The following is a 144,179-nucleotide window of genomic DNA, read 5'->3' on the forward strand; positions in this document are numbered from 1 at the left end:
TCTCAAAGCGGCTAACATTCTCCTTGCCCTTCCTCCCCCACAACAAACACTCTGTGAGGTGAGTGAGTCTGAGAGACTTCAGAGAAGTGTGACTAGCCCAAGGTCACCCAGCAGCTGCATGTGGAGAAGCGGAGACGCGAACCCGGTTCACCAGATTACGAGTCCACCATTCTTAACCACTACACCACACTGGCTCTACTACTACTCCACTAACTGAAATCAATGTTAAAAGCTTGTCATGACTTATGTCCTATTGATTTCAGTGGAAACTTTAGAGGAATTTCAGTAGCAACCACACATGGGGCAAGGAGAAGCCACAACAAATTTGGGAGGATCAGCTTTGTTCATTACAGAATTCCTACCGTGTTTCTCCGAAAATAAGCCATACCCCCAAAATAAGCCATAGTCATAGGCAGTTTAACCTTGTAGGTTAAACTGTACCATACTTAATTTTTTAAAAAAAGACATCCCCTGAAAATAAGCCACAGTGGTTTGGTGTGTTTTTTTGAGGAAAAATAAATATAAGACGGTGTCTTATTTTTGGAGAAACACGGTATATGCAGGGAATTCCCTTGTGGTTGTTTGTGTGAATATTTCATGTAGATCAGTGTGATCTCCACGTGTGCAAATTTTTGTGCTTTGTGACAATCTACCTTTACCTTTTACATTTCTTTTAAATTGGCTTAAGTGCTCCTTTCTGCTGGGCTATGAGAGCAGTCACATTTTTATACAGAAATGGCTTCTCTATGGGAATTTGACAGTGCACAGAACAGCCCTTAGATTCATTTTAATGTCTAATCTGCTATGGCCATGGTGTTATGCAGCCATGGATCATGCCACAATCTTAGGGTTTTCTGACAGCCACCAAAATTGTTGAGCTTCCTTTGGGAAACCTAACCCAAAAATAGTGATTGTAGGCTTTTGGAACTGTTTCCGCTGCTTTTTCCGTCGCGTTGCCATACGCTCAGGTTTCCCCTGATATTTTGCCGATTTGTCAAAATTCCCCGCTGATGCCATTTTTACACCTGAAAACCAGGACATGTCAGGAATTTTTCTGATGTATGGGGCGAGCTTAGCAATCTGTTTGGTGTGTGGGGACAGGAGGGTTATAAATGGTTTGTCCACAGCTTTTCTTTGACCTCTTACCAGCATTGAAGTGATATGCTGCTAAATGTATTCATGGGGGGAGGTGGGGCAGTGAGATTAGTAAAAGTAACAAAAATCTCCAAAGGGTTTTCATTGGTAAAATCAAATGTTTTACCAAACATTTGGTAAAAAAACATTTGGTAAAAATGCTCGGCAGGGGGTTGGACTGGGTGGCCCTTGTGGTCTCTTCCAACTCTATGATTCTATGATCCTATGAAATGTGGAATCCGATTCTATCATATGATAACGGGGAAGTAAATCCCATTGTGTCCAGTCCTATAGACACTTGTGAGTAGCCCTACTGAATTTAACATGATTTACTTCTGAGTAAATATTTAGGAGTGCATTCAGGGGAGTGTGCAAATTCCCCCCATAGGACTGTACATTAAGTCTCATGACTTTTTTTTTGTAAACTTTGCTGCATTAAATGTATATTCTGTACTTGACCGCCTTTGTAATGTTTTATTTTGATTATCTTCAAGATAATATTTTAGTTCCCTCTTAATTGTGTTTCCTTTGAATGTATACTTTATATTTAACTTTATTCTGTAATGTTTTCTTCTGGACTGCTTTATTTGATGTTTTAATGTAGTTTGTAAACTACTTTGAGATTTTTTTTGTTCTTAAGAATATAAAGCAGTGTAGAAATGAAAGAAGTAATAAAAAAATAAATAATAGTTCAGGTTTTGCAAATGCTAGAGAACTCCTCTTTAAAAAAGAATGAAAGAAAGCTTGCAATCTGAGGATTTTTGTTAATCTGGGAAGGGGGCAACTGCCCCCTTGCCTTCCTCAAAGTGGAAGCCTAGGAGTGCACGATAGGAAGTCTAATACAATACCATTTCAAAACTAGATATTACAACATGAGAACTAGCTTACACAGATCATTTTGTGCTATCCATTTCTCCCAGGGTCCTAGTTATCTGTTTACACAAAATGAACTAACCATAAATAGCAAAATTGGGGATGTACATCCACTGCTGATTGCCTGCTTGGTATGCAAAGCAGAAGGGACACTTGAAGATTGCATTTGGCTCTGTACGCACACCAAAAGCCAGTGTTTACAGTCTTGAGCAAAAAGATATTTCTTTTATGGCCAAGTGTTCCTTCTTTAAGCACATGGAATAACAGAACAAAGAGGGAGAGGGGGAATAAAAACTCCATAACTCAGAAAGAGGAAACCCAAACATAATGACACATGCGGGGGTTTTTAAGAGAGGGGGGGAAATAGGGGGGAGAACCATGGCATTTTTTCCTCGCACAAATATCTGAGGTGGAAGTTCAAGGAAATCTTTGCTCATAAAAGACACCAGGGAGGGGAAACCACAGGTAGTGACAAAGGTTGAGGTTTCTGAGCAGTTGCACACACCTCTCAGTCTGTGATCTCTCTTTTGGAAAGCTGCTGACCGAGCCTTGGCATTTGATCATCTCCAACTGCTGATTAACACAGCGCTGTTTTATATTTAACTCTGACCAGAGCAGGAGGAGTTGGGGGTGGGGTTGCAACTGCTTATAAGAAGCGTTTGCAGCAGCTACAATGTTCTTCTGTGTTAATTTCCTCTGTCTCCGCTCTCTAGACAAATCCTTCTTTACCGTTCACTTTCCTACGGATAAACTTTCTTTAAAAAAAAGAAAAAAGAAGTTAACTGAGTTTCTGTAGGAGAGAAGTGGCTGGAGAGTGAGACAGAGAGAACGGAAAAGTAAGTGAGCAAGGGGGTGAGGGAGAGAGAAGAAAGCTATTAAACATAAGCAGAGCTTGCTAAACCAATAGGTGCGCATATATTTTTAAAGGCTACAGCACCGTTGTTTAATCAGCCTTTTTAATGTTGGAAATATAGCTTTGGTCCAGGGGGAGAGGAGATGCAGAGAATGGATATGGACGATAAGTCACCCAAAAGGTACTGCATGAAGAGCAAACATGTGGCCATTATCTGTGGCGTGATAGCTGCTGTAGGTTTAATTTTGGGCCTGGGCCTGGGCCTGGGATTAAAACCGCAGGACTGTCCTTCAGAAGAAAATGGGAAAGTGTCAACTGCATCACCCACTACAGTGTCAACTGCATCACCCACCGCGAGCCCTGCTCCAGGTGAGACAGATCCTTGCCCGGCTGAAAATAATGAAAGTGGAGATTGGAAAAATTTCAGGCTACCCACCTACGTCAGTCCAGTTCATTATGACCTGATACTGAAGCCTGAGATGGAAGCGGATCTGTACGATGGAACAGTCATGATCACCATCCAGTTGGGAAGCCCGACCAGGCACTTGTGGCTTCACCTCCGAGAGACTAAGATTACCAAGATGCCCTTGCTCATGAAATCATCCGGCCAGTCAATTACCCTAAAGCATTGCTTCGAGTACAAACCACAGGAATATGTGGTGGTAGAGGCAGAAGAAGAGCTGGCTCCCACCAGTGGAAATGACACCTATTTACTGACCATGATGTTCCAAGGCCGTTTAAATGGATCCCTGGTTGGCTTTTATAGAACAACCTACGTGGAAGATGGAAAAAACAAGTAAATCTCTCTTTTTTTCAACATATTTCTGCTATTAATTTTTGCTGCAAGTTTCTCTCTGTCTCTGTCTCCCTTCTGCTCTCTCTAATCTTCCTTTTTCTCAACTTATACTGCATATTTTCAAATGAATTTAGTGAATATTAAAAAAGATGGCAATTGGATGGTTGTCAGGTAGATGATTTATAATGTCATTCCGAATTTTGTGGAGAGTGTTTACCTTTGCTTACCATTTCAACCCATATATACAGAATTCAATGTGCATTTAAATGTTGTAAGACAATGAAGACTTAAGTTCTCTCTAAGTTAATGGACCAAAATCTTTTCCTGATCAGTCTAATTTAAATACGTCTAACGTGGTACCTCAGTTTACAAACACAATTGGTTCCGGAAGTCTGTACTTAACCTGAAGCGTACTTAACCTGAAGCGAAATTTCCCATTGAAAGTAATGGAAAGTGGATTAATCCGTTCCAGATGGTCCGTGGAGTACTTAAACTGAAGCGTACTTAACCTGAAGCGAATTTTCCCATTGAAAGTAATGGAAAGTGGATTAATCTGTTCCGGACGGGTCCATGGAGTACTCAACCTGAAGCGTACTTAATTCTAGGTATGAGTGTAATTGGTTCTGAAAGTCCGTACTTAACCTAAAGCGTACTTAACCTGAAGTGAACTTTCCCATTGAAAGTAATGGAAAGTGGATTAATCTGTTCCAGACAGGTCCGTGGAGTACTTAAACTGAAAATACTCAAACCGAGGCATACTTAAATCGAGGTATGACTGTATTTGAAAGTTGTAAGGATAGTTCATTGTATTTTTCCTATAAATTTCTGCCTTATGTTTACAGAAAGGTGCTCAAAAGAACTCTGAAAAAAAGCAAAAAGGCTCTCTTTTTATTGCCTGCAAAATATCTGCAGGGACGGGCCATAGATCAGGAGTTGAGCACCATCAGCTTTTCGTAGAGAAGATATCAGATTCCACTCTCAATGTCTCTAGGTAGGGGTAGGAGAGACTCCTTTCTGAAATCCTGGAGAGTCTGTCAGTGTAGACAATAGTCCGCTAGATGCATTCAGTATGTGGCAGCTGTCTATGTTCCATATGCCTGTCTTCATGCACACGGAAGCTCATACCAATGGCAAACTTGGTTGGTCTCTAAGGTGCTACTGGAAGGAATTCTTTTTATTTTACGTATAATGGATTGGCAGCAATATGCATTGCTGCATGCTGAAATCCATCAGAGGCTGGATGGGTGGCATCTTGGCTGCTGCTTCCCATCCTCATTACTGCAGCAACTTCAAGAGGGCAGTTAACTTCTGAGGCAGGATTGGTGTTTTCAGCTGGACTCGGCTGCAGCAATAGAGCCCTGTCAGATCTGATTCAAAGCTCATCTAGTCCATCATCCCGTGGACAGTGGCCAAGCAGATGCTTATGGGAAACTCTGAAACAGAACTTGAGTGTGACAGCACTCCTCCTGCTTAGTACTCCTTGGCAACTGGTATTCAGAGGCATGCTGTCTCTGGTATCATAAGTAGGACACCACAGTCATGGCTAAAAGCCATTGTTAGCCTTATCCTCCATGAATTTGTCCAATCACCTTTTAAAGCTGACTGAGTTAGTGACCATTGTCACCTCCGGCGGTAACAAACCCCTTAGTTTAGCTAAGTAAAGAACTATTTCCTTTCAAGAGTCCAACATTCAGCTTCATCGGATGACCCTGGGTTCTAGAATGATGGAAAACTTCTATCCACTTCTAACACACTACATAATTTTATATGTTGTTGTTTAGTCGTTTAGTCGTGTCCGACTCTTCGTGACCCCCTGGACCATAGCACGCCAGGCACTCCTGTCTTGCACTGCCTCCCGCAGTTTGGTCAAACTCATGTTCGTAGCTTCGAGAACACTGTCCAACCATCTTGTCCTCTGTCGTCCCCTTCTCCTAGTGCCCTCAATCTTTCCCAACATCAGGGTCTTTTCCAAGGATTCTTCTCTTCTCATGAGGTGGCCAAAGTATTGGAGCCTCAGCTTCACGATCTGTCCTTCCAGGGAGCACTCAGGGCTGATTTCCTTAAGAATAGATAGGTTTGATCTTCTAGCAGTCCATGGGACTCTCAAGAGTCTCCTCCAGCACCATAATTCAAAAGCATCAATATAATTTTATATACTGTACCTCTATCCTGTCCAGCAATTACCCGCCTAAATGGAAACATGCAAACTGTTGTAACGGTTACTCACAGGGGAGCTCAAGCCCCTTGATCATTTTGGATGTGCTTTTCTGAACTACATGTGCTTAAAGTTAGAACCTGTGTTCCACATCGACTTCCTTCTGTGCTGACAATGGGACCAGTATATTGAATTGAGTGTGTAGTTCCTACTTCGTTTCACTGCCTGTTATTGAATCTCCTGGCCACATAGCCTAGTCCGGAATCGCATCTGTTAGACATTCTACATTCATTTTTTCTCTATAGCAAATGTATCCAGTTCAGGCCATTAAAAATATTAGCACCTCCTTCATGGTAGGTGATCTCAGGTCCAGGACCCTAATATGGCCCACCAGCCCTCTCAGTTTGGCCCTTGGAACTCTTCTCTTGATCCTGCTTTGCATTCTGAGTGCCTGGCTGAAATTTATCACTGAACTTTGATAATGCTTTTCGCTTGTCTGAATGCAGGACAGGGGGGAGTATGTGAGCGTGTGTAAAAATTAGCTTATGGCCTTCAGAAGCTTACTGTTAAAAGAATGTGCCTCTCGGGCTGAACAATTTGAATTTTGTGGGGAAGGGATGCTGCTCAGAGGAGGAGCATTTGCTATGCATACCAGAAGGTACTAGGGCTGGGTGATATCAGCTTTTCAACAACGTGATGTATCACCAGCCAAACATTGGGATATAGCATAGCTGTCAACCCTCCCTTTTTTGCAGGAAACTCCCTTATTCCAAGCCACAGCTGTCAACCTTCCCTTTTTTTTTTTTGCTGGAATTTCCCTTATTCCAGCGCCGTTTCCCGCTGCTATCCTGGATTGTTAGATATACCATAGACCAGGCATCCCCAAACTGCGGCCCTCCAGATGTTTTGGCCTACAACTCCCATGATCCCTAGCTAACAGGACCAGTGGTTGGGGAAGATGGGAAAAGTAGTCCAAAATATCTGGAGGGCCGAAGTTTGGGGGTGCCTGCCGTAGACTGTCCCCGGGACAGGTGAGGCTGCTGATCCCTTATTTTCAATTCTGAAAGTTGACAGCTATAGGATATAGTGATACATCACGATGTTGAAAAATGGAGGAAGGAACAAGCTGCATTGAGCCTGGTGCCACGAGGCACAGGGGTGAAACCGCCTCAGCTCCCTCCTCTGCCAGTGCCCAGGCAACAAGGGAGGAACAAGCTCCATTGGCCATGGCACCTTGCAGGTTCCTCCATGTGCTGGCCACTGGTAACGGAGGGAGTCACCAGCACCTGGGGTGTCGAGGGGAAAAACAAGTTGCATCGGCTCTAGCATCTTGTGTCTCATTCCTCCCTCAGTTTGAGGGCCAAAGTGTGATGGTGCACCATCGTGCTCTGGCCTTCAAACTGGTCCTGTGTGAAATATCAATACTAGAAGGTACTAGCTTCAATTGCTGGCATCTCCAGGCAGGACTGGGAGAGGCTCTTGTCTAAAACCCTGGAGAGGGTAGAAGTAAAAGTAAAAGGTAAAAGAAGGTAAAAGTAAAAAGGTAAAGGACTCCTAGACGGTTAAGTCCAGTCAGAGGCAACTATGGGGTTGTGGTGCTCATCTCACTTTCAGGCCGAGGGAGCCAGTGTTTGTCCACAAACAGCTTTCCAGGTCATGTGGCCAGCATGACTAAACCGCTTCTGGTGCAACGGAACACCATGACAGAAACCAGAATGTGTGGAAACACCGTTTACCTTCCCGCCAGAGCGGTACCTATTTATCTACTTAGTGCTTTCGAACTGCTAGGTTGGCAGGAGCTAGGACAGAGCAACGGGAGCCCACGCCGTTGTGGGGATTCGAACCACCGACCTTCCGATCAGCAAGTCCTAGGCTGAGTGGTTTAGACCACAGCACCACCCACGTCCCAAAATATCTCTAAGCGGTGTACAGTGGTACCTCGGTTTATGAACACAATTGGTTCTGGAAGTCTGTTCATAAACTGAAGCGAACTTTCCCATTGAAAGTAATAGAAAGCGGATTAATCCGTTCCAGACGGGTCGGCAGAGTACTCAACCTGAAGCGTACTTAACCCGAAGCATGGGTGTACAGTAATTGGTTCCGGAAGTCTGTTCATAAACTGAAGTGTTCATAAACTGAAGCGAACTTTCCCATTGAAAGTAATGGAAAGTGAATTAATCCGTTCCAGATGGGTCCGCGGCGTTTGTAAACCGAAAATTCGTAAACCGAGGTGTTCATAAACCCAGGTTCCAGTGTACAAAGAAGAAGAAGCAACAATAGACAACTGAAACAAAATATTACAAAAATACAGTTACTTATAAAAAATGTTGCATCAATACGAAGTTACTAATGCATAAGGCTGCAATCCTGAACAGACTTTCATAGGAATAAGCCCCAGAGAACACAGGGAGACTGCATGGAATGGCACTGTAAATCTTGAACCCAGCCCCATGCTATATTAAAATCAGAGTAGCATCAGGGTGAATCATTTTGCTAGCCTAAGAACCAGATGTATCTGAGGGAGATTTTGACCTTTACTCCCCCATCTGCTTTGAATATAGGTAGGCAAGCCTGAAGACAGGAGAGTGAGTATGATTGGAGATATTTTTGTTCCCTATTGTCAAAGCCAAAAGTGCACCAACCAGAAACAAAGTCAGGTTTAGGTCTCCATGCCCTTATTTAGGTAGACAAGAGATAAACTGCCTGTTCTGGCCCTCCTTTATACGAGACTCTAATTGATGCTTCAGAATGATGCATCTTGATCATATATTGTAAATTTGGCAGCACCATTTTACTGCCAGAAAAGAAAACGTGTAGACTACAGGCTTGACATTTTCAGTCTTCCCTGAGAACTGTAGTTCTGCGAGAGTTTAGAATATCTAACAGATCATTCTGAATAGAAAAGCAAAATAACTCAGTGACACCAACGTAAGACACCAAGGTCACATCCACATCATCCATGTAAAGCATTCTTGTGTCTACCACTTTAACAGACATGGAGAATCCTGGGAACTGTACTTTTTAAAGGGTGCTGGGAATTGTAGCTCTGTGATTGAAAGGGCTGGCAAGATGGTTCAAATTTCACAATTGATGACTCATTCGTCATCTCTGTGAATTATTTTATTATTCGTTTTCCAATATACCCTCAATAATAGTCAAATTATAACAATAGTAACAATTAATTCCCAAATTATACAATTATCAAAATGCCAATCAACTTCCAATTAATACATTTTAATTAAAGTGGCTTTCCGCATGGTGGACTGGGTGCATTTCCAATCTTATATCACTATGTTCCATACTCTTAATTAACATCAGTTACATTTCAGTTATAATAATGATCCCTTATTCAACAGCTACATAAATAATGATTTTCATTTCTGATGTTATAATATATACATTTATAAAACTTTAAGTGAGAAACTCAAACTATTATCTTTATTCTGCCCTGTATGTGAAAACTGTTCTGTCCATGGAGATTTCTTCTGTCCATATATGGTGTTGTCTCTTTCACTTCCCAGTTGGTGTTTTCTCCCCTCGTGACTTGGGGTGGAACTAAATCTCAAAGTTTCTCAGAGGTCATATCTCTCCATCCCTTGCTTTGATGTCTTGGAACAGGTGACTATCGGCTAGAAACCATTCTGTCTAGTAAAACATTTTGCAGATCTTCATCATTTTCCCCTCAGCCTAGGAAAAGGTGGGCTATTTTTGAACACACTGAAGATTTAATACTCCTTTCTGACTCCCAGAATCTCTGCAGCATTATCACAGCATTATCACAGCCCCCAAATTCTTTTCCTTCCAGCTAAGGATTTATGACCCAATTAAAATCTTAGATTTCATTCCGTCAATATAACAAACAAATCTCAGTTTCTTTTTCCTTGTCTGTTGTTTTTAAACGGAGGTGAGGGGAATTACTCAGTCTTTCCAACGAAGTCATACTTGACCTTCCCCTCCCCCTCCTTTATTCATTTCAGATCACACACAGTTTCCATTTTTACTTGTTAATATAAGTATTACTCCAACGCCCCTTCCTCACTTGTAAAGTTCTTTCTGTCTTGCATTCCAGAGAGGGTTGCCGAATCATAAATATATAAAAGGAACTTAAAAACAAACAAACCATGGCGTCCCTCTCCTTACAATTAGATATTAATGTTTATATATGGGTGGGGTTTTGTTTGTTATCGTGTCACGTATTATTGTGCTTTTTTATGTTAAAAACTGCCCGGGGGTCCTTGAATGAAGGGCAGTATATAATTGTACATTCTATATTTCTGCTCCCCCCCCTCTTTTGTATACTTACCATATCCATGATGTGTATATATATATTTTTTTTAAAAAAAGATGCATACCCATCGAGTTAAAAAGAAGCTTTTAAAGAAACCCTCCAGTTCCCAGGATTATTTGGGGAAATCCATGACTGTTAAAGTGGTATAAGGGTGCTTTAAAAGGATGGTGAACTTTAAAGTAAGAAATGGCAATCAGAATGCGAATTGGCATACCCTGAAACAGAGGTGGATAGACAAAGGGAAGAGAAGATTCAGCAAACAGGGTTGTTGGTTTTTTGAAAGCAGCGTTTATTTTATGTAACAGATGACTGACTCACAGCAAGCACATCTTGAAACACTCCCCATCTGTGTCTTCAGTCAATCTGTCTGCAGAATGCTGAATGTAGATGCCATTCAGGAAAACTAGGTGGGTGGGTGGGTGGGGGGCTACCTATATCAATGGACATTGAATTAATACTCCTTGGCAAATTTCCCTAATCAACCCTCTTACTGACGGGTAACTAGGTCCCAACTTGATACGAGAATTAGCAGGATATAATAGCAGGCAACAGGGACCCAGGTGGCGCTGTGGTTAAACCACTGAGCCTAGGGCTTGCTGATCAGAAGGTCGGAGGTTCAAATCCCTGTGACGGGGTGAGCTCCCGTTGCTCGGTCCCAGCTCCTGCCAACCTAGCAGTTCGAAAGCACGTCAAAGTGCAAGTAGATAAATAGGAACCGCTACAGCGGGAAGGTAAACGGCGTTTCCCTGTGCTGCTCTGGTTTGCCAGAAGCGGCTTTGTCATGCTGGCCACATGACCTGGAAGCTGTACGCCGGCTCCCTCGGCCAATAATGCGAGATGAGCGCGCAACCCCAGAGTCGGTCACGACTGGACCTAATGGTCAGGGGTCCCTTTACCTTTTAATAGCAGGCAACAGCAGCAGAAGACACATCCTTATTTCAAAAGAAATCTGCTGAGGAGGTGGCAGCTATGGATACAAATGATGGAGGTGAAAAACAAGCTAGCCATTCATTGATATCAGTTTTCCCATTGAAATGACTTGAGGAATGTATTTTCAATATCAGTTGAGCTAATTTTTTTCTTCTTCTAATTTGTACTTCAGCTGTGTTCATCCCATATATTTAACGTGCATGGCTTTCCGCAAAGAATACTGGGAACTGTACTACAGAGAGCTACAGTTCCCAGCACCCTTAACAAACTAAAGCTCCCAGGATGATTTGGGGGAAGTAACATGGTTTAACTGTGCTTTAAGTGTGTGTTTAAAGCCAAAATTGGATTGCCTTCTATACTAGGCTGACAATTTCTCTGAAAGTATGTGTTTGGCCAATTTTTTTAAAAAAGGCAATTCATCACAGCTTCGGTCATGTTTTATTTTGGGAACAACAGCTGGAAGCAGTCACAGATGCACGTAAATATTCAGTGTCTTTACACGTTTCTTGCTTCTGGTTCTCATTTGTAAGGCCTAGACACTAGGATGCAAATGATGGGGGCAGGACAAGCCTTGAAGAAAAGGCAGAGTTTTATTGTAACACAACATAACTCATTTTGAAAGTGAATATTTCATCTTCTATTGCCATTTTCTCAATACAAAGAGAACACAGCGTCAATTATTATTATGTATGAAGCCCTTAACAAATACTGTACAACCTAGAGATCTTTTTACTGTTCTCATTGGGCATCATCTAATGGGCAGTTTTTCTGCATTCACTGAAATGAATGAGAGCCATTTGCTTTGTCTTCAGTACATTCAGACAGTGCCGGGATCCTCCGCATGCAGCTGCGTGATGGCTGCTCATGCTACCACGGTGGGGCGCCTCCTTGTTGCAGCGCCACCAGTCCCATACCCTCCAACATTTCTCCGATGAAAATAGGGACGTACCATTCCATAATGACAATTTTATTATTTATATCCCACACATCTTATTGGGTTGCCCCAGCACTCTGGGCAGCTTTCAACCTATATAAAGACATAATAAAACATAATACCACATTAAACATTAACAAAAACCCTTCCCTATACAGGATTGCCTTCAGATGGCAGTTAGATAACTCCATACCCTCCAACATTTCTCAAATGAAAATAGGGACATCTTAAGGAAAAGTGGGATATTCTGGGATCAAATCAGAAACCAGGACAGCTACTCTAAATCAAGGATGTCCCTGGAAAAAAGGGACACTTGGAGTGTTTTGAGTCCTGCTTCAAAAGCAGTCGCTTATAAAATATCGCCCTTTAGCTAGCTGCTGACATAATATTGGAGCATTCTGTAAACCCACAATGAAGAGAAAGGAGCAATAAACAACTGAAACACCATTATGGCATGAGTGAAGATGTGTGCTGCTGCTTCTGTGATTAAGAATTTAGTGTATTTATGCTGTTGAATTGTAAACATCTATATAAATAGAACATGATGTAAGCAATACCTAAACTAGTTGCAGTAAATTTAAATAATCTTAAATAAATGCAATTTCTCATGTGAACAATGTTTCACTAGTTCAACAGTTAATTGACATAAGCCATCTTTCTGAAAATATTGTTGTGAGGGGGAGTAGTTATGCTGTATGCCTGAGCCCCTACTAATTCCTTGATCCAGCAAGGATTCAGTTGTTGGAATAGCTAGGCCATCTTCTTGGTGACATAATAGCCCCCACTTTGGGGTCGTTAAGGTGACAAAGGAAGTGGTTCTGTGCCAGAGGACAAATGGATGCCCCCCCCCTCAACTGGCTGGTAGTTAGAAAGACAGAAGCCAGAGCTAGAGTGTGTGAGCTAGAAGCTAGAAGCAGGCTGTAGTAGGCAGAAGCCTAAGAGGGAGAGACATGCTTGATTTCTGTTTGAATCTGAGGATGTGACTGTTGGACCTTCTGAGCTGTTACTGTTGCGAGCCCCTCCCTCATTGACTCACATTGTATATGTGTGTGTACAGGGGCGTACCCAGGATCAAAATTAGGGGGGCAAGGGGCGGGGCCAAGGCACGGGAGGGGAGGGGCCACAGTGGGAATGTGGGCAGGGCTACATGGCCTGCGCCTTTCAGCTGTTCAGAGGAAGCGGCCCCAGGCTCCCGCTCCCCGCAAGAAGCTCTGGAGGTGCGCGGGGAGTGCGAGCCTGTGGCTGCCACCTCTGCGCCTCCCAGCTGTTCCGATGAGGCGGCCCCAGGCTCTCGCTCCCCGCATGAAGCTCCAGAGGCGCACAGGGAGCGTAAGCCTGGGGCCGCCACACTGCGCCCCTCAGCCTTTTGCTTCTAGGGGGGGCAACTGCCCCCCTGCCTACGCCCATGTGTGTGTAAATAAACCACATATGAAAGATGCCACTGTCTCTGCTGTCCTTCATTCCAAGGAAAGGGAACCCTGGGTAAGCGCCTTGAACCGCTGGAGATTAGGGTGACATGCAACAATATATTTGCTTTTTAGTCTGCCTTCTTGTAAGTACAGTCGTACTTTGGTAATCGAATGGATTCCGTTCCGGAAGTCCATTCAACTTCCAAAACGTTTGAAAACCAAATCGCAGCTTCTGATTGGTTGCAGAAAGCTCCTGCAGCCAATTAGAAGCTGCGGAAGCCCTGTAGCACATTCGGATTCCAAATTTTTTCACAGAATGGAACAATCACTTCCAGGTTTGTGACGTTTGGGAGCCAAAACATTTGGGAACTACCGTAAGCTGTTCAAAAACTAAGGTACGACTGTGTAGTATTTCTGAGAAGATTTTCAAGGCATATAGGATATTGCATATTTCCCTTTCTGTAGGTGCAGAGAGAGGTCTGACCTTGAAGTCTGTACAGCCCTTTTTTATGCCCACATTTTAAAAAAAATCTCATTTGCTTGGTATCTCACTAATACATTGTCAAAATCCTAGATGTACATTTTTTCCCAGGTTTGAATGTGCCATTATAAGTTCTTTATGATTAAGTTAAGCATTTAGGGAGTCATAGGAAAATGCCAAGGACACTAGGACATTGACAAATTGACTGTCGAGATAACTTATAGATCTTCAGGAATGTTACAAGCTATGTTCCTTCACTCTTAATTACTTCTTGTTTTTGCTTTATATCTTTTTTTAAAGGGGGGGATACGACTACTTTTATGTAACTCAAACGTATTTACAGACGTGTGGTTGGAAAGCTACCAGCATTCTGAATTAATTGAAGAGACAACTTAGTTGTGTTCTCCCATCAATCATGCTCCATCATTGAACGCTATGTTGATAAGAAGAGCTTGATTCCATTTAGGGAGCAGATATTTTATGTAAACCTTGGCAACAATTTTAATGACCCTATTTTCCTCAGTCATTTATATCCCAGGCAGGTAAAATGTTCTAGTACCAGCTGTTAAGGCAAATATCACCATATCAATTTATAGCAATGGTGTTCCACAGCCATTTATTTTGCTGCATCCTATCAGTATTCCAGACCACCAAGATTGCCATTATACTCTTGTCCATGAACAAGGAAAGGCAGATGTGCAAGGTTATCTCAGAGTGATCAATGTCCCTGTTATGAATGTGCTTCTTACAGCTAGCATTTGACAAGCTCCTTACCAAGAGACCTATACAGGTGCGTGTGCACAGAAGAGGAGGGGTGGGGGGACAGCAGCCTTTCTGGTGATGAGACTCAATATGGACCAATACAGTGGGGGTTCATTTGGTAGTTGACATTGGGACATTCATATGATGAATGTTTGCTGAAAATGTGTGCATTGTGCCTCTGGATATCAGTTGCAGGGAATTGCAGTTGGGCAGAGTGCTCTTGTGCTTGCAGGATTCTCAGAGGCATCTGGTCAGTCACTGTAAGACCAAGATGCTGGACTAGATGGGCCATTGGCCTGATCCAATTGGCTCCTCTTAGGTTCTTCATCCATGAGACACCAACAGTTTGCCCAGCCCATATTTACCAGATATGAAATTGTGTGTTTACCTGTAGCAGTATAGTGTTAGGTTTAATTCTGATTTTAAGTGATGTTTAAGTCATGCAACAATGATTTTAAGTGATGTTTATAACAATGAGGACTTAAATTTATATTCATGTGATTTGAGTTTTACTGTTATTTCTTGTTGTTTTAACCATTCCTGCCCTGGGACCATATGGTGATGGGCAGGTTTAAAATGCCAGAAATTAATAAATGTGAGCATAAAGTTTTGAATGTGGAGGGAGCTGTGAGGTGGTAGATGTGTGGTAAGTAGCAAACCAGGTGGGTGCAATCACATAAATGTTTCAGCACACACAGAATTTTGCATGGGTCCAAATTCACCATCTCAAAACATTAATTCGGTTGGCCCATTTGGTTGGCTGGGTTGGCTGGGAAGAGATTTTATTATTATTATTCAATTTGCATTTGAATGAGAGCCTAACTAACCCATGCTTCCCAAAACCGCAGAAGTCAAACCAAATCTTCCCCTATCCTTAAAAAAAATGTACTTCTTTGAATTTTGCAATGCAGTTCTCCACCAAAACAATGTGTACAAAGTAAGTATGTTAGGAGAAAGTGTGCATAAAAATATATTGGTAAAAATAATAAAGAAAAATGTAATCCTTTGGGGGAACTTGCAAAAATCTGTGTATTTGGCAAAATTGCACACAAAAATGTGTATATGCAGATAAATGTGCAGTTAGATGCTTAGGGATTTTCATGTGTTGTGGAGAATTGCAAACTGATGTGGAAATGGGGTGAGCTGAGTTTAAGATTGAAGATCTGAGAAACTGAGAAATGCTGAAATGCTGTATGTCAGTTTCATCCATTCCTAGTCACAGCAAACCTATGGATCATGTCATCATAGTTTTATCTACGTATGTGGTGTAGTGGTTAAGAGCGATAGACTCATAATATGGGGGAACCGCTCCTCCACATGCAGCTGCTGGGTGACCTTGGGCTAGTCACACTTTGGGCTAGTCACACTTCTTTGAAGTCTCTCAGCCCCACTTACCTCACAGAGTGTTTGTTGTGGGGGAGAAAGGGAAAGGAGAATGTTAGCCGCTTTGAGAATCCTTAGGGTAGTGATAAAGCGGGATATCAAATCCAGATGATGACTCCTCCTCACCTTCTTCTTCTTCTTCTTCTTCTTCTTCTTCTTCTTCTTCTTCTTCTTCTTCTTCTTCTTCTTCTTCTTCTTCTTCTCTAGGCCTTCACAACCTAATCGAATGCAGGCAATACCTGTTTTCCTGGCTGACTGGGAATAAATAATCAAGGCATTTGTCAAACACCATAAGGGGCTTATTAGCTATACTGTATTTGGCTTGTGGGTTCACAGGTTATGCAGGATAATTACACTTTCAAGTGTTACTTTGTCTTAAGACTATTTTTTATTTGTTTTTATTTCATTAAATTTATACACTGCTGTATTGTTTTAAAAAATACACGCAACTCAAAATGGTTTACAAAAAGAATAAAGCAATAAAATTATCAGTAAAACAATTTTGTAAATTGTTCAAAACATAAAAACCAGCAGTAAACTAAAAACAGACGATTTTTTAAGAAATAAATTAAAATAAAATAAAAAACAAATAAAAACAAGTAAACTAAAAACAGACTAAAGCATACATTCACATTCTACACATCTGAATAGGCTCGTCTAAGCAAAAATGCTTTTAGCAGACACCAAAATGAGTACAGTGAAGGTGCCTGCCTCATGTCAACAGGCAGGGAGTTCCACAGTGTAGGTGCTGCCAGACTAAAAAAAATTGATTTATTACAAATGCAGAACCAGTATTATGTGGCACCCATAGCAGTTCTGCAGATTGAAGTGGTCGAGCAGACATATATTGGGTAAGGTGATCCCACAGGTTCTGATGTGAGCCATAGGAGAAAGATTATCCCATTTCTTTCATATGAAAAATTCATTTTATTGCTTTCATACTTGGTCTAATTATCTATTTGCAAATAATGGTTTGATGTAACTGTCGTTTCTTTCCAAAGGAGTATAGCAGCCACTGATCATGAGCCAACAGATGCACGGAAATCATTTCCTTGCTTTGATGAACCTAACATAAAGGCAACTTATAATATATCCATTTTCCATGAAGACACATATGAAGCTCTGTCCAACATGCCAGTGGAGGTACCGTATGCATTCTATCATCTATGTCTATATGCACATATGATACATGAAACCTGGTGGCATTGATTACCAAATCACATGGCCTGTTGGTGCAGGCCATTAGTATTCTCTAAAAATGACTTTGGAGTAGGTGGGTTGTAGTCTGTTAGAGGAATTCATATCAAAAGTTAGTGGGCATTAAGAGCAAAACATTTGGCATTATGAAATATATTCCCTTTTTTGTTAAATCTTAGATGTGGATGTTTGTCAAAATCCTTTCCTAGGCAAAGGCCATAGGTTCACAAATGGTTATATTTAGTTCCTTTGGCTTAAATTCCAAATTTTCTATGGAAGTCAATGGCATAAGTTCTCTGCCTCTGGGATTTGAAGCGGAAAATGATTTTATGGATCTTGGCCAAAAGAATGTCCAGTGAATAGCCTAGTTGAAAGTCAAAGCCAACACATAACTTTGAATGAATAGTTTCTAAATTTCCAAATTAAGTGCACAATTAAAATGCAAATTCCAGCCCAGCAAACTTCTGGCTAAAGACATTTCCCAAGTTAGTTCACCTAAACATCAGCTTTAGTACAAAGTTCTAGAAACTTTGTAGTACTGTTAACAGAAGTCAAAGATGAAATATGCAAAAATCATACCATATCAATATCTTTTTAATATTTCTGTTAAGGTAAAATATCCTCTTTATGATATGGGGCTTTGAGATGCCACAGTGAAAATGCCCAGAATCCATCCCATTTATTTCCTTGGGATTTTAGAGCACATAATTCATAGCTGCCAAGTTATCCCTTTTTTACAGGGATTTTCCCTTATGCTGAATAGGCTTCCTCGCGAGAAAAGTGAAAACTTGGCAGCTATGACATAATTATGGACTGGATTCTGCCCATCAACTTATGATTGCCATACAGCTCCCACTGTTTCAATTTGTGGTTGAAAAATCAGTAGCTATTGCAGTATTTTCTTCTACACAGTAATAAACATAACTGATCTGACATATCCAAAGTTAGCCTATAGATTAGGGTTGCCATACATCCAGGAATTCCTGGACATGTCCTCTTTGGTGGGGTTCTAAATGCAAATCTGGGGGGATTTTACATTTTTAAGCAAATGTGAAATTGCCCTGAAAAAGCTCAACAACTTTTTGTGTCCAGATTTTCACCTCTTGAAATATGGCAACCCTACTATAGATAACCTTACCACATTTCCTCCACACTACGTTTTTTGTGTTTTAAGGGAGACAGTGATTGTCTCGAAATAATGTTACTCATTGCAATGTTTTCTCTCAAATCTACCCAAAATTTTAAAAATATAAGTACATTTGAACTGTGAAACCCAGTCCTCAACAGCAGTTGTCTACACTGAAGTTGTGGCTTCTGTTGAAGAGATGTGAAAGTTTGAAGTAAAACTGCACAATAAGTTTCTAGTAATTTCAGTGAACCCTCAAATTGTTGGTGCTGACCTTTAAAGCCCTAAACGGCCTCGGTCCAGTATACCTGAAGGAGGGTCTCCACCTCCATCGCTCTGCCCGGACACTGAGGCCCAGTGCCGAGGGCCTTCTGGCGGTTCCCTCGCTGTGAGAAGCCAAGTTACAGGGAGCCAGGCAGAGGGCCTTCTCGGTAGTGGCACCCGCCCTGTGGAACGCCCTCCCACCAGATGTCAAAAAGAAAACCTACTACCCGGTACCAGACTTTTAGAGGACATCTGAAGGCAGCCCTGTTTAGGGAAGCTTTTAATCTTTAAGAAATTAGTGTATTTTAATATTTCTGTTGGAAGCCGCCCAGAGTGGCTGGGGAAACCCAGCCAGATGGGCGGGGTATAAATAATAAATTATTATTATTATTATTATTATTATTATTATTATTATTGCTTGCCAATGACCGCATGTTGAGCATGGTTCTCTTATGAAGAGTTCCCTATGTACCTTACTCAGTGTGTTGTCATTAGAGGTTGAGGTAGCACAGCGATGCAGAATCAGGGGGTGAAAAGCATAGCCTCCCCTGGCTATAAACTGGGAGTGCCTGACACATGAGTAACGTGTGAATTAGGGGTGGGGAAGAAAAATTCAATTCAGTTCACATTTCAAGGTGAACCTACCAAATTCGCACATTCCAAAACAATATGCAGACTGAGCACAGCCAGCCTTCAAAATTCACACATCTCTGAATGTTGCAATGCAATTCTTCAGCCAAATGATGTGTTCCAAAATGCACACAGTGGGGTGAAATGTTGTTAAAAATGCATATTAGTGAAACATACAAAAATGTTGTGTGCTATTAGGGAAATTTGCTTTGCAGAAATTTTTAGGTAAAACTGCATACAAATATATGTATATTGGGAGAAATTTCGACTAACCTGCTGATTAATTTTTATGAGGTCCTTATTTGTAATTTTTAAAAAAGAATTATTCTGGATATGCAGATAACTGAATTTAAGACTGGAGAAATGAGAAGCTGAGAGAACTGAAACTGACAGATTTGCCCATCGCTAGTGTGAACAGGGCTGATAACTGTTATGACATCTTGTGTTTTCTTCAGAAGTAACTTCATGAGGGCAGTACATTATTTACCTTCTAGTGACATACCGGTGACTATGCCTTCTTTGCTATTAGGAAAGTGTGCCTTTAGAAAGAGGTGGTATTATATATTTATTATAATAGTAATAATGCATTAACACTGAAAAGGGGACATTATATGTGTAACCAAAGTAACAACAACAGCAGCAGCAACAACAACGTTCCTGCTCCCATTCTGTACATAAAGACAATTGTCTTGGGAAAGTTTTTTACTTGTAAACAATGCATCATTGTGATTATTTTTTCCTCACTTTCCCCGCAGCAAAAACGTCCACTGGGCAACGGCTGGACTGTAACGACATTCCAAAAATCTGTTCCAATGAGCACTTACTTAGTGGCTTGGGCTGTACACCAGTTTAAGTTTATAGAAAAAATATCAAACCGAGGAATTCCTGTAAGTCCTATGCTAATTCTTATCAAATTTACGTAATGTTTCTTGGTGATTTTTTGCTTTGTGCACTGAAAACAAACCCCCCTCCAGTAATTTATGTTGTGAAGGCCTCTTTTTTTAAAATAAAAATAAAAATCATAATCCTTTGGTCTAGGTTGAACATGCTGGCCTTATTTTAGCTATAGTTTATTGAAACAATGGGATGTAACTGGATTAATTTAATTAATGCTGTGTACATACCATACTTTTAAAGGACATTTTTCATCCAAAGAATCCTGGGAACTGTAGTTTGTTAAGGGTGCTGGGAATTACAGCCCTGTGGGGGATAAATGACAGTTCCCAGAATTCATCAAATGTATGCCATTTATGCAGCCTAAATCAATGGGATTTAACTTAGTTGTTATCAACTGAGCCACGGAATTTGATGTGTCTTAGTAGTGTAGCACATGTCTACTCGGGAGTAAGTTCTACTATGTGAAATCGGGACATATTGTCAGATAAGTGTTCATAGGATGGCAGCCAAGATCTCTTTTCAGACATTCTCCTCCATAGGGAGAGTGAATCCATGCAAAAGGGAGAAGGATCACACGGCTCGCTGTGGTTTTTCAGGCATCCCTTTGTCAGACCTCGGGTGGTCTTTGTGTGGCTCTGTGTGCAGAGATCATGGGTGGTATGAGCGGGATGCAGCAGCTTCACGTTTAGGCATGAAAGAGAAAATCTGAGAAACATTTTGGTCAGATCTAAATTTAGCTGAATCTTGGCCAGTCTGCATATTGTCAGTCCCCCATGGGGGGATTATTAAATGCAGAAAAGCAAAAGAAATGCTTGACTAGACCAGACCAAAGGTCTATCTCCAATAGTCCAATGTTCTGTCTCTGATAATAGCCAAGCCAGATGTCCCACGGTGATGGTAATTTAGGGGGAAGATATAGCTCAGTGTTACAGCATCAGTTTTCCATACAGAAGGTTCCAGGTTCAATCCCTGGCATCTCCAGGTATGGCTTTCTCAGAGAGGTTTAGCTCTCAATCCCACCTCACAGAGACCTTTGGAAATTGTAGTTCTGAGAAGGGAATAGGGGCCTCCTGTTAATCCTCCATACCCTTAACAAACCACAACTCCCAGAATTCTTTGGGGGGGATGCCATGACTGCTTCAGATGGTATCATAGAATCTATGAACCTGTGGCAAGACTCTTGTTAATTGTAATGTTTCATTTGACTAGTTTAGCTCTCCTGCCAGGAATATAGCTGGCTCCTTCCCAGCTAAGCTTCCCTACCAAATTACTAAACTTGTATGCCTCCGGTTCCTTATCTGAAAATAAGGGCATTTTATTTACTGCATCATTTCACTGATCTGCAGTTTCCTCCACATCCCTAGGGACCTCTCCCTGAAGACTTAGTACATAAATATTTCATAGCTCTCAAACCATTTCATTCTATAATGTTTTTTATGCTACATTTTTGAAAAAGATAGTGGAAGTCAAGCTGCCATTCATCCAAGGAAGTGAGCATAGTGATCAAATAGCCTTAATTCCCCTCCTCATGGTGTTTGTGTATTAATTGCTCATTTAAAAATAGAGGCAAAGGGTCACCCAGTCATTAGTGGGGGGGGGTGGCAATTCATGGGATTAATAGCAGCTGTCAGATGCTTCATTCTTCATGTTTTTAGTATTAGTATTATCTGGCCCAAACACAGTTTTGGAAAAAAGTCTCTGTGAAATTAGAATGTCTTTGGGGCTTATGGAAAACATAGGCGGAGAAAAACTTGGACGGAAACTTCAGCCAATAATTAGCCTTTTAGCATAATGTTCTAATAGTCGCCTTAAAGACTAACACATTTATTATGGCCTAAGCTTTCATGGACTCAAGCCTGCTTCATCGGAGGTATGAAGTGAAATAGTAGTTGGCAGGAATGTAAAATAGAAGAATGCGAGGTAGGAGTTGAATGGCTGTGAGATGTAAAAATTAAAGTCAGTGATAATTGGAGCTTAAGTGTGTCAACTACAGAGCCGACCCACCCATGAGACAAGGTGAGGCTACTGCCTTGGGTGGCAGGATCCACAGGGGCAGCAGGGGCAGCCTACAAGGAATGTATCACCCACGCTGCTGCTGTGCTAGCAGCAATGGCTGTTGCTGCAGTACTTGGAGGTTAGATCTGCCACCTCCTTGGCACCTGATGTGATTCAGAGCAGACCCCTTTCCCCCTATAATGGTCTTTGATTCCCACATCAACCATTGGGTAAGGTTGATTTTATTTTCCCCCCCACCTTGTTCACAATGTAAAACTTCACTCACCCCCTCATTCCCAATGTAGCTTTTCATTCCCCCCTTGTTCTTGATGGAGATCTTCACTCACTCCTTCTTCCCATTTTGTGGTTTGCCTCAAGTGCTAAAATTTCTTGGGCCAGGGCAGGTTAACATGCCACACCTTTAACCTTTTAGCGGATACCCTGGCATCAGTTGGGTGGCATAAATATCTTTGTTTCTGTTTAACCCACAAGTGATGGCATTGAACTTTTTGATGAATTGTAATCCAGCTATTTCACATTACATTTTTGCGTTGGGGTTCTTTGTTTTAGTTCTGGAACTAAATTAGTTCACCAATACCAGGATATATATGTAATCTGTGCCTGTTTCTTGCAAATGGTTCCTTGCACCACTGTGGGTGTTAAGGCAATTATTTATTGCATTTGTATCCCAAACCTCCAAAACCCAGACATTTCCTTTAAAATTTAAAAATTTAAAAATCTGCCCTAAAAGAGGACATGTCCAGGTTTCCCTGGACATATGGCAACCCTAATACATAGTTCTCCCCCCTCTTATTCATGCCCGAGTGGCAGGGCGAAGGACGAGAGGTTCTGTCCGTGTCATGACCCTCAGGTGAAAAGCCTTCTACATATGGTTTTTCATTGTAATCTTTACGTTGACCTTCGTCAACAATTCCTGGACCGGCTCGGCATCCCCAGAAGGAGACCAGAGCGGGAAATCTTACAATTTCTTTTGCTGGGGAAGGACCAGGTCCTCACCAAGATGATGGCTCAATATCTTAATTTACTATTTTCTTGTCGTTGTACTCTGCAGTCGTCTGAATTATTAGAAGCCCCATTGTCATGAAAGCGGATAGCGGATTATTCCCTTCTCTCTCTTAACACAGCGTTTGCCACAGTGACAGTTTTAATCTGTTATTATTTTGTCTGTGAGTTTGTTTGATGCCAATAAAGGTTTTACTTACTTACTCATGCCCGAGTGGGGGTTTGAACCCTGTTCTCCCAGGTCCTACTCCAACTGCTACACCACACTGGTTTTCAGCACTAATCACAAATGTGCTACTGCAAAAAGTTAAGCATGTGCCTATGAGAGGGGGGTATATATTTTTATATTTATAACAATTAATATAGAAATTATTATAACTCCTCCCCATCTGCCTGCTCACCCCTCTGATCTCCCGCTATTTCAAGCCTCATTTTTTAAAAGAACACCTTTCTTTCCTATTCTCACGTCATGCTTCCTGTAACACTCCCTCCTTCCCAACTCTGCTATTTACCCATAGCTCAGGCAGAGGGTCAATGACTGGCCATTGTCCGGTCATTACACCCTGATGGCTCTTCTCCCCAGGCTATTTTCTGGTTTAGCCTGAATTTCAAATCTAATGTCTGGCACCCAGGAATTTAAGGGAGTAGTTGCCTCCTACAAACCCACAACACTACAGTGGTACCTCTACTTACGAATTTTATGCGTTCCAAACACACATTTGTAAGTAGAAAAAAATTGTAAGTCAAATCCCATAGGAATGCATTGAGAGAAAAAATTCGTAAGTAGAAAAAATCCTATCTAAAAATTCGTAAGTAGAAAAAATCCTATCTAAACCGCATCCAAGATGGCGGATGGAGCTCCATTCGTAAGTAGAAACATTCATAAGTAGAGTTATTCGTAAGTAGAGGTACCACTGTATATTTAAAAGCACCCTGTTAATGTACAGCAAAATGTATTTGAATTATATTTCTTTTAATTTTTACTATCCTGGGACCACAGCACCTTCTTAAACATTGACTTTCGGAAGCTTGATATTTTGGTGAGGGATTTTATGGCAGAATAGGTTTCACGCTGTCATCTACAGCAATGAAAAGTCTCTTGCCGAGTTTAAATGGCTTTGGACTCAGAAGGCCACTTAATACCACCTGGATGCTGTTCATACTAAACGTACCACAATGAGAGCATTGGCTATTGAAAGAATCCCCAGAGACACCCATTTGTGAAGGGAAAGTCTGATCCTCAATGGCCCATGCTTCAAAAGGAGCTGAGTACATCTGTGAGCCACAGCAGCTGGAACAGAGGAAACATAGCATCATGATACACCCCTCCTAGAGCGACCAGTTATGCTTTGCCAAAAGGGAGGATTTGCATCATATATTTGCATACAATTTGTATATGATAGTGTATATGTCTAGATGCAAATTTTAAAAGAAATTACTATAATTTAAATAGAAATACATACATCTCACCACAGTAGCAATTACACCAGGTAACTTAGGAGCTAGCTCAGTCTGCTGGCCAGGGATGGGCTCTTTGTATGGTTTCTGTTCTCTCTTTGTATGGTTCCTTCTCTTTAAACCAGACTTTGGGCTGGATAATCCTCAAGCAGAGGATAATTTCAGATGCAGGACTGTCCTCTGACAGATGGAGGTCTGTCTTCTGTAAACCAAGAAACATGATCACCTTAAGCCCCCAGTGTGAGATACTTGGAAAGGAAGCCCTGCCTCAGGACTAGAGACCAAATTTGCCCTCTTTCCTCCAAAGCTCTTCTCTCCATTGACATTATTACCCTTCCCTTTGTTGGACAGACATGTGACCTGGACTTACTCTTTGACTCCCCTTTCTCCTTTGTTCCAATTCACTTTGCTTCTTTACTTAGAACATTGCAAAATATAGCCATGCCTTTCTGTCCCATTGGCTAAAGCGTTGCAGCATGCCCTGCTCATCTCTCACCTAGACTACTGCGAGTTTCTCCTCTCTGGTCTTCCATCCTCTCACGTTGGTCCCCTTATGTCTATCTACTACTCCACTGCCAAAATCATTCATCTCTTTCATCAGCCTGATCACATGAAATGCACTTTTCAACGGATTGGTGGGGAAAGTTAACAGGCGCTGGGGAACATCTTATCTGGGATAAATCACCCCTAAGATATGTTGGGGAGGGAGTTAAATGTTTGATGGAACAAGTGTAGAACTAGTCAATGAAGCCAAAGTGCTATAGGGTAAAATGTATGAGAAGGTGCTTCTGCCTTTCAGGGCAAGACAAGTTAATCCTTTTAGCTCTGTGAATTAACCAAATGTATCCTGGTGCTAAACAATACTGTATATTCCTGCCTATAAGACTACTTTTTAACCCAGGAAAATCTTCTCAAAAGTCGGGGGTTGTCTTGTACGCCGGGTCGTATTTCTTATACGGCGAGTATATCCCAAACTCTATATTTTAACTGGAAAAGTTGGGGGTCGTCTTATATGCCCGGTCCGTGTTATACGCCGGAATATACGGTAATTATGTCCAGCAAGAAACTCCTCTGATAATAACTTTGCTCTGTTTTACAGCTCCGTGTTTATGCCCAGCCCCAGCAGATACACACAGCAGAATACGCAGCAAATATAACTAAAGAGATATTTGATTTCTTTGAAGGATACTTCAACATGAACTATTCTCTTCCTAAACTCGGTAACAAATTATTAACATTGATGTTCATTTGCTTTCAGGATTTTGTTGCCAGTCACTGAATCACCTGAAAATTGACAGGAAGTATGATGTTTGAAGTTGTGGTGTTTAGCTGCTGTGCTTGCGCCTTAACGGTATATTAGCATGCTTTGACGGGCAGATGAAGCTGCCTTATAAAGGGCATGTACAGTGGTACCTCTAGTTACGAACTTAATTCATTCCGGAGGTCCATTCTTAACCGGAAACTGTTCTTAACTAGAGGCGTGCTTTCGCTAATGGGGGTCTCTTGGTGCTGCTGCGCCGCTGGCACATGATTTCCATTCTCATCCTGAGGCAAAGTTCTCAACTCGAGGTAACTCTTCCAGGTTAACGGAGTTTGTAACCTGAGGTGTTTGTAACCTGAGGCGTTTGTAACTCAAGGTACCACTGTACACACATCAGGCTAAACCATAGTTTAGCACTATGTCAATGCCTTTCCACAAACCCAACCAAATTGTCAAGATTGCAGTTGAATATTACTTTCAATTAGCCTTGGCTTAGCGTTATGTACAAATATGGGGCTGCGGTTTATAACAAACCAATGATCAGTGGCTAAACAACACAAATTGACACTGGCAATGTGTCAATTTGAAAAGCCATCCAGTCCAAGTCTAGTTTAAAAATTTAAAAACCATAGGAAGTGAGTGCCAGTGTCTTAAGTTGCCCCACCAACAGCACCCAGGCAGCAGGTTGAGTTATGCTGTATTTCTATTATATTTACTTCTATACATATTAATCAGAATAGGCAAATTTCATTCAAATCTGTACCCTCCGTTGTCCTTTTCCTGTTGATGCATTTCTTCTATTTTGATTATATTTGTGTGGCTTCCCTACATGGAAAGGTTGGTTGGGAGCAGCAGATGTGCCTATTTAGGATGGTTTTGGCCTGAGTAGCGCCGTTCCCCACATGAACTTTGAGAAATGTCATATTTCCAAAGTTTTGCCCAAAGGCAAAATACAGACCTACTGTGGCTCCAAACCTTGCAAATAGCCTGCCTAAGAGATCCCTGGAGCATGTGTTCTGTTCAGTCCTGAGAAGGACAATGGCTGCTTCACTGAGGGCATTTTAACTAGACCCGTGCACAGCCCTGCTCAATCCAATTTGGGGTCTGATACAGCATTTTGGAGAGACCCCGAACCACCCAGATCCAGGACCCAAAGTGATTTGGGGGTGGGTTCTTTCACAGTGTATAAATAGTGTTAAAACCCCTAATTAAAGATGCTGTCAGGAGAGGGCAAGGGACATGCCCAGACTGCCTGCATGAATCTCCTCCCCTGCCAATCCTTGCCACCAGGCAGCCCTAGATCACTCCAGGTTAATCTGATTCTACCTAAGGGGATCCAGGGTTGCCTCAACCCACCCTAGCCAAATCCTATGTTGACCCAAATGAGCCCAATTCAAGTCAGAATCTGGGATTTGACTGCATAGCCCCAGTTTTCACACAAGAGTCTTCAAATCCCCTCTGACCCTCTATCACGGTATTCGTGATATTGCACACACATGACTGCAAAACCTACATTGCCTAGACCGGCGCATACAACAGCAACACACAGGCCAAAATCACATGTGCATTTTCAATGGGTCCCTCTGGAATTTCCCCCTGCTTCAGCTATTTCAGGAGGCCACTGCCCTAAGGGAGGAGCTCTAGGATAGAGTGTCTGCTTTGCATGGAAAAGGTCCCGGAATCAGTTCCTAGCATCTCCAAGTAGGAGTGACAATGTACCGTCCCCGAAAACCCTGGAGAGCTGTTGCCAGTCAATGTACACAGTTACTGAGCTAGATGAATCTGACTCAGTAAAGGCTTCTGGGCACAATGGCTGCGCTCTGCCTCCATGGTTAGAGGCAGTGATGCTTCTGAACACCAACTGCAGGAAACCACAGAAGGGAAGAGTGCTCTTATGCTCGGGTCCTGCTTTTGAGGCATCTGGGTGCGCACTGTGAGAACAGGATGCTAGACTAGGTGGGCCATTGGCCTGATCCATTAGACTCTTCTTATGCTCACATGTCCCAACCATTATAAGGCAACTTACTATGTTCCTGTTCACAAGTAAAGGAGCTGTGATCTATCTGTTAATACTCACCTGAAATACAGAAGTGATTGAAGTGTGTGTGTGTGTGTGTGTGTGTGTTTATTTCTCAGTGTATACAATTCCACCTGAACAATGGTAGGTGGTAAACTACTCAGAGGTGAAGTACGGTTCAGAAAGGTTGAACTGCAATTATAAACATGCTGCCCTGCACAGTCCCCAAATGAAACCCATTTTGACCAAAATTAAACAGAAAGCAGTGGTTTCTGGCTTTTGAACCAGTGGGTCATGCTTTAGCATTGCCCATCTCAGAATCAATTTGAATTCTATGCGAGGCTAAGTAGCGGGGCTGTTCAGCCTCTCAGAGGAACCTAGCGTCCATAATTCTCATTTAAGCTGGTATTGATTGCCAGCCGTGAAGACATGACCCTCCATGTTGTGGGGAGTAGAAGCAGATGTTCTTCATTACATGGGGATTTAGTTTACTTAATTTGCCAATAAATATTTCTTAGTCCCATTTACGAAATCCCTTTACAACCTAATTGCAGGAAGACATTGTAAAGATTAGTTTGGCATTACCAATCAGGCAGCAGAAAGCATCCCCTCTGGCAGGGGAAGAGCCTGCCAAGTGCCCTATTGAGGCATTGGGAAGAGGTCCAAAGGGGTGTCTCCAAACTGGGTGAATGGGCATTAAAATGGCAATCATGGTTCAGTTGCTTTGCAAGGTATGGAGAAAGTGGAGAGAGAGAATATTCCCCCTCTCTTATAGTACCCAGATCCAAGCTCACCCAATATATACCTTGTAAATGGTTGGAGATTCAGGGCAGATGAAAGGAAGTACTTCACACAGCACATATTACTACCACAGACTCTAGTGATGGTCACAAACTTGAATGGCTTGAAATGGTGTTTACAAATTCACAGAGGATAAGACTATCAATGGCTACTAGTCATGATGGCTGTGTACTACCTCTGATATCAGAAACCATATGTGTCTGGAGCCTATTTTCTGTGGGAGAGAGGTACTACACACCTCTACTGCCTATGGCCTTCCCAGACGCATCTGGTTGGCCACTTATGGTACATAATGTTGGACTAGATGGGTCATTGGTTTCATCCAGCTGGTGTCTTCTTACATTCCTGTTAGGACATGTACCTGGCATAGCTCCTTTCTCTTCTTCATCACCCTTTGTTTGACTGAGGAAAATAGGTACAGGTTTGAAGGAGTTAGAGGAAGCCAACTGAGATATTTACTTTCATCCAGGACTCTGTACTGACCAGGCAAGCTTCAATTTTGGGTGGCGCCTCAGGAGTACATCTTTCATTGAATATATTTCAGCAGAGGTTGGACAGCCATCTGCCAGGGATGCTACAGCTGCCTCCTACAGTGTGAATCCTGTGTTGATCAAGGTGGTGGTGGACTAAATGTTCTCCAATATCCCTTCCAATTCTTCAGTTCTATGATTGCAACAATTTGTACACATACTGTACCTAGGCAATAGGTGTCAATGGAGGACACCTAACCTTCTTGCCGTCTTTCCTCCTGATGTTAGTGCCTCCTTATCTCATTGTCTCTCCTTCCCTGGCTCTTCCCATTGGAAACATTTCAGTGGGAAGGTGAACATGTAAGTGCATACAGCCAGGGGCTGCCCTGCAAACACCATGACTCAAGGTCCACATACCCAGCTCCACATGCTCTCACCTATTAAATTTCATAAGCTCTCCAAAATGTTAAGCATAGTTGCACCCATGCTGTCATAAGGGGGAATGTGAAACATGGAGCAGAAGAACCTGGTTCACCAGCATCATCCTGGCATTTCAGCAGTCCAGACACATGTTGAATGTTCTGCTGAGTCAGACCAAGGGTTCACCATTGCCTATACTGACTTGCAGCATCTCTCAGAGGGTTGAACTCCAGGACCTTATGCATTTCAATGGTGCAGGGGGGCACAAGCAACAAGCTGAAGTATTTCTGTTAGATGCAGCAGTTCTGTGACTTGAATAAGATGAATGAGCTTGAACACTCAGGGTAAACATCTCTCTTTTTCTATCTAGACAAAATTGCCATTCCAGATTTTGGCACTGGGGCCATGGAGAACTGGGGGTTGATCACTTACAGAGAAACTAATCTCCTTTATGATCCAAATGAGTCTGCTGCTTCAAACAAGCAAAGAGTAGCGGCTGTGGTTGCCCATGAACTTGTTCACCAGGTACAGCTTGCAAAGCATCTTCTCACAAAGGCATCAAATGATAATATTTAAGTCAAGGAAATAATGATTCATTTATCCCATCTATTTTATTCTGTCAGATTTTTCTGCTTCCCTTTCAGCTGCAAAATAAGTGGATTCGTTTTAAAGCTTCGAAGTACTGAAACATATTTCAGATAATGGTTTTGTCTCATTTTCATCCTGTATCAACAGCACTTCATTTGCTGGAGATTTACTGTCGGGGGCTACTACAACACAAAGCTGTAGTGAGACCATGGCTTCCCACACCCCTTTTCGCTGCTGCAAATAATGATAAATTGCAGGAGCAATCTTCTCCCATGGGAAAGTGGAAGAGAAAGGAAACAACATGAGAAACCTTTGGGAATCAATACCACTGTGGTTTGAGCAACATCTCACTTGTCAGATGATTTAGTTCACCCCAGAGCCAGCCCTACTATTAGGCAGAGTGAATCTGGGTACCTCAGGTGGCATGTCCTGGGGCTGCAGATAGTAGACAGAGCTTTGTGCAAGGACGTTGGGCCAGAATTCAATTTTGATTGCATTTTAATGAGCAATTGCCTAATTCACACTTCTAGAACCAATAAGCGAAGTGTCACACAGCTATTCTGTGAAATTCACACTTCTCCAAATTTTGGATACAGTTCTTGAACTAATGTGTACAAAAAATGTATTTAGGGGAAAGTGTACATAAAATGCATGCATTGGTGAAAATAACATTTATTTAGTCATTTATTTATTAGTTATTTTTCTCAACCACCCTTCATCCCACAGGACGTCAGGGTCCTAACAAACAAAATATAAACAGAGAAGATAAAATATAGACATAGTTAGATTAAAACCCAGTAAAAAGAGCACAACAGAACAGTTCAGCAACGGTCTCAAAAATATCCAATACCCCAATGCCTCCATTAACATATCTGTTTTAAGTTGGCGCCTAAAAGTCATCAGTGAAGTGGACAGCATATCTCCATATAAGGAACCCTTTCATCTATTAATTTTGACACAGAAAGATCTGCACAATAGCTGTATTATGTAAATATTTGCTAAGTTACCATAGAGCTATAACCTGTATAAATAATGCTGCTATTTCCCCCCTGCTTCCCATTGTAGTGGTTTGGGAACATTGTGACCATGGAGTGGTGGGAAGACTTGTGGCTGAATGAAGGATTTGCCAGCTTCTTTGAATTTCTGGGGGTAAATGCTACAGAAGGAGATTGGCAAATGGTAAATATTAACATGCTAACATTATGTTACCGTATTGCATTACATTACATTACATTACTAATGTGTTACGTTACGTTACGTTACGTTACGCTACGCTACGCTACGCTACGTTACGTTACGTTACTAATGTGTTACATTACATTACATGTTTATATTATGATGTGGAGCAGAGGCATTATTATTACTGATTTATGTAGTTTTTTGGACTGATAACATGGGGGAAAATATTTTATCAAAAACTCAAAACAAGCCACAGGTATAGTGTAGAACAGGCATGTCCAACAGGTAGATTGTGGGATGTTCCTGGAAGATCCTGGTAGATTTCTGGCCCCTCAGTGATCCCCTCCGCCCAAAAAATTCTCAACAACTTCAGCTTTCCCAAAAAAGCTCAAAAATTATGGCTTCCAAAAAAAACCTCCGCATCCCTGGCTTCCTAAAAGCTCAACAACATTGCCTTTCCAAAAGAAGATCAACAACTTTGCTTTTCCAAAAAAAAGCTCAACAACCTTGTATTCCTTAAAAAAATGCTCAACAACTCTGGTAGATCTCTGCCAGGTTTTTTATAATGTGAGTAGATTGCAGTCTATTGGGAGTTGGACGTCCCTGGTGTAGAATAAAGCATGTTTTTTTAAAGCCATGGAGTGCTACCAAACCACCCACTATGACCATGTCTTTTTCATTTTTCCTCCCCCAAGACCACTATGAGTTCTTTCTTCTTCACAAAGGGTCACAAACCCTCCCCCAGCCTGCAGACCATCCTCTCTCCAATCTAGTTTTCCAGCAGAAGGAAAACAACATATCTCTTCATATCCCTCCCTATTTCCCCCCACTCCAGTCAGAAAAAGCTTCCCTCAGTGCCAGGGAGAAAGAAAGGGAGGGAGGGAGGGAGGGAGGAGAGCTCTGGGGGGGTTATGGAGGCACCTCCCCTTCCTGTCCTTTTCTTCCCAAGATGGTCCATTCAGGCTCTGAGGTAGATTCCTACAAGAGCCACTTTCCAAATCTTGGCTCAATCTGTGTGCCTCTTTCACCCCTTGAGGTTGTCATCACAACATGATGACAGACGAGTAGAAATAATAAACAGAGAGGCATAATCATTTCTTGTAATCTTATTCAGTGTATTTTGCTCCATTTTTCCTTCCTTTTTCTTTACAGATGGACCAAATTTTGATTGAGGATCTGTTCCCTGTTCTGAAGGAGGACTCTTTGATCTCCTCCCATGCTATTGTAGTGAATGTGTCTTCTCCTGATGAAATAACCTCTGTGTTTGATGGCATATCCTACAGCAAAGTAAGGAAGAACTTGTCTTCTCTTTGATACAATGTCAAAAGGCAGGCACAAAGTCAATAGTGTTTGAGTTGATATGTGGCTCTTTAGGAGAGGTCAGGAGATGAAGCTTGGAAGAAGTTGGTTTTTATAGCATTTTATTTGTTTTTTGAGGAGTGCTTTTTCTTTTATGCACACTCCTCTGGTGACCGCTTTCATTGCGTCCCATAAGAGGGGGGTTGAGGTATTGTCTATGTCGTTTTCCTTGAAGTAGTTTTGGAGGGTTTTTGTGAGCCTCTCTCTAATTTGTTTGTTTGTGGTTAGGATGGGGCTGAAGGACCATGATGGGGTGGTTTGCGTTCCTTCTCCTATTCTAACCGTGGCTTCTACTGGGGCGTGATCTGTGATTTTGATGTTGCCTATGTTTGTTGATTCCACTAAAGGGATCAGGCCCTGTGTGAGCAGAATGCTGTCCACCAGTCTGGACTTTGTACCATGGCGTCCAGATTGGAATGTATGGGTGGTGTCTCCTGGGTTTTGTTCACCCCAGACGTCATAGAGGCCCTTGTTTTTTAGTATTTTCAGTAACTTGTAAGAGTCCCTGTTTGTTGGGGGGGGGGTTGAGGGTTTTATAGCATTTTATGACCATGTGCTTTGGCTTCAATGCAGAAGACACTGGGACGAGTGGAAAAGGTGGTTTCTTTAATATCCAGATGGTCCAGAGCAGGGAAATCTGGAGTTACAGCTGCATTAACAGACCTGTAGTAGGAGAAAATTGGAGTAGAAAGTGTGTACATTCGGGGAAAATGTCATACACAAATGTATATGTTAGGAGAAATTTGCACTAATGAATTTGTGTGTGTTGTTGTTGTTTTTAAAAAATGCAAACTGATGTGGAAATGTGGAAAACTGAACTTATAACTGAGAGAGAAACCGAAAGTACCTGAAATTGACAGATCTGTCCTTCCCGACATACAGCTCTCTTTCCCAATCAGATTGCCACAAGCAAGGGTGGGGAGAGCAAGCAAATGACCATAAGCCAAAGGGTTATGTGAACTGGACCTTGCCTGAACACAAATGCAGAAGGTCAGCATGCCATGTGAGCCTGGCTCATGTTTGCTAGAGAATGTCTTAACTCAGGAATCTTTTTTTAAAACAACAACAACAGCCTCATGTGCAAACTAAAGTGCCTACACTGCTTCCTTGTATACGTAGGTATGTAGTGTTGTATGGGGCTAGAATCTTCTTCAGACTAGGATTTCTGAGAACTTTGGCTTTTCTTAGTATTGTCAGAAGTGGCCAAACATTTTGAAAAGCATCTGCAGGCAGGATCTCTTAAATCCATGGAAAACAAAGTCGCAGGCAGAGCTATTTGAGGCAGGCAGAGCAGGGCTTCCTTTGCTACCAAGCCATCTGCCTTAACACAGGCGGCATTTAAGGTAAGATGCAGGCTATGAATTGCTTATGGCTGAAACTGGGTGATTTGTGCCTACTTCTTGCGTTCTGTGGTTGTTGCTTCATTCTGGGTTGTGTTGACTCTCACACAGTAAGGAGGGAGGCTATGGGCTAAGGAGAGCAGTTCATAAATGTAAGGCATTAAAATATGAATGATATGTTGCTGGGTTGTGCACAAATAAGGGAGTCAATATTTTATCCATGTATTTTGCTCAGTCAGTCAGACTTTTTCAAGTTTCAAGAACATGGCTTGATTGAAACTGGTATAGTATCAACTGATAATTGCTGATGATCCCAATCTCTGCTTTCTTAGGGAGCATCGATTCTCAGAATGCTGGAAGACTGGATCTCACCAGAAAAATTCCAAGCTGGGTGTCAGGTATGGTCTACTCAGATTGGTGTAGAACAGGAAAATAGGGAAATGCTTAGTGATTAGTGTGCAATCCTAGGCACACTTCCTTGAGAGAATAGGTCCCACTGAAAACAACGGGCCTTACTTCTGAGTAAAGTTGTTTAGGGTTGTGGTGTGGATCATTGTACGGAATTTTGGTCAGAATTTTAGAGAATTATTTCACTTACTTCCCTGTAAAGCCAGATGGCACAATCCATTTTGGTTCACAAAACAGGTCTTGGTCTTCTCTGTGCATCCATTATATTGCATCACTGCTCACTGTTATATCACAGGTGCATCTAGTGCCCACTGACAGAACTGAGATCAAAGTGATAAAGGCATCCAAGCCTTTAGGATATTGCATTCTGCCATCACGGTTCTTATGCTAATAGAGAAAGGTCACCATTGGCATGAAGGTAGCCTCCCACCCTTATTTCTGTACCGTGGTTGCAATCCATTTGCACTTATAATTTGCAGTCTGCCGTAATGCAAGTTTGTGTCCTATGTATACACTGAAAGTACAGAAGTAGCTGAGAGTGAGACAAACAGCGCCATCTACTGTCCCACTACAGCTAAGTCAGGAAGGTACCAGGAAGAAATGGATGATGTTACAGTATACTGTATACACGTAAACTGAGGTTTGACTGTATCGGTACCCAATGTAGCCTATCTGTCAAATAGCAATTCTAATGTAGAGAAATGGATGACTTTTTCAGTCAAAGTCATCCATATTAACTGAGGTGGTAGTAGTGGTAGAGAGATCCAGTGCTGCTGCCACACACAAACACACACACACACACACACACACACACACACACACACACACACACACACAGGAACTCTCTTCCTATTGACCAGGCAGGTACATTCAATGTTCTCTCTTTGGCACCTACTAAAAATGCTTTTCTTTAGACAAGCCTACCCAGATATGTAGAAAGGTGGTGTGTGTTTTAATATGCTTTTAGTTTATTTCTGATTTCTTGGAATGTTTTAAGTAGCTGTTTTTAAACTGCTTATGCCAATAATTTTATTTTATTTTGTAAACTGCTTTGAGGGTTTGGGGTTTTTTTTGGGGGGGGGGGTTCTTGCAATCAAGCAGCGTAAAACTTTTTAATGAAATAAATAAGTATACCAGAGAGTTTCAGAAGCATCTAAGCCATCTTCAGACAATCACAAAACAGAAATATGAAAGACAGCGTTTCTCTAGCTCTCCCCTGCCACTAATACACCATCACTCTTACTGTAGAGATTCTCAGGAATCTCTAAATAAAACCCTCCTCCATGCAGTTAACCTTCCGTGGTAGAAAAACCAACCAACTACATGGGCAGAAGCTTTCATACACATTCCTGGGAGTGATGCAGGAGCAACTGCAGAAGCCACGCCAACCAGGCGTACATTTAGGGAGCACAGTCCACAAATAGCTATTATCCAAGCATATGAGCTTGTATAACACATAAGGAGAACACAGGAGTATGAGATAAACCCTGCTGGATCAGACACATCTAGTCCAGCATTCTGCTCCCACAGTGGCCAAACTCATGGGAACGAGAAGCCCAGAAGTAGGCTAGGTGTTCAATGAGTGGTGACTTACCATGGTGTTCCTGTAACCACCTGACATATTTGCCAGCTATGGCATCCTACCAAGTGGTAAGAATCTGATTATTTTATCATCATCATCATCATCATCAAAAGCACCTACACTTTATCATTAACTTGAAGAAGCAAAGACATGACAAGATTTCCTTTGCCTCTTGGCAAATATGATCAGCCATCAGCCCATGTGGTTACAAGCACCCTGTAATAATAGCAAGCTGCGCATGTAAGTATAGCCACCAAAAATGTATCATGCAACAAAGTGGTTCCCACACATCCTCCTTATCAACTTGTGGTTGTTTAGTCGTCTCGTCGTGTCCGACTCTTTGTGACCCCATGGACCAGAGCATGCCAGGCACTCCTGTCTTCCACTGCCTCCCACAGTTTGGCCAGACTCATGTTGGTAGCTTCAAGAACACTGTCCAACCATCTCGTCCTCTGTCCCCTTCTCCTTGTGCCCTCCATCTTTCCCAACATCAGGGTCTTTTCCAGGGAGTCTTCTCTTCTCATGAGGTGGCCAAAGTATTGGAGCCTCAGCTTCAGGATCTGTCCTTCCAGTGAGCACTCAGGGCTGATTTCCTTCAGAATGGATAGGTTTGATCTTCTTGCAGTCCATGGGACTCACAAGAGTCTCTCCTCCAGCACCAGATTCAAAAGCATCAATCCTTCGGCGATCAGCCTTCTTTATGGTCCAGCTCTCACTTCCACTTCCAAACATCACATTAAACCTGACCTCAGGTATACGATTTAGAAGAGGAGGGGGAAAACACACCCATCTCAATTAAAAACAAAAGCACAGGGGAGGGGGGTGATTTTAAAAAGACAATTCAGCAGAAACACAGCTGTGTTCCCTGACAATACAATCTAGAGTGAAAAATAAACTTCTCTCCATGCTCCAATCTTGCATGTCTGCAGGATCCATTCTTTGGTCCCTGAAAGCAAGTTTCAACGCTCTTCAAAGGACAGATCTATTTTTTATCCAGCAGTGACATTGAGAGTCAGCATTTTCCAGCCTGATACATTTACTAGGCAGGAGCTGAAAGAGAGAGAGAGAGAGAGAGGGGGGGGGGAAACGAGAACACACTCTGGCTGTGTTCTCTCTTGTTTACTGAGGCCCACATGGTGTACCTGGATTATAAATTCCTGTCTTGGTAAATGGATGAGTGTTATTTTAAGATGTGTTCTCGAATAATGGGAATATGAGCTCAACCAGGGTATAATGAGAACAATCTGCTCTCTTACATAAATAGCTTTTAATTGGGGGGAATAATTAAGGTCAATGAGAATTATATTTGTAACTGTTTAATCAAGGACAGATTTAAAAAAAAAACCTCAAAAAATCTCAGATCCCTTTCATTCATCTTGGACAACTTTTCTATAATCATTTTGGTCACAGATGAAATACTTGGACGACCAGCATCTTACACCCGGTGATCTTGGAAGTTCAGTATCCTACGCCTGGATCTTGCACATCAAGGCTGGGGGACTTAGAACTCTCCAGATGTTGGAGGACTACAACTCTCATCAGCACCAGATTTAGGGATTGCACTACCCGGGGCAGAGCGCCCCCATCGCCCCTCCCTTCCTACACCTCTGGCAGGAAGTTCCTCCTCACAAGGCTCTGAGCCAAGGGGGTAGAAAATACACTGTACTGCACTTGAGAGCATGCACAGAATAGAAAGTGAGAGGGAGGAGGGCATGAACATGAGAAATATTTAGGGAAGGCCCAACATTTTGTCCTCATTCAGGGTGCCATATTACCAAAGTCTGTCCCTGATCCTATCCTACTTAACCAGCGTCTGTGGCTGCTGAGGTTGAGGGGTGTTGTGCTCCAACATTTGGAGGGCCACAAGTTCTTCAGCTTGGCACACACAGTCATTCATGTTATTTCCACAAAAGAATAATGCTCAACATGGGCGTAGGCAGGAGGGGCAGGAGGGGGCAGTTGCCCCCCCAGAAGCAGGGCCGCTGGTGGCCAGCCTGCCCCGCTGCCCGCCGCCGCCCGGTGCCGTCTCCCTTCTCCCTGGCTGGCTGTGGGGCGGGTGGAGGGAAAGCCCCAGAGCCGCGCAAAGCGTTTGGCTGGCTTTCCCTCCGCAAGAAGGGGGGGGGAGGGAGTTGCACAGTTTCACTTTAGTCCTAGAAACACCCTTCCTGAGATGTTGCGCACAGTCCCTCTCCTGCAGCAGCAGTTTGTTCATTGGAATTTACATCTGACTGAATATGTTTAGGAAGCATCCATACAGTTCAATGTTATGTGAGAAAGAACTTGATGATTCAGGCCAGTGGCCCATCAAGGGAAGCATCCTGTTCTCCCCTCAAGCAGAACCTGAGTGCAATAGTCCTCCTGCCATTCCCAGCAGCTGGTACCGAGACACATGCTGCCTCTGACCAGGGAGGCAGAGCATAGGCATCATGGCGAAGGGCCCTCTCCTCCGTGAATTTGTCTCATCCTCTTTTTAAGTCATCCATGTTTTGGGCCGCAAATGCCTCCTGTGGGAGCAAATGGTTTAACTTTGCGCTCGGCGAAGAAGCACTTTCTTTTGCCTGTCCAGTATCCTCCAACAAACCTCCAGCTTCATTGGGTGCCCATGAGTTCTAACGTTAGGAGAGGAGAGAAAAGCATTCTCTGTCCACTTTCTTCATGCCTTGGAATTGTATACACTTCTTGGATGTCAAGGGTTGGTTCACACTTCCGCTGTGTCTAGAAAGCACGGTTCTGAGCGGTTTTCCCTTTGCCCCTCTCCTTACCAAGGGAAAACTGCTCTTTAGCAATAGACTGGAACAAATGGCAATCGGGGGAAACCCAAATTGCCATTTTCTCCAATTGAGCACTAAAGGTAGCAGGGTTTATTGGTTTGTGTTTTTTGGTTTTGCTTTTGCTTTTATCACATATTTTGTGCTTTTATGTTTCATTTTTATATTGTGAATTGCCTTAGATCTGCAGATGAAGGGCAGTGTACAAATCTTCATAAGAATAAGAATAAAACAGGAATGTTATTTCCTTTAGCCCTCTCTGTGTTTTGGAAACTTGCCTGTTGGTTGCATGCAGGTCTTAAACTGACTGCAGCAGTACGTAAGTGAGATATACCAACAGTGACACTCACACGCTGGCCAAAGACATGACGCCACACTGCTCAGAAGGTCTCTGCATGAAGTTGGTGCATAGCTGGAATAAGCAAGAAGGAAGGAGATTAAGAGGCACCTCAGTTACGTTATTCAAAGCCACCCTCAGATTTTTGAATCACGCCCATGAAACAACAGGAAGCCAATGCAGACTGCAAAGTTGCAGTTGCTGATCCACAGAGTCAGGAGGGTGGCAACTGCAGAACTTCTAAGATCAGACCATTAAAGCTGTTGAGGTGGGTGTTCATACTAATATTGAGTAACTGTTTCCATTTTCTCCAACAGAAATATTTAAAAGACTATGAATTCAAAAATGCAAAAACAAGTGACTTCTGGAAAGCACTGGGAGAGGTATGTGTTTGTATGACTATGAATCAGTTCAAATGTTTGTATTATTTTATGGGGGACGGCCTCCTAGTCCCACTTCTCCCAACTTTCTGTTTGGCTAGGAAATCGAATCTTAAGAACAACTTCTCTCCATACATCTTGAATGTATTGCTTCTGGCTCACACAAACTCCCACTAAGCGCGACAGCATTTTTCAGTAAGAAAATGCCTCAAGGCAGGTGGATAAGAATAAAGCCATAATGAAAACAAACTGCAAAAGAATTTCAACGTATTGGGCATATCTGTTCAGCATGCTTCATCCATAATCTGCCCTGCTATTTTTAAACAAGGAAGTGGCTCACCTGGTGGTGCGGAAGTGCACAACAGGCCTTTTGCAGCAGTAGCGCCTAGTGGGAAGGGTGAGGAGGTGGCAAGGTCAGAGCTCCACAGACAACCTGCAGGATTGGCTCTGCTGGTGCATCTGCCACCTTGTCCCTGCTAGTAAGTGGCACTGCCCCACTGTCAGGAGGCTTATGCTGCAGCTCCACCCCACTATGTGAAATTCTCCTGCAAGAGCAACATCAAGTAACTTACACCTCTTAAATAAGACTGCTGAAGTGAAGAAAGCTTGGGTTAACCGGGAGTGTACTTTTGTGAAAGTACCAGCTCAGTTCTGGTTCTGAGAACAAATTCCCGGGTTCAGAATGTGCTCAGAGGCACCTTGTTCTTTAGTTCTGACCATAAGCTTGTTCACACATTACACAAGTGTTTTTGTGAAAGAGTGTACAGTTTTGTGCAGCTCAGCTGTTGTATGCACAGATGCACCGACTGTACGCTTGTTGGATGTTACTGTGCAAGTATTCAGCTCAACTGTTTGTGTACAGAGTTGTACATTTGTTGAATGGAACATGTGAACACGCATATATATTTTTGCTCCTGGCTCTGGTCTTGAAGCTCCAGTGGTTCCAGTGAATTGGTTCTAATGAGCCTGAAGACTGCTCCCCTCTGGCCCATTGCCTTTTATCAGTGCAGTCCTTGCTGTCCTGATTGCAAAATTATGGAGAGGAGAAAAGAGAACATGAATGAATCAAGAGCACAGATCACTAGGAATGGATGTCTGCTGGCAGTCTTGAGATTATTTTATTCTTCTATCTTTTTGGGAGGGAATAGAAGCAGTTTGACTAAAAGTGCTAAGCAAGGATACTCTCTTCTTATCAACCCCAGTTGGATTCCCAGGTCCTTTGAAACCCATTTTTTCCCCTTTAGGACCATTAATCATGTGTGCATGTGTTTAGAATGAAGCTGTCAGACAGCATCTCAGGCAAATTCCCTGTGGCTTCCGTAACCACAATGCATGCAGACAAGTAGCCTTGGCACTTTCTCCCATCACTGTGGCACACTTGGGTGGGTGAGGTTGTTGCCTACAGAACTTTTTTCCAGAGCCAGAGCTTTTATTTGGGGGTGGGGTGGGGATGAGATTTCTTCTTGTACTGTATCTGGCAATGTCCAAATCCCTCTCTTTCCTTTCGTTATACCAATCATAGCAAACATCTTCATATTGAATTTGCTATACTTCCCCCCCCCCCACAACTTTTATGGAAGGAAAATATGATAGATATTGAATGCTGTCACCTAAGGTGGCTTGTGATACCTTGAGCATTCACCTCTGCAGGAACTCCAAAAGGTTGCCATCTATGGAAACAGTGTATAATGACTGACTGGCTTTTCCTTGTTGTTTACAATCAATAAATACTGTTATTTAGACCAGCTATGCCCATGCGTTTTCTAAAGCCAGCATTTAGAAGAGAAAACTGTAGGTTCTCACCTCCTGAGCAGAAGAGTAACATCCTTCTTCAGTCTCCTTTTGGCGTTCTCACCATGATCACCCACTCTTATTCTTAGGTAAGTGGTTATCCTGTCCAAGAAGTGATGGACACCTGGACCAGGCAGATGGGCTACCCTGTGCTGAATGTTCTTCCAAACTCAATGATCACACAACAGCGCTTTCTCCTGGATCCCACAGCAGACCCTTCCCAGCCGGCTTCTGAATTCGGGTACAGTTTCTCCAGTAGATGAGTATGCATTTTGCAGTGCCGGTCAGGGTCCAAATGGAGATGTTCTGCTTCTCCAAAGGGTTTAAATAAAACAAATCCCCACCCCCTGTGAAGAGCTGTGCATAATTTTTTTTAAGCTGCATTGGAGTTGGGTCTATGTAAGTACTCTGCCACCTTGGTAGCACTGGACTCAACTCACCACAGCAGATGTGTGCCTTGATCTTTTTTGTTGGTGTCACTTATTTAATCTAGCCAAACTTTGGGCCATTGCTACAGTACATTTCATCGATGCTGTTTTAAAAAATATTTTGGTGGTGGTGTTTGTTTTTAAAAAAATGTGAAATCTCTCTCTTTCCAAATGTTCAGCTATAGGTGGAATATCCCAGTGAAATGGTATGAGGGAGCTGACAATGATACAATATTCTACAATAAATCAAATTAGCAGGTAATCCTCATTAGCAGACAATAGCTCTCTATGCAATAAAGTTTATCAAGCTTCATGTTAAACATTAGTCTTTTGTGCTCCACAAGCTGGCATAGTAAATACTGTATTTGATCTGGGTAAAAAAACAGCAATGTTTACTGTACTGTCCTACAAATGTGATTTGCTGAACTCATCTCCCAGTCTTTTTTTGTGTGGCATGCTGCTTTTAAATCTGCTGCTTATTCTTAACTGCTGTTGGGTTTGCTTGTTTGTTTCCTTTTTAGGTTGTGCTTCTCTTGTTGTGCTAATTTTGTGTAAGCTGCCTTGTGCACTTTTGTAGAAAAGTGGGACATAAGTACTCTGAAATACCAATAATAACATGTTGGATTATAGGCAGGTAAAACAGCAGAGGAATCACAAAATCATTCTGCCCAAATCCCATCAAATTGGCCCTAACTGGACAAGTGATAAGCACTAAATCTAGGGTCAAACCACAGCCAAGAAATTTTTTGAATGTTTCATCATGAGGCCCAAACACAGAAGGTGCTTCTGAAAAACCTTGCAAGGAAGCTGACTGAAAGTTGTGCATTGCTGAACATAAGATGTGTTCTAGATTTATAATGGAGCAATCAGATAATTATTTGCCAGCAGTTCACTCACACAGGAGCATTGAATGCCACCATAATAAGGGCATTGTCATAAGACTGAAGTGCTTTTGACTTGGTGGCTGAGTATGTGACAACAGAAGAGTGATAAATGAGTATTGCAATCAAGTATATGACAAAAGGCATATAAAAGTTATGACGCTGGAAGATGAGCCCCTCAGGTCGGAAGGCGTCCAACATGCTACTGAGGAAGAGCGGAGGACAAGTACAAGTAGATTCAGAGCTGATGAAGTGGCTGGGCCAAAGCCGAAAGGACGCTCAGTTGCGGATATGCCTGGAAGCGAAAGGAAAGTCCGATGCTGTAAAGAAAAATATTGCATAGGAACCTGGAATGTAAGAACCATGAATAGAGGTAAGCTGGATGTGGTCAAAAATGAGATGACAAGAATAAATATCGACATGCTGGGCATCAGTGAACTAAAATGGAAGGGAATGGGTGAATTCAGTTCGGGTGACTATCATATCTACTACTGTGGGCAAGAATCCTGTGGAAGAAATGGAGTGGCCCTCATAGTCAACAAAAGAGTGGCAAAAGCTGTGATGGGATGCAATCTCAAAAATGACAGAATGATCTCGATACGAATCCAAGGCAGACCTTTTAACATCACAGTAATCCAAGTTTATGCACCAACTACCGGTGCTGAAGAAAGTGAAATTGACCAATTCTATGAAGACCTACAACACCTTCTAGAAATGACACCAAAGAAGGATGTTCTTCTCATTACAGGGGATTGGAATGCTAAAGTAGGGAATCAAGAGATAAAAGGAACAACTGGCAAGTTTGGCCTTGGAGTTCAAAATGAAGCAGGGCAAAGGCTAATAGAGTTCTGTCAAGAGAACAAGCTGGTCATCACAAACACTCTCTTCCAACAACACAAGAGACGACTCTACACATGGATATCACCAAATGGGCAGCATCGAAATCAGATTGATTATATTCTCTGCAGCCAAAGATGGAGAAGCTCTATACAGTCAGCAAAAACAAGACCTGGAGCTGACTGTAACTCAGATCATCAGCTTCTTATAGCAAAATTCCAGCTTAAACTGAAGAAAGTAGGAAAAACCACTGGGCCAGTAAGATACAATCTGAATCAAATCCCTTATGAATACACAGTGGAAGTGAGGAACAGGTTTAAGGATTTAGATTTGGTGGACAGAGGGCCTGAAGAACTATGGATGGAGGCTCGTAACATTATACAGGAGGCAGCAACGAAAACCATCCCAAGGAAAAGGAAATGCAAGAAAGCAAAATGGCTGTCCAACGAGGCCTTACAAATAGCGGAGGAGAGGAGGCAAGCAAAATGCAAGGGAGATAGGGAAAGATACAGGAAACTGAATGCAGATTTCCAAAAAACAGCAAGGAGAGACAAGAGGGTCTTCTTAAATGAGCAATGCAAAGAAATAGAGGAAAACAATAGAATGGGGAAAACCAGAGATCTGTTCAAGAAAATTGGAGATATGAAAGGAACATTTCGTACAAAGATTACCATAATCAAGGACAAAAGTGGTAAGGACCTAACAGAAGCAGAAGACATCAAGAAGAGGTGGCAAGAATACACAGAGGAATTATACCAGAAAGATATGGAGGTCTCGTACACCCCAGGTAGTGTGGTTGCTGACCTTGAGCCAGACATCTTGGAGAGTGAAGTCAAATGGGCCTTAGAAAGCACTGCTAATAACAAGGCCAGTGGAAGTGATGATATTCCAGCTGAACTATTTAAAATTTTAAAAGATGATGCTGTTAAGGTGCTACACCCAATATGCCAGCAAGTTTGGAAAACTCAGCAATGGCCAGAGGATTGGAGAAGATCAGTCTACATCCCAATTCCAAAGAAGGGCAGTGCCAAAGAATGCTCCAACTACCGCACAATTGCCCTCATTTCACACGCTAGCAAGGTTATGCTTAAAATTCTACAAGGCAGGCTTAGGCAGTATGTGGACCGAGAACTCCCAGAAGTGCAAGCTGGATTTCGAAAGGGCAGAGGAACCAGAGACCAAATAGCAAACATGCGCTGGATTATGGAGAAAGCTAGAGAGTTCCAGAAAAACGTCTACTTCTGCTTCATTGACTATGCAAAAGCCTTTGACTGTGTCGACCACAGCAAACTATGGCAAGTTCTTAAAGAAATGGGAGTGCCTGATCACCTCATCTGTCTCCTGAGAAATCTCTATGTGGGACAAGAAGCTACAGTTAGAACTGGATATGGAACAACGGATTGGTTCAAAATTGGGAAAGGAGTACGACAAGGTTGTATATTGTCTCCCTGCTTATTTAACTTATATGCAGAATTCATCATGCGAAAGGCTGGACTAGATGAATCCCAAGCAGGAATTAAGATTGCCGGAAGAAATATCAACAACCTCAGATATGCAGATGACACAACCTTGATGGCAGAAAGTGAGGAGGAATTAAAGAACCTTTTAATGAGGGTGAAAGAGGAGAGCGCAAAATATGGTCTGAAGCTCAACATCAAAAAAACCAAGATCATGGCCACTGGTCCCATCACCTCCTGGCAAATAGAAGGGGAAGAAATGGAGGCAGTGAGAGATTTTACTTTCTTGGGCTCCTTGATCACTGCAGATGGTGACAGCAGTCACGAAATTAAAAGACGCCTGCTTCTTGGGAGAAAAGCAATGACAAACCTAGACAGCATCTTAAAAAGCAGAGACATCACCTTGCCGACAAAGGTCCGTATAGTTAAAGCTATGGTTTTCCCAGTAGTGATGTATGGAAGTGAGAGCTGGACCATAAAGAAGGCTGATCGCCGAAGAATTGATGCTTTTGAATTATGGTGCTGGAGGAGACTCTTGAGAGTCCCATGGACTGCTAGAAGATCAAACCTATCCATTCTTAAGGAAATCAGCCCTGAGTGCTCCCTGGAAGGACAGATCGTGAAGCTGAGGCTCCAATACTTTGGCCACCTCATGAGAAGAGAAGAATCCTTGGAAAAGACCCTGATGTTGGGAAAGATTGAGGGCACTAGGAGAAGGGGACGACAGAGGACAAGATGGTTGGACAGTGTTCTCGAAGCTACGAACATGAGTTTGACCAAACTACGGGAGGCAGTGGAAGACAGGAGTGCCTGGCGTGCTATGGTCCATGGGGTCACGAAGAGTCGGACACGACTAAACGACTAAACAACAACAACATATGACAAAAGACAGGGGAGAAATCTGATTTGTAAATAGCTAAAATCCAAAGTCCAGTGATCTTAGTGAGTCTGTAGACTACTCAATACAGTAGTCAGATACATCCCTATTTAACACAGTGTAGCTGGCTTCCAAGTAAACAGAATCATGCAGCCCCTAAAACCAATAATAAATGTTAACAAAAAAGCAAAACAAAACACTGCCCCATTTATCACGGGGTGATAAATACTTCCAATTAACATCCTGTCTGCATGTGAAAATTGCCAATTAAACTACATTTCATTAAATCAGTAAAGTTCATTTCAGCTTTTTTTTTTAAAGTCCTGTTATCACAATGAAATGCTTTCTAAGATGGGATGGCAAAGGTTACGTAGCTAGAGAACCTTCCAAACTGATTTTAATTAAATTGGCTCAAATTTCTTCTGAACACAGTGTGTAACTGTTGGACTTGCGTTGTCTTCAGGAGGTACTAGAACAGGAAGAATGTTGGGGGAAGTTAAGGAGAGAGGTAGCCTTGCCACTGATACCTAATTCTGCTGATAACATCCAGACTTGATTACTACCATATGTTGCGTGTGCAGCTGCCCTGGGAACTTCGGTTGGTTCATAACATGGCAGCCAGACTATTGACTGGAACTGACTGGTTGAAATGTATGTTGGCAGCAGGAGTGGTCGGGGAGGAGGGTCGGCACCACACACCTGGCCTTTATCAGAGGTTATCAGAGGACTGCTTTCTCCTGTGGGAAAGAAATGGAGAAGGCAGATGCCCAAGCACCCAGCTCCTGAATCTCCAGCCGAGATGTTCCTCCTTTAACTGGCTCTGGGTCCATCTTTGTCCTGCCAACAGATCTAGTTTTCAAGTACTCTCCTCCACCACCACCGCCTTGGCTGTTCGATTATATAGGTTTAATTAATGTTTGTTGTTTTAATATTTATATGTAAAGAAGCATTGTGAGAGTCACCTGAAAGGAGAAGTATGTAAGTTCACCCAACGGACTTTGATGCACACAATAAAACTTCATTCTCCTGTCCCCTCCCTCTAAAGCAGTGTTTCCCAACCTTGTGCCTCCAGATGTTTTGGGACTACAACTCCCATCATCCCTAGCTAGCAAGACCAGTGGTCAGGAATGATGGGAATTGTAGTCCGAAAGCAGCTGGAGGCACAAGGTTGGGAAACACTGCTCTAAAGCATCCTCAAAATCAGGATCACAGAGTTGTGATACCCTCTGAAGCAGATTTTGAGGGTGCATAGTCTAACACTGCTCACACAACATTGAACCTGGATAGCTCAGTTGGTTAGAGCATGGTGCTGATAATGCCAAGGTTGCATCCAACATTAATAATAAACACCTGCATTAAAAAAAATGTGCACAGAAAGGCAAACATGTTTTGAATGACCCATCTAATTTGTCCATCACATATAATTGTGGTTCTTCCTTGTTCCAGTTTGAAACTAACATAATTTGGAGAGTTGATATGTCATCTAGTCACATGTTCAGAAGTCCTTCACCACTGTTTGTTTGTTTTTAACCACCACAGGAATTACTATTACGCGACCCAACAATCCTGGTCCCAATTCTTTCTTGAAAGTGAACCAGGATCATGTTGGGTTCTATCGTGTCAACTATGAAACACAAGCCTGGGAAGGCTTAGCCAGGATTATGGTGGGCAGCCACAAGGTCAGTCTGCTGAACTGTTGCTTTATTATGGGATGTATAGAAAGATGATCACTCAGGGCCAGATTCAACTAACCCAGTGCCCTAGTAGCAACCAGCACAACAGCTTCCACTACTGCAGTCATGCTTTCTCCCCTCCCGCTGTGTGCTGTTGGGTGCTCCCTGCACTTCCCCCCAATCCACTCTGGAGCATTGGGGGGGAACCCAGAATGGCACACAGGGGGAGGAGAAGGAATGATGGGATGGTCAGAAGAGTGTGGTGTTGAACAGCTATGTTTTTATTTCATCCTTTGGTTTCGCCACCAGAACTCACCTGCTTATTTCCTTTTTCTCCCATAAGCAATTTAGTCTGGCGGATCGCGCTGGCTTTTTGGAGGATGCATTTTCATTGGCCAGGTGAGTGTCATAATCAAAGGAACTCAAGTAGACGTGTCATCTTATTATTTGTACCACACCACACTGAAATTTGGTTAGTCGTCATTCTATTTAACGGAAGGAAAAATATAGAAATTGTGTTTTATAAGTATATTGTTGCAGTAACTTTTGTCCTCCCTGTCTTAAGGCTGCAATCCCAGGCTTACTTCCTTAGGAGCAAAAACCCATTTTTCAGTGGAACTCACTTCAGAATAGATATGCAGGGGAGCAGGCAGCATGACTGAGGGACCCCTTTCATGTGATTGAAGGCTTACCTGTTCTAGGAAGGGAGTGACAAAGTAGCATCTAGGACAGGAGAGATGAACCTGTGGCCCTCCAGATGTTGGACTTCAACTTCTAGCAGCCTCAGCCAAGTGGCCAATGGTCAGAGGCAACATCTGTAGCACCACAGGTTTTTCTTCCCTGATCCAGAATCATGGCATTCTTACATTTCACAATCAAAGCCAGGAGTAACTGACCACTGGTGAGAGTTGGGATCTGACAGCATATGGTGGGTACCACTGATCACTGATCCTTCACAGCTTCAATAGCAGCAGATATATTGTCTCCACAGAGCCATAATGGTTCCTTAGAACTCTGGCAAGTGCCTTCTTTCCTCAGGTTTTATTATATGACTGGATCTAGGCAGGAGGTTAACTTATAATTGATTTAAAGCTGCAGCCCTGAGCCTGACGACTGTAGCAGGTTCGCACAAGACTCTTGAATCGTAGCACCTCCCCTGGTTTGCTAGATTCCCATCTAACGGGGATAATCTCAATTCCTATCTTGCTTGTGAATATCAGACACATTGAATCAATACTCCTGACACTTGCAAGGTGGGGCGGGGGCTTCCATCCAGAAGTACCCCAGGATCATATTGCATGCCGCTGTGATGAAAGTTTGAGGAGCTTCCTGTCTATTATGACCCAGTACAGGCAATTGCTTTTGCTAGGGAATGAAGATGAAGAGCTCTTGTAAGAGTAGAACTAAGTAACTGTGTACAGAAAGGATAAATGCAGACAACTGGGGAGACTCTTCATAGAAATCTTGTAGAAAGTCAAGAGAACATAAAGGCAACTTGAAACTCGTTGCTAAATCTGTTAGGCATGGATCTGGAATAACAAAATGAAGGCAGAATCAAAGTTTTGTTCTTAAGTTGCTTGGAGCTACTCAGATAGCTGTCCATCCCCCACCACAAAAAAAGAGAAAGAAATAGCATTCCCCAGAGACACATTCTCAGGTTGTAAGAGCAGATTCAGTTGTACTTCTAGAGGCCAGGGCAGCAGGGGATTAGAGAGGGAGGAGAAATTCGATTCAGTACGCATTTCAAGCCGAATCTAACACATTTGCACTTTCCAAAACAATGCATGAACCCAGGGGCATCACAATGAGGGGGCGATGGGGGTGGTCCGCCTCGGGTTCCACTCGGGGAGGGGTGCCACTTGGCACCCCCCCCCCAATGACTCCCAAGCCAAGCCTCCAGCCTCCCGGTAAAAAGTCTGTTCGGCACCCGCTCAAGCGCACTTTTTACCTGGAGTTTGGAGCTGGAGGCGTGTGGCTTTGGATGCGCAGGGGGGCAACGATACCCTGCCACGTAATGCTGCATGTGTTGTTACGTAGCGACGACGCCCCTCCCCCCCGGGTGCATGGCAATTTGCCACCCCGGGTGTCGTGGCAGCTCGCTACGCCGCTACACAAACCAAAACACTGCTATCCAGAATTTACACTTATCCAAATTTTTTGATACAGTTCTCTAACCAATGTTTGCAAAAAATGCAGGTATTAGGAGAAAGTGTGCATAAAACAACTTGCAAACAAGTGTACACCAGTCAAAAATGTATATTACACATGTGTTTATTAGGAGAAATTCACACTAAAATGCTAATGACTTTTTATTGCCATCCCACCTCCCTTCCAAAAGTAACTTTTGGTATGGGACAAAACACAATTGATGCTGTTAAGGGATATCTATCTCACAGGCAGCACAGGTCTTGGTGTCTTTCCTCATTCCTTTTTGCATCCTTGTTGACAGCATTCCAAATCCTGCACACAAACGAGCCTTTTAAGCATCTAGTGCTATTGCAGGAGGAGATGAACTTATCACCAAGCATTACTGTTGTGACATCTAAAGGACAAAACGTTCTGAAATTACATTGATGCAAACCTCAATGAATTATTGCTGTCGTAACGTCTGACTTTTCTCATTTAGGGAGGGATGGGAGATGCAGAATACATGCAGGATAGATTTCTCTTCCCTCCTCCCACCTCCCAAATATATGCTGGTCTGCTTTGTCATGAAACTTGGCATGCCTCCAGAGCAGGCTTTGAGGGCAATCGCTGTGTTATTACAAGTTCTCCAACAGACACAGTGCTGATCTGTTGCTTGTTTTTGATGTGCCTCAATTTAATCTTAAAGCCAGTCAACATAAACTGAATTCTCATGAGTGCCTGAAAATGTCCAAGCTGAAAATGCCATATGAATGAGGAATTAAGACAGTTAAAGTCTGCCTTACTTCCTCTTTGTGGTATTTGGGAGACTGAAGGATTTTGATACATTGCCTAAAATATACATGCCTTAAATTTCCTCTGCAGTTGACATTGGCAGAGTTTCACTGGGAGTAAGACTTTATCCATCCCTATGCAGTTTAGCCCTGTAAAGCACAGGAATTTGGAGATCCCCAGAATTTGTTTAAAGGCATTTCCCACCCCCCCACCTCACAAGCTTTTCAGGCCACTTTCACATATTGTTCATTATGAATTGCTTTTAAAATGAATACCCTGCTTTTTCCATCCACAAACGAATTGCTCAAAGGCTGTGACAGACTGTGGCAAATTAGTGCCTTTGCTTGATTCTAAACACTTCTGCTCAGAACGGTGCTAAATTTAGAATGCAAATACATGGGAGCGGGGCGTCTTAGCCATAGAGGCTAGTGGCGCGGGGAACCACGGCGCCAAGTTCTGGAGGGCATCAGGGAAGAGGTAGAGGCTGAACGCGGCGCCTCCCGGCATCAGCTTGCTGCCCTTGTCCGCCTCTGCCATGCCGCGCTGCGCCCGGAGTCTCCTCTCCTCCCTGCTGGAGGAGCCGCCCTCCAGCCCCACCGGCAGCGCCGCCCTCGGCCACCTCCCCCACGCCATGCTGCGGCTGCAGCCTCCGTCCCACCAGAGGAGCCACCAGAGGGAAACTTGGGGGTGGGGTGGGGCCGGAGGGATCTGTGCACCACTGCGCCAGAAAAGCTTAAGACGGCCCTGCATGGGGGAAAGGGCCAGTGATGGCACCAGAAAAATATATATATATGGGGGTTAGGCACATAAGGGGCAAAGTATATTTCTACATGGGCAAGTTGTGTCCCACATGTTAAAGAAAAATAACAATATATGTTAAAGGATTTCAGCAATGGGAGCGTTGCCACTGCCCCCCTCTGGTGCCACCTGTTGGAGGAGGGGAATACAGCTGCAACTATAAGCCATACTAAATCAGACAGTTCTACAATAAAGCAGTTGTTGAAACTTCTCATTTTTTTATTTATTTCTCAGGGCTGGACTTCTGAATTATAGTCATGCCTTGAACTTAACACGTTATCTAAAAAACGAGGAAGAATATATACCATGGCAAAGAGCCATAGTAGCTGTATCCTATCTTAGAGACATGCTTGCAGATGATAATACACTCTATCCCAAATTTCAGGTAAGGTTGCCAATGAAGTAAAGAACTATATGTCAACAATAATATATTTAATAATAATAAAAATAAGGCTGTAACCCTGGCCTTCATTTTCTCCTCCTAGCTACAAGCAGAGGAGTTTTCCATTTTGGTTCTTAGGAGGCAGGGGAGCAAAGAGAAAAGTCTTTCCTCCATGTGCATTGCTTTCTGCCTCCCAGGATGCCTGTAATTATTTAAGTACAAACAAAATATGTAGCTGCTTTCTATGTATAATTAAGCAAATGTCAAGGTTGCCCTTGAAGGTTGTAGATTTAATGTTCTTCCAAGGCTGACCCTGGTAAGTATTAATACATTTCTGAATCTTCTAGACCTGCAACAGAACGTTGCAATGTGAACTGTTAATGGTCAGAGTTGGTTTGTCTGTTTTCTATACCACTCATCATCTGAGGACGATGGGGCAGTTTACAACATAAAAACACAAAAATACATAACATGCTATGAAACAAAAAAGAATCCCCACAAAATTGAAAAGGCCATAGATTGTTTAATTAGCTAAAGGCCTGGGATAAAAGGAATGTTTTTGCCTGGTGCCTAAAGAGATGTAATGAAGGTGCCAGGCAAGCCCCTCTGGGGAGAGCATTCCACAAATGGAAAGCTACCACAGAAAAGACCCATGCATGCCAGCCAGCCAGCCAGCCATGCTGTCCTCTAAATCCCATCCCCCTGGTTTTCCATTCCTTTCCGCAATAGACATTCAGTGTGCTCAGCCCTCATTGGTATGTGCTTCTCCCCCCCCCCCATACCTCTGAAAACATTGGTGTTTTCCCAAGCCTGCGTAGATCAGCATTTGGAGTTCAACATTAGTATATATGATTTGGGGAATGCATTGGGCATATTTACACTATAAAATAATTGCAGGTTTACATTAATTGTGGATTTGCATAGGTTTAACAATCATGGTTTCCATCCAAAGGTTCTTGGAACTGTGACTTGGTACTAGTGCTGAGTAATCCCAATATCCTCAAGGAACTATGGTTGTCAGGGTTCAGTGGAAAAGTGCATTGGCAACATTATTTGGGCAGGATTTCAAGAGCAACTGTAAACAGGGTGCTCCCATCTGCAGGCACAATGTTATTTGTGTATTTTTTATTTCTGTTGCAGTCTTGATTTATGTATAAGCCACTTTTCCATCCCAGAAAGGACCCTCAAAGTGGCATAATTCATGAAAAGCAAAAAGCAATTCGATAAAAACCAACAACAGACTAAAATCTTGAGAAGCACAGAAACAGGAGCCTTCAGATAGGACAGACCTCTGGGCCAGCATGTGATTCTGGCTAAGCTCCTCTTCTGTAACTCCTCCATTTCTACCAGTGGTTGACAACATTGTGGTGCTCACCTGACCTCCTGACAGCTGAGATACTGCTGCTTAGTGGGAAGTAGAGAGGGAAGGGAAAGCCAGCAGAGAGGTTAGCAGGTGCTGATACACTGGAAGGAGTGCCAGATGGCATCAGGCAGATCTCCCTGCTGCCTTGCCTATCTCCATCTCTCTCCCAGGAAGCAGCAGCATTTTGGAGCTCAGCTGAGCACTGCCATCCCACAACGCCATCCACTACTGATCTCTACCCACCTGCTCTCCTTGTGCTGGCAGTGATCTGCTGGCATAGGGGTTGCGCTGACCCAGCAGTCTTCTGGTGCAACAGTACTTTTGCACTGTCTGAAATGCACATGCCAGCATAATGTTTTTGCAAGGGGATTTAGTTCTGTGGTCCTGTATTTGTCCATCTGTCATAATTGGCAGATGGGACCACTCTGATAAATGCAGAGCTTATCAAATCATTTGAATGTCTCTTTATGAGCAGTGATGTAAGAGAGAATCCTTACCAGCAGTCCTCAAGGATAGGACGACACAGGCAATACTTCTCTGGAACAAGTTCTGTTGACACAACAGAATGCAGACTTTTGTGATAACAATGGGTGAAGCTGGAATGCATGCGGTGGGGAGACTGTTTGGCCAGACGCAATGACAGTGGGATGAGAAATAGCTTGCTCATTGTGCTATAGCCTCGCCCACACCCATCTGAGTGAAATTCCCTCTCTAAGAAGGATCTGTTGAATGCAAAGGCTTTAAGTTGTGCTCACCAATTAGTCCACAAAAAAGTAACACCTTACGTCAATTTCTTTTCACTATTATGTTAGTCTCTGCAATAAGCATTGCTTTTGGTTTTTTCAAATTGTAGTGGAGAGACCAGTGATTCAAGCTGCTGAATCATAGAATTGTAGTCTGCTCTCACTCAGTCCCACCCGTTTCAGTGAGTTTACCAGGGGACAGAGCTCTAAAACTACAACCAGGGCCTTGCAAATGCTCTGTGGCATGCCTGGTTTGTTAAGCAATTTATCTGAGAACATGTTTGCTCCTTTGTTATTCAAATGTTTAAAACAAATAGCAGTGAATCCATGAAAATGTTGTGGCCCGACCCGAAGCGTCCAGTGGTCACTGCTGCTATGTCTGTTTTCCAGGAATATTTCCGTGAGCTGGTTAGACCCCTTGCAAGTCAACTGGGATGGGGCAACGATGGAGTCCACATCAATAGGTAAATCATTTGTTTCAGTCTTGTTCTTTGAGAATTCATTTGTATTTCTGTATTTCAAGTGTGCCTTATGTCTCCCATTTCTCTCAAGTTCATGGGTCCCCTTCTCTGTTTGAAGAACAGAAGTTGCAGATAAATGTTGGGAGCCCTGTGCATAGTAATGGGATGTTAACATTCTGACTATACAATTGGAAGCAGCCAAACGTATTTGCATTGCACAGTCAGTGCTAAGCAAATGATCATCTCTTTAATACTAAAACTCTTTAACAAATGCTAAGATCTTCCAACTTTCTAATGCTCCTTTTCAGGAGGCCACTTGTATGTTTCCAAAAGGGTATGTAGAATTCTAGGAATTTCATCTTGTATAGTGTAATCACGGTATAGAATGCATATATAGGCAAAAAAGCCAGGATACAAATAAGTATTTTAAGTACTGTATATTCCTGAGTACCAGTACAAGACTACTTTTTAACCCAGGAAAATCTTCTCAAAAGTCGGGGGTCGTCTTATATGCCAGGTCGTATTTCTTATATGGCGAGTATATCCCAAACTCTATATTTTAACTGGAAAAGTTGGGGGGTCGTCTTATACACCCAGTCGTCTTATACACCGGAATATACGGTACACATGAAAGCTTTGGCATGCCTATTGGGGGGGGGTTATATCCCCTTCCCCCTTTAGCAATAGATGCCTGTTTTTCCAAGTCCCTTCACTTTCATATATGTGGTATAAAGGTAAAGGTAAAGGAACCCCTGACCATTAGGTCCAGTCACAGACGACTCTCAGGTTGCGGCGCTCATCTCGCTTTACTGGCGGAGAAAGCCGGCATACAGCTTCCGGATCATGTGGCCAGCATGATCTGGCGAACCAGAGCAGTGCACAGAAATGCCTTTTAACTTCCCGTCAGAGTGGTACCTATTTATCTACTTGCACTTTGACGTGCTTTTGAACTGCTAGGTTGGCAGGAGCAGGGACCGAGCAACGGGAGATCACCCCATCGCAGGGATTCGAACCGCCAACCTTCTGATTGGCAAGCCCTAGGCTCTGTGGTTTAACTCACAGTGCCACCCACGTCCCAATGTGGTATACAGAGCAGCTGTTTGAGAAACCTATGGTCCAAATCCTATTGGGTGCACAGATCTACTTGTACTGCTATTTTACATTACTGTACTTAATATATCATATTCAAAACAAATAAAACAGACTTTATTTCTCCTTTACTCCCCAGTCTCCTCCGTGTGACAGTTTTAGAGTTTGCATGCAGCATGGGTGACCAAGAGACTTTGAACAATGCATCTAAGCTATTTAATGACTGGCAACAAGGAACAAGGTGAATATCTTTCTATGTATGAACTTCATTCAAAGAAGCACGTGACACTCACATGCAGAGTAAGCTGAAAGCTGTACTTGTTGGAGATCCTAACAGTACCACCTCCCCTAATAGTATTGTTTTCTTAAATGTTAGCCCAGATGTAAACCTCCGCCTTTTGGTATATCGCTATGGGATGCAGACCTCTGGCAACGAGGATGCCTGGAATTATATGTTTCAGAAGTACCAAAATACAACATTAGCTCAAGAAAAAGAGAAGTTGCTATATGGCCTGGCATCAGTGAAAAATGTCACCCTGTTGGACAGGTTTGTTTGGAATCTTACTTGTTTCCCATATAAAAGCTTTTATTAGGTCAGGGGTCCCCAGACTTTCTGCGCGGCGGGCCGGTGCCCGCCGCGCCGACCGCGCGGTGGGCCGGAGGGTAGGGGAGTGCGCGCGCAGCGGGCCGGAGGGCGGGGGAGTGCGCGCCCGTGCGCATGCGCACACGCACACGGGCGGGGAAAAAATCGCCAAAAATCGCTTGTGCGCATGCGTATGGGCCTCCCCCGACCCGGAAGTGCACCAGAAATGACCTCTTCCGGGTCGGGAGAGGCCCATACGCATGCGCACAAAGGATTTTCAGCGATTTTTTTTGGCGATTTTTTAGACCGTCGCTGCGCCGCGCGCTGTGAGAGCGGGCGGCGGCAGCGGGCGGCGGGAGTCGTCGCGGGCCGGATTGGAAGGCCGATTGGGCCGCATCCGGCCCGGGGGCCGTAGTTTGGGGACCCTGTATTAGGTGCTCTTCACTGTTAGCTCCTGGAGCAAATAATAATAATAATAATAATTAATAATAATAATTTTATTTACACCCCGCCCATCTGGCTGGGTTTCCCCAGCCATATAAAAACATATGATATAATTTTTTTAAGTAGTAAATTTAATCAGTTTTAAGCCCAGCATAAACATCATAACAAAACTAAAAGACCCGGGCAAATAAAAGCTGAGAGTTGTCCCCTCTGAGCTACAAATCTCTGATTGGTTTAACAATCAATCCCTCTTTACAAAGAAATCTAGTAATTGTAGGTCTTTGAGTGGAATAGGCCTTCCTAACAACTCTCAGCACCCTTAAAAAAACTGCCCAGATTTCAGGAGGGGGAGCCATAACCATTTAAAGTGTATCACAGTGTTTTCAATGTATGGCATGAATGTGGCCACAGACTTTGTGCAACATCAAAGTCTATTTAGTCCACTGCCTGCCATTCACTATGCCCATTACTCTGCTCCAGATCAATTTATTGGGCATTCTGGCTTTGTAAACACAACAGGCTCCTCTTCTTCTTCTTCTTCCTCATCTTCTTTTTAAAAGAACTTGTGTTTTTCTTACAAATTCGTCTTGGCGGAAGCATATCTCAAGACGCAGTTTGCAGCTCATTTCTCATGCAGCCCTAATGAGATACTAATCATCATGTGTAATTGCTTCATATCTGATTGCTCCTAGATTTTTAAAGAACATCACGGATCCAAATCTCATTAAAAGTCAAGATGTGTTCACTGTCTTGAGATACATCTCCTATAACAGCTACGGCAAAACAATGGCTTGGGACTGGGTACGTCTCAACTGGGAATATTTGGTTAGCAGGTAAGTGCATAGCCTCTCTTTATTCTCTCTTTTAGTCTCTGTATGGTTGAGGTTTTTTGCACTGGGAGTGGGGGAAATATATATGTGCAATGGCTTCCATTTTACCATATCCACTTGCCACTGAAGCTAGAAAAGTGCTGCTTTGCTCTCCCTTCTTGTGAAAACAAACACACCCTAAGAATAATGATATTTGCACAATAAATCTAGGAATAGTGTTTATGCAGGACCTTCCCAAGACATTTTTGTTGCCTGATCCAAGAGCCATGCCCCAGAATCTGCAATGCCACAGACACGGCATGCCTAAAGAGCAAAACCCATGTTGGGAAGAAGCTGCCAGTGGCGGACCTTGGAGTCTCAAATTTCAGCAACACCCTGTGAAATGCCAAAATCTGCCACATCCTCCCCACCTCTCACGCTCTATTCTAAATCATAGTTGTGGCATCCCCTGCGGTGCCCCAAAAGCTCCATTCCCAGTGCAACCAAACCAGTTCCTCTTCCCTAAATCTGCCAAATCAAATTAAGGGAGCCTCTGAGCATATGCATCAAAGTCTAGGGCCCAATAAAGGCCATACTGGAACAGCAGGTGGAACAAACTGGTCATGCAATGGAGACCCAGATCCTAGGGGTACAAACAGAATAGCTTTCCATTCCTATTCTTCACACTGCCTCCAGATTTCTGAATCACTGGTGCTTCTGCTGTGGAAGCTGTAGAATATATTTTGGAGCAAGGTTGGAGAACCTGTAGTCTTCCAGATGCTTTTGGACTCCAACTCCCATCAGCCTCAGCCAACATGGGCAGTGGTCAAGGGAGATGGGAGTTGTAGTTCAACAACATCCAGTTCCTCATCTGTACTGCAAAATATCATATTGAAATAGCATAAATAGCCAACACCGTGCTCTTCAGATGTGGCTGAAATTCCAGCAAACCAACCTTGAACTCCTTTGGGAAAAGTTGATATGTGTAAATGTAATAACTGTAGAGGTAAAACACAGCCACTGTGCCTAGCTGCCACTGATCACCTCACCCTCCATGAACTTTCCTCTAATGGGCAGGAGCAACACTACAGCAAGGGCATTATGGGAAATTTAAATGGCTGCTTGCCAGGGCAGGCATTAGTAGTGGTGAAGCCCTGGCTGCTGCCCAAGGATGCTACATGCTGGTGCCAAACCTGACTGGCACTGAATGGTTTTGTAGGGCAGATCTGTCTAAAAGTACTGACTTGGTTTCATAAAAGGTACAGAGCCTTAGCAATAACTTCTAATATCCAAGTGAAAATTGTCCTAGGTCACAAATGTGAGAAGATGCACAAAACTTCCATAATCTCGGGAGCCTTTGCTCTCTGACTTGAATTGGAGAAATATATATGACAACAGAGAACAATACTTTGTGAACACCACAAAAGGGGTCCAGAAACATGTGTGCCACAATCTCTTACAGTGCAATGCTATACCTGGCTACTCAGAAAGAAGCCCTACTCAATCCAATGGGACTTAACACCATATATGTGTGCATAGGATTGCAACCTTAGCTGTTAAGAGTTCCACAAAACAATGTGTTGTGATCCTAACAAAATTCACCTCCCCACCCCTCAACACACACCTGCCATTATTATTATTAAGCAAGAAATGTGGTTTATAATGACACTTTTAAGATCTACCACTCCAGAGGCACTAGGCTACACTCTGCACATAGCTACCACTCTAAAGACATTAGGTGGGTTTTTGTGAAGAAACAATAGGATAACTTCCTTGTATGCCTATCTTTACTCTTTGGGAAATGGCTGGATGCAAATACCGGTAGGAATAACAGCTGGAAATGAAATATTCCAGAAAGCAGAGCACTGATATTATTTATTGCTCCCTTTCCATGCACTGTTCCATGCAGCTTGAAAAATTAAAGCTGATATACTTTGTGCCAGAAATTCAAAACCCCTGGCCTTCCATATATTGTTGCAGCCCAGCTCCCAACCAACAAGGACAATGATCGAGGGGGATAAGAGTTGTAGAGCAACAACATTCAGAGGGTCACCTCTGCCAGCTTTATCTAGATGCATCTATAACAGGCTTTTGTTATCTTTTCAGATACACCCTCAGTGACAGAAACCTTGGCCGCCTAGTGTCAAGAATAACAGAAACCTTCAACACAGACCTCCAGCTTTGGCAGGTAAGGGAGCAGTCTGACCTTCCAGCTTTCCAGCTAAAATGAGGATAGTCAATGTGGAACTTTCCCAACGGTTATTGGATTACAATGTCCATCATCCCAGACCATTAGTTACACTGGATGGGGCTGTTGGGAGTCCAACAATATCTGGCAGGCATCACATTGGCTACCTCAGTGTTAAACCAGAATGCCATAATGCTCCAGGATGTCTGTGTATATTGTGATAGAACTATATTGCAATCATAAATCACTTAAAGGCTGCCTGGGCAAAACTAAAGTGCCTTTCACAGACACGAGGAACACAATAGCTAACCTCTGTTTAGTGAAACCAATTCATTTGAACATTTCTGACAAGTAATAAGACTTTGGAAAATCTTTAGACCGTCCACATTAATGGGGTCATTCTTGAGCCACATATATACTAAATTGGTAGGATTACATCTGGAGCCTCACTGATTTGGTAGTTTCAAAAAGATCCATCTGCCGTCTAGGCCAGAAAGATAAGAGCTGCTTCCAAAAAACAGCATTCACACAGAAATCTCTTATTGCAAGAACAACCAGCATGGTAGCCTCTGGATGTTTTTGGGCCCCCATCAGCATCATTCAGCATAGCCAATAGTCTGAGATGATGAGAACTATAGTCCAATCAGGAGGGCATTACAGTGGCTATCCTTGAATGAGGGCATAGTTCTGCACTTACTCTTGATTACATAGACCAGCAGAACAACAGTCTATACCAGCTCTCTTTTCACTGACCCATTTTGAATATAACACTAAAGCATAGTTTAGTGCCACATGCATGAACAGAAGTGACATGCGTACACTCTCCGCCTGTGGCACAACCATGAGAGGGAGGCTGAAAGCATCTCCTTCTTGTTATAAACAAACTGGAGTTCATGGTTATGCTCGAGCAGCAGGGAACTCTGGCGTGTTTGAACTATGGTTTGTTAACAAGCCATGACCCATAAACCACAGCTTCACCCTTATTATTATTTATACCCCACCCATCTGGCCAGATCCCCCCCGCCACTCTGGCTTTCTAAAACAAAATCAGAGTTTAAACTAACCAGAGTTTCTACCAGTTCAGATTTAATTATGAACTTTGGCTAGTTTTAAACAGGAAGCAAATGTTTCTCCTCGTGGACAAGCTGCAAGAAGAGAGGGAAGGGGAAGCACATTAGCCCAAGAAGGTTCATTCATGTAGCACCAAGCCATGGTTTAGCATGATGCTCCTGAACAGGTCAGCTCATTTAGGCCAGGAGCTCCATTCTTTAAAATCAGCCGGTTTGGATCAGGGCCAAGGCAGGAGTAGCAGGTCTAATCCTTTGCCCTTATGCCAGTTCTTCCATTTATATTCCCTCCTGAAGCTGTTATTAGCATATTTGGGGAAGGAGCAATTTAGATTGTGGCTGTTGCATAGGGAGAAAAGGCTATAAGAGTCCTGTCCCCCCACCCCCCTCTGCCTCATGCTGCAGCTCCTGTCTCAACTGGAGACTCCCATTTCAGTGTTTCTTTCTTTCAAGAAAGAAAATAGTAGGAAGTTCCAAATCAGTCACTGAACACCTTGGAATGTGTCGTTTGTCCCCAGACACAGCGGCAGGAAGAGGGTTACAATACGATAAAATGATCTGATCTGATCTGATCCATAGCTCTGATCCACACTGCAGGTGTAGCCAGGTCCTTCTGTCACTCATTCTGTGGCTCAGATGCATATCACCCAAGCCAATGGTTGCAAAGCCCAGTTTCAAATTGCACAAGGCAGCTGTATATTCACATGTATCTGATATGCAGACCCGAGATAAGTTAGACAATTTTTCCTCTTCTAGCAAACTAGTTTTATCATGCAAATTAATGCACATGGTTTTGTTTTGTTTTTCTTAAGATGGAAAACTTCTTTGAGAAATATCCTAATGCTGGAGCTGGAGCAGCATCCAGGATTCAGAGTATTGAAACGGTGAAGGGCAACATTGAATGGTTAAAGCGGTACCGAGAAGAGATCGCAGCATGGTTTTCGAATTAGACTTGATCATCCTTTGTACCTTAAACAAAATCTTTAGGACTTTCAAAGTACAGCAAAATGAGGATTTGTAGAAATTCTGCTTTCAGACCCTGTTAAAGCTGCCGGTTCTGTCAAAGGAAACAACACTGGGATAGAGTAATTTATTGAAATGTATATTCAAATAAGCCAGACTGCAATGCTAGGTCCTCAAAACATTGAATGTCCATTAATACATTTGTTCTCCTTTTAGTGGGGCTACTTATAGAGTGAAAAATTATCATGCTCACATAGCTCATTAGATTATCCTAGTCCTCTTTGTGAGGATCACTGGTGTGTGTCCTTACCACACATAGACACACACTCCTTTGAAAACGAGTCCTTTGTTTATCCCAAACCCACATTATTCCATGTACTCAGGGCACCCTTCCAAACGTACCTTAACAGCAATCCATTCCAAATCTAGAATTTTTGCCTCTGGCTCTCCTGAGGAAAATTAGATGAGAATCTCTCTCTCCTTCTAAGGATTGTAAAACCATCCTCAAACACATTATCCTCCACTGTATATACAGGTAGCCTATTATTTCCAATCATTTGCAGCGTTTTGTAATGAAAGCAGGGCAGTGAAACGACACTACAAAGCAGACTGTGGAATCTGCCCAAGTGACCCTGGAGAAGCCATAGCTCCCTGGGAGGGTACCTGATCCGCATACAGAAGGTCTCACATTCAAGAATTTCAGGCCCGAATGTAACATGCAGTCAAATTACGTAGCAGACAGCTATCTATCTTGTTTTTCCTTAAATGGTTACAGGTGTGGGAGAGTCCTCTAAAGGCAGTGTGTGGCAAGGGGTAGCTTCTCCCTTAATGCACAAACCTACTAAGATTAGAATGGAGATCGCCCCTCCCCACAAGGCTTAGGTACCAAAAGCAAAAAAAAAAAAAATTGCCCTACGGCAGCCTTAACTGACCTTGTGCCCTCCAGGTATTTTGAACTTCCACCAGCCCCGGCCAGCATGAGCGCTGTGTTATGGTGGTTCCAATCCTACCGTCTTTCCCCTTTTTTAAGACACCGTCTTATAACTTTTTTTCCTCAAAAAAACACAGGGTGGCTTACTTTCGGTGGGATGTCTTATTTTTTTTATTACCGGTACAGTTTTTACAGCTCAGGGCGCTGGCTCAGGGCGCTGCTCGGTTCTCTTGAGTGCTCGGCGCTGCAGCAGCCACTGGTTCCGGGTGGCGGGGCAGCAGGCATCCTAGGCCGGGCCAGGCAGAGGCCGCTGGCTCAGGCGCTCCGCCTGCCGCTGCAGGGCGCTCCAAGCTCCTTGGCCAGGCCAGGCAAGGAAGAAGCAGTGAGCCCAGCGGTGGCGACAAGCACAGAAGCGGCAGGGCGGCGATGGACGAGAAGGCGGAGCGCGGGGATGCAGCCAGCAAGGCGGGAGCGCGATCAGCTGTTAAGCGGAGCTCTTGGAGCGCCACTTCAGAGCTGATCGCGCTCCTGCAGTGCCAGCTGCATGGAGTGACTCTGTGAGTGGAGGTGCCTGTGGGGGTTGGTTTCCGCGGAGCGGAAGTATGGCTTATTTTGGGGGTATGTCTTATATTTCTCAAATGCTTAAAAACCCTGCCATGGCTTACTTTCTGACTACGTATTAAAAAAGGGGAAACAGGGTACCCACATAGCCATGTCCAGAGAGCGCAAGTGTCGCATATTGTTCATTCTGCACCTGCAAGGAGTTGATCCTTCAGTGTGGTGGCTCCTATGCGATGGAACTCCCTGCCCATTGATCTTAGGCAAACATTTTCACCATACTGCTTTCAGTGCATGCTAAAAACTTTCTTTTGTTTGCTTAAATGAGCGTATCCAGAACTGTAAATTTGGCATGTATTTTAACATGTAATTTTATTTTCTAATGTACATCTTTGAAAAACTGTTCATTTAATTTTTGTTTTTTTAAAAAAGTTAGACTGTTCTAACCCATATCTGGTTGCATCAGTAATTTTAAGGGCATTTTTTATATTTTATAATTTACCTGTTCAACAAACAAACATCTGGAGGGCACCAGGATAGTGAAAGCATTTCTGAAATTTCCAGTCCAGTACAGGAAAGGAAAACCTCCCTTTTCTGCATGTTGCCCTCACAGTGAGAATTCGGCTTCCTCACCCAATTAAGCAATGAAGGAAAAATAGACTGCCTGCTATGTATTAAGTCATGGCAAGCCAACATTGTGCCCTCCGGATGTTCTTTGCCTGCGTCTCCCATCCCCCCTGATGGCTGGCCATGCTGCTGGCAACAGTAGTGACCAAGCAGGGAAACGCAGGTAGTGGGGTGCTGCTTACCTGGCGTCCCAGTTCTGCACATTGCTGCCACTTACTGAGAGTCATAGAATTATAGAGTTGGAAGGGACCATGAGGGCCATCGAGTCCAACCCCCCTGTAATGCAGTAATCATTTGCCCAATGTGGGGCTCGAACCCACGACCCTGAGATTAAAAGTCCTGTGCTCTACCAACTGAGCTATCCCAGGCCCACTTGGAGGGGGGAGGCTGCAGGGGGCTCACTGCAGTGTGGCTGCTGTGCCCACACTAAGTTCCCAACTTGGGACACTTAAACTAATTCATGCTTGATGGTACTGGCTCTTGTGTGTGCCTGCTTATTACCCATAAACTCCTTAGTATTCACACACACACACACACACACACACACACACACAGAGAGAGAGAGAGAGAGAGAGAGAGAGAGAGAGAGAGAGAGAGAGAGAGAGAGAGAGAACGTTAACAAGGAAAATGTAACATTTTGGCTGCAAAACCTTATGCATTTTCTGGAGAACCCGAGCCAGAAAATAACGCCGGTATCAAAATCAGCTGGTGTGGAAGCCTCTTGGGGGTATAATTCTTATAACCAACTCTCTCATGGTTCTAAATGTCCAAAGCCAATGTTGTGTACACAAATTTGCTAGAAGGGGGGGGGGGGACATAATGAGCAGTATTACAAATTAAATTAGTAAACAAAGGCAGGAATTAACTAACATGGGTGAAGAATGCAAAATATCTAGTCAGTTTTCATCATGATGTAGGAAGAGCAGCCCCTAGTGGCAAACAGGAGTCATTACAGATAAACGTTCAATAATTATTTATGCACTAGTTACAGGTAGGTAGCCGTCTGAGCCGAAACAAAATAAAAAAATTCCTTCAGTAGCACCTTAAAGACCAACTAAGTTTTTATTTTGGTATGAGCTTTCGTGTGCATGCTCACTTCATCAGATACGATTTATGCACTAGAAACTGTCTTGGCCATTTGTTGCCCAGTTTTCTACAGGTCACTAATCAGAGTGTTTTATCATGGATCCATTATTTCATCCTTGCCAGAATTCCAGAATGTCCCAATCAAACCAATCCATTTCAGGTCTTCATTTGGTTAAATATATGCCTGTACAGATATTGGTGACAATAAAGAATCCTGTGTTTGCTCACTTGTTTGAAAGTTCAGACCTGAGTGTCTATTATTTCTGAGTGCACCAAAAATAGCATTGGCAAAGACAGACCAATAGACATTGCCCAATACTCCCTGCAATCCAGCAAATTCCCCCAAAATAGTCACACTTCTAAATGAAGCCGGGTTCACCCGCTCCCCAGATCTCATCCAATCTATTGGCATCAGCGATGCCACAAGAACTGAAAAAATAAAGGGGCTTTTTGCCTGGTGTCTCAACCCACAACAGAAACCCTTCGACACAGGGAAGTAAACAATTCCCTTACCAGTCATTGCTTTCTTTGATTATGGAAAGGCAGCTGAATTTTGGTAGATGAAACTCCTGATGGAAGTCAGTGTTGATTTCCCTGGGGGCTTCCTAACAGAGGATCTCTGTCAACCAGCATTGATGATTCTTCTCACCAGCCAGTAGTAGAAAATGGACATAAGAGCCTGCTGGATCAGGCCAAAAGACCCACCTAGTCCGTCACTCTGTTCTCACAGCAGCCAGCCAGGTGCCTAAGGGAATCCCACAAGGAGGAGCTGAGCACAATAGAAATCTCCCCATTCTTAGCAACTAGTAATCAGAGATGTACCAGGTCATCATTACTTCATCAAAACATAAACAAAGGAAAAAACCAAATTAGATAAGAGGGCTTTTTCTTGGTGGGGAGGGTAAAAGCTGTCTCAAATTGAATGTGACTAAGAATGTACCCCCTTCATCAACACATATGTCCCCCAAGAAGTTTTTGTGATTCCCCCAGTCCCTCCCCAATTTGTTTTTTTTAAAAAAAAATCAAAGAAATACTGAGTGATCATATGGGTCTCCTGCTGTGATGTCATGATGTCAAGAGGTTTTCCGGTGACATCAAAGCCCCCCCCCCGGAGAAAAAAACTTTCCTTTTTAAAAAATTGGGTTGCCATGTGCCCTCTTTTTCCAGGACATGCCCCCTTTTTCATGATGAGAGTCATCATAGAGATCCGTAGTTAAAAGTAGAAGTTGGCAGCTGTGTCATCTTTGTTGCTATTCAAAATATGACAACCCTACCGTAGTATGCTCTCTCTCTCTCTCTCTCTCTCTCTCTCTCTCTCTCACACACACACACACACTGACTCCACCAGTGTGGAGGGCCAGTGTGGTGTAGTGGTTAAGAGCGATGGACTCATAAACTGGTGAACAGGGTTTCATTCCCTGCTCCTCCACATGCAACTGCTGGGTGACCTTGGGCTAGTCACACTTCTCTCTGAAGTCTCTCAGCCTCACTCACCTCACAGAGTGTTTGTTGTTGGGGAGGAAGGGAAAGGAGATTGTGAGCCGCTTTGAGACTCCTTAGGGTAGTGATAAAGCATCTTCTTCCATCCATAGTTCATCTGCTGTGATTCCATGATACCAAAGGGCTTTCGTGATTCCAAAACACAAATGCACACATACAAACTGGGGGGGGGGGTATTTAAAATACTACTACTAGTGGTTAGATTGGCCTCAACTAGGGCCAGGGCCTTTTCAGTATTGGCCCCAACTTGGTGGAATGCTCTTTCACAGGAGACCAGGGCCCTGCGGGATTTGTCATCTTTCCGCAGGTCCTGCAAGACAGAGCTGTTCTGCCTGGCCTTTGGGTTGGATTCAGTCTGACCCCTGTGTTTTCCTCCCTCTTGGTTTTGATTTATGGACTACTTAAAATGAGGCTGCATTTTAAGTTCTAAATTTTAATATTGTATTTTAATCTGTATTTTAATTAATTGTTTTCTTTTCTTTTATGTCTTATTGTAATTTTATTGGTGTTAGCCGCCCTGAGCCTGATTTTGACTGGGAAGGGCGGGGTATAAATAAAAAATTATTATTATTACTACTACTACTACTACTACTACTACGGTACTACTAATACTACTATTATTATTAGGCATCTGCACTTTGGCTCCTGGGTGAATGCAGCCCTGAAAAGGGTTAGACAATCCTGCCCAATCAAATCACAAAGGTAACGGCACAATGGCTGCATCCCCATAAAGTCACGGGAAATAGGCCTTACATCAAAATCATTTCATAGCACCTTCCAGATTCCAACAGTAGAAAACAAGTGCCATCTGCAACTTGTACAGCACTGGCTGCAACAAGCCTACATACTTCAAAGGCAGATTGCCATGGTGACCTTAAGAGCTAGCATTGCTCCCTGCATTATTTTAAAGATTTTGCAGCAAGAGCAAAGTTGTTATAGGTGGCTAAGGATTCGTTACATCTGTTTTATCAATCTTAGCACAAGCTAGATCCTCCTCCCCCCCAAATACAGACAGTAATAAATAGTATAGCCACTGTGTCTAAACCTTGGCTGCTGTGGCCTCCATACAAGATACAAAAACTGCTTTGAATCAGTGGTATAGTGGTTTGCCTGGGTGGTTGCCTGGGGTGCAAAATTGTTAGGGACACAACATTTCAACATCTGGTGCAGCCTCAATACAGCTGTCACTGGGCTCCGTTGAAAATGGCTTCTACATGCGAACCAGAAAGTGACCTCTCCAGACAACGAATGACTCTTTTTTTCTTATCTCTATGGTTGCAATCTCCTGGGTGACGCAGATGCTGTTAGGGAGTTGAAAGCACATTTGTACTTCATCCATTTCCCTCCCTCCCACCACCATCCTCCATATGGCCCTGGGCACTGGCAACCCATGCTACGCCACTGCTTTCAATATCCCCTTCCCCTCAATTTCCAAAGCAGTCTCTCATGAGGCATACAGGATTCTATTTGGGGAAGTCCATCAGCACTATCCTAGGGATGCTTACTCACAAGTAAGTCCTGCTGAATTAAATGAGGGCTGCTTACTTTCAATTAAGTATGGGGTTCTCACCTAAAGCCCATTGACTCAAAAGAGCTTGAAACACAATTCTTTGCATCTCAGCTGCAGGATATAAGTTTAAGTAGAAGCAGGTAATGTTCTATTAGACACCAATGGAAATCTTAACCCCACAAGAGACCTCTGGATATAATTCATGCAGGAGGGAATTGTGGGTTCATAAAAACAAAGCAGAAGTGAGTGGTACCGTCACACCTAACAGGCATCGGTTCTGTTGTGTCCTCACTAGAAGGAGAAATTTATTTTGAAATATTAGTCAATATTAGCTCAGCGCTTAGCCAAAGCTCTTGTGAGTCAAAACTCAGAAGACATTTCTGAAGCAAACAATGAAGTATCGGGAGGAGGCAGGAGAGAGAAGGGGGGAGATGAGCGCAACAGTAAAGGAAAATATAATGACATTCATTCAAAAGCTTCTGAAATCTTCCTGGCTCCAGAAAAATCAGTTGTAAATAAGATTCTTTCTAAGTTTGGCTATATACACTCTACACCTTTCAAGTGCATTTGGAACACATTCTTTCCCTCAAACAATCCTGGGCACTGTAGCTCACTCCTCAATGGTTCCCAGTAACCTATACTACCCAGAATTCTTTGAGGAAAAGAAGGAGCTTCAAACGTGCTTTCAAGGTAGAATCATAAAATCTTAGAGCTGGAAGGAACCCAAGGGTCATCTAGTCCAGCGTTTCTCAACCGCTGTTCTGCGGCACACTAGTGTGCCGCGAGACGCTGGCTGGTGTGCCGCGACGTGCGGCGACGAGAAGGGCAATTTGCATTGTCACGTGCCTGGCGGCCGCCAATAAGCAGCACTCACCCGCCGGAAAGCAATATTTCTCCTCCTCTTTCCCAAAGCCCAGTGCAAACGAGCCTGGGGGCCGCCAATACACACCACTGACCCGCCAGAAAGCAATATTTCTCCTCCTCTTTCCCAAAGCTCAGTGCAAACGAGCCTGGCGGCCGCCAATACACAACACTGACCCGCCGGAAAGCAATATTTGGCAAGTGTTTCTTACAGTCATAATTATAATATAGGGTGGCACAGAGCTAAAAATTTTAACTTTTTTAATGGTGGTGTGCCTCGTGATTTTTTTCACGGAACAAGTGTGCCGTGGCCCCAAAAAGGTTGAGAAACACTGATCTAGTCCAACGTCCCACAATGCAGGAATCTTGACTAAAGCATCAGTGAAAGATGGCTGTCTAACCTCTGCTTAAAAACCTCCTAGGGAGGAGAGGGATTCTATGTATGCAGCCTTAGACTGCCATCCTAAGACTCCTGCTGTTAACATTTTGCTTATGAGTGCGTGTTTCCCACAACTTACGCTGCTGTAAGAAAATAATTTGTCTGAAAGGACATTTTAAGCTTTGGTTGTCCTGTTCTTTCAAAGACTCATTTGGAAATCAAAATAAATTCACAAATAGTGATTTCCACCACCACCCCTTTTAAGTAACAATGGGATTGAGAGTGTGTCAACATTTACTTTATAACCTCTAGTCAAATGTTAGGCATTTATGACTACTGTAAACATTCGAGGAGGACTGCCTTTTAAGAAGCAAGGCCACTGCTGAGGTAATATGTTGGTTTTATTGTTCAATACCCTAAATGGCTGCTTGTTTTGAGGCAACATTTTCAAGGCTAATAGTCTGGTCTACAATCCAGTTCAGGTGAAGTATGGGGGCTTAGAGGCAATTGAGAGCCATCAAAGTCAGTCCAGGCTAAATTGTTTTAATCCAGATTAAACTGGACTACAGATTGGGCTATTGTTTACAGCGAGTTTTCTAAAGTTTCCAAAATGAATGAGCTGGTGGTGGTGGCGGCAGCGGCAGTTATGTGTGTGTTTGTATAAAAACTGTTATTTTTGTAAGCTATTTAGAGACTATTTTAGTATTAAATAAACCATATATAGATATGATAATTAATTAATTAATTAATACCTTTATGTCCCATCTTTCCTCCAAGGAGCTCAAGGTGGTTCACATGGCTCCCCTTCCTCCTCCTTTTGTCCTCCCAACAACCCTATGAGGTAGGTTAGGCTGAGAATGTGTGACTAGCCCAAGATCACCCATGCGCTTCATGGCTAAGTGGGGATTTGAACCCGGATATCACAGATTCTAGTGCAATACTACATCACACTGGCTAAACAATAATAATAATATATGCCACTTTTCATTCAGCATTGTCTCCCACTTCCCCCCAAATGCACATGAAATTCAAAGCCTGAAATATGAAAACATGTATATGGACAATGCACCGACATCTATGCATTCAAACTATTGAGTGTGTAATACAAGTAATCTTCTATGAATGCCAACATACGCATCTTCATAGTTATGCAAACAAGATACGCAGGAAATTATCCCTTATATATTTTCAATTGGATAACCTCACCCAGATCTTGAGTCAGTAATAGCTAAAACGCTTCCTGAGTGGAATTTGTGAATTGACAATAGCAAAGTCATGAATACCAATGAAAGAAAACATACCGGTATGAAATCGCACTGGACAGAGTTAGGTTTGCCTTAAGGCTGACCTAGAGGATGGACTAAGGCATACCTCACACAAACAATGGATATGAGAGGTTGCCTGGCAATTCAGGTCTAGACAGCATAACTAGCTTGACTCAGTGCAAGGCAGTTTCATAAATTCATATGAAACTGTATTGATAATGATTCATAAAACCCCAAAGGCCAGGATGAGAAAATAAATTGACAGCTTCCTTCCGTGCATTTACCTCCAAGCACACAAAAAACAGGTTAGTAGGCGGTGCTGCAGCCACCTTCCTTTGCCCCCCTCACAGAAGAGAAGGACTGAATTAAAGTTTATACTTGTTGGGGTGGGGGAACACTTGCCATGGAGTTCAGTGAAAATCAAAAGTGCTGAAGGCTCTTTAAATTGTTCACATGAAAACATCTGAGCTACCAAGAGTTAAATCTCAACCTGCCTTTCCCTGCAAAACGGAGTCTTGGGTCTTGGATTACACGTAAAATATTTTAAACACTTGATCTTACCCGTGAGGCCCAGGGAAGCTCAAAATCCCAAGCCTTTGGGGGATTTCACAATGGACCACCCACAATGAAAGTTGAGGTTGGCACCTCTGCCAATGCAGCCTGCGCTTAAGAAGCCCGTTCAAATACTACTGTGGGCTTTCCCTGCGGAAACAAAAACATGCCTGGCTAGTTGATATGATCTGGAAAAGTGCTGCAGTGTAGATTGCACACGGCGCTATCATACCCTCCAACATTTCTCTGATGAAAATAGGGACGTCCAATTCCACTATCATCATATTTATACCCCGCCCATTTGACTGGGTTGCCCCAGCCACTCTGAGCGGCTTCCAACGTTTAAAAAAAAACACAAAATATTAAACATTGAAAAACTTCCCTATACAGGGCTGCCTTCAGGTGTCTCCTTGGCTCAGGGGTTGCATAACTCCATACCCTCCAACATTTCGCTGGTGAAAATAGGGACATCCTAAGGAAAAGCGGGACATTCCAGGTTCAAATCAGAAACCAGGACGGCTTCTGTCATTCTAGAACCGTCCCTGGAAAATAGGGACACCTAGAGGGTCTATATTCTTTAAAAAGTTGGTGTTAAACCTTTTGTCCTGCCCAGTGTGGCCTCCTAGAATTAGCTCATAGTCAGTCGCAGAAACACAGGAAGCTCACTGCTTCATACTGAGTCAGACCAATGGTTCATCTAGCTCAGCACTGTTTTACAATGACTGCACACCTTCCAACCTGTTGAGTTCCAATATTGGAATATGTGTCTTCCCGTCCATGCTCCCATGCAAGTCACATGACCCATGTGAGGTCACAGAGCCCCAAAGACACACTTTTTTCAGGGCTGTGCATTTTAGGATGCTGCACAAGATCGTGGCCCCGAAAAAGCCAACTGGAATGTGCTAGATGCTGTACAATTTTAACTGTATTTTAATTGCTGCTTTTTTTCTTATATCATATTTTATTGATTGCAATCTGCATTCCATAAAATCCAAATTATAATACAATATAAGAAATAAAAGAAGCAGTGAAAATACAATTAAAATTGAATTTGTGTATTTAATGTGTACATTCTGCAGACCACCTCCACAAAACTCATGGACATCTGGCAGTCTACAGACTACAATTGTGAAAATCTAGGTTTAGGATTGGGCCATCTGAAGAACTACTTCCATCTGCCTAGGTGTTGAGACCTTAAGGAGAGGCCCATCTATCTATCTATCTATCTATCTCTCCTGTCAGCATCAGATGCATCTTTGGGGACTACTCAAGAAAAACCCCTTTTATTTAATCAGGCATTTTGGCCTAATGGGTTGTTGTTGTTGTTCTGCTACTCTGCATTTTGAATCTAATTTGATTTTAATTATGTTTTTATCTAGCTGCTATTTTTATCTGCTCTTTTCTGGTTTCATTGTCATCTTGCAGCCTTGTTTGTGCTCTTTCCTTTCCAGTTTTTTTTTAACTTGTAGGTTTTAATTCACAAACAAGGAAGCCAGATGACAATAACACCGGATTAGAGCAGACAAAAATACTTTAATTAATTTTTCATTTTTATTTGTTATGTTCACTATTTTTATGTGTTACATTTATACCCTGCTTGGGTTTTTTTATGGACAGCAGTAACAAATAAATATTGTAAATAACCCATTTTTCTCCATTGAAGAACATTTTAGGGAGGACTGTCATCAGCTGCTGAAGTTGCTAAGGTTGGTTGAAAGCATATGAATGTGGACCAAAGTTATTTCAAGGGATGCCCAAACCTTCAAGTTAAAACTGGGCTATCTGCTTCACTGCTTCAGTGGATTTGCAGTCTGATTGGGAAAAAAAGCTTATTTTCCACGAAGATAATGCAGAGGGGAGGGAAAACAGTTTTATCTTACCAACATTTTGCTAAAGTCCATCATCTATCTTTTGTACTTATTGGCAGGGGCTCAAAATGGGCAGGGATGCAAAATCTGGGCATGAAAGTGAGATCTGATCTCTAGTAAGTCCCCTCGTGTTATATATCTACAAAAAAGACTAGAAGGCCATATGCTAAGCCATGCTTTGTTTCAATTTTGAAGTCTTTTGCTGGTCAGAAAGAAAGAAACCCTCCAATAAAAAGATGAGTAATGTCAATGCAACCCAAAGGAGGTTTAGAGACATGTGTTCTAGATGTGATCATACTACATACCACCTAACGTTTTTGTTTGTTTAAAACTTTAAATGATGGCGCATTCAATGGGAGTTTCCCTTCTTTCCCTCTGCTTCTCACATGCCTCAAAATCTACTCCTCTGGCTACTTCAGAGCAGGTTGCAGGATAGGAAGCCGAAGGGGAAAGGGAAGGAAGGGGAGGTCCCATTGAGCCAGCAGAAGTCTAGTCATGTAATGTGAGATTTCACCCATACGCTGGAGAAATGAAGCTTTTATAAACACCAAAACTTGCTACATTTCAACCATATGTTTTGACAGCAAAATCAGTAGAAAACCTTAAAGTACACGATTTATCAGTGGGCTATAAGCAGCATTGTTTTTGTTTAGTCCTAAAACTTACAATTTACGTTCTCCCAGATAAAGGGAGCAACCTGATGCACCAGAAGCTGGTGTAAATGAAGCTAAAGCTACACCAGATCTAAACCCTGCTCAGCAGCAGAGCTGCTGCTATTCTGCCCAAACCTGGCAGAGGGAAAACAAGCCTTTAAAATAGTCTTATGACAATTTGCCAGGTTACAATATCAAGCTGAATGGGTTTAGGATCTAGCTTAAGTACCCCCACTCTGGTCGCATCCATGCCACACCCCCAGAATGCCCGTTTTGGAGGGCTTCCACTGGCTTCCACTCAGCCAGCTAAAGCCCAGCTGAGCAAGTTATGCTGGTATATCTTGGGCTGAGCCAGAGTTAAGAGAGGCAAATTTAAGGGAGTGTGAATGGTTCACCTGCACTGGGTGCCGAGCCAAGAGGGCACCACAAGGGCACTGCAACAATGATGAACAATGGAAGGTGAGAGGCAGGGGCGCGCTGCATTTTGGCATCACACAAGGTGCTACAGAAATTTTAAAGCCCAAAGGCCACCACTGGTTAGGAGCTTAACACCAGCTGAGCCAGAGATCTGTTGCATCCAAAACTGCTCATCCCAGGAGATCTTTTCATAAGATTTGCCCCTAAATTTCCCATTTTGGAAAATAAAAGCATGCAGATAATAGGATCCATAGAGCACAATGCCCCTCCAACCAAGACCGCAAAATCAACCCCAGAACAAATGCTGGACTGATGGCACACTGGAAAATTCATGGCTTCCCAGCATCCCTAAATGGGGTGGATAGAAACAGTTGCTCCTTTATCAACCTTTCCCACACAAAGAGGTTGAGTAAAATATACTGGTAGCTGCTTTTTAGCAAGCTATGGTAGAGGGGCTATGATTTCTCTATACGTATTAGAATTCAGAAGTGCAATTTATTGACATCATTCAGTGTGTCCCCCCCCCACCAAATCACTCTTTCCCATAACTAAGTGGCAAGAGACTATGTCCAAAGATAACATTTCAAAATAATGGATTTAGGATCCACAGATTTTCCCAATGAATCAAATCCTTATTCTGAGCAAAGAGCCTCCCAAAGAAGTTTCTGCTTTCTGGGGGAAACCAAACCATCATGTTGTGCATGACATTTATGTCAGATAGATCTGAATTATGACTTGGATGAGGTACTATTCAGTAAGGACAGACATCAGACAACATAAATTATAGGCAAGGCGCGTTCCAGTCACGAAGGAACAACTGAAAACACAAGCCTTGCATTTGGTGAATATAACTCATTATTGTGCCCAAATGCATCATACTTCACTGCAAGACCACGTAAATGGACTCCTTTGGTGTGAGAGCGATCAGTTGTTTTGGAAGAGTCATTTGGGAATGCTGCCAAAAGCAAGCGGTTTCACTCTTTCCTATTCAAAATTGCCTTGCTTTTCCCCATTTCTGGACTGTGGTTTTGTCAGCAGTGAACCCTTGCATGTCCCCCTCCAAACAAAGTGACAAGGAAGTGACACCTTTCTCAGATGGTTGGTCCCAACAACAAACCCCTGGGAAGCATCTAGAAGAAGTCATGTCATACATCTCTGGCTATAGACCTGTATTATGCATGGTGCTCCATTGATTCAGATTGCAATGCCTTTAGAACTGTGGACCATGGCACTACTGCCAGTGCCAATATGAGTCCAAGCTATCAGTTCTACCAGTAGGATTTATTGTAATAGGCACAATCCAAAGAATGTTAACTGAGCATTTTGATCCCATTTATTTCCACGGGAACTTCTGTGTCTCATTCATTAGTCTATGTGCATATGGGACTTTTATTGCTAGGGGAGTGGGCCTCTACTAATAACCATTACCACAGATGCTGTTGAGTCCATTTCCACTGCTCTTGACAATGAGGAAATCCAACTTGCATGGATGGAGTTCAAGTGTTGGACCACGGCCACAGCAGAAGGAATTCACTTTCTCTGATTGTGCAGGTTGCTGTGTGCAAACATATCCCAGTCCCTTTCCCATTATAAAATGTGCATAACCTCCACAGTGCATCCAGCCTCCTGTATGGGTGAAAATAATTATCTGGCCTTTGTGCTTTGCCAACATCCAGGCTTGATGACTGCAATGTGTTATACGTAGGCTTGCCTCTGTTTGGAAACCTCCATGGGTTCACAAATTAGCAGTCTGGCTGTCGCCTCGCCAATACTTTTGCTTGCTCTTTTTACTTGTTTACAGCAAAATTATATCATACTAACACTAAAAGTTGTGGACATTCAATGAAGCTGAATGCTGCAAGATTCAAGATACACAAGAAAGCAGCAATGAAGCAACATGGGCATATGAGAGGAAGAAAAGTGGAAAAGCTGATTCAAAGCTGAGTTGGAGAAGAACATTTGGGTCTATAACCCTAGCCTCATATTTGGGATGAGTGTTAGTGAGCTGTCAACATGTGTATTTCTGAGCGGGGAGTATTGCAAAGTGCCAGCATAAGCTGACTATAGCTGCTGTAAATCAGTGGGATGCAAAACTTATTCACTGATACATATCTGCTCTGAAGAAAGGGGCTTACACCCAGGCAGGGCAGTTCTATTCAAGCTGTCATTATACAGTACTTATAAAAACAACCCATTCTTTTCTTTTCATATGCTGGCTACATACCTTCTAAAGCATGTTTGCTTTTGCAGAAAGGTTGCAGTAGCATTGTTTGTTTAAATCTCAGACCATTTTAGGCACTGTATACTCTAGCAACAAAGAATAAAACTACTGAAGAGGACTTCTGTGTGCTGTGTGGATAAAGGGTTATGCATAGAATGCATTTTGATAGTCCATGCTGGCTACTGACCTGTGTCGTGGAGTTTTCATCTGTAGGGTTAATCAGCCCTTACTATGGTGTCAAGTAAAATATACTTAATATGGATTAAGAGAGCCTGTTTTGGGTTGAGCCAGTCTTAACCTTGTTTGAATAAGAGTCAAATGCAGTATGTTCACATTACTTTTGATCAGTGCTAAAACGGTCTGAATAGCCTTAAAATGGGCTAGCTAACCTAGATTAGCTAACATAGCTTAATTACTCGTGGTGGTGGGCAAACCTTCCCTATAGACAAACCCTCTAATTATTAACTTAAAATGTGCATTAAATAGGCATTACTTAACCTACCAGAGCTAATTAACCTCCTGAGCTCAGAAAGTTAAGCTCCTAACCTTTGCTCAAAATAATCCTAGAGTGGGAAAGCAATGGAGGCTGTAACTCAAACTGGACCATATAAATACAGAGGAGGAAGCTAGTATTTGTTTGGGTTCTTTAAAAGCAAAATCTGCTTGGTTGCTTGTTTGGGGTCAAAATAAGAGCCTCTTTCGCAACGGCTGCTGGAGAAATGCTCTTTTCTATAAGGAAGAGGACAAAGAGTGCTCTTATTCCTACTCTTCCTAGCAAAACAACTCCTCCTGGTTCTCCTACCTGTGGGTGGTCATCACCACATGACTGCTGCTTATTCCAAAGCAGGGGTGGATGCCGGAGAGAGCCAGGACCGTACATCCAGACCTAATAAACACACCAATTGTCTGTAGTTATAACAGAGGTAGTAACCACTAATTAGATTCTACACTCTCCTGTCAGGAGTGTTTATACAACCAAGCTCTGCACTCATTCATAGCCATTATAGTCTGTTAAAAAAAATACTACTGTTTCTTATATACGTCATTGGTTTCAGTGAGCGAATCAACCCCTTGTACATGGGGGATTATATAATACCTTTCTTTTCATTATGACATTGTTTTGTTTTTATTTTATTTTATTTGGGGGGGGGATCTTTCATTACTAACCACTGTGGGATCATCTGGATGAATGATGAGATATAGGGGGAAAACTCTAATAAACCGCTGGTAAATATACATACCAATTAATGAAATTATTATATTGTTGGTAAATATGCAAACCAATGCTGCTAATATGAATTCCACCTCTGTGATTTCATTCCTGTAAGAGGAGGCAAGGCTGTCACAGTCTGTTTTTCTTTCCATGAGGAGTTTGTGCCTCTAAAAGCTCTGCGGCAGGTAGAAATGATGCGGAAATGGGTGAAATTGTTCTCGCTTCTACAATACATCTACTAAAATTGGGATAATTCAGGAAAAGCAAGAATGGCATGCATTCAGGTAGCTGTCTCCCATTATCTAACTTTCAAACACCTATTTAAAGGCAGGAGAGCCCTGACAGAGGGATGCGCACAAGCAGATTCCTGTGTTATCCTCACTATTCTTTGTTAAATTAAGAGCATTATTAATTTGCAAGTAACAAGAGCGCTGAGAGTTAGGTAGTGTAGCTCTGTGGCAGAGCATATGTCTTGCATTTCAAAGATCCCAGATTTAATCCCTCCAGATCTACACTCCGGGTAGGGTAAAGAAAGTCCCCCTCCCCCAGCTGCTGCCAGCCAGCATAGATGCTGCCGAGCCAGGCAGGCCAATAATCTAATTCCTTTTCTTGCGTTGAATGTAACCAGATTTATTCACTGAAGGGGAAAATAAATAATAAAAGGTGGCTGGGTTCTATTTCTTGCTATTCCTTTATCACCTTTGGTATTGAGTCATCTGCAGAAGATGCATCTTCTGTAAAAAAAGAAAAAAGAAAGAATGATGGTGTGGGTATTACGAAGGAAGGAAGGAAGGTTCCACGGTGGAACCAACCACGCGGATAGCTCTTACCTTGAACCAGGCTAGATCCTTGGCGGAAAGGTTTAGTCGAGCGATCCCTTGGAAGGATCAGGCCTTGCAGGTGCAGGGGGCGGGTGGAGGAGGGAGACTTTCGTAATCCTAGCAGTTTTAAGGAAGATCGGTCCGAGCTGATGCAGAAAGAGGGAGAAGTTCCCCATCTTCCGCCGGTTTCGCCGCTGCAACTTTTTTCGCGTGTGCGTGCGCGCGCCGGCGCAGAGTTCCCCTTATCATGAATGGGTGGGCAAGCTCATAATAGAACGCTGGGGATAATAAATAAGGATGATGAAAAGAACGCGCCGCCCGGCAGTCAGAGCGAGCAGAGGAAACTTAAGGAAATGGAACTGCCCTTCCAAGTTCAGTTGATTGGCGCTCCAGCCAGACAGGATCGCTGGAGAAATTAGCTTTGTCCTTTGCCTGCTTAGGCTACAGCCCCATATTCACTTACTCGGGAATGAGCTCTGTCGGAAATCCGCAGGACTTACTTTCGAGTAGGCATGTTTCGGATTGGATGGCGCCGTTAAAAGCCTGTAATTCATGAAAGTCTTTTTCAAACGTGTTAGCGCCGATTACTGTACATCCCTAACTAACCTTGGGCTTGTTAGAGGTTTGTTTTCCTCAGATGCGATGGGAGAAAACAGCTGGGAGGAATTTTGCCGCTGAGTGTTGTGCAGTAAATCTCGTTTTGTCCAAATAAAGTGTGCATAGGATTGCGGTCCTCGGCGTGAGTGGGTCATTTTTAGGGAAAGGATGCGAGCAAAGCAGATTTCTGAGCCTTGGCAGTAAAACCGAATTCCTCCGCGCAACGCAATCCTATGCAACTCAAAAATAATCCTCATGGTTTTGAATGGAATTTACTACCAGGTACTTACATCTGCACAGGAGCGCACCCTTGGTGTCCGTTTGCAATCCTATGCACACTGATTTGGGAGCAAGCATTCATAGGATGCGAGTGGGTTTCAGCAAGACTCCATTCCCTAACAGCCTGATTAGAAGCACAAGTTTTTAGAGATGGAAGAGCCTCAGAAAATCCAAGTTTGGCTCCATGCAGGACATCTGGAATATGCAGTTCTTAAACTCTATATTCAGAGGTGAGCAGTCTTAACAAAAGTCAGTTTAGCTACTCTAGGAGAACCAATAATTTGAATCCAAGCTTTTTACGTTCATTCACTGAAGATGAAGGAATGATTCTCTCCCTCTCCCCCGCCCAGGTCCCTGCAGACGAATCTGCAGTAATTCTTCTGAGTTAGGCGAAAGCCAATTCTGTGCGGGTTTATTCCGAATTAAAGTTTCCCCGAATTCCGTGCAATAGAGTTGTGCACACTTGCGGGAGTACAAGCCACAATCAGCGGAGTGGGACTTGCTTCTGAGTAAACAGTTACAAGAGTTCACAGTTAATCCGGATTGCGAGTACGGGATTTTATGGAAGTACCCCGAAACAAAAGGGGTGGGGGTTAGCAGAGAGAACTTTCCAAAATGAATTGGGGGGGGGCAGACAATGAAATAGTTGACACCTTATGGTGCAGTTGTCTAGAACTGAAGCCACTACTATTACTCCAGAGGAACGGATTGGAGGAAAGGAAGGACACTCTCCTTCTAAAGTAGTGGTGGTGAGTAATCCGATGTGGACTGCCCTGTCTGCCTACTCCAGAGTAGCCCCAGGATCCTCTAGCCGCGGCTAGCCCATAATCACTTCGATGCAATTCTCTGTCAGCATCGCTATGGTACCGTACTCTGGGGTTTTAAATTTTCTTTCCAATTTATTGACTGTTGAGAAGCCTCCGTAAGACTTTTGTGCGTCTAAACGGAGCTGTGGTGGTGTTAGTAATACTGATGGTGTCGTTCAGCTTTTGTGGCCTTAGTGGGACAAAACAACCTCAGACAGTCGTTTAATAGCGAGCAGCAACAGCAGCTTTCTTGTTTTTCGGGTGCAAATATTTAGTGGAAACGTAAGAAGTCAAGTCGAAAGGATTAAGTGCATACCAAGATTTATGGAGCTAGTTTTATTGGGACCTTTTACGAGAAACTGAGAGATGATTCATTTTTATATGTAACATTTTACACCGCAATGCAGCTCCCAGGCTGTTAATGTTCAACAGAGTTTGGGGGCAGGAGAAGAACTCCTACACACACACACACACACTTTTTTTTTTTACAGGTCGGCTTTTATTTCGCCTTGGAAACCATTTCAACTAGCGGACTCCACGAAAGGGTTAAGGGGTTAGCAAGACTGTGTTTTTCTTTTCCTCCCCCTGTGTTTACATGGCTGGCGGGTCCCCTCAAAGAGGAATTATGAAAAAGAAAATAGTTTCCACCTGTAAGCCTGAAGGCTGATACTAAGGCTGCGGTCCCTGCGCGCAAAAGAGTTCCACTGGGGAGTTCCACCGGGCTCTGAAGATTTCCTTCCTAATAAATATAGAAGCCTAGGATCTCATTGCGCGGCAATGTGAAATTAACGGGGCACGCCTTTTTTGCAGCTTCAACCGTTGCGTGTTTACTCATTGCATTCAACAGGACTTACTTCTGAGTAGACATGCATAGGTTTTCAAAGGCCTGTTGTAAGCCGTAGTGAGCGCAAGTGGGCTTACTTCCGAGTAGACTCAAAGGAGCGGCTATAATTATGAGTGCCCTTCTGCGGGGGTTCAAGTCCAATTGGAGGCGGGGGCACTTCGAAGTTAGGGCGCTAAGTAACATAAACTAACTTCGAAAGTTCCAGTGAAATTAAAGTGGCTTCGTCCCAAGGAAACACGGCCAGGGTACAAAATGAGAGGTCAGTCTCTCCACCCAGTTCTGTATGTGCTAGGGCTTAATTTCTGAAGGCTGGATTGGTCTGACGGCTGCCAACCACTTTAAGCGATTCCTCTTTGAAACCAATGTCGGGGGGGGGTAAACAGATTATGATCAAGCTTAATTGGGAAACGCCATCCTTGGCGTGCATTCTTGAGACTGTCCTATTAAATAGCCTACTCTGGATTTGCCATAGAATCAGCCTGTACCTAATCGTAATCTGAAGCAGCATCCATTAAAATCCCGGTAAATGCGCTTTTAGGATGGGGCGCCTGACACCACCCGGTTGTATCATATGATTCCAGGTGCATGTTTACTTGGAAGTAAGTCCCGCTGCGTTCAGTGAGGCTTACTTCCAGGAAAGCACAGACATTTATCTAATCAGAAGCCAACCTCGTTATTTTCATTAGGAGTTATTTGCCCAACGCAACCCGATTCTATGTTTACTCGGAAGTAAGTTCCAATAAATACTCCGGGACTGCTTTCGAAGACAGCTTGGGTAGGTCTACAGCCTGCCACCGCAACCCTATGTATGAAGAAACCCCTTTGTGTTCGACGAGACTTAAAGGTAAAGGGACCCCTGACCATTAGGCCCAGTCGTGACCGACTCTGGGGTTACGGCGCTCATCTCGCTTTATTGGCCGAGGGAGCTGGCATACAGCTTCCAGGTCATGACTAAGCCGCTTCTGGTGAACCAGAGCAGCGCACGGAAACGCCGTTTACCTTCCCACCGGAGCGGTACCTATTTATCTACAGTACTTGCACTTTGACGTGCTTTCAAACTGCTAGGTTGGCAGGAGCAGGGACCAAGCAACGGGAGCTCACCCCTTCGCGGGGATTCGAACCGCCGACCTTCTGATTCGCAAGCCCTAGGCTCTGTGGTTTAACCCACAGCGCCACCCGCGTCCGCGTATACGAGACTTATTTATAGGCAAATTACAGGTAGGTAGCCGTGTTGGTCTGACGTAGTCAAAACAAATAAAAAAAACCCCTTCCAGTAGCACCTTAGAGACCAACTAAGTTTGTCATAGGTATGAGCTTTCGTGTGCATGAACACTTCTTCAGAGACTTACTTATAGGCAAATGTCCGTACAATCGCTGCCTTAGGTTAACCAAGCAAAAGCGGTGCGTTAGATTCATTTGGTTGTTAGGGCTTCGATAGGACTGCGTACATTTCCTGTCTCAGAGGATGGGAATGGAGTGGGAAAATTTACATCCCCCGAGAAAAATGACAGAAATCTGGCCGAACGTTTCACTCCAGGTGCACGCAGGAAACAATGTTCAGAAGAAAGTAACCTTAGTCTCCGGCTACTACTATTGGAGCACATAAGGCATTGATTTTCTGGAATTAAATCGTAGCCTAGGCAAAATCAGACAACTCTGAAGTAACATTATATTCCGCTGCTAAGGCTATGGAGCAACTACAGACATAGCGCATAATCCTCGGGGAAGGTCTCCTGCGCAAGGCACGTTGAAGTCCACGTGAACTGCTCAAGAAGTTCACACATACGAAGAGCCTGCTGGATCGGGCCAATGGCCCATCTAGTCCAGCATCCTGCTCGCTGAGTGGCAGCTAGACAACACGTGGCGTCCACCGCTTACCTGGCTGCAGAGACAGAAATAATGTGGAAAGTTTTAATTTATTCCAGACAGAGCGTTGGAAACCTGAAGTCCCATTTGCCTCCCGATACAAACATTTAAATCTCCGCGGCTCTAATGGATTCCCTTCCCCATGAAAAGGCGCAGCTGGACCGTACACATATATCAAACCGGGTAGAAAAAGGGGTGAGGTGGGGGCCCGTTTAAATCAATGTATTGCAATCGAGTTCAGTTCTTCCATAATCACATCCCGAACTTGTGAGATCCAGGGGACGTTGATCTCAATGGAAACATCAACTTGCAAGTTCAACAAGACACCATAGGATTGCAACTTAACTGCGTAGTAAATTCCAGTAACTCCCTGGACACTTACGTCGCAATCCTATGCATAGCTATTCAGTATTAAGTCCGAGTACGATGAGACTACGTTTGTATAGGACAGTAGTTTTACGCTTTGGTAAGTGCATTTAGGATTGCTGGCTGTGAATCATGCATTGGGAATTCGGCTGATAAGCTGTCTGCTCCTCTGGAAACTTAAAAAAGAAACCCAAAAAACCACATCACCCTGTCAGTTTGGAAGAGAAGGAGGGCGGGAACGCAGACGCGCCTCTTGGGCGGTCAAGAGATCGAGGCAAAAAGTCATCTCTGCTATGGGACTCGGTGTTTTGATTCTGGCGGAAGAAAGACTGCTGTCAAGACTAGGGCAATTCTGGCTTGAAATGCTAGGCACCCCCTTCCTTTCACCTTAGGCAACAAGCTCTCGCTCGGGGTCTCTTTCTCTCTTCAAAGGCTTTCCCCTAAATTCTACTGGGCAATAGAACTAAGTGTAGACCTCACATTTGGGGGGGGACTTGAGTTGCAATCCTATGCACACGCAGTAGGGCCTGCTTCAGAGCAGATATGTAATGCATCGGAGAGCACACCATGTACCATAGCAACGGGATTTCTTGGTAAAAGCCCTCCAGTCTAACGACTATCAGAGTCTGGACAGGGACCCAAATCCAGTACAGCCCCAGCAGACAACCTCAGGCTTATGGCTAAATATAAGCCTCCAAGCCTCTCTAGCCAGCCCTCGGGACACTTCTCAGGCCACATCCGTTATTCGGGTCATACTTGTTTTTCCCTGCTGCAGCCCAGCAGCAGCAGAGACAGCCCAAGGTTCCTTGAGTGTTTTGGCCTGGCTGGAATGTGTCCTTGAACTGTGATAAAGCCTCTTGTTTACTTGGATGAAGAAAGGTGTTTGTAAAACACACACACACACACACACACAGAGAGAGAGAGAGAGAGAGAGAGAGAGAGAGAGAGAGAGAGAGAGAGAGAGAGAGAGAGACTTTTGCATGGCTGGAATGTAATCTATTGATACAAAGGCACATCTGTTGCCCCACCCACTTTGCCTCTGGCCCCACCCACTGCTGGCATTTACCTCCTCCCAAGCATGAGGCATGAGCACCGCAACCCCAGAGTTGGTCAGGACTGGACCTAATGGTCAGGGGTCCCTTTACCTTTACCTTTAAGCAATAAGCAATGCAGCCAGTGGGTTCCATTCCCCTCCCATGCAGTGCCCCAAACTCATCGGCAACAATGCAATCTTTTACATTTCTATGCAGAAGGAAGTCCCATTGAATTCAGTAGAACTTACTCCCAGGCAAGGGGTATTAGGATTGCACCATCTGGGTGCCAGGTGTTTGCTGTAGACAGCAGAAATGCCGTGGTCCTTGCTCTGAGGTTAAGATAAGAGACTGGAGAATACTCAGGAGTAGGTGAATGGAGTGTGGGGCAGAGAAAATTAGGACCTATAGACATAACACTGCCCAGAAGTAATCATGGAAACTATAGCTCTATAAGGGGAAATGATAAGGGAACAGAGAAGTCTCCAAACTTTCATCCATATTATTCAGGGTTCTTCCTCAATGTGGCATAAACCTAGTACAGTGGTACCTCTACTTACTAATTTAATGCGTTCCGAACACACATTTGTAAGTCGAAAAAAATTGTAAGTCGAATCCCATAGGAATGCATTGGGAGAAAAAATTTGTAAGTCGAAGCAACCCTATCTAAAAATTCGTAAGTATAAAAAATCCTATCTAAACCGCATCCAAGATGGCGGACAGAGCTCCATTTGTAAGTAGAAAAATTCATAAGTAGAGTTATTTGTAAGTAGAGGTACCACTGTATAGGTTTGTGGTCTGCAGAGAGATGGTGTCTTAACAGTAATGTGATCCAGAAGTTGTTCAAGAAAGCCTTTCTTCAAGGGATTGCTCCTGAGAACTTGGAGGAGAAAACAGTCACAGATGTATTAGTGGAAGAGGATACTCTTGACATATGGGTTAAGGAGCAGGGAATCACAAGGGTTAAGGAGCAGGGAATCCAGTTGTGCTCATGGTTCTGCTTGATGGTTTCCCATAGGCCACTATGGCCACTGCGAGGGCAGGATGTTGGACTATGAACCTTTGGCCTGATCTAGCAGGGTTCTTCTTCTGTTCTTATGACTGAAGTCTCAGGGACAGACACCCATGGGAGAAAGGAGGGCAAGGAAGCATGGCAGTGGGAGGGATTTGGGAGAAATTTGTGGAGGGAGGGAGGGAGGTTGCAAGAGGACCTCAGGTAAAAAGGTAAAGGAGAAGGAGAAGTAGAGTGCTTGCTATTAGTTATAGCAGGATAGTCATCATGGTGCCCTCCATATGTTATTGGACTCCACTTCCCATCATCTTTGACCATTGGCTATGCTGACCAGGGTTGATAAGAGTTGGATTCTAACAGGGCCGTCTTAAGCGCCCCTGGCGCCGTGGTGCGCCGGATCCCTCTGGTGCCCCCCCGCCCCGTTTTCCAGCACGGTGGGCGGGCGCAGCGTGGCTGCCACAGGCGCTGCTGTGCAGCGGACGGGCAGGCACAGCACAGTTGCTGTGGCCGCAGCTGCGCGGCGGACCTGCGGACTGGCCGGCCAGCGGGCGGGCACAGCTCATGGCGCCCCCCTGGCGGGCTGGCGCCGTGGTGCCCTGCGCCACCCAGCCTGGCCGTAGGGCCGGCCCTGGATTCTAACAGTATCTAAAAGGCACTGTGTTGGCTACCCAAATGTATACTTCCTCCCCACTTCTGGGTTGGAAAGGGTATTAAAGCAAATTGGTTTAGTCTAGACGCAGATTCCCAGCTTTCAACTAAACAACAACAACTGGGAAGAGAAGTTTCTAGTATTTGTAGAACCTAAGATACAAGGCAAAATGTACAGGCACTATTTTCCTCATGTGAAAGTAACTAGCCTAATCCCACCTTTCAGAGATTTACTCCCCCCCCAAAAAAAAAGCCTGCAGGTTGGTACAGAGTTTTGTATTGAATGTTTGTGTCTTGAGTCCCAAGGTGAGGTTAAAGTGGAGAAATGTTAGCAATGTGCTCGATTTCCCACGTGTGTTCCATGTGCAGGCAGTTTTGTGTAGTTTCTCCCTGCAAAGTTAAATAGGACTTAATCCCATGTGTATATATGACTGAATGTCCTAGAGTCACAAGTACTGTACAGTACCACAAGATTAGTCAATGTAAATCTCAGGGGCAAGGAATACACCGACTTTCACTTTGCAGTTAACCCAAGAATGTTAAAATTAAATACTGTAGAACTCTTTTTTTCTCATTTACATAGAGTAGTACATAACATATTAGAACCTAACAATGATCTCATAAATCATGCTCACATGCTTGGTCACTATTGATATTCTCCAAATTTATCTATTTAACTAAATTAAAGCAGCATGATATAAGAAAACATGCATATAATGGCTTGGATCCTAAGATAAGTTAACTTTAGTAAGTTCGTGGGAATAACGTTTCCCACCCCTTCCCACCCCAGTGGCCACCTATGCCTCTGAAAAGCTTCTTCAGACAGTGGGGGCCCTCCTGAGCATTGTGGAATAGAGGCAGATATCATAGAATCCGTTCTAAGCATGTTTAAAGCTGTAGTCTATACTTACACAGAGTAAGACTCAGACTCAGCATTAGCCGTCGGATTTGAAGCAGTCTTACTCCTGTTGTGAAGTCGAGTGGGAAGAGAAAATTGGTCCTGAGAAATGGCTTAAAGGTAAAGGTAAAGGGACCCCTGACCATTAGGTCCAGTCGCAGACGACTCTGGAGTTGCAGCGCTCATCTCGCTTTACTGGCTGAGGGAGCCGGTGTACAGCTTCCGGGTCATGTGGCCAGCATGACTAAGCCGCTTCTGGCAAACCAGAGCAGCACACAGAAACGCCAAAGCAGTACTTATTTAACTACTTGCACTTTGAAGTGCTTTTGAACTGCTAGGTTGACAGGAGCAGGGACCAAGCAACAGGAGCTCATCCCATCACGGGGATTCGAACTGCTGACCTTCTGATTGGCAAGCCCTAGGCTCTGTGGTTTAGACTGGCTTAGGTGTTTCCTATTCCATCCAGAATTGTTTCTGAATATCCCTACTTCCTCCAAACTCAACATTTCACCCTTCAGCTCACCACTTACTCTCCAAAAGCCTATTTCAATAATCAAGATCACTGATTTGTTTACAGGGCCATTGTTCTGCCCTTTGGTTTCAGGTTAGCCAAAGGAGACTCTATCTACTGGTTACTCAGTGATATGCTCATCATTTGTACAATTGAACCCAGGAAGGAACATCTTCTTGTTTGTACACCACATCAGAGGTCCTAAGCGATCAAGGGGCCACAATGAACAGGACAATGTTCTTTAGGCCATGCAGGGCAAAGGTCTCCTCCTGGCAAGGCAAAGCAACTGGGGAGAACAATAGCGAGGAGAAAGGGGAGGGTGGAGACCTCAAGTTTTTCTGTTTCAATTGTCACATTAGATTTTCTGATAGGGATCAGGGCCAGGCAGAGTTTAGGCTTGTGGAAACTACTTTAAACACACACACACCAGAGATCCACTAACTCTTAAGCTACAGTCCATAGACACTGGTATAAAACAGTATCTTAGGAGAGGGGGCAACATAATCTTAGAATTAAGGAACTCAGTGCTCAGAATCAGTTTAGCCCAGTCTTCGTACGGATCTTGAAAAGCGTAAATCTTTCCAGGTTCGTGGAAGATTAACTGTCCCGGCCTACGGGGGGGGGGGCGGCTATTGAGAGCTACATCTGTCTAGTCTGCGTATCACACGAGGCATTTAGCAAGGCAAATCATATGCCCTTAAAATATTTAACTATCACTGCATTAAATGCACATTTAAAGTCAGTTTGCACGGTTGTGAATAGAAATTGGATTAAAAATTGGACACACACGGTATTTCTCCGGACATATATTTCAAATTGGGGTGGGAGGGTTCTGCTAAGATTTGTATTTCGAGAGATATTAAGGTATACATCCTGTATGTCTGTCTGTAGCCATTGTGTGTGCCATGCACCGTTAAACCTGGCGTGAAAAGGTAATAAAACTCTCACAAAAACCACACACACTTCTTCAGCGATATTCATTGACCGTCAATGAGATAACACAATTTGGGAACAATTCAGAGATTATATACGTACTTCATTTCCCGTGTCCAAAGTTTGGAAGTCTTGTAGATAGAGCTGGATAAAATAGTTAAAGTTGTTGCCTGGTGAAACCCCCAGTGGGTGGATGTGTATATCGTGCTAGTGGGAATGCAATGCACAATTTACATTTTTAATCCATTTAACAACCCAATGAAAAGTTATCCTTGTCCCTCCCCTAATCCTTGCAAGTACGTTTTGTCCTTTGTGAAATAAATTCCCTGGCACTCGCAGATTCTGTTCCTCTGGTTTTTCTTCCCTTTATTATCTGTTAGCTCTTCAAGCTCACTTTGACGTTTTACCTTCCGTTAAGTGCAGACTGTTAAAATGCCGAAGAACTGAAGCTGTAAAACAGCAAACAATAACACCGCTAAAATGTGAAGTGTATTTCCAGGAACGTAATCCTAACAGTTTTACAGGCGAGGGACAAAGAGAGACCTAAAACTGGATTCTCTTCGTGCTTTTCGATGCCTGAAGTGTGCCCCGATCCTAAGCACGTTTCCTCGGGAATCAACCCCCCCCCCTGTGTTCAACGAAGTTAACACTCCCCCCCCCCCCAAGTGTGTGTACATACAAGCTTTAAAATATAGCGATCTTAGTTTATTGATCCAGTAATCCTAGAAGGTGCAGAGGCGATCTTTCTTTCTTTCCGTCCTCAGGAGTAGGCGAATGCCCGGGAAGATGGAGGAATAGGCAGCGGCTCGTCGTTTGCCGTTGCAGAAACTTCAAGAAGCCGCCCAAGTCTCCTGGCTTTCTTCTACTTCCAGCTTTTAATTCCTTCCCCGACGAAACGTGCTGGGTTCAGCCGAGCCGAGCTCCTGAAGGCAATCAATAGCCCGTCTATATTCATAAAACTTTCAAAACATCCGCTCTTCTTACAGGCCCACTTCTGTCCATCCACACACGCACGCACGCGGGGAGGGGGGGGCGTGCCAAGATCTCTCTTCAAACGCAGCCTGCCTACAGGGAAACCAGGAGGGGTGGGGAGCAGTGCGGAAAGTGACGCCCCTCGACGGGAAGGGCGGGGGAAAGAGTCGGGCTTCTTTTTTTGTGGATTGCGATGTGGATTCTTAGCCAGACAGCCCTGTTTGCTCGCACCCACCTTTGGGGTCAGCCGCTCGAATCGCTCGCCGGCACTTCTAATAGAGTCCTCAAGAGAGAGAGAGAGAGATGCCACAAGTCCAGCCGGTTAATTTATGGCTTTGGGGCTTTAAGACCTGCAACTTGGGAAAGCGATCTTTTCTTCTTTTGAGCCAGCTCTCTTCTCTGGCCTTGCATATTCTCTCTCTCTCTCTCTCTGTCTCACTCACTCACACCCACACCCACACACCATGTTGTCTTACCTTCCAAGGTGGGCCGCGATTCTGTGTGGGATTTTTTTGTTTTTTGCTTTAAAACGTCAGAAACACAACCCCCCGGACGTCCAAGGCCCCTCTGTGATTTACTGCCTACTCCAAATATAATCTCATTATTATTATTTTCCTTCTCAGGAAAAAACGAACCCCCTCCGCGCTTTCCCTCGGGCTTTTATCTTATTAGACGGGGCAGAGGGAAGAGAAGAAATTCCACTCCCTCTCGGGGGGGGGGATTTAATTCAAGGGTTTTCTGGGATAGGCAAGGGGTACTTTCTCCCCCTATTTCTGGCTGAACTGAGGAGTGCCAGAGGCTCCTGGAGGGGAAATGTCGCTTGATGGGTGTTGTGGTTTTTTTGGTGGGAAATAACTAAAGGGTATTGTGGAGAACGAGGGCATTTTCCCTTTCTGTCAAAAGGGGGGGGGGGAGAGGAGGGAGGCAGAAAATAATTCTGGTGCGGTTCTAGCCAAGCTTACCTAGGGATTCAATGGGGCTTACTTCGAAGTAAACGTATGCAGAGGCTCCTCGGTATGGTCGTCGTCCCCCGTCCCGCCACCACTCCCAAAGCAGAAGCAATTTAAAGGAACTTACTTCCGAGTAATTCCGTTCGTAGCTCCAGAGATTATCTTCGTCAATCCGGCCGCCCGGAAATGAGATACGAAGTCTGTGGTCACGAAAATATTTTTGAATGCATGGACGGAATCAATTGGCTAAGATAGGGCGAGATCTCCGTCTGTTATGAAATGCAAGTTGGTAGTCGTTGAGAACAATTGGCTTAATAATTACCATTCGTTTAAACACAAAGGCGCACAAGCACGCACAGACACACACGAAGAAATGCCGGCCAGGCTCCTCACGCTCCGGTCGGAGTGTTGACCCGAAGAGAGGGACGATCGATTGAAAAACCTGGCCTTGGGTCAAGGACCTTGGCATATTGGGAAGGTCCTTCGGCCCTGGCAAAGGAGGGAGCAGGGGTTCCTTGGGCCTTGCAGGAAATTCTTTATTTTGAGGGTCTCCTTGGGCTTCTCTCTCTAATGGGTATTCCCAAGAAGTAAGGAGACGGAGACGAATCCATTCCCTTCTCCACCCCCCTTTTTTTTGGAGGGGACATGAATAACAGATTGCTAATATCCGAGTGTGGTTCAGAGGATGGCAGATAATTTGGGTGGTCTCCAGCTAAATCTTACTCGGATTAAACCCATCGAAATGAATATGCCTAATTTAGTCATGGGCCTACTCTGAGAAAAACTTAGTTGCCTACCACCCTTTACTTCTGCTGGGTTTCAGTGGAACTGAAAGTCAACCAGCGTGGTGGTGCAGTGGAAAGAGTGTTTGAATCTTGTCTCCACGCTGCCATGAAGCTCACAGGGTGACCTCGGGCTAGTCACTCCCTCTCACCCTAACCTACCTCATAGGGTCTTTGTGAGGATAAAATGGAGGTGAAGGAGAACCAGGAACTCCACCTTGAGCTGCTTGGAGAGAAAGTGCGATTTGAATGAATAACACAAAATAAATATGTTTGTAGTCGCCTTGGATGCTTTAGTTGAGATTCCTGCATTGCAGGGGGTTAGACTAGATGACCCTTGGAGTCCCCTTCATCTCTACGATTATATGATTCTGTAAGTGAATTCAGGTGCACAGGCTATTCCGAGTCCTCTTCGCCCTGCCCTTCCCTCACCTCTCTCTTCTCTGCAGTCTCCATTGGGTGGGGGCCTTTTGTAGACTTGAGGGATCTAGTGTAACGCCCTCTGCCCCCCAAAAGCAGAAAAGGGAGAGGGACGGAAAGGGGAAAAAAGTTAATGTGCAGCTCCTGGCAATCATAAATAAAACGCATTATCTGGAATCTATGTTTTGAAACCGGGAAAACAAAGGCGCATTTGTGTGTTCTACCTATTGGTAAGATTACAGCAGGGCGGGGAGGAAGAGAGACAGAGACTTGGGGAACGAGTGGGAGGGGGAAGAGGGTCGCCAGCAGCTTAACTCCTGCGACGCGCACCTAAGGAACCCTTTCCACTCTTTTAAAACCATCCCTCTCTTCGGGCGCGCGCTGTAATTCATCTTGATTTGCTTCCCCCGCCCGCAGACTTGGAAAACTATAATCCCGCATCGTTTGGCGAACAAGCAGTTTGAGAATGAATGGGTCAATATCTCTACGCGCCCAACACAAAGAGCGCGACCTTTCCCCTCTCGGCTACAGATTGCAGGACAAGCCTCCTGAAAGGAGGCGCTCCAGAACCAGCGACCCTCTCCCGGATTCCTCTGGAGGAGCTCGACGCGAGGCGTTGGCGGCGCTTTTAGACACAGCAGGCTCTGGTTTCTCGGTTTCTGCTGGAGGGTTGGGGGTGATCCGTACAGGTTTACGGAAAGGATTTCTGTTGTTTTTGTTTTGTTTTTAACCCTCAGAAAGGAACAGATGAGGGGGGGTGTAGGAGCAGACAATGGAGAGAGAGATAAGATGATATCTGGCCTTTTATTGATTCAGTTGTTATTCGGCACAAATAAGGCAAAGTTAAACAAAGTTTAAGTCCCAGTGATTTCACTTGGATTTAAGAGCATCTCTCCAGGAGAAGCTCTGAAGAGCAGTTGCCGGCCAGTACTGGCGCTGCTGAGAGAGGTAGAGCAATGGTCTATCTCAGTGTTCGGCAGCCACATACGTATGTCCTTAAGTCAACAGGACTCTGAACAGAAGTGGATCGCATTCGTGATCAGTTAGGTTAGGGCAATAACAGCAGAACCTAACTCCTTGAGAGGAGAACGATCACCTTATGGAGACGACCCTTGTAGAGATTGAACTCCCCGCCCCCCTCCTACTTTCTTTTACCCCGCCATCGACATATTTGGGCTGCAATCCTGTGCACAGCTCCATTTAACTCAGCTGGGCTTCCGTCTCAGTAGACATACATAGGATTGCACCGACAAGACTAAAAATGAAAGGCCGTAGAATAAGTATTTGCTAGTAACAATGGACTTTTGTTTGTGGTTGTATACGTAGCGAGGTGAGCAAGGAGGTTTCATCCGCACACATAAGAAGGGAGGCTGGGGATCAGCAGCCGGACAATATGTGGCGATGCGCTTGAACGGATTAAAAAAAAATCCAGACCAAACTGTATGCAGTATATTTTACTCCCATGAAAGAAAACACATTTTTCCAATGTTGTCAGAAAAGGAAAACACTATTATACGAAATGTTATACACAGGGTATGTTTACATTGCAGTTTCAGCGTCGCCATTGCATCCACCAGAGGTACTATTCTAAAACCGATATTCACACAATGGGACTTCTTCTTCTTCTTTAATAATAATAATTAATAATATGTTAGAAACATACAGTCTCGCATTTAGTATATACATTCCCTTGCTCGCAAGCGGAAAAAAAGAAAAAGAAAAGAAATCCCTAATGTCTTGTGTAACATGCTTTATTTTAAAGCCTAACTTTTAAAAACACTGTGGATATTTACTAAGAACTGCTTTTATAAAATTAATTTGACATTTCGATATATATATACATCCTTTCCCGTCATTTTTTTATTTTAATGTTAACAATGCTAAACATAAAAAATAACAAGCTTATAGGAACATTAAAATGTCATAGTATAGCGATTCAAACGTTTGTCCGTATTTTATATATATTTATAATATATGTCCTTGGAGATGTTGGAAATACTTTTTTTTCTTCAGTGAAAGGTAGCAGGAGAATATCCTTTGAAAACAAAGGGACTCGCTAGTTTCAGTGGTATCTCTTGTGCCTCTCCCTAACCCTTCTCTTTCTGGTTTATATTTTGTCTCAATTCCGAAGTCACTTAGCTGTTACCCTCTCCCGTTCCATTAGTGCCCATTTACTTTGGATTCGAACGTTCAAGTCCTTTGATTGCGGAAGCGAGGCCTCCTCCCTCCTCCATTCAGAATTGTGCGCCTGCTTGTTCCTGTGTCTCTGGGATTTTTAAAAAAATGGGTGGGGGGGAGTTGTTTGTTTTCTGAACGCAACCACAACAACAACAAAACAAGGGACGAAAGGCGGCAGGCCTTCCTGTCTCTCTCTCACACGGGCCTGTCCACGGCGTACTGGCAGGCGCTCAGATTGGAGGCCGGGTTCTGGACGCTGGCGTAGCCGAAGCTGGAGTGCTGCTTGGCTTTGAGTCTCAGGCTCGCCAGGCTAGAGTTACACGTGTCCCGGTAAACGTAAGGAGGGGTCGGCGGGGCGTACGGGCAGGCGGGTGTGGGCACGGCCGAGTTGAGGGAGGGGTTGCTCAGGTTGTTCAAGTTGTTCAGGCTGTTGAGGCCGGAGCCGGGCACGCCGGTGACCGCCGAGGGCACCATGCTGGAAGACATGCTCATGGACGATATGGAGTTGGGCGGCGAGAACATGCTCTGCGACGAGAGCGGGTTGACGTTCATGGAGTTGAAGAAGGGGAAGCTCTTGGTGGAGAGCGACGCCGACGTCAGGCCCTTGGCGGCCCAGTTGTTGTAGGAATAGCCCGGGTACATGTCGTCGTAAGGCTGCATCAGCCCGTTGAATTGCGGCCCGAAGCCGTTCTTGCACAGCTCCGCCTGCTGATTCCGCTCGCGTTTCCGCCACTTGGCCCTGCGGTTCTTGAACCAAACCTGCAATGGAGGGGAGGGACGGGTGAACGGGAAGAGGGGGGCAACAAAACAAGGAGAAGGATGGGTGGGGGTAAAGAAAGCCGGTCACTGGAAGGAAGGCAAAGCAGAGCCGCGCGCCGCGCAAGCATCTCCAGAACTTTGAGGAGGACACAAATAACGCGTTTCACCTGGAGCCCTGGGGTCCAGCAACTTTGGGGTACAGCATGAAAGGTGGAGGGAAGTCCAGGGCCCCGAACGCAAGAAGAACCTGCTGGATCAGACCTAGTCTAACGTCCTGTTCTCACAGCTACCTTCCCCCATGCAGAGCTGGCTTTTAACACACACACACACACACACACACACACACACACCACACTACTGATGAGGAGCCGTGGAGCACTTTCCACGTACAAACTCGCACTGAACCATAAACGGGACGGTTTTGAAACAAAGCTGCAAATCCTCTAAGTCTGGTGCCTTGAAAAGTAATAACGCCATCAGACACAATTCGGGCAGAGAAAATACGTTGAGGATGGGAGCCTGTAGAAGATGCCTATGTTTATCCTCCAGAAATCTAAAATGGGGGAGGAAGCACCCCCAAAATGCACTTATGTCTCAACCTGCCCCGCCTCATGTTTTTTCCCCTTCCTGATGCTGCCACTGCAAATCATTGGAGCTTCGTTTACGATCCTATGGATTCTTCTGTACTCTTACAGAGATTAGTTGGAAGTCATTGGGAATTGCTTCCCAGTTCCCAGAAAAGACGGATAAGGGCCGCCCTTGTGGCTGCCAGTCCAAGTACATTGACTTGGGAATCGTCTCTATTGACCCTCGATGCCACTTACTTTCCGGTCAACGTGCATCGCATCAGGGTCTCCGGCTGGAACCCAGAGCCCTTCTAGAGGGACCTGCGCCCAGGAAACGTGCGCAGGATCCTCAGGTCTGCATTCTTGCTTGGGTCCCACTTAAATCGGCGATACTAACTCCCGAGTAAATCTGTTAAGGCTGGGGTACCAGAAACTGAAGCATAAGCCGGACTTAAGAGCATTGCCCCCACCCCCGTTCTTTCTTAGCACGTTCAGCCTGATAAAGCAGTTTACAGTGGCGGTGGGAGCATATTTGATCCTGTATGCACTGGATCTACGCAATAGATCCCCGTTGTTTCTCCTTGGAGTGCCGGCCTCATTCCTTTCAGAGGGAAGAAAAAACGCCTAACTGGACCCTGGCTGAAGCTGCTTTTGAATATCTCCACCTATATATGACAAAATATCTCTTATAGTGCAAATGCTTGTGTCATTCATCACAGGCTTTGACACCCGGCCAAGGAAACGTCCTATATATTATCTATCTGCCGCTTTGGTTTCTGCTCGCTTGTTGGTGGAATCTTTCATTCGGTTCGCACTCCATTCATTTTGTTGTTCAGGGAGATCGCGAACAAAGGGGATGGGCTCCTTCCCCCTCCTCCACCCTTCACTTTCCCCCTCCCTCGATTTCCGACAAAGAAAGAAAACACTGTTGCACCGAGGAGGAGAGTCCAACTTTTAACAACCTCAGCCCTCTTTCCCAAACAAAGGAACGGAATGCATTTAAAGCCCATCGAAATCTCCTCTCTAGAAACAAGATGTAGTAACAATTATAATATTTATAAAATAAAAATAACTGGGCAACCCGTCATAAATCTTTACCTCAACAGCTTGTTAAATGGACCAGTCCCTTTCATGTGCTAATCGCCAGTAAAGCCAAACCACGTCCGCCCCATCTTGTCTCCTGCTCGTTTGGCAAAGTTGCCCTTTTCACTACGTGCTAAAGGGCAACAGCCTCCGCTGCGCAGACAATGGCGAAGGCGTGTGTCTCGCTCCAATCCACATCCCGCCGCCTGATTTGCCAGTCGGCCGCCTGCAAAGTTATTATGTGGATTCGAACCGTCGCGGGGCTCTTCTCGTTCTGTTTACACAGCCCGTGTTTTACGTTGCAAATCTCCCTTTCGACTGCACCGTTCGCTCGCAGACGCCTAATAAAACCCAATACCCAGCGCCCGAGAGTACCAGCACTTTCCCCCAAACATAACACGCTACATTCCCCAAAGCACATGCATGGCCGTCTCCAGGTTTCAAAGAAGTGGGGAAAATAAACCTGTAAATGGGGGAGGGGGAGCTGTTCACCTCTCACTGCCAGCGTTTTCAAAGTCATATTCTTTAAATGTTACAGACCAACACATTTGCAGGAGGGACTGAGGGCAAGCTGACTGCCCCCCCCCGCCAAACATAAAAGCGCAAGTTTCTTATAGGAACAGAGCCGTTTTTTCTACAATCGCATTTCCACATAAACTGACCTAGTTGCATTCCCCCCCCCCCTTAGAGACTGCTCTCCTAAGCAACCTCACTGGGGAGCAGGCCACCCCAGCAGGCTACTGCGAGCGAGTTCTTCCCCAGTAAAACCACGGTTTGTAGAGAATTGCAAACCCCATTAAACCCAACTGCTTTGCCCGCTCAGTTGCTTAGCGCGCGCGCGCACACACACACACACACACACCATGTAGGTAGCCTTGTTGATTTATTACAAAAAGTCAATAAATCTCAAAACCACGGTATGGTAAAAACCTTAATTAGGCCTAACCAAAATGTCACAAAGTCGTGGGTGCGCTTACTTGCTTAGAAGTAAGAGCGGAGGATTTCAATAAAATTAAGCTTCTTTGTTTTCGAGAGGGAAGGACTCTGCACATAGGGCAGGAGGCTCCATCGGCTTAAATCCAGACATTTTACTTTAAATGCGCCGCTATTGAACAGCCTGAATTGAGTCAACAGCCAGCACGACCAGATTCCTCTGTGTCCCTTTAGATTTTTTTTTTTAATTACTGCTTGTTTATTTCCACTAAGCAGCTGAGCCCAAACTCTACAGCCTCCCATATTTTTTAATTAAAATCTCTGGGATTTGTTTATTTCCAAAGCATTGTAGCAAAAACTGATTCCTCCAACAAATGCAACATACGCATTTCGCATTGGTCTAATCCAAGACCCCAATTTAAATTGTAGTGTATATACACAATTTAAATTGTAGTGTACAGTATATACACTGCATTATTATTTTTGCGCCGTTTACACCCAAGTCCTAAAAACATTTGCTTGGGAATAAGAAACAGATATGAACGGGACCTACACTAACTTAGGTACTGGAAGGTTTTTATTTTTATTTTTTTAAAAAGCTCTGATTCCCTACACACTTTCTTGGGGTAAGTCTTGTTGACTACAAATGTCGTTATTCCAGGTAACATTTGTTTGGGAAGGAAGGCTTCCACACTTCTAACCAAAATAAACATGGTTTACATTTGAGAAGGAGGAGGCCTTATTTTCTGTTTTATGTATTTATTTGTTTGTTTTTAAAGAGAGTAAGCAACAGGCTGAACATCCCCGCTCCTAGTTTCATTGATTGCGCTGGGACTTTCTTTAATCCCCAAATCTCCTGACCTCATAGCAATCCTAACGGGATTACTCTAAAGTAATTTAGCCACGAATTGCAACAGCCCATTTCTAAAGCTCTTTGCAACCCGGTTAGGAGGGGGATATGCCAAACTCGTAAAGTTTTAAAGGCGCACCGAGTTGCAGCTTACTATCCCTACAGAGTGAAGCTTGTATGAGGACAGCAGCACTGCCTCCCTTTTCATGGGACTTTTCTTCCATACGTATATACAAACTTGGGGCTGTGACCTGGGTTTTCCCCCACTTTGATTTCCCGGAGAAGGGATTGCACGATTCTGCTGCGTTTTAGCACTCTGATCGATCCATCAATCATGGCAAGAAAGGGGTGGCCGTGGGTGGGGAGAAAGCCACCGTTGTTGTGAAACCTGAGGGTGCTTGGGGCGGGCGGGGGATGGGGAGAGAGAGAAGGAAGAATGCAAGGGAGGGCAAGTTTTGGGTGCCTTCGATGGAGTCAGAGGCCTCGTGTGTTGCGCATCTCGGGCTGCTGCACACACGTCGGAGCCTGCCCCGGGACGCTTTCTTGGCGACGCTTCCCATAAAGTACACATCCAGTTCAGAACACGCCGCACAGCCATCCATCATCTTCGGAGAAGATGGCAACCTGCCTCGGCCTGAGAGGGAATCAGAGAGGCGCTGCGCCGGGGCAAAAGCCCTCCTCGAAAGGCAGGCCAAATCGAAAGCGGCGCCTTCTCTGCGCCAGCCAAGCTGTTCAGGTTTATTCGCCTCGGCTGCTGCCTCTTCCAAGGGGCCCCAACATACCCATATTCACACACACAGCACAAAGCAGATCTCTCGGGGCTCCCCTTACCCTGACTCTGGCCTCGGTGAGGTTGGTCCAGACGGCGATCTCCTCCCGAGTCGACATGTCCGGGTAGCGGTTCCTTTGGAAAGTGGCCTCTAGCTCCTGGAGCTGCTGGCTGGTGAAGTGCGTCCGCTGCCGCCGCTGCCGCTTCTTCTTGGACGGATCTTCGGCGCTCGTGTCCTCATTCTTGCTGGGCTGGCTTTTGTCTTTTTCTGCAAAGGAAAATGCAGTCGCGGGTCAACAGACTGGCGCGGATTGGGATTCGGGGGGCGGGGAGAAAAAGGGCGGGCGGAGGGAGAAGGGGATCAGCCCAAGCGCTCCGCGGCCCCGCTGAACCGGTCCGCGGCCCGCAGTCGGCGCTCTTCCCAAAGCGGTTGAGCCGGAGTAGCGGGGGGGGGGAGCGGACGGATCGTTGCGAACCGGCGGAGAAACATGCGATTCTAAGCGCACTTGTTTTGAAGCTAGTCGGCCTAATCGAAACGCAGGGTATCTACTTCCATAGGTTTTATTTTATTTTATTTTATTTTATTTTATTTTAAGATCAAGGGGTGAACAAGCCCCATCCAAAAGCTGCTCTCATAAAACTGTAATACAAATAAAGGCTAGGGAAGTGTTTTCCTTGGAATCAATGAGGTTTGCGCTTAGGATACGAATGAAACACACAGACACCATATAAACAGGAAAACCCAAGGCCATCAATGGAAAATTAACTGTGCTTCGGACTGAAAAGTCAGGCTGTGTCCTCCAGCGCTATTGAAAACGTTGCCACTTGTATCCCAGGAGTTAGGTTTTAGAATGTGGATCGACTTCAATCCAAGCGCTTCCTTTTAAAAGTGTGCACCAATACGAGATTAATACAGCAAATCTGAAGGCCACCTTCTTACGCACACGGAAATCCTTCCGTGATGTCACAGAAAGCTTTTACCCCCTCACACCACAAGAAGTATGAGACTGTGATTCAGGATTGCCCTAAATTAATTCCAATTGACCGTTACACCTAGATGCATTCCTTATATGTAACAGATATAGATACCTCTTGCACTGACAGTACACACTGTGCAGCTGTAGACTTCGTGTATATTGCACCTGTATCATTAAAGATGCACATCTTTAAAATCGAACAAGGCTCTGCATTTACTGAGGCTGTCCTCGGAAATACATACAAAGATTGCAGCAACACTGGTGTACTATGCTACATCGGTCTCCTATATCTAGACAAGGCCACTCTGGTGCTGATTCACGGATCGAACATCCAGAAATTATGCTACAATAATGTGTCCTAAATCTGTGAGTCGGTCTAACTTCCACTTACATTGCACGGTATTGAGCCAAGTTTTACTCTGAGTAGATCTATTGAAATCAATGGCCCGAACAAAGGCATATTCATTCATTAAAGTCATAGCTGCCAACTTTTCACTTTTCTCGCGAGGAAGCCTATTCAGCATAAGGGAAAATCCCTGTAAAAAAGGGATAACTTGGCAGCTATGATTAAAGTGGGTCTGCTCCAGTTTAATACCACCCATTGAAGTTAATGAGAGTGTGAAGTGTCTTTAAAGATGGAACATATTTTCAGAAGTAAAGGTGTTTATCTCAAAGTTGTTGGGATGGCCCCCATTAAGTCCAATGAAGACCCCTGCACTCTCGCTCATGCTGGTAGTTGGAGTCTCTGTAGCACATACGACTGCAATTCCTGGGCATGTTTTCATTAAGGCAAATATTTATTTTAATCGGACATCATGTTTACTTCCGAGTAACCATGGGTAGGATCGGGTTGGATGAGGATATATGCCATTGCATCCTCAGTCAAGCCGAAACACTTGAAGTAGCCGATCCTCCAGGCTCCACTCAGTTCAATGGAACAGTCCTAGGTAGGTGTACTTCGGATGGCAATCAAACAGCCCAATCCTAAACACGCTTACTCAGAAGCAAGTCCCAGTGTATTCAACTAGGACTGGCTGGTTTGAGTGCGCCCCTGAAGAAGCAGTCTAACAGACCATGCACGTTTACTCAGAAGTAACTCCCACTGATTCGAGTCGAACTTATTCCCAAGCAAGCGTGCAAAGGATCGTTGGACACCACGATCCTATGCATATTTCATAGGAATCCAATCCTACTGCATTCAATAAGACTCTCTGGAAGGAAACCACCATGGATAGATGGAAATCCATGGGCAAATCTGAGCTCTCTTCTCCCCCAGGAGCCTACAGGGTTTCCTATACAGTACCTTTATTGGAATTACATTTCGCCGAGAGCTTCGACTACATTTGTGCTAGATGCAGTAAGTGCTGTTATATAGAGAGCCCGCTTGTTTGTTTTTAAATACATTTCAGAGTGACAGGGTCAATCACTGCTCTTTCACTGAGATGGTCTGGCTAAATCCCGACGGAGACTGCATTCCAGTTACAAGCCCGCCCGGGTCCTGCTGCCTTTACTACTACGGTAGGTTTCTATCTCTCGGTGGCAAATGCCTGGATTTGCCGGCCGTGTGTGCAACTCTTCTACCTCCCCGCGCACCCGCTGTTTCCCGATAGAAAACGAGAAACCAAATATCTCCCGGAATCTAGCTACAAAGCAGTGCCATCTGCAATTATATTTCCATTCCCTTCTCCTTCTAATCCCTCACTATGCGCCCCCAGCACAGGCCTGGGACACTAGTTTAATCCCCCAAGACTCTGTATTGATAATCAGAATACTGAGATGGTGGCGAGGGAAAGAGAAGCAGCGTGGAGCCGGCGGAGAACCCTTACCTGCGGCCTCGGGGCTAGAGGTGTCGGAGATGGTATGCACCTCCAGCCGGTGCTTGGCAGAATCCAAGGCCGACCGCGACTGCCCGGGGGTCAGGGCTGAAGCCATGACCAGGGCCGGCTGGTGGTGGTGGTGGTGGTGATGGCAGGAGGAGGAGGAGGAAGAGGCGGAGGAGGTGGAGGAAGCGGAGGAAGGGGAGGTGGAGCAGCACAGTTTATTCCCGGCTACCAGCCGCTCCAGTCTCAGCGGCTCTTTCAGGCAGTTCATCGGGCTGCGGGAGCCAGCCCGAGCTGCCGGGGGCTGCACACTGGGTGTGGATGTGCGCGCTACGTGTGTGGACAGAGGCGCAGCGGGAGACGTGGCTGGAGAAGCTCCTCCGCAGCCTCCTTGTCAATTTCACTGTGTCAGTTTCACTTCTCTCGCAGCAGGCAGCCCTGCTCGGCTCTCAACGCGACGCTGCTGCCCCCCGCCGTCGCTGCCCTCCTCCTCCACCTCCTCCCGCCGGCAAAGTCCCCCGACGGGCGGCCGCCCCGTCGCATGAGCCTCTGCGGGCGAAAGCAGGAGAAACCCCGAAGAAGAGCGAAGGCACCCTCCGCCGTAGACTCCCGCGGCGGACCGCGCCGACCATGAATAAATCACCAGGCTGCCGACGGACTCGCGGGCCGGGCCAGAGTGACAGGCGCAGGTCGACTGTATTAGATCCAAGGCGTGGGCGGCTGCTGTAAGAGCAGGAGCCTCGACGGTCAGCGTTGCGTAGCTGGGCAAGCCCCTCTTGGTCGCTTCACGTCTCCCCTCGCTCCGGTCTACCCAGCCCAGGCAAGCCACGGACCCCGAGGAGCTCAGCAGCTTCCCTGTTTGCCTAACATCTTAAACCTAGAGGCGGCCTTCCCGGGGCGATGATATCACCCGGCCCCCTTCTCTGCCCTCCCTCCTGCCTCCCCCGCGTCCTAGACTCGCCGCTGAGACTCGGAGTGACGCGCGCCGCGGCCAATCAGGAGGCGCTACGCCCCGGCGAAAGCTATAATAAGACCACCCTATCAGAAACTTAGGGCAGGGCTAAATTAAAAGTCTTGCTCTCTTGTCTCCCCCCCTCCCCCACCGCTCTTCCAGTCAGGTCTTCCCTCAAAGGCTTGCATAGCAAGGGAGCAAAGGGGGGAGTTAGAAAAGGAGAAAGGGGAAAATCATCTCCGACGGAGGCAATATAATATATGATTATTCACAAACACAATTTTATTCTGATGGCGTTTGCAATTTGCAGAACGCTTTCCAGCTCTTACTTTTTTTAACATCAGGAGACATCTAGATGCGCCCCACAAATAACTTTGATAAAATGACTAGGAAACCGACACCTAACTCTCCGGGAGAGACAGGTTTTTGCTGCATTGAGAAGACTCATTCTCCTGCCTCGGAAGCTTCGTTTCAATGACTCAGAAAATAAATCGCACTTTAAGGAGAAAATCTTGAAAAAATAAATCCGCCACCAAGCTAATGGCAAGCCTTAAAAGCAGACTTGCCGGTTGGAAGCGTGAGGAAAGCACATCTCTTAAGACAGCAAGTGTCTGAACGGCTCGCAGTCGCGAATGAAAAAGTACTCGGGAAATATGCCAGTTTCACTGACACAAAACACGATCGTTTAAAATTGCCATTTTGGAAAAAGTGAATTACTACTCGTCCAAAGTAAGATATATCGAGAGTGACGGCCAGTTTTTCAATTGTCTTATCTATACCACCCAGAGAATTTGAAAGGGCGATATATAAATGTAATAAAAATATATACATGAATGCAAAATGTTCATTCAAATCCAATACTTTTATTTTTTTTTTAATCAAAGAACCCTTTAAACCATAATTTCTATTTCATATTTTGAAGCTCAGGCCTAAACATATTAATTTGTAAGCCAATTATTGGGGGAAAGTCCCATGAGAAGTCCAAAAGGCTTGCTTTGGAATAAGCGTGCAATAACATCGCGCGGTCAGTTCCATCATTTTCATTGTTTTCAGTTAAAATAACCCCCCAAATTAATATATTCTCCGATTATTTTAATATGACAATATAATGTCATCCATACATTTCTCCAAACGTTATTGGGGGGGGGACTGGGGAAGATGATGAATACACACACACACACAATGTAAATCATATTAAGTGAAAACCATATAAATAGACTATACGATCGATATGCTAGGTTAAATTTGATCCTTGTTTAAACTCTGATTTCCGGCACTAACAGAACCCCACCACAGTCTCACGATGGACTCCTTTGGAACGTAACCCCAGGTAAGCGTTATTTAAAACCGTGGGAGCCCCTTCCCAATAAATGTCTTCAGAATTCATTCTTTATTATCGCATCCCCAATAAGGAAAACTTCCGTTCCTTCTCTCTCCCGGAATTATTTTCCCCACACGCACAATGTCACATTTTTGCCATGACGATAAAAGGACTTTGATATATTCTTGTGCACAAGAATATATCTATTAGAGCGAGAGAGAAAGTTAGGTTAATTAAGACAATTCAATACAAACAATGCCCTTATATGCGCTTCCTATCGCGCTCTGCATGCAGGATTTGCTAGTATTCTTCGGGTTTGGTTTTTTTAAAACGTGTGATCGTACTATAGTACGATCCTTGCGGGGAACGAAAACAGAATCGTTGAGAGTGTTTTTGTTAACCCTGCTGGGGGATCCTTTGCTTGGCCAGAATGCCCGTTTAGATTAGAGACTCCCGAAAAAGGACGGAGGCTGTTGTACCGACACAGGAAGAGAGAATTAACCCCAAAGCACAAATAGTTAGAAGATGATAGTGGATCTCTTCTAGTAGATCTCTTCTAGTGGATCTCTTCAGTGTTACGCACCTTGCCAAATTTCTCCCTAGCCCCAAGAGTCATCTAAGCACTGCATACATACAACAGATCACAGTCTTACGCTCCCATGTTCGTTAATACGGAATAACTACCTCTCTTGACTCCATATTCGCAGTTATCAACTCTGATTACTCCCGAGTAGAAGTACTCCTTTGCCATGGTTTAATTTTCCTGAGGGCCACTGCGAGGTTGAAGCTTCCTTACGGTATTGCTAAAACCCGCATTAGCTCATCTCAGAAGGCTTTGGGACAAGCTAGGCGCAGTTAGTCCAAATGTCTCCTTTCTCCAAGTTGTGGAGATAAAAAGCACCCAGCCTGGCTGAGAGGGGTACTCTGCAAACCATCTCCAATAACAACACCACCCTCCTCCAGACTAATAGTGGTCCTCTGGATTCTCTGCCTGCATCTCATCCCTCCTCATTTCGCTTCGAGACCGCTAAACTAGTCTGCATATTGTTTTAGCAGTCTGTTGGTAAAGAAGGTCAAATTAATTTACATTCTGCTCATTATCCCGCTGTTTAAATGACGTGGTTTATCCCTGCGATTTGACAAAGGCGCTCCCTCTCTGTCTCTCCCCTCCACCGCTTTCCTTAGACCCCACTGCGTTTCGATGGAGACAATATTCTTACATTTGTAGTGGATTTTAATCTGATAAGACTCTAATTTCCTTAAGTCTTTTAAATAGGGGTTTTTAAACGATTCTAGCCGTTTTCTTATTGAATTTCCTCTAATTCCCCCCAGATCATAAAGTATATGTGTAAAGTAAATAGTTTTTCCCACAGCACCGGCAGCAGATGACCTATAAGTAAGTCAATAGGAATCCAGCGCCTTTCTGCACAATTTGTTTACTAATCATATCCCGGTTTCTGCTTAACCTCCCGGGGGCGACTGGGGGGTTCACACTCCACGCAAATCCCCCGAGGCCCTTCTGAATCAATGGAAGCCGTTGCAGAAGGCAACCAGCCACTACAGGCGCGGTGAGAGAGGATGGGAACGGGAGATCCAACCTTGGAGACAGGGCGGAAGCTTCCTCCACCTTAGCTGCAAAGCAAGGCGGACGGAACTGGGGGGGAAGAGAGGAAGGAAATGGACGATGGCCTGGAATGTCTCTTCTCATATAGACAAGATCAGCACTTTGATGCCGTTTCAAGAAATTCGGAATGCTACCCCCCTAAAGCAGATTACAGCCTCTCCTTCCCCTCTCGACAAGATCCATTTCAAGTGTAGTATGCTATCCATGTCTACCTGTCAGTAAGTGGGGCTTACTCTCAGGAAGAGTTGCTATAGGACTGCAGCCTCTTAACCCGAAAATAGCTTCCGTGTGTGTAGATGCGCAAGTTGAAAAATGCGTTAAGGAACCTTTCACCCGCGTTTTAAGCAAGCAAAAAATATGCACCTTGTTCCTGGACTCCAGAAATCATAAAGATATAAAAACACAAGCGAAGAGTTTGGCTAATGGACCTTATATGTCCATAGGATGGCGATTAGTATGCTCAGGTGTTTGGGGGTGGGTGAAGGGGTATCTTTTTTATCCGTTGCAATTTCGTATACCACTCTAAACACCTTTGCTTGGCAAGGGAGGTCAGAGGAGAATTTGTGTGCTCGGAGCTAAAGCAAAGAGAAGTGCGTATATTTTTTTGTATAATGTAGAAGACAATGATTAGCCGCATTAAAAAAAACAACAACCCAACCCTAAACAGAATTGTTAGGAAGCAAATCCCATTGATTTCGATGGAACTGCCTTCCAAGAACCTTCAAGTGCAATCAATGAGAACTTTCAAGTCAATGTGTTTAAAATGGGTCAAAGCGGGATTAGCTGTTCTGATAAGTAAACTACAGAATGAGACCTAGGCAGATTGCAAGGAACATGTGGGCTGCTGTGTGACTATCTGGGCGTTTCCCTAAATGAAAACTGCCCAGGTTTCGTCTTGCTGTGATAGTTAGGAATGACCTCCTCCAGAACTTATCTGGGAGATTCTCCCATGCTAGGCGTTAGATGCTAGCTCTACTCAAAGGCCTTGCGGGGGGGGGGTTGTTCTGGAAAAGACCGAGAAAATAAGTGGGGGGGGAGAGTGAATCGATAGGGAATTCATAAGTAACAATATTAAACAGAAACAAAATTAAACATAAAGACTGTAAAAAATATAATGTGACAAAAATGTCATAGCATTTGCATGACTCACAAACCAGCCCCCCCCCACCAAGGTGAATTACCCTCGTCGAGAATGTACCTGTCATAGCCGCAAACAAAGACGTCTGGTCTTATGCTGAGTCAGATCATTACTCTATTGAGTCCAGGACTGTTTACTATCTAGGGTTTCAGGGTTTCATACCACATGCTACCTGAAACCTGGGACTTCCTCCACGTAAGCAGTGCTCTGCCACTGATGCATGGTCCATCCCCAGCTGTGGGCAATATCTAAAGTGGTACCTCCAAAAGGAACATGAGAAAATCCCCGGTGGATCAGGCCACTGGCCCATCTATTAGGTTAGCTTGTTCTGGCCAACCAGATTCCTGCTGGAAGTCTGCAAGCAGGACCTGAGCGCAAGAGGACGTTCCCAGCAGCTGGTATTCACAACCATCCTGCCTCCGACAGAGGCGGCAGAAATGACCCTTGTGGCTCATAGCCACTGGCAACTTTATCCTCCGTGAATTAATTAGCCGTTTAAAGCCATCCAAGCTGGTGGCCACCGCTACAACTTGTGGGCCGCTCTCTCTAGATAAGGAATCAGGACAAGATCTGCAGGTGCTCATAGGGGACATCGTGCTGGCATCATCTTCCGTAGGGGAGGCTTCTTGGAGAGAAAAGTGTGTTTGTCGCGAGAGGTGTGTGGCGCCACTTTCCTTTTATTCAATACTAGTTCAGGGCCTTAGGGTCGGCAGAGTTTTGTTTTGCAGTTCAGACTGGCCAAAGCCAGCCTTTGGTTTTGGAAAGAGAAAGGAGACCACTCTTACGCTAGAGAAACAGCGAAGCTGTTCTGATTTCTCAAACTGCTTTGTTCATCCGACCAAACCAACAAAATCTGCCCTCTCCCGAGTCCCACACCATTCTTTGCACTCTGAGTTGTTTATCGCTCTATTCCTGAGCAGGACGTGAAGGCAGGGGCGGGGGAGGCAGTCCAATTTGCTAAAACGTATTTCCTGGTGAATGTGCGTAAGATTTCAACCTAAAGCAGGAACAAGGGGGCGTTTTCTTGCGCTACCACCACCCGCCTCCATAAACTAGGACTTTCTTGCACAAGACCCATCAGACATTGCTCAAGTCCCATTCCTGGCAATGAGCAGAGTTCAGGATAATTTCCTGATGGCCGTTGCGTCGGCTGCAATCCTATACATTCTTACCTCTTTGAGTCAACAAATTTAGGGTGGGTTTCTTTAAAGTAGGAACATCTTGTGGCCTTGGATACAACAATGTCCAGCAGTTACACGTTGCGCTTGGCAAATGATCCATCCAGTTCTATAAGTTTACCCTCCTTTCTACTGTTCCAACCCGCCTTCATCATCGACTTCTATCCCCCACTGAATCCTTGACTCTTTAACAGCAAGAAGGAAATGACTGCTTCTTGCCAAGTACAACGCTGACAGTTTTAAATTTTGGGGGGAAACCAGGGTGCGTTGCTTGCTTTGTGGCTAGCGAAGACTCACATCCAAATGACCATTCAAACGTTGAACTCGAAACGCGAGTCTGTTTAGATCTCACCTCTTCATCTGGTGACAATATTTGCCTTATTAAATTAAATATTCCCTCACCACCGGTTGATAACCAAGGGGTCTGTCTCGCACCCTGTTCCTAGCGCTACATTTTGGGAACCACGTTGTTTCTTGGAAACAAATCTCATACTTTCAGTGATATTTCAATGACACTTCGATTTTCTAGGATACTTATAACCATAGCTAAGTGATAACCAATGATATTCTTAAGCTACTGTGGTTAATAAACTGCACAAGAGACAACGTCCCCTATGTTTCAAAGAAGCAAAAAAGCCAATTTAAAAATCCAGAGTAAAGTCAGGTATACGAGAGACTTAGCCCCCCCCCCCAGAATCAGCCGATCATTTTGAAGCAGAAGCTACGCTCCAGTAAGGCAAGCATTTGGCCATAAAGGGATGCATAGCTAAACTGAAGTGTTAGGATTTAAACCGGATTAGTTCCATTGATTCGGCTTAAAGTCTAATACTACGTCTTAACCGGTTTGTGGGTTGAGTTCTGTAATAGACAATAGAATTGTCCTGAAATAATTCCTATGGGTTTCCCTATACTTTACGAACGAAGATCGCCAGAAATCAGTAAGCGAAGGTTCCAGTATCAGGATTCTGAGTTGTTGTAGTTCTTAATTGATTAACCAATTAGGAATAGAGTTATGGAATCAAGGTATAAGAAGATACAAGAGGAGCCTCGTTGGATTTTAGAACAAAGACCTGCTCAGACCACCATTCTCTATCCCTCAGCGGCCAGCTGGGTGTTTATAGGGAGCGCCTAAGCAGGACCTGAGCGCCAGAGCCCTCTATTAACCGCTGTTCTTCCCAGCCGTCTTTTCCTGGAGGTGAGATATCATTTAGCCATCGCGACTAGCAGCAGGCATCTCTTCAACAGGCTGGAAAGGAACACAACGTTTGTATGCGCCTTTGAAGAAACAAGAGGGAAGAGAATACCAGAATACCAGGAAGGATCTGCCAGAATCTTTGACGCCAGGGGGCCTAAACGCTTCCAGAGCGATTCAAAATTGTCTACAATTACCCCACCCATCCACCCCGGCTATGCCTCCGTAGAGCCCACTTGAAATCTGAAAAGACTGTAGCGAAGGAAGCGCAAGACGGTACTTTGTTCTCCTTTTTTTCTCGCACACCTCGTTTCCTTGGTCCATTTATACTATCACTGCTACTGGAACTGCTGCTGCTGCTGCTACTACTAGAACAACATCACAAACAAACAAATGGAATAAATATTCCTAACGATAATAATGACATGGAATGTGATTTGTTGGTTTGTTACATTTATATCTCGCCCTTATGACCAAGGGGGCCCACTACCACCAATGAGATGAATGATTAAATAGAATAAAGGCCGCTACTACCGTTGCTACTGTTACGACGACGACAACCACTTGTTGTTGTTGTTATCATTATTAATTATTATTATTATTATTAAGTTAAAATATATTGGATCAATAAAATGTTATCATTACCTTGATATTTAGTGGTCATCCCACCCACGCGTTTCCAAACAGCCTTTTTATCTCACAACAGCCTTGTGAGGTAGATCAGACCGATTGGCTCAGAGTTGCCCGGGAACCTGCAATCTCCACTGTGTGGCTGCAACATTAGCCACACACAGTGGGTCTCGGAGGCATTGGTTATTGGAGTTTCTCCCCGCCTGGTTTCCTGCTTCTCTCGCTCCACAGTCTGTTCTCCTCTGCCACTCTGAGGATGCCAAATATCCCGCTCTTCGCGCTCAGAAAAGTTATTCACAGATTGGTGGATCTAGCCCTGACCGTCTGAACCCTAAACGGAGTCCAATGACTTCCCTCTGGAACGGGTGTGCACCAACCTGGTGGTGGGACTTGCAAACTTCCTCTTCAGTCTGCCAGAGATGGCTCACATCTACTGTGTGTCGAACCTTAACACACGGAGGGCGCTGTCGGTATTTTCGAATGGAGTTCATTCACATACCGGCAAATTCTGGTTGCGCAATTAGAGTTGGTCCCAAACTCGCACCCCCCCCCACGAAAAAGAAAAGATGGGACTTCCAAAGGAAGCAACGGAGAAATGCACTGGAGAGTGTGGGACAGGCAGCGTGATGTAGTGGTTAGAGTCTCGAACTAGGAGCTGGGAGGCCAGTGTTCAAATCCCCAACTAGCCATGAAACTCACTAGGGTGACCTTGGCTCAACTACTGCCTCTCAGTCTGACTTCACAGGGTTGTTGTGAAGATCATATAGGGAAAGGGAAGCCAGCTCGAACCCCTTGGAGAAAAGGTGGACAATAAATGCAAGAAATAAATAATAATAGTAAATATTTCTTCATGCAGGCAAGAACAAGCCGTCTCAGGAAGTTTCTTCTCTAGAGCAATTTTGGCCTTAAATGGAAAGCCTGGACTTTGAAGTCATCTTATTTTACTTGTTATTTTGTATTATATTTACTGTTTTTAATTAGGTTTTTGTAATTTTGGATTATGCGGAATGCTTTATCGGAGTGGATGTAGTAACCGAGTAATTTCGTTGTTCCCGCAAGGGGACAATGACAATAAAGATATCTTATCTATTCTTCTCTCATACAACTCACTGTGGATGCTCGTTAAATGGGCAACGTCGTCTAACCTTCCCGCAAACAAATCAGGATGAATCTTCGAAAAGCAAGTCGTGGGGATGGGGAACCCCGTCCCAACAACTGAGTTCATCCCAGATGTTTTGAAACGGAGATGCAGAAATCAGGAGCACACCTGCTCACTCATCCTCAGGCCATTGTATCCAGCATCCAAAATATGTAATAGGATTCAGGTTTCTTACAACTTGAACGAGGTCCCCCACTTTCCTTCTTTTTTAATCTCACTTTGGGTAAAATCTGGTAGCGTCTGCTCTGGCTGGATACATTTACTATGGTCCCTGGTCAAGGTTGTCCATCCTTGATCCCGCAACGGACCCAAGGGAGAGCAAATGGGGTCTGTTGCTACTCAGATTCAGCCAGGCAAATTTTAATTGGTCAAGCTCTAGAATTCTGCAAGAACAAAATCTGCACAAATCTAGACCAACAGGCTTCTTAGCATCCCATAGTGGATGTTCCTTAAATTCCTTCCGGCGGCCACTAATCAATCTGGAATAAATAGGGACTCCGCTTCTCTGTGTTTACAGCCCCCCTCCCTTGATTCTACACCCGGGAAAAACCAGTTTTCTCTTGAAACCGCTGTAGGGGGAAAATAAAATTTAAAAAACAAATTCCAGCCATATCATCCTCATTTTATCCTGAGATAACTGGTTGGGAGAAATATATAAAAATATTTTTTGGTGGAGCAGGTGAGCTTCCCACCAATTTCCATCTCACTAAAGCGCCCGGGTCTGCACTTCTGCAAAACGACTTGGTTGGCGCTCGGGCAGAGGCTCTGGATAGACCTGTTGTCTATTTCTTTCTTTCTCTTTTTAAAACCCATTGGCTTGTTGTCTTTCGCCTGCCTCGGATTACCGACTATTCGCCTAGATGAAGAGCCATTAATTACCCATTCAGTCAATATTGGGAAGGCGACAAAGCTTTTTACATAGGATTAACGAGGCATCAGATTGTGCCATTAGTATATTCCTGCGCACGGCTAAAGCTTTCGTTATACATTGCTCCTTCCCTCCACCCGCAGTCGATCTGGCAACTGCTGCATATATTAGGGTCCGGCGACAGCGACGTGTGTGTGTGTGTGTGTGTGTTGAGAGAGAGAGAGAGAGAAAGCAAAGGTAACTTGTTGTCTCCATTTGGAGTAGTATTGGAAGGCGACATTGGACTAGATTTCGGAACAGCTGGCCTGGGGAGATGGGATCAGGCTCTCCCGGCTGGAGACGGATATGTAGGCAAGTCTGCGTGTTATTTAGCACAGCGGACAGGTTTCGAGTTAGAAATAGGAGCACCCGCCCCTCTCTCCCCCACCCCCATTCTCTTCCTGACTTCCCCTCCCTGCCTCGTCTGAAAATCCTCCAGGAGCTTTGCTCTCGGAAGATCCCTCTCAAGCCGAAAATAAAGTAAAATAAATCTAGTCTCTTACGCTCCACTCTTCTTAGCGTCAGGTGTACGGCTTTTCATCCCTGCACAACGGTTCCTTAAATAAATTCCAAAGAAAGAAGATGAAATTGGGCTTTTTCATCACCACCGTCATCTTATCAGCGGTATTATCCCAGGCACTTTTCATGCGTACAAAAATGCTTCGTTCTGTCATCTGATTTCCCCGCCCCCTCACAACAGCCTTGTAAGTCGGTGTGAGGTGGAATCTCCATGGTCAGGTGCAGTCTATCACTGATTAACAAGTGTGTTGGAGAAGACCCAACAAGAGATGGCTTCTCAACTTTATTTTGAGAGGCATCTGATTGGCTACTGCCAGAGATATAGTTAGGGACCTTGCTTTAATCCAGGGATCGGGAATATGTGAACCTCAAGATATTAGACTCCAATTCCCATCAGCTTTACCCAGGTTGGCCAATAATCAGGGATGCTGGGAGATGTAGTTTGGATAGGCATCGCTTCCCTATTTATGTAATATGCCAAAGCGTGCCAAAACTAGGGAAATATTAACGTAGCAGATAATTAAACTCGGATGCCCCTTCAGACTCAGCAGTTCTCCCGCTATTCAGGCTTAAAACCCCAGTTTCATGAATCACATCAATCTATGTAATTTTATGGAGTCAGCCCAATACATTTTGCTCCTCTCCCATTCCTTGTGAAGAAGCCAGCTGGCCTGGCCTACCTCACAGGATTGTTGTGAGGATAAAACGGGCAAGGAAAGTACCATATCGGCCACCTAGAGAGCTCGCTGGAAGAAAGACGTAACAATGAAATGAATGAGAGAGCATCTTCTAGCAAACTATGACAAACTTCTTAGAGGTCTTTTATTCGAGTAAACAGTGTACAGTATGCAGTACAGAGCAACCTGAAGACGCTCGTATTGGAGCAACCTAGTTGTGCTGTGGTTGCCTGTACCTCCCCAGTTCTTTTGAAACGTTTGAAACAAGATACAGAGCCTCATCTGCCGCCTTGGAAGCAAGTCCCCCTGGGTTCAGTGGGATGGGTGTCCAAGCGAGGGGTTGCAGAAGTGCAGCCAGAGCATCCCGAAAAACAAACAACAAAAAAGAGCTAGGACAAGGAGCTGCACGGATTTCCTTCCACTCCTCCTCTCCCAGGCACGCAAGCATAGAGAGCAGCCGCAATCCTGTGTACACTTACCTGGGATCAAGTCCCACTGGACTCAACGGGACTTATTTTTGATCTCTCTCTCTCTCTCTCTCTCTCTCTCTCTCTCTCTCTCTCTCTCTCTCTCTCTCTCTCTCTCTCTCTCTCTCTCTCTCTCTCACACACACACACACACACTTGTACTGTCACTTTGGATATTTAATTGGAAGCCGCTTTGTAAACCAACTTTGCGTGGAAAGTAGGGTTCACATATAACAAAGACATGCTTTCCCACGACGCTGCAGTATGTTGCGCTGTGGAAATGTGAACCGCTTTGAAACTCTTCTGGGAATGAAAAGCGACATCGAATTTATTTTAAGAAATAAACGGAATATTGACTCGGTGGGTTCCGAGTCCTCAAGAAAACGATTTGGCTGACAGAGCAATCCTCAACACGCTTTTTTCCAGGAGCAGGTCCCACTGAGTTGAATGGAACTTGCTCCCTGGGAAAGGGCTCGACACGCGACTCGTGTTCTTTCCTGTTCACTAGATCCGAAAAAAGTTCCACAGGTCAGGAGTATTTGGCTTGTAAACCTGCCTGGAACTTCACAGCAATATTTGATAGATCAAGAATACTATCAAATCAAATACTAAGTGTCCCCCCCCCCGCCCTTGAATGGGTACCCTTGAGACAAAATTTAGCCTTTCTAAATCCTCGTTAGAAGAACTGGAAGGAGCGCAATTGATTTCAGTGGGACTAACTTCCGAGTAGGCATGGATATGGTAAGGTGGCAGACCCCACACAGATTTCAGTGGAAGAAATATTCAGCATATGCCAGCACGAATGTAAAAGGAAGAGCCTTCAGCCTTGCAGAAGGTCCCAGATACAATGCCCAGCATCTTCAGGTAGGACTGGCTCATAGAATCATAAAACTGTAGAATTGGAAGGGATTGGGGGGGGGGTCATCGAGTCCTGTCCACAGCCGTCCCTGGATGGGCTCGAACCACCAACCTTCTGGTTACAAGTCAGACCCGCACTGACCCATTGCGCCACAGACTCCCTTCAGTGTAGACAACACTGAGCTGGATGGACACAGAATAAGTTTTTCCCACTGAAATCAATAGAACATGCAGGACAATGACTCCCAGGTATTTGTGCATTAGGAAAGTGGTGCAACGTTGGCTGTGCTTTGCTTTAAAAACAAGTGAACAACAGGTATCACTTATCAAGCAAATCCTAATCGATTGATCTCATGTTTTCAGTCAACTAATCGGCGAATGCAACCATTGAATCTTCATACGGAAAAAAGCAATGGCTGGACCTTTGTGAAGAACAGACTCCCTCTCACAAGGAACACAATGTCTCCCTTAAGACGGTGCTAATACTTGTATTTAAAATAATTATAAAGTTTAAAAAAGGAGGTATATTAATTAAAGGCATATTTTTAGTGGATCATTGTGTCTAAAACTCAATTGATCTGTCAGATTCTTGCCTAAATAATAACACTGCAGCTCCATTTAATATTGCTGTTGCTGTTAACTAAGTATTTGGCCTGAGTTAAACTTTGAAGGTATGCATTTGTTTTTTAAGGTAAAGGGTAAAGGGACCCCTGACCATTAGGTCCAGTCGTGACCGACTCTGGGGTTGCGCGCTCATCTCGCATTATTGGCCGAGGGAGCCTGCGTATAGCTTCCAGGTCATGTGGCCAGCATGACAAAGCCACTTCTGGCGAACCAGAGCAGCACACGGAAACGCCATTTACCTTCCCGCTGTAGCGGTTCCTATTTATCTACTTGCATTTTGACGTGCTTTCGAACTGCTAGGTTGGCAGGAGCTGGGACCAAGCAACGGGAGCTCACCCTGTCGCAGGGATTCAAACCGCTGACCTTCTGATCAGCAAGCCCTAGACTCAGTGGTTTAACCCACAGCGCCACCTGTTTTTTTACTGAGACTTATATGCCGCCTTTCAGGGATCAGCACTGCTATACTCCCTCCTCGAGCTGATCTGTCTAGCCCTAGGGATAGAGTTACCTTAGACCACCGGTTCGTTTAGCTCGGCATTGTCTACATTCACTGACAGGGAGCCTCCAAGCTTTCAGACAAGGGTCATCCGCAGCCCTACCCTGGAGAAGCCGGGGATTGAACCTGGGACCTTCTGCATGCAAGGCAAAAATATTAGCACTGAACTACGGCCCTGGCTCTGAAAGGTTTGGTAAAGCTTCTGCGGGCTCATATTTAAGCGAAGTGCTACTGACTTCCTAGGAAGCGGGTGACGGAAATGCCACATAGTCTTCCTGAAGCGAGATGTAGACAGACAGGGCTGTTCCTATGGGGTGGGAAAACTACACAGGGCCCCCAGATCCTCTACATCTTTAATCGGAAAATAGACCCACTGTAGCCAGTCGAACTTGCCTCCCCCCCCCCAATGTTCACACAGAAGTGCATCTTACACGCCTGAAAGAGGCTATTATTTATTTATCTGAAATACTAATCTATTATTATGCAAGAACCGACTTTCAAGATCGCAGCCGAGGTGTTGGGGTTAAACTAAATGGAACCCGGATCTACTTCAGTTTAATTGGATCTCGCATATTTATCTAATTCAACACCCCCACTTCAATAAACAAATAATTGAATTAAATTAGCCTGTCCCGCATGAATTAACCAGGAATAGGCTGGCATACTGTATCTACTTACCTGGAAGTAAATTCTATTGAACTCAGGGGAACTTACCTCTGAGTAGGTATGTATAGAATTTAACCAATGACCACATCCTTTTTAAAATAAACAAACAAACAAAAACCCTACAATGTTGCCCTCATTTAGGCAAGTCATATATGAACTTGGTGTGTTTCTGTTACCTGGGAAATGGTACAAACTTTTAACGGGAAGTTTATGCAGGTATTTTCGTTGTTTTTTAAAGCACCTACCCACAAATGCATCTTGGTTTCCATCAACCATCGAGGACTTGTGGGTTAAAATATAAAGAAATACTCGCATTTTCAACGCCCTAATTTGCAGTGCCTAGGGTTGTGTTGGCTTTAACAAAACTACCTTGCAGAGAGAGGAAGTTTCAAGAAGCGAACTGAAAAGACATTCAGGCGACTGACAATTCACTCCTCTTTACTGAGGGACTGAAAACCTAATCCGGATAATCTCCACTCATTCCTTCTTTCCAAAATCAGCCGGGAAGCAAGGAAGCAAGGTTGAAATGAATGGAGACCATCCCACCTCGGAAGAACACCAGACATGCACTAGACAACGTGGCAACTAGGCAACTTGGGAAGTCAGGCGAACTAATGCCAGTGTACTGGAAGAAGCAAAGATCACAAGTGTCGAAGCAATGATTCTTCAACATCAACTTCGTTGGACTCGTCATGTTGTTCGGATGCCTGATTATCGTCTGCCAAAGCAACTACAGTACTCTATTCCGAACCTAAAAATGGAAAGCATAATGCTGGTGGCCAACAAAAGAGGTTTAAAGACTCTCTCAAGGCAAATCTAAAAAAATGTAGCATAAACACCTATAACTGGGAAACGCTGGCCTTATGAGCGCTCCAGTTGGAAAACAGGCTTTACCAAAGGTGTCATGGACTTTGAAGACGCTGGAACTCAGAACGAAAGGGAGAAACGTGCCAAGAGAAAGGCACGTTTGGCAAACCCTCACCGTTATTAACGCCCCCCCCCAAAAAAACCTGTAACCTGTATCCCCACTGTGGAAGGACCTGTGGATCCAGAATTGGCCTCTACAGTCACTTACGGACTCACTGTAATCTTACTCTGCCATGAGTCTAGTTCCAGGTAGGTAGCCGTGTTGGTCTGCCCTAGTACCTAAACAAAATTTTAAAAATTCCTTCCAGTAGCACCTTAGAGACCAACTAAGTTTGTCATTGGTATGAGCTTTCGTGTTATCTGAAGAAGTGTGCATGCACACGAAAGCTCACACCAATGACAAACTTAGTTGGTCTCTAAGGTGCTACTGGAAGGATTTTTTTTTAAAAAAAATTGTTTCTGCCATGAGTGATCGCCATAGAAGAAAAAGAAGTAGTTAAGCCAGGCCATCCTGCTCTGGTGGAGCCCCCGTTCATTTCAATGGGTCCTGCGCAGGAGACCTTCCTGGCTGATCCCGCGCTTTTGTAGTTGAAGCCCAACGCGTCTAGAGTTATGAATTACTTGGGAGTAAGGATTTAATAGGCTGGCCAAGCCTTTCCAGACCTCAATCAATGGGACTTTTCTCTGGGAAAGAGTGTTTGGGGATGGTGTCTGCTCTTAAGCATGGCTGGTGTGTGGGGGTGTGGCAGGTGAAAAGGAAACACTTAAATCTCACTTATTTAAACGGCAATCAAAGCTAAACATTTGCGTTAAACTTTCTCACTTCAGGTTTGTGGGAGCTCCTTTCTCTCTTAGCAGCCCAGAACGAGAGGTGCTATGTTCACAAAGGATTAAGGAACAGGGCCCCCCGGGTGCATCTCAGCGAATGGACTTTGTTTTCAGCGTCAGAACTGAGGTTCCCATCCATAGACACACAAATCAATTCCAGGTTTTCTCCCCAAACTTCCTTACCCCTACCAGTCTAATTTTGAAAACAATCACCACCACCAGGATCTGTTGTTATCCTTAATTCAGAAATCATTGGCGATCACCGGCAAGTCGCCCAGAGACCTACCAGTCAATCCGGATCTACCTTTTGCCTAGCCATGGCTTAAAGGAACTGGCTGCTCGGTTTAGTTCTGCCATCTCCACACATTGGCCAGTTCCTTCCGCTATGAAGGTGCTCACCCTTGAGAATCCATTGTACCAAAGGCCAGTGGATAGCGTTACTATTATACCGTGAAGGCCAATGGATTCCTTAGGACAGAACAACCCGAAACTTACTTCAGCCGAAATATCTGGTCTGAAGCCGGTTTCCTCTTCTTTCCACTGCAACAAATCAACCTACAGTGCAGTCCTGTGGATGTCTACTCGGAAGTGCCATTGAGTTGGGACTTTTTTTTCCAGGTAAGCGTGTATCGGATGGCGGCCGCTAAATCGAATTTTTGGGCTAAACTTGCGTGTATGTGTGTTTTAACAACAACACCCTCTCACCAATGGTCTTTATATGTTTACATAGCAATTTCCCTTCTGATTTCAGAGGGTGAAAAACACACTCACGGATCATTGTGCAGGGCAGGAAATGTTACATGTAGATACAAAACCCCAGGCTCTTAATGAACGGTTAGAAAAATAGCCACTTGTTTCTCAGCGAGAAGAGTGAAAAGGTCACGGAGCATTTGGAAATGGTTCCAAATCTAAGCTCTCGCTCAGAAGTCGGATTGCTTGATGTCAGTGCAACTGGCGTTTGATGGACAGATGGAGCATCCCGGAATTACTTAAGGCGGACTACATGCTCCTCCTTCGGTTTGACTGAATAGCGCCGGAAGATATTTTCCAGCGGGTGTTTCTACGTGGAATTGGAAGGTCCTCGTCTCAGTTCGTAAATGCAGCCAATTAGGAGAGTCTATATTAATTAGTCAACAATCAAAGATTCTGCTCTGAAGGTGGCAGGAATACCGGCGCTGAGGAGCACATCTGAGCATCTGAATATATTAAACAGAACAGAACCCGTCCTCCTTTTCAGTGGGGCTCCTATTGATCTACGAAACCAATATATGACACAACCCTATAAGAGGTCTCAGAAGGAAGTCCCACAGAATTCAATAGAGTTCACTCCCAAGCAAGTGTGTAGCTTAAAGCACGCTCAACAGCACGATCCTACGCATGTTTCCTCACAAATAAGCCAAATTGGGCTCAATGGGGGTTACTCTCAGGTAAGTGCGAATGCAGCCTAAAAGTTACCTCCAACGTTAAGATTCATTTCCCTTGGTAGACGGGCGCTATAATAATCACCTGTTTTGAGTTGAAGAAATGACTTTTCACCCATTGGTGGGTCTTTCACCACCAGATAAAACCGACCTGCTTCCAAGTACTGTAAAAGTGCGCTAGGAAGGCCTTTGTCTTATCTTTCAATTACGATCAAAACCGGGGTTTTAACATCTTGATTTCAATACTGTAGTAGGATGTAAATCATTGAATCCTTACTCTAAAGTAGCTCTCTCCCGCCTCACCCCTCACTGCAGAAAATGCGATGGTTTTGTAATGTTGTTGGGTGTGGTATGTATGGTAGTATCAGCATATCTTGATCTATTACACAGAGCTGCCTTAAATCAATGCGGCCACTCTGTGCCACTTACCTCGGAATAAGCCCCAATGAAGTCAATAGGATTTACTTCTGAGTAGACATATAAAATGTGTTTTGTATTCTGTTTTAAATTGTGGAAAAATGAGTTTTTCTGATGGGATATACCTACCGGTCATCAAGAGGAAAGCTTTTAAAATTATACAAGGCTTTCAGTTTTCTGTGTAAAAAGAACTGGTATACAATCGGAGTCTAGGAAATCAGTGGATGTCGACTGAAAACAATTGACCAATTCAGCTTTTTGTGGTGGGTGGGTATGCGTTAGAAAGAGACTATGCTATTTCATGCCACTGTTTATCACAGAAGTTACATTCTTAACACAGTCTCTTCTCCTTTAATATTTATTTAGATTACTATATCTTATGCCAGCAAAATTAGGTTGGCATCAGATAAGGCAGAAATCACGTCATCGCAATATCTTTGTTTTCTAGCCTGGGAGATACTGTGTAACTCGTTTGCTCTAAGCTGCTCCCAGTAAAATCAAGCAGAGCTCACTTTGTGTCAGAGAGTTGTGGTGAACTGAGGTCTATTATTTTGCAAGCATTTTGTATGGGGCCTCTCCAGTGGTGGCACCTCATTTGTAGGCCTGGAGCCTTTGATGGCTTTTTAAAGGTGCCAGGCAAAACCATTTTATTTAACCCATCCAGGTCTTTGGTTCTTAACTGGGAGGCTACTAGTTATGCGTGTGGTCTTTTTGGGGGTGGGTGGGTGCTCATTCTTTTAAGTGGGGTGGGATTTGTTCCATATATTTCCAAGGATTGAGCTGACTCGATTCCTGTTTCGGAAAGGAACACACCAGCTTTTCTAATGATGTCAGGCAGCAAGCGAAGGATACCTGACTGAGTCTTCGCTGATGCCCTCGGCCCTTCCCAGCTCTCTGACGTTGCCATGTTGCTCTTTTGCAAACACCACACGTCTAAGACGAAGACGCCCCTGCCTCGAATTTAGTGAGAGTTTGTATGGGAGTTTGGTTGAGGCTGCTGCTGTTTGGGGTGGGGGAATCGCCCCCTGCTTCGGGAGAGGATTGCTGCTTACCGATAACACCTCGGGACCACAGAGACATGTTCAGTACAATTGTTACACCCTTCACGCAGAAAATCCCGAACCAAATTAACTTCGACAAACAAGCCTTTCCGTCCAGAATTTACCCGCTCCCTACCCCGCACACAGGCCGCGCTGCCCGCAGTTCCCATGGACCTGAGCAGCAGAGGGCGCTGTTGCACTTCCTTTAGGTCGAGGCGCAGCACTGGCGTTTAAAACAGAAAGAGGGGAGAATGGGCCAGAGAGGCGCACAAACATCACCACGGCGGCCGCGTAGAATCTAACAGCTGCTAAAGAAAGCTTTAAAAGGCAGAAGCAATAGAAGTGCCCCGCCCCACCCGCGCACCGCTTTCCTGGCCCACACACAATACGCTATACATTGTGGTTGCAACTTGAATCTCTTTCGATTGGGCGAGGGGACACTTGCAGTGATACAAGATCGCACCTATCAACCTTTCCTAGGAGACACCGATGGGAATATTGGGGGGGGATAGGGGAGGCTAGATTCAGGTGCGAGGCTGACCAGAAAGGGGTGGGCAGACTCACCATTGGCGCTGGGGTGTTGCCTTCCGAATAGTTTGCTGCTAGAAGCTTCCTTCCTGCTCTCTGGAGAATCATTGAATTCTCCTTTTTTAATATCAGAGTCTTTGGAGAAAAGACATTCAACAGCAGAAGGTTGTACCCCTGAGGGAGAGGGAGAGGGAGAGGGAGAGGGAGAGGGAGAGGGAGAGGGAGGGAGAGAAAGAAAGAAAGAAAGAAAGAAAGAAAGAAAGAGAGAAAGAAAGAAAGAAAGAAAGAAAGAAAGAGAAAGAAAGAAAGAAAGAAAGAAAGAAAGAAAGAAAGAAAGAAAGAAAGAAGGTCGTGGATCGGGAGAAGGAAAGGGCAGGCGGGTAGAGAGTGGCGGAAGGGGGACAAAGAAAGAGACAGCGAGTTAGGGAAAGTGCGTCTGGAAAGCAAGCACGCTTAGGAAACATTTGTGGAAAGGGACGTCCCGTCTCATACCCCTCAACCCAATTCTGGGACTCCCCGCTCCTCCGCTTTCTCTGCCTTGGACCCGGAGCAGCCACCCCAGCAGCCTGCCTTAGCCAGGCCAATGGGCACCCTCGACTTTATACAGAGCTCTGCGGCAGAGATCAAAACACTGGATCTAGCAGGACGCCTCGAATCGAGGTGGCAGGATAGGAAACTCAAGGGCGCTGGAGCCTCAGTCCAGCTAAGGCGGAGTTCGAAGACTGACAGCCAGGCTAGTCCCGATCCCTTCAGTGAATCTTCTTCCCTCGATTCCTACTCTCAACACAGAAGCATCAAATCTGCGTTGCAATACTGTGATAAAAATAAATAAATAAGCCACGCAAGGCTAGCATATAAGGGTGATCAACCTTTGGCTCTTCATAAATCGGTTAACTTTTATCTTCCCTGGCCTTTGGTTGATGGGAGCTGGGCTCCAGCAAACAGCCAGAAGGCCATAGGACACCCCCTCAACTGGATTAGGGATCGGGTGGCCACTGGGGGTGGTCCTCTTTGTCAGGACATCCTTGGGTAGATATTATGCATACACCCGCTCGCCCATCACCCAGGTGCTTTAACAGACTTAAAAAAAAACCCACCCACAAATCAAAACAAATGCACACCGCACGTCGACATCATTCTTGCGAAGTGTAAATCGATGGGAAAATATCTCTCTTACCTAACTGAACGCAAGCCGATACAAGTTTACGACAGTTGGACTCCATAACCCGTTATCTGCAAAACATTAGATGCAAAGGGACGTTAAGAAGAGGCGCACAATGAAGTCACCAACCTGACAGCTCGGCTGGGCGAACGGAGAACGCCGAACGCCTCTTAAAAAGAAGTCTTAAATAAAGAAAAACAAAACAAAACACAGTTGCCTAGTTTACCATCGGTTTTTTTCCCGAACCGGAGAAGAAAGGACTTGAAAAAGTGTGTGTGGGGGTGCAGATGTTTGGTTGGAGGGAGGTGCCTGCAATCCTAAACACATTCGGTGGGACTTAACTTCGTGGGCGGAGAGGGGAATATGGTTAGGCTTGTGTTGCTGGTTTCTTTCCTCTTTGGACATTTAAAGGCAAGAGGAAGGGGAGGGCGGAGAACCCTAAGCGATTTTTTTTTTTAGTCCCGACTCCCAGTCCAGGAAAATCGAGGTTAGTTTGTTTAAAATCGATTGAACCACATCTCCTGGAACTCAAACAGAGTCGGCTTGACTGGGTAGTGTGGTTCGGGCTTTTTGGTTCTGGAGAAATTTAATGTGGTACCTGGCCATTCAACTTTCCCCCCTTCCTTGTGTCTCAGTTTTAGTGTTGTAAAGACCCACTACGGAAGATACAAGGTGGAAAATAGTAGTAGTAGTAGTAGTAGTAAGTAGTAGTAATGCCCAATTATCCTCATCCTCACCAATGCAAAACTAATGTAAATTAATGTGCATCATTTGACGCGTGGAATCTGAGTAATGCCCATCGCCTCTAGGGATATTTCTCACTTGACATAACCATCTCAATTCAGAAACACTTGAAAGAATTATTATTGTGGGGAGGGGTGTTGGGATTGGACTTCCCTTAGGTTTGTAAAAAAACAACAACACTGTGGCTGTAGTCTGGCGCTACCCACTCTGTGGCTTGCTGAGAAGACAGTGAGAGAAAATAGCTTTGCTCAGCTTGTCTAATGAAAATGTCTTTGAATGGAATTTACTCTTCTTCCTCTATAAGCAGCTTCGTTCAATTTCACTAACCTACCAGGGGGACATTCACTAGCCAAATTTGAAGCGACGCGCTGCTGTCAATGGGACTGGATTACCCTGGTGATGTAGAATCCTGACCCTTTAATTCTTTGTTGCAAAAGTAGGCCCGAGGGAAACTCAATAGGATGCACTTCCGGTGCTCCGATTCCAGACACTTCCTACACATCAAGGAGGAAACAAGAGGATCGGGCGCATAAGGTTGCGCACTTACCTGGGAGTAAATCGTACTAAACTTCCCGGCACTTAATTCCCAGTAAATGCAGGGTTAGGATCGGGCTGGCAGCTAATTAACGAGGCGCAGCCCGATCCTATGCCGAGCTAGGCGTGCCTAAACCCATTCAAATAAAGCAACCAGCTGCTTCCCTGAATTGAAAATTAAAGCCTGCGCGGTCTTTCCTCTTTTGCCAGACTTTTAAAAAGTAAAGGAGAAGGGATTTGGAGATCCGACGCTCTCACTATAGAACTAATCTAGAAAAACAGCCGGGATGCAAAGTGGCCGGGTTTATTTTCAGGGACATTGGGGTGTGTGTGCATATTTACCTCCCGCCCTCCAGTGTGAGAAAAACAATACACAAAATCAAAAAGAAAACATTCTCGTGAATGACTGTGCCGGGCAATCCAGGGACTTTCATTCTGCGGAAATTTTGATGCCCCCGAATTTAAGAAGGAGATTCCCTTAAAATAAGGGTTGAGTTCACCCCGATCAGAGACGGGGAGCTCCTGCAATCCGTCGTGAGTTTTGGCTCCCGGAGAAATTGACCAGGATAAGCTCGCTGACTCCTTCAACCAGGTAGGTATACAGAACCTTCCCGTCCTATTCTTGTAGAAGGGATTTCGAAAACCGTTCTAAACACCTTCAGGGGAATTGGCTGATGACCCGCGGAGCGAGAGGAAAAGAGGGTCCCCCAACGCAGACCATCGCCTAGCCAGGGCCCCCACCCCGCTTGGTTTACACGGAGGGCACCCTCAGGGAGCCTTCGGAAGAGCTCTGAGGTGCCACATTTGGAAGCTGCGGGTTTTAGTAATTCTGAGGGTGTCCCCCCTTTCTTTAAAGGTGGGGAAAATCTCAGGATTAGTGCCTGATTGAGATGTCTGTTCGGGAGATATTACAAAAATCATTATCAGCGCTCTCTACTAACTGGATATGAAGTAACACAGATGGGATTTTATTAGTCCAGGCTTCAGATGTTTACTTATGATAATTTGGGTGAAAAATTTGCATGTCATCATCGTTTGGGTAATTTCCCCCTTTGAAACCCCCTCCCCCATTTCAATGGTGCTCCTCTATTAGCCGGTGCTTATCCTCCATTAGAAATCTGGGTCGGATAAATAAATTTGACTAAGAAGCGGGTTAAGATTTTAGAGGGGGAAACAGCCATTCGACAGCATTTTTTTAAAAAAAGGATTCAGAATACGATCCATAATCGAATATCCTAATAGCATCACCCATATCCTGAGCGCGTTTCCTTGCAAACTCTTCCGCTTGCATTGCAACTTATTTCCCCCCCCCCCCATTGAAGGGCGCAATCCGTCACTCAGTTCCCTGGGACTTACTTCTGACCAGGCGCTCAGGATCAGGATGCACGTGGATTTAGGATCGCAGCCTTATTTCGAAGCCGATGGGCCTTCTTTTCAACTAACGGCCAGATCCTAAGCTTAATACCCAAGTGGGTCCCACTGAAATAAATGAGACATCATTCCAGGTAAATATGCAGAGGATCGGGGCACCCGAAAGGTCAGTGAATGTTTATTTCTTGAGACAACTCTCAGAATTCTAATAGGGCCGAGCCATTTATATTCCCAGCTCCAGGGAGCCGAAAGAGGATGGCTCGCTGAGTGTATGAAACGCCCTTTCCAATAAAGAGGCCTAGTATGTGAGCTGTGGTGAAATTGTTAAGGAAGGCAATTAAGAAAACCCCCTAATTCCTCTCTGATGATCCTTAAACCGGTTCTGTCAAGACAAGCCTCGCATGACAAATTTGGTCGCCCTGTTTCAACGCCTACCTTGATGGCTAATTTATCTAACCACCTGAGACGCGCAATTTATTTTTCTCTGTTTTTAAGTCGCCTCCCCCCCCAACCTTCTTCAAAAATCTGGACAAGATTATATCCTACGAAGACAGACATATAACCACCTGGAATGTCAACAGTTATAATTATCCACACTTTAAAACAATCCTTCTGCTATTCATATGTATATCAATATTTATTTTATTACAGGGTTTCTAGAGCTCTTAAGAAACAAACAGTTTTGCAGCACAAACCTAACCACATTTATGTTGGGGGGGGGGAATGTGTGTGTGTGAAGTCACCACCGATTGTCAGGATTGCAGTGTGTGTTGCAGAGGTGGGGGCACAATTTTTGCGCTGTAAATAAATTGTCACCCTAAATCGATTCTGAAAGACCCAGGTCCTAATTATATCCATAACTACATAACTATTTGTTTCTCCATATATCTACACCACAAAAACGGGGGGGGGGGAGGTGAGGAAATCAGACCGATTACATGGGATCTGTAGGAACTTTTAACGAGTAACTCCACAAGCTTTCCGCCATATTACTAATATTAGGTTCCTATGCTAAACTGATTTATGTGGAAGGAATCCCATTGATTAAATCAATGCGGCTTATTACAAAATCATTTGGGGGAGGGTAATAGGGTGATCAGAACTAAAACTAGATTCCTGTTCATTTGCAAATCCGATCTTTAACCCACTTTTGCTTGTCCCTTATTTAATTTTGTTGTATTATGATTCAAAATACTATTTTAGGTGTGTAGCAAAATTTGCACCATTTAAGACGCTGTTAACTATTTTACAAGCAAGCGACGCGAATCACAATTAAATAATAATAAGTATTCTCCACACTTTTAAAAATGGTTAAGCCAAATTCGTGTCTATCAGCAACATGCAGCGAGGCATACAATTAAATGATAATTACCGAGAGAAAAATAATATAAAATATTATTGATGGCAGATTAGAAACCAGGATATATATATATATATATATATATATATATATTGGGGGGGGGCTTCTTTTCTGTCTTTCTAGGAAGTAAGGAAATCGAATTGGTGGCTGACTACAGACAGCATCAGAACCCTAACCGATTTTGTATACTGTACACACAAGTCAGTTTAAACTTTTTTTTTTAAAAAAAAATGCAAAATCGGGCCTTATTTTGTAACTGAAACAAGGCTCGGACCAAAAGGAGAACAAAAATATACAAGCGGCATATGCATAAGGCATCGCCTCTATTTGTTTCCGTTACTTTAAGGATCTGCAAACCTTAAATGCGACACACACACACACAAACTGCAATATACGTGATATTTCCCTCCAGAGGAATACCGTTTACTTAGGCGCGCGCTAAGAAGAAACTTTTGCAAAACTAGGCAAATTTCCTAGGAAAGCAGCACTTTCTTCTTGCCAGTGCAACCCCTTTGTTAATTTATTAAACTTCTTTTTCTGGTGCCTTTAAAAGGGGGGGGGGAAATAGGGAGGATGTGTGGGTGTAAAAAAAATTCATTTTGCATTTGAAGAATCAGTGAATTAACCTTAAGCGGTAGGGAGTGAAACTGGCGACGAACCCTTTGGAGGAAGCTCGGTGTGTGTAAAATCCTAATATAACTAGTAACCTGCAGCTGATATACTTAACTGGTAGCGCGTTAGTAGCTTTCTTGTGCAAATAGTCGTGGGAGTAGCTGCAGCAGTTATCATCATAGTGGTACTGATGGAGATAACTATTATGTTTACTGTTGTTACGACGATTAGTGGACAAGGGTAATTTATTGTCTTTCCTTGACGATCAGCATTGGCTGACTCTTTCAAGCCTAGCGAGAGCCCAGCCCTTCCAAACCGACGGCTCGCTAAAGGAAAGGTAGCCAATTGGGTCTACAAACTGCCCCAGCGCAGAAAGGCCTGCAGCAGGTCCTTCCCCTCGACTCCTGTTCTTTCAACATCCCCCTCGAGGGAGGAGGCCGGTCCCCCAAGACGTCTGGTTTAAACTGGAGTTCTTGGTTTAAACTGGGAGCGCGCAAAAAGGGGTGGGATGGGGTGGGGGGGCACTGCTTTTGGCAAGCCCACAGTCAACCCTCCCCAAACCCCCCAGCCCCCACACCGCATTTATAACTGCAAAAACACACACACACCAAGGTTTGCAGCAAGCCCAGACGGCCCCCTCCGCTCGCCCCCCAAACGCCCGAGCGCCACAAATCACCCTTCGGGGCGAGTCTGGCGAAGTGGAACCAATTGGCCGATTCACATTATCTCACACCGCCGGGCCAAAGGCAGCGACGGGCCTCCTTGGCTCTGCTTACCGGCTCCCTTTTGCAAGCGCGCGTCGCTCTCTCTGTTTTCCCCCCTTCGCCCTCCCTGATCGCCGCCTTCGTCGTCGTCTTCTTCTGGGCCGAAGCTTTTAGCAAATCCCAGGCTCGAGATGAGAATTGCTGGACGACTCGAGTCGCCCACAGACGCCTCCTCCGCCGCCTCCAGCAAGCGCACCAGCAGCAGCACCACTAAGGCCAGTCTGGGACGGCGAGGAAGCCGGAGCAAGGCAAAGATCCCTAAGGAGAAAGGAAAGCTGGCCGGCAGGCGCGCGGCGTTCCGTCGAGGGGGCCACGGCGGGAGGGAGCTGTTGGCCGCGGCTCGACGGCAGGCAGGCAAGCAGGCAGGCAGGCAGGCAGGCTCCTGGCGGCTTTGCTGTGGGACCGCTGTGCTTTCCCGGGGCGGACACGCTGCCTCTCTCTCTCTCTGCCTTTCTTCGCCTCTCCTCGGGCTCCTCTCGCCTCGCTCTGCCTGGCCGGGGAGCCGCGTGACGTCAGCAGAGATTCCACCAAACTCAACTCCGCTGCCAAGCAGAGAGACGACGGGGCGGGGGGGGGAAGCGAAGTGCAGGGGGCGCAGTTGGGAGAAGACCTGAGAGACAGAGAGAGAGAGAGAAGGAGGAGGATGGATAGATGGACGGATCGACCTGAAGGCTGAGCTAGGCTGGGCGGAGAGCAGAGGCAAACCATCAGTAGACAGAGGCGGCGATGCTCTGCGCGCTGCCTTGAGAGAATAAGCCTCGTGGAAGTGCCCTGTGCAAGGAAAGGCCCCGATCCCAGCCTACATTCCCCGAAATCCAGGTAGACCCTGAAATAGCGCTAGGTGGAACCGAGGTAGTGGTTGGCCTAAGAAACAAAAGGAGATGAGACCGCTGGATAAAGGGAGAAACCGACGGTCCCAGGAATATGGACGTGCCAAAGCGCCCCCCACCAGCCCACCACAAGGGGAAAGCAAAAAGGCGAAGGAATTGCGTTAGGAGCGCGCGCGGGGGGGGGGGCTGCGTGAAAGTGGGAGAGGCGCTTTCCAGGAAGGCTTCAGGGGACAGTTGTAAAGATCCTCAAAGCTTTATGTCCCCCCATCGTTGCCCTGTTACGCGCAAGTGGCCAGGATTTCTTTGACAAGGAGGCGAAAGGGAAAGAGTGAGAGAGTGTGTGGATCCCCAGAGGGAAAGTTGGTAGTGAAAGGAACAAAAGAGGCCAAGGAGAAGGTAAAGATCAAGACCCGAAAGGGAAAGGAAGCGGCGCAAGGAAAGTGGGAAGGAAACGCACGGCTGCGTGGGGCTGCGAGCCAGCGCGAAGAGAGGCCGGGTCACTCTGCCGAAGACGCTCGCAAGAGTTCAAAGTCATTTCTAGCTAAAAAGAGGGAGCGGGAAGGAAAAAACAAAACAAAAAACCACGTTCATGTTACAGTTTGCAGCTGGGAAAGTTGAGGGAGGGGAGAGAGAAGAGTCTCTGGCCACTTTTAAAGGAATGGATTGCGACGTACAAGCCCCAGATGCGCATTTAAGTGTAGAATTTCCTTTGCTGTATGGGCACCCATCAAGTTCACGTGGGGTCACTGATAACTCATTTTTTTTTAATGACGAGGTTACGTTTGGGGGTGGGGTGGGGAGGAAAGAGAGAGACAGGGGGTTGAAGGAGGAAGATGCGATGCTTCAAAGCTCAGCTGGTCAGCAGCGTTTGGAGTCGCGTCTGCAGGAGTGGATCTGTGGCCTACTTACGACTCGGGAGTAAGCCTTTTTGAGCTCAGTGGGATTTATGTCCGAGGGAAGGTCGATGACTCCACCTTCCCCCCTACTAAGAGTGCAAATGTGCATCCCCCCCAAAAAGTTTATCATGCCTTGCTCATTAATATTTTGCATGTGTTAAACAGAAACACTAGGAAAGCTCTATGGAAGATGATGGCGGATATCCTTGAGAAAAGTTAAACGGCACATACTAGATACAAACACTGCCAAAACTGGGTTGTCGTTTTTAAAAATGTTACTTGTATTTATTACTCACAATAAAATACGTTCAACTGTAAAAAACAAAACAAAAAACCACCAGCCTTTCCATTGTAAAAAGGAGTTTTAGTTTCCTATCATTAACAGCTTAATTCGATTTTATTGCATTTTCTGCATTTCAGAAATTAGTAAAACTTAAATCTATACTAAACAAACAAATATTACGTACACACTAAGAAAACAAGCTGTTTCAGGCTAGAAGTTATTGCCATTGCCATTACATTACTTGGGAGGTGGTGGGAAAGCTAACCAAATTGGTGATGCAAATAAGTGGACGCCATTTTGGTCGCTTCTGCCGTTAAAGCGTCCCAGGGACACGTGATTTACTTTGGAGTACTGGTAGTATGGATCAGGCTCGAATATATTTCTCTCTAATTTTGTTGAGGATGAACACATTCTTATAACTTGTCTACAATCCTCGGCACACTTCCTTGAGAATATATCGCATTGAAATCAGAGGTACTTATTTCAAAGTACACCCGGGCACGATTGGGTTGTAAACTCGCTAATAATCGCGTTGGTAGAACCACGGTTCTTCCATAGCCACTTATTTACATTATTGCCCAAAAGTGAAAACGTCAACGCAAAACGTCCTAGGGTGGGACTACGTCAAAGCGAAGGCGGTCTACTTGGAGAAGGCGCGATCGTGGCTCTACCACCCACATCTTATTTTACGCCGGAAATATCTGGGTGTGTGAGATTATGTGCATAATGTTGGACTGGGCGGACAGGCACGCATTTCTAGCAGGAAAACAAAACACCATATAAGTGTGCGAAAAGTGTCCAAGGCAATCGCTCTTTCTTTCCATCCTAGTGACGAGCGAAACAGGTTACAGTACATTTAATCAAGTTTTCCCAGCTCATTAAAGAAAGCCAGGACAACCCCCGTCCCACGGCGGGAAAAAAAATTCAGCAGGGTTAACCTTAAACTCTATTTGTGTATGTGTGTGGAGGGGGTCAGAAATCCTTTTGTTTGGCCGTCAGCAGCTTCCAGACACCCCTTCGTCTCCTGAAATAAATTCATGCTTCCGTGTACCTAATTAATGTATGGACAGTACCGGGTAAAATAACAAAGGTAAACAGATCCTCTGTGTTGTGGCTGCTTTTGCTTTGAACCCGTCTGAAGAATGCGAGGGAGGCTCTCCCCCCCCCCTCACCGCGCCTCCGTCCAGAGAGACACATGCAAAGAGCCTCGCCTGTTCCTCACCACTTGCCTGTTCCAGAGACTTTAAATTAGGATCTGCCACAGACCTCCCTCCCCCAACCCCTTTCTCTCTCCCTCTCCCTCTCTGTCTGTCTGAGCTGTGCGGGCCAGCCAGCCAGCGTGCAGTTGCTGCTGCTACTCCGCACTCCTCTGCCCGACGACCCGCTCTTCCTCCCTTGCTGCCGCCTCCGCCCCCCGCCCGCCGTCAATACTGGGGGGGGGGCTTCAGCCCCGGATCACGACTCGAAGCCGGGCACTTCCATCGCCGGTGCAGCTGAAGTGAGCAGCTGGTGGGAAATGCAAATGGCTTGTAGAGAAACATAAGATACAGAGTGATTTTCATTCCCTCCTCGAGTGTGTGGAAGGATCTGGACATACGTTTCACGCTCCTAATCCTTCTTTTACATTTTTAGTCATACTCCTATTAAACAACTAATTAATGCCCAGAACCACGGGGGAATACATTAGACATGCTGCCGCGGAACAGGGGTTCTAGGGTGTCTGGAAACGATGGAGCTGCTTTAATACACGGATTTCAATTTCTCTCTCTCCCTTCTCCCAGCCTCCCCCCAGCACACTTTCTCCCTCTCTCAATAAATGAAATAGAATCCTAAGCTAGGTAAAGGCCCTTTCGCCTGTTTAGATTCCAGTTTTCCTCCCAGACAGCAACACCAGCAACTTTAAACAGATGGGCAGACGTAAACAAAATATTTGGCTTGACTAGTTTTCACTACTTGGGTTCCTAGAAGTTTACCTTTTATTTTAATCTTTGTCTGAAGCAATGACTTTGCCGGATAACAATACATTTTCCCTCCCCAAATGCAAAGATTTTTTTTTAAATCTTATTTTGTCGTCGTCCACCTTTAGAGCATTCTGAAAACACCAGCCGCTTAATAGATTCATTCGATTAATGCAGAAGAGCATGATTCGGCTCCACCAAGTCTGGCCTGCGATCCTGCCATCGGTCGTCAGTTAGGCAGGTTCTTCTAGGAACTGATTTCCATGAATGTAGAGATGAGAACAGGGAGGATTCTAGCCGAGGAACTGACTGAATGGCTGGGTTCCCCTCCCTTCAGAAGCTGAAGACTTCGTTGTGACCACCTTAGGCGCACCTCTTGATGAAGGCAATGTGTTCACCAGAATTTTCAACTCATTGTTTGTCTGTCTCATTTAGCAAAAACAACGAAGCTAAACCGAATAGATGGTTTCTGTAAATAGCATGTGTATTAAGAGACCCGACTGCAGTTTTGTTTAATCGTCTGGTTGCAACTCAGATAGTTAGACTAACTCAATCTTTAATCGGTTGTGGCAGTTATTGAAAGAGCTCCTCATTTCTCCAGAGGTTTTACAGTTGTGAATCAAAACAGGCTAAATAAAAATTACACCCCTGGCTCTCGGAAATAAACGGGTGCGAAGTTTATTGTGATTTGTTGATCTGATTCAGGACATTATTTTCTTGGAGGACAGACACAAGAGTTAATGCAAATTTCTCCTGGATCAATATGCACCCATATCCTGGGAGCCTAACACTTTGATCCTAACCGTGTTTCCTCGGAAGTAATTCCAATTAATTTCAGTTGGACTGATTTCCAGTGATGATTGGGATTGCAAACAAACAGCCATATCTTACGGACGTTTAGCCAGAAGTAAATTTGTTTAAGTTCAATGGCACTTTCCCTAAATACATAGGCCTATTTATGGCATTGCAACCTAAGGCTGCAATCCTATACTTTCTTACCTAGAAGTAAATAACCTAATAGGACTTACTTCCTGTGGGATTGCACATAGGATTGCACAGTCCTAACAAGTATACTGAAAAGTAAGTCCTACTGTATTCAATGGGACTTACTCCCAGGTAAATGGGGTTAGGATTGCAGCCTAAATCTCTAAAATAGAAATTAATTCTATGTTAAGTCAATCACTTTCAGGAAAACGAGTGTACAAAACAGTTTTTAGTTTGGGAACGAATTGAGAAAAGTTGTCGTTCTATCTCAGAAGGCAGGAGAGTTTCCTGTTCCTCATAAGAACGCGCAAAGTCAATCGAAAGTTATGCGGGCCTGGGAATGCAACGCACTTACAGAGAAGTAAGCCTGGTTATTTACCGAGAAAACATGCTAAAGACTGTACTGCAAATCTTGCAGTCCTAAGTGCATTTTAGAGGGAGTCAGAACCAAAGGATTCTAGGAGACTTACTTCTGAGTAAACACATTATTCTTAAGATCAGGCTGCACGTAAACAATTTTCGGCAAGCCTTGCTGGATGACGACGACGATGACGAAGAAGAAGATATGATTCCCATCCACCTGGTCAAATGAGAGAGCTGACGTTGGGGATAATAATAGAAAGGGGTCCATTCATCTGGTAATTATTCCATTTTAGTTGAGATGTCTTACGCGTGAGTCTTTGTGGGAATGGTGTGGGCGGGGTCACCAATAACTAGAAAAATAACCTAGTGTCCAGACTCCAGTTTCTCCATCGCTGGCCCTGAAAACAGGTGAACACCTAATTAATCCTCTTCAGAAGGCTTTGCTGAGCAGTGATAATCAGTCCTGAATTATTATTTTCAAATTTCTTCCCAATTATATTCTTGTGAGTGTGTGAACCACTCCCCTCCTGCCTTATTGATTCGCTGGCTTCTCGATTCGTCCCCCAACCCCTTTTATTTTGGCCTGCCTGGATTTTGTTTCCACTTCGCTCATCTTGATTCCAACGGTGCCAATACAAAAAATGGTGAAGGGGGAGGGGGAGAGGAGAGAGTTTCCCTCCCTCCAAACGGACCCATTGATTTGCATATAAATTAAAACCTGCCCCACTACCTCGTGTATTCCGGTGGTTTTATCATCACCGCGAAGCAACCGGCGCTTAACCACTTGAGCTAAAAGAATATATAAATGTCTGCATTGACTCAGCAATGAATTACTTCATTAAGACGTCCTGGGGATTGGATTTTTGTGGGGCTGGGGAGGGAGAGGGAAAATAAGGCTGGAGCTAGAAGGAGAGAGAACGGTGCGTTAGAAATACGGTTTGAATCCGGACTCATTAGGGGCGATGCCAGCCGTGTGAACGCAATCCCCACTTATTTTCACTCTGCTTTAAACCACTTGGGGGTGGGTGAGGGAGGTGGGACGCCTCCCCAAAGCAAACAGGAAGGAAAGACAATGGCAGGCATGGAGGGCCTTTTCGACGGTATGGCGTTTATTTTAGTAGTGGCGCCTAGCAGATCTCTGGTTTTTGCAATGGGCAAAAAAGGCGCTCTTTGGCCGCTGCCCTCGACATTTCGGCCACTTCTTCCTCCCCGGCTCTTCCCAGGCAAGGCAGCCCTTGGATGGAGAGCCACACAGGCAATAGAGAAAGGCTAACGGGCGGGGGGGCACTTACCTCCTTCTTGAGCAGAGGCATAAAAGGCCAGCTCTTCCTAGAGGAGGCGAGACAGAGCAAAGGAATGCTACAAGTTCAGGAGAAGAAAGGGAGGGGGGGAAGAGAGGGAGAGAGACGGACGGGTGGAGAGGGGAGGCTGGCGGTGTGAAAATCTGTAGCCTGGGGGCCAAGCAACATCCCCCTTTCATTTCAAGCACTTATTGATTTGCTGTTGTCATCTTTGGCGACGCAGAAGGACACTTGAAAGAATTTCTGATCTGAGAAACGAGGTGACCTGACCGGGGCTCTCACCAAATTCTTAATTACCACATCAACTGCTTGGGAGACGGGAGAGAGAGAGAGAAGAGGGCGGGGAGAGAAAAAGGGGGGGGGAGACCCTTGATAGCAACAGAGTTGCCTTATTCGCAACTTCTCCTAATTATTCAGAAACACTTTTTCCCCCTTTTGGTCTTTCTTTCCATTACCTTAGGTAAAAGAATTTAGGGAGGTTTTTCAACAGGCCTCCCGAAAAGGCCAGTTGGATAAGGATGGAGAGAAAACAGAGGTGGAAGAAGAAGAAGAAGAAGAAGAAGAAGAAGAAGAAGAAGAAGAAGAAGAAGAAGAAGAAGAAGAAGAAGAAGAAGAAGAAGAGTTTGGATTTGATATCCCGCTTTATCACTACCCTAATGAGTCTCAAAGCGGCTAACACTCTCCTTTCCCTTCCTCCCGCACAACAAACGCTCTGTGAGGTGAGTGAGGCTGAGAGACTCCAAAGAAGTGTGACTAGCCCAAGGTCACCCAGCAGCAGTTGCATGTGGAGGAGTGGAGACACGAACCGGTTCCCCAGATTACGCGTCTACCGCTCTTAACCACTACACCACACTGGCTCTCAATGTGGAGAGACCACACTGGCTGGCTCTCAGTGTGGAGAGATTGATACAAGCTCTAGAATCGGAGCTTGTTCCAAATGCGAGGTATATGAAAGTAGAGGGAATGTGTCTCTGGGCACATGCAGCGTGTTCAGGTCTGTTGCCAACAGACTGTTGGCCACTGAATGACGGTAGCCGGTTCAGCCCAAATATTGGACTAAGACGTTGTGGACATCGGAAGGTCTGCAGTTCAGTTAGGTTGGTGTCTTGCGGTTTACTTTCCCGGCCCGTGGATCTGCATCTACCTTGTATGCAGAAGGTCCCAAGTTCAATCTCGGGCATCAGGTAGGACTGGGAGAGACTGCAATCCTGGAGACCCAACGCAGACAATACCCCTGCTAGATGGATTCGTGATCATGATCTGACTCAGTGTTTCTGTATAATAACCTACCTACTCAGCCACCCCCCCCCCCGTTTCTTCTCTTAATCCCTTGTTCTTTTTCTCATGCACTTCGAAACTCTCGAGTTTCTACAAAGGGAAGAAAGGGGAGCGCTTTTCAAGCCAGCCCGCTCTTTCGAAGTTTTGGACAGATAAGAGAAAGTGTCTGTCCCCCCCTCTTCTTCTCTTCCTCCCCACCCGCCACCAGCGCAATGCATTGTTTGGTGATTTTGCCCTCTTTGCCCAGGCTCCCCTTGGAAGCGAGGAAGGAAAGAGGCAACATGGATAGAGGACGGAAAGAACCGAGCATACTTTGTGAAAATGCATGACAAGATGCTGCCAAGAAAGGGAGTCCGATCGAACTTGAAAGGAACCAGAAAGGGTTTGAACTTCGTGGGAGATGTGGATGAACTCTACACCCTTAGCCAGCTGGGTACATTAGTCACTAAGGTCCGTGTTTCAGTGGTCGAGCATCTGCTTTCGATCTCCCAACATCTTCAGGTAGGTCTGGGAGTGTCTCCGGCTCGAAACTCTGGAGAGTCACTGCCAGTCAGTGTAGACAATACTGCGATCGATAGACCAATGGTCTGACCCTACGAAAAGGGAAATCTCTGTAGGAAACAAGCAGACACAACTCAAGATCGAATCCACCACAATGACATAAGAGTTAAGTATCTTGAACTCGAATATATGTTTGAGACTGGGAGGGCGAGGGGAAAGGTCCATCATGAAGAAGTCCCATCACCCTTCTGATTGTTTTACGTTGATGGCTATCATGCATGTCCCCACTCCCTCTCTTCTTAATCCACACCCAGTTCAACAAAGCGCTTGGATTTAAATACTAGATGCCCGGATTTCACATTTGTACTTGAAAACAAGCCCCACCGCTATCAACGAAGTGCGCTCTGTCTCCGGTAAAGCCCCAAGCTGAGCAATGAGTCAGACTGAAACAAAAACTCCCACTGGTGCTCTTCACAGTACAACAGTGGAACTATCTGGAGAGCAAGCAAAGCTGTTAACATTTCCCTTTGATTTCAGAGGGAAGTTGGTGCGTGTGGGTTGGTGTTTACCAAGGGCTAGGCAGCCCTGACGAGTTTTCCAAGAACATCTCTCAGAAACCTGACTGCCTGAGAGAGTGGGGTGACTTGCTATTGTTTTCATGGTATGGCAATGATTGCATCTGTGACATGTTTGGTCAGGTTATTCTCCCTTGGAGAGCAGTGCCTTCCTTTATATTAGCCCAGCTAGGTCCCTTGGTTGATGATGTGACTTGCATAAGTTTGGGGCCAGACCAAACTAGGCAAGAGCCATGTTCTAGCATGGCAGGACCCAGGTGACTTTATTAATACATCTTGGCCAATGAAGAAGCTGCTGGCCTCCAACTTGCTTTGGTTCGGGTGGCCAGAAGAATATGGTAGGTACTAGCTCATCAGAAGTCAGGTGATATAAGAGGCCAATGGGGTTCCACCTGGTCAGATAAAGGAGTTGACTTTAGGCTGATTGGCCAGTCTGAATGGTTTCTGGACTGCTTGGCTCTGGGTTTGACTACTAGACATCACCATGAGTGGTGATTATGGGTACTGTGAACCAGGAGAAGAGAAACTCAGGTTTGGGGGGCAAATCTCCCTTTATCTGGCTTTATTTATCTGTTTTCTGAGACTCTCTTCATGCCATACGATCCTCCCACATGCTATGCTTTGTACTTTGCTGTTTTTGCCTGGCTAGAATCATGGGCATAGCCAGGATTTTGTTATTGGGGGCGGACAGGACTTTTGTTAGGTGGGGCAGAACAGACGTGATTGGTCAATTAAGTATTTCTATTGTTTTACTTGATCTAGGATAGGCATCCCCAAACTGCGGCCCTCCAGATGTTTTGGCGTACAACTCCCACGATCCCTTGCTAAGAGGACCAGTGGTTGGGGAAGATGGGAATTGTAGTCCAAAACATCTGGAGGGCTGAAGTTTGGGGATGCCTGATCTAGGAGAATAGCTGCCCCCCCTTGCTGGAATATATCATTGAACTCTGTCAATGCACCTTCCATGCCTGGTTGGAGGAGAGGTGCAACAAAATGAAGTATTTCCTCATGGCATTCTCTCTTTCTGGCAGAGCATGCTAAAGAAATGCCAAATAATGGATTGGGAAGCATACACTCAACAGCAGATTTCTACCTCCTGAAGGTGGTTGCAAGTCACTTTGGGTTGCCCTGTGCAAGATAAAGTGACAAAACAAACAAAAAACAAACAAACAAAAGCATTAACATTTTGACCAGATTTTCTTCCCCTTACGATAGTCAAAATTATACTTTTATTTATTTATAAATGAGGTCTACCTTTCATATTTTGAGATCAATCAAAAGATATCAAAAATAATGAGATTTACATCAGTGAATTTTAGTTTTCTTCCACCTTGATATATTTGTCAAGGAAATGAATGCCAGTTTCAGTGATTCCCGAGAACTCCTTTTATCTGTGTGGTACATGAGTTTCAACATTCCTTGCTGGTGACTTGATCCACTGTTGAGTCCTGGCACTGGTATTAATAGTGTAAAAAGACCCTACTGGATCAAACTGAAGGTTGATTGAGTCCAGCACGAGGCAATGGCCTCCTGCTGTTCCTCAGCAACTGGTCTTCAGAGGCATGCTGCCTCTGATACAGTACTGAAGGTTGCATATAACCACCACGAGTCGCAATCATTGATAACCTTATCCTACATGAATGTGACTAATCCCCTTTCAAAGTCAACCAAGTTGATGGTCACAAGCACATCTTGTGGTAACAAACATCACAGTTTCATGATGTGGTGTGTGCAGAAGTACTTATTTTTATCCATACTGAATATCCCACTACTCCTGTTCATTGGATCATAGAACCAAAGAACTGTAGAGTTGCAAGCGACCCCAAGGATCATCTCTAGCCCAAACTCCTGCAATGCAGGATTCTTTTGCCCAACATGGGGCTCAAACCTACAACCTGGATGGCTCCACTTCTCAGATTTTTATTAATGGTCAACAAGTAGCTTAGGTAGTGGCTCTTAGGATTTCTTAATACAGTAGTTTTTCCTTAACCTGCTTTAATTACACCTCTGTCTTCTACAAGAGTAGTTAAAAAGAGTCAATTTTCTTCATTCTTCCAGCAGATACAGTAGTTAGGGATTGAATGGAGATCTTAATCTGTCAGCAGCTTTGAATGTGGTAGCAGGTAGGGATAACTGTTCTAGTTTACTTAATTAAACAATACGTTCCATATATGGTCTTGTGTACATGATGCAATTTGACAGTTTGTACATACGATTAAGTGTTTCACTGAGTGAGACCACTGGTCCATCTAACTCAGTATTGTCTACTCTGAATGGCCTCTCAGCCCAGGCTACCTGGGATTAATGAGAAAGTTCATGGATTGAACCTGGGATTTTCTGCATGCAAACCATGTCCTCTGCCAGTGAGCTCTGATTTTCCCCACTATGAGAAGAACAGCATGAAAAAGATAAGCTTTAGTGTGACCAATGATGTAACAATGGCTTGAACTTAATGAGAGAATATGGCTAGCTTTAAAATCCATTGTGGGTTAAAGTTTAGGAAACTCTTTGAAAAGCAATCATAGCGCAGTTATGCCATTTCAAATAAATTTACTTGTTTCACAGCAGAAATGATTTAACTTTATCCAAAAGACACTTCTAAGAGAGCAAGTGGCACAGAATACAATGGGACTGACTTCTGAGTAAACATGTATATATTTGCATAGGATTGAGTTGTTAGTAGAATTGTATTAGCAAGTAAAGAGAAAGGGACTGCTTAAATGAAATGAAAATTAACCCAGAGAAACAAGAACTCCATATATAATGATACAGGGGCACATCCTGCTCTGATGAACGAGATCATAAAAACAATCGAATCCTATGCAAGTTTGGTTGATTGGACATTCAGTCTCTCTGAATGTGTTTGCTTACTTATTTCAAATATTTATATGGCACCTTTCAGGTCAGGGTAAAACATGTCAGAACATGCCTGGGAGGCACACCTCTCCGGGCATCTTCCTTGTGAAGCGCAGCCCAGGATGTTCATAAACCTTCAGTCCCGATGCGCACCAGCAACACATATCTGAAGATATGTGCCCACTCACTCATCAGAGTATAGCAGAAACGATGTGGAGCTTAGGTGTGTCATTCTAAGTAATTTATTAAGCAATATATACAGGACAAAGCAATCATGGCATCTTTTCACACAGGGCCAGTGCGTCCATTTAGGCGGACTAGGCCATTGCCTAGGGTGCGAAAATGGAGGGGGCGCTGCCGAGCCTGCCCCGCAATACCCCCGTTCCGCCGCCGCCCGCTCGCTCGCTGAGGAGCTCACAGCGTCCCCTCCACAGGCGGGAGGAGGGCGAGCCAAAAGGAGAGCTCAGCGCCCTCCCGCCTATGGAGGGGACGCAGGGGCATCAGCGGTGTGCGTGCGTCATGACACATGCGCCCGGGGAGCGCCAGAAGGTATTTTTGTCTAGGGCGCAAAAAGCCCTAGCACCGCTCCTGCTTTCACATCTTCTCCAAGAGAGAGAGAGAGAGAGAGAGAGAGAGAGAGAGAGAGAGAGAGAAATACAACACAGCAGAAGAGATAAGACTGACTTCCATTCTCACACTTTCCAAACCTGGAAAATAAACACAGATATGTGATGTAACAACCCCATATCTAGCAACGGGAGAATGAAAATGCTTAAAAAACCCTCCCAAAGCAGCTTGCTTAGATCAAAAGCACAATACAGCAAATTTAAAAAGAAAATGTATTTTTTTTATAAAAAAGTTACAATATTGTGACATTAACCAGTTAAAATAAATACTGTGTACCACATCCTAAAAAACCAACTGTTTGAAATAATAAAAATGTTTCCAGGATCTGTTCAAAGTACTGTATAGTCAAAACCATGCATATATATTCAGGGAAGAAGTTCTACCAATCTGGGGCCAGTATCAAGAAGGCCTTGTCTCTCATGCACATCAGTCAAAGGTCTCTTGATGTTGGGCTCACAAACAAGATCTCTGAGGTCAATCTCAAGACCTGGGCAGGTTCAAATGGGTGCAAAGAACCTGGTGCCAATGGGTTCCATGGGACTTATGCTGAGGTAAGTGGGTTCTGGATTGCAGCTTGTCAACTGATGACTTTAATGAAACTACTTTTTTGTTGGAGGTGAGCAGGACGTGATGTGCTGTTTTAAAAGCTGACACTATTCCATGGAGACAGTTGTGGAAGAGAACTGTAATTCTCCCTTTCACTGTACATTGAAAGGGATAAAACATTAAGCGCCAATTGGGAAAAGCACTCTTTTAAGGGCAAATTCAGTGGCATGCAGTAGATTGCTTTTTGTCTGGGAGCTTTGCCAAGTTCTTTTACTCCCTATAATATACCATGTCAAAAAGTTGGCTCTTTATTATACAGTATTCTTTTCCTTTTTTTTTTTTGAAAATGTGTTTCATCTGGAAGCAAAATGGTACATTTGCTTCTCCCGTGGAATACTCCTTTGCAAATTGCACTAGGTTTCATTTGGCAGCAAAATAGTAAATTTACTTTGCTGGCTGAATATGGCTTTCAAATCTTTTACTTTTATATGAATCCGTTCTGGCACCATCTGTCAAAACAATACACTTAAATGCTTTTAGAAAACATTTTTCTGATTAAATTTATTATGTGATGTCTTTGTATTTATGGTAGACTTAATGTGATAATATAGATAAAATAGCTCTCAATGACATGGTAGTTATCTGATAAAAGTGTGTGTTTTTGTGCTTCACTGGGGCACCTATCTGAAAATGGATTGTGGTGAAATAACGTATAGCACCCAACTGAAAGACACTTGAGAGAAACGTTTTCTAAAATAGCTTTCATTCTCCCAGGAAAGGGAGATTTAGGTCTTGATTTTGCAAACATTTACTTGCAGCAACAACAGTTATTTTAGCTAAGTCTTACACAAGCTTTTTTTCCAGGATAGGATTGTTCATAATCATATTGTGGTGGGAACAACCAACCAACTATCCCTTACATAGGTAACCATGTCTTAAACTGTTTTGTAGCAGAGAGGGTCATGGGATGAAGCCTTTAAATCAAGAATAAGGTTACTTTTGCCTTGGAACAGTTACTTCATAGGGTTGGACTAATCTGTCAGCTTGGTTCCCCAAAGTTTCTCATTTTTTCCAGTCTTAAATTAAAATCTCTACATTTCTGCAGCAATTTGTCATTTTTATAAAGGAAAAAAAATGTTGCAAGCATTTTCCTGCAAATGTCTCATAAAAAACTTTTTTTGTAGTCAGTTTTGACAAAAGCATGTTGTTTTGAAAGCAGCTTTTGTATTATTTTCACTAAAATATGCATTTAAAACTCATTCCCGTAATATATACATTTTGTGCATATTGTTTGGTTGGAAAAACTGCGTCAGAAAATTTCAGGAAGTGTGCATTTGGAAGGATAGCTGTGTTTTGGTTTGCGTATTGGTTCAAAAAGTGTGAATTTGGGCAGTTTTCCATTAATATGCAAACAAAATCAAATTTCTGTTCCATCTCTATTACTAGTAAATTTTGAAATCTTAAATATCTTCCCTGTTGCCCCTGGAACTGCTCCTCTCAAAACAGGCATTGCTAATATGTTTGCTGGGGAACTCATCTATTGCATCCATATTTGGCTTATACGTTTTTTTCCAACTCCTGTTCTTGGCTGTCAGTACATGTCTCTTCTCTCTCACTTTGAGGTTAGCTGAAATGCTCCATTGCTTCACCCATACAACTCTCAGGAGTGACTGTCTAGCTTTGGGCTCTGGGCTGCTGGCTGCTGTTACAACAGGTTTCACATTTTGAGTGAGATGTAGAAAACTGTTCCATTTTCGGTGCTTTTAGTCATCTCTTTGCACTATATGCGTTGCAAATCTCAACTTTCTATCTGTTGGAGAAATATCTCTAGCCTGCCTCATTGAAAAAATTCATTTGCTCTGCTTCCTTTCTTAATACGCAAGTCTTTCTGAAGTTTTGCTTACGTCATTTCCAGGACTGGTCCATGATATTTTGCCGCCTGAGGCAAAAGACAAAATGGCGCCTCTCCCTGTTCCATGTTGAGAAGCCACCTGAATTGGCAGCTGGCTCTTACTTCGATACTGATGACAGGTTAGTGCTCTCCTCTACACCTGAAGCATCAGGCAAGTTAGAGCACCTGGCCAGGCTGTGCAGCTGATACAGCTCTCTTCTTCAGCAGAGGTCAAATCTGAGTGCTCAGGAGCTACAGCCACTGCTACCTCCACTCTCTAAGCAGCTGCTGCCTGAGGCAGGTGCCTCACTTTGCTTAACGATAGGGCTGGCCCTTTTCATTTTGTTTCATGCTCAAGGTATATTTAAAGTTCTAATTTGGTGAGGATGCTGCAGTTTAAGATGCTTATTCTTATGGTCAGTCTAGGCCTGTACAATTATAAGACACAAACAAAGCCAAAATCACCCGGAATTGTAAGAAAAGTCTACCAAAAAACAACCCCCCCAAACCAAGACTAATGTGGTATTGGGGGTGGGGTGGGGTCTGAACATGCCATGATGGTTTGGGTGGTGATTATTTATTTTCCCATGGATCTCAATGGGAATAATCTCCCAATCAACGCTGCTGTTTATTCCTCTCTTCCACAGTACAAATCCCACACATGTCCATTATGAGGAACAGAGTTTTCTCCACAGCAGGGCTGGGTAGATTGCATCAAATGGGTCAGCTGCTTTGCAGCTGGAGACCTCTGGTAACTCTAACCTCATCCTTTGCATTCTTGCGATGGATTGATATCTCAAACGTCTCATCCTCCTTTGTTTCTCTTTAATGCTTCTATCATCAAGGCTAAACCATTGTCGCTTTGTGCAGTAATGTGAGGAAATACTGCTTCTGTTCAATGTAAATCTCAATTTTAGTCTATCATTGAGTTTTAAGGTAACATAAGACTCAAATAGCATTCAGATTTGAAGAAAGATCTTCCCTTAAGCTTAGAGTTTTAAATCATTGATCTGTTGTATTTATTAGAGGTATTATATAGTTGAATCAATTTTAAGTATTTGACAAATGTTTTTTTGAGACTAAAGCATGTCTGCATATCCTTGCTGGAATAAAAGAAAAGGATTGTGCTAATTCGTCACATACTGTTTGAAAAACCCTTTTGGAGGAGGTGTGGGTTAGAATATCAATGCTTTGCCTGTAGGATGCCATGGCTTGGATAGAGATTTGTTTAAATCACCAGAGATAAAGATGTGAACATTTTTTCCTCTTGCCTCTGCCCCCCCCATTTTTTACATTCCTTACAAGATGGCTCCATGCCCCCTCAAAGAGGATAAACACCCACATTTTACCTCATAGTTATTTATTCAGTCAATCAATAAATCAATCAATCATTATTTTGCCTTTCCACTTTATTTCTAAAGTGTACCGGTGACAGGGTTTGAGAGGGGACATGTCTCAGGGGCAGACTGTAGAAGGCCTTAGATCCAAAGCCCTGCCATTCCCCAGACATGTTCACAAAATGGCATAAAGCGACATCATATCTGGAGCTGGCCTGACTGATATCCATTGAGAAGGAATTAAGCAAAATGGAAAAGGGTCTCCTGGAAAAAACAAACAAAAAACAGCCCCACTTTTCACTATGACCAGAACAAGCTAGTTGGGCTTAGGAAATAGCAGTTACTCCACCAGGTGATCTCCTCTCCATGCCATTTTAGGATTTTTCAGGATGCTGGTTAGGCCAAAGATCTCCTGAATCAACAGGGTCTTCACACAGCATTTGAACTAGTGAGATGCTGAAGTCTGTCCTGTTTCTTCCATTCTTTGTGAACAAGGCTTCGATTTTCCTGCCTCATTCTCAAGGAACTTGAGTGTTCCTTTAGAGTTTCGGCCAGTGTGGGCTTTAGAGGTTGCAAGGTGGCTCAGGGGTGTTTTCCCCACTTCTAGTAAACATTTCTCCAGTACTCTGTACCCCCCTGGCTGCATGCCCTTCTTGATATGAAAAAAGCCCCTTGGGTGGACTTGCCTCATGATGTCTTTCCCTGGAATTCCCATCCCTCAATCAATCAGCATTCCATGACCATGGAGGATATTTGGCCTCCATTGGGCTGTTTTTTTGGGTGTTTCTCTTCCCCCCCAAAGAGTTTTTTGTACTTCTTCAAACCTTGGGTTCTCTCAAGCCTGTTGATACTTCCCTTTTGAGTACTGGTAGTGGAGTTTTGGCTACAGATGGAACAGTATTTGGATAACTGAGTTTGCTTGCTATTCATGAATTATCCCTGAGGTGCAAATGGTTTTTGCTGGTTCACAAATGCAGGTTTCATAATCACTTAACACTATCTTGCATGTGTGAATGTGCCCTCACAGCCACTACTTTCATATCGCCTCAGGCAAGCGCTTTGCATGGAGTTAATTTTCACCTTCAACTGCGAGTCATTAAGTGATAAGAAGTCAAGTTATGAATGATGTATATATGAACTAGTCTTTTGTTTCTTGGCAAACACAAAACATTGGCTTTTTTGCATTAGTAGCTTTCTCCTCTCACAGAAGGTAGGCCCGTTTTAGCCTGAGATTAATTTTTTCCTGTGACATTTGGGATGAATGGCTCAGCAGAACAAATTATTCAGTATGTTTTAGTTTCAAGCTTCTAAAGTGGAATTCAGGTTTTAACATC

The 144,179-nt window shown here is 44.4% G+C and overlaps 2 protein-coding genes and 1 non-coding gene across 6 annotated transcripts; 1 reads left to right on the top strand and 2 right to left on the bottom strand.

Moving 5' to 3' along the window:
• The first annotated feature begins 2,619 nt into the window (after positions 1 to 2,619).
• Positions 2,620 to 63,980, top strand: ENPEP (glutamyl aminopeptidase). The gene is made up of 21 exons (XM_060278507.1): positions 2,620 to 3,656; positions 17,000 to 17,141; positions 19,971 to 20,102; positions 25,688 to 25,808; positions 29,928 to 30,082; positions 31,211 to 31,324; positions 32,477 to 32,611; positions 34,356 to 34,421; positions 39,436 to 39,501; positions 41,379 to 41,530; positions 41,897 to 41,965; positions 47,298 to 47,448; positions 47,786 to 47,841; positions 51,394 to 51,544; positions 54,038 to 54,111; positions 55,337 to 55,438; positions 55,574 to 55,744; positions 56,917 to 57,057; positions 59,140 to 59,221; positions 61,101 to 62,262; positions 62,880 to 63,980. The coding sequence occupies exons 1-20, from the start codon at positions 3,004 to 3,006 to the stop codon at positions 61,236 to 61,238; spliced, it is 2,871 nt and encodes a 956-aa protein (XP_060134490.1). The 5' UTR covers positions 2,620 to 3,003; the 3' UTR covers positions 61,239 to 62,262; positions 62,880 to 63,980.
• Positions 63,663 to 63,736, bottom strand: TRNAK-UUU (transfer RNA lysine (anticodon UUU)). The gene has a single exon. It is a non-coding gene; the product is annotated as a tRNA-Lys (tRNA).
• Positions 63,981 to 91,791: 27,811 nt separating the features above from the next.
• On the bottom strand, positions 91,792 to 126,912 carry PITX2 (paired like homeodomain 2). Of its 4 annotated transcripts, none has more exons than XM_035113770.2 (5): positions 126,632 to 126,912; positions 121,250 to 121,305; positions 120,109 to 120,207; positions 97,829 to 98,034; positions 91,792 to 93,565 (listed from the first exon to the last, which is right to left on the bottom strand). In XM_035113770.2, the coding sequence occupies exons 2-5, from the start codon at positions 121,293 to 121,295 to the stop codon at positions 93,002 to 93,004; spliced, it is 915 nt and encodes a 304-aa protein (XP_034969661.1). In that variant the 5' UTR covers positions 121,296 to 121,305; positions 126,632 to 126,912; the 3' UTR covers positions 91,792 to 93,001. The 4 variants fall into 4 exon arrangements, with proteins under 4 accessions (XP_034969661.1, XP_034969658.1, XP_034969663.1 ...); XM_035113767.2 differs by having other exon boundaries at positions 120,109 to 120,246; XM_035113772.2 differs by lacking the exon at positions 120,109 to 120,207.
• Between the last annotated feature and the right edge of the window lie 17,267 nt (positions 126,913 to 144,179).

The sequence above is a fragment of the Zootoca vivipara genome, chromosome 9 (assembly GCF_963506605.1).
Source record: "Zootoca vivipara chromosome 9, rZooViv1.1, whole genome shotgun sequence".
Lineage (NCBI taxonomy): Eukaryota > Metazoa > Chordata > Lepidosauria > Squamata > Lacertidae > Zootoca > Zootoca vivipara.

Excerpts from the sequence above, each read along its gene's own strand:
- PITX2 (XM_035113766.2), bottom strand. The coding sequence starts at position 100,834 with ATGAACTGCCTGAAAGAGCCGCTGAGACTGGAGCGGCTGGTAGCCGGG. Across the intron at positions 98,035-100,569 it reads CTCTAGCCCCGAGGCCGCAG|AAAAAGACAAAAGCCAGCCC; the intron begins GTAAGGGTTCTC and ends TTTCCTTTGCAG. Across the intron at positions 93,566-97,828 it reads TCACCGAGGCCAGAGTCAGG|GTTTGGTTCAAGAACCGCAG; the intron begins GTAAGGGGAGCC and ends CCTCCATTGCAG.
- ENPEP (XM_060278507.1), top strand. The coding sequence starts at position 3,004 with ATGCAGAGAATGGATATGGACGATAAGTCACCCAAAAGGTACTGCATG. Across the intron at positions 32,612-34,355 it reads ATGGCATATCCTACAGCAAA|GGAGCATCGATTCTCAGAAT; the intron begins GTAAGGAAGAAC and ends CTGCTTTCTTAG. Across the intron at positions 55,439-55,573 it reads GACTGGCAACAAGGAACAAG|CCCAGATGTAAACCTCCGCC; the intron begins GTGAATATCTTT and ends CTTAAATGTTAG.